General features: G+C 36.1%; 16 protein-coding genes, 1 non-coding gene and 1 pseudogene across 34 annotated transcripts; 6 read left to right on the top strand and 12 right to left on the bottom strand.

Moving 5' to 3' along the window:
• The first annotated feature begins 4,604 nt into the window (after nucleotides 1–4,604).
• On the top strand, nucleotides 4,605–17,071 carry LOC121807449 (protein TSS-like). 3 transcript variants are annotated; one of them, XM_042207684.1, is made up of 26 exons: nucleotides 4,605–4,796; nucleotides 4,868–4,893; nucleotides 5,098–5,187; nucleotides 5,328–5,389; nucleotides 5,962–6,054; nucleotides 6,499–6,571; nucleotides 6,682–7,053; nucleotides 7,543–7,613; nucleotides 7,694–7,825; nucleotides 8,247–8,288; nucleotides 8,408–8,932; nucleotides 9,026–9,183; nucleotides 9,418–9,946; nucleotides 10,024–10,086; nucleotides 10,168–10,269; nucleotides 10,494–10,811; nucleotides 11,395–11,487; nucleotides 11,591–11,692; nucleotides 11,950–12,054; nucleotides 12,210–12,343; nucleotides 12,805–12,988; nucleotides 13,283–13,414; nucleotides 13,602–13,714; nucleotides 13,938–14,028; nucleotides 14,202–16,505; nucleotides 16,852–17,071. In XM_042207684.1, exons 3-25 carry the CDS (start codon nucleotides 5,127–5,129, stop codon nucleotides 16,317–16,319), a joined length of 5,673 nt encoding a protein of 1,890 aa, XP_042063618.1. In that variant the 5' UTR covers nucleotides 4,605–4,796; nucleotides 4,868–4,893; nucleotides 5,098–5,126; the 3' UTR covers nucleotides 16,320–16,505; nucleotides 16,852–17,071. The 3 variants fall into 3 exon arrangements, with proteins under 3 accessions (XP_042063618.1, XP_042063619.1, XP_042063617.1); XM_042207685.1 differs by lacking the exon at nucleotides 4,868–4,893 and having other exon boundaries at nucleotides 5,120–5,187; XM_042207683.1 differs by lacking the exon at nucleotides 4,868–4,893.
• Nucleotides 17,072–17,758: 687 nt separating this feature from the next.
• On the top strand, nucleotides 17,759–17,831 carry TRNAA-CGC. The gene has a single exon. It is a non-coding gene; the product is annotated as a tRNA-Ala (tRNA).
• Nucleotides 17,832–18,192: 361 nt separating this feature from the next.
• LOC121809526 (dynamin-related protein 5A-like) lies at nucleotides 18,193–23,712 on the bottom strand. The gene is made up of 16 exons (XM_042210221.1): nucleotides 23,376–23,712; nucleotides 22,644–22,707; nucleotides 22,438–22,542; nucleotides 22,068–22,169; nucleotides 21,768–21,818; nucleotides 21,587–21,648; nucleotides 21,271–21,361; nucleotides 20,998–21,062; nucleotides 20,622–20,816; nucleotides 20,367–20,486; nucleotides 20,118–20,188; nucleotides 19,791–20,016; nucleotides 19,332–19,382; nucleotides 18,891–19,119; nucleotides 18,667–18,806; nucleotides 18,193–18,502 (listed from the first exon to the last, which is right to left on the bottom strand). Exons 1-16 carry the CDS (start codon nucleotides 23,502–23,504, stop codon nucleotides 18,374–18,376), a joined length of 1,830 nt encoding a protein of 609 aa, XP_042066155.1. The 5' UTR covers nucleotides 23,505–23,712; the 3' UTR covers nucleotides 18,193–18,373.
• Nucleotides 23,713–24,457: 745 nt separating this feature from the next.
• Nucleotides 24,458–31,378, top strand: LOC121809185 (sucrose nonfermenting 4-like protein). 2 transcript variants are annotated; one of them, XM_042209725.1, is made up of 14 exons: nucleotides 24,459–24,874; nucleotides 24,977–25,308; nucleotides 25,406–25,493; nucleotides 25,747–25,926; nucleotides 26,255–26,362; nucleotides 26,470–26,529; nucleotides 27,368–27,457; nucleotides 27,927–28,061; nucleotides 28,888–29,032; nucleotides 29,106–29,279; nucleotides 29,695–29,758; nucleotides 29,863–29,932; nucleotides 30,498–30,615; nucleotides 30,915–31,378. In XM_042209725.1, the coding sequence occupies exons 2-14, from the start codon at nucleotides 25,184–25,186 to the stop codon at nucleotides 31,004–31,006; spliced, it is 1,449 nt and encodes a 482-aa protein (XP_042065659.1). In that variant the 5' UTR covers nucleotides 24,459–24,874; nucleotides 24,977–25,183; the 3' UTR covers nucleotides 31,007–31,378. The 2 variants fall into 2 exon arrangements, with proteins under 2 accessions (XP_042065660.1, XP_042065659.1); XM_042209726.1 differs by lacking the exon at nucleotides 29,863–29,932 and having other exon boundaries at nucleotides 24,458–25,308.
• A 236-nt stretch (nucleotides 31,379–31,614) lies between these two features.
• LOC121806719 lies at nucleotides 31,615–36,838 on the bottom strand (annotated as a pseudogene).
• A 3,454-nt stretch (nucleotides 36,839–40,292) lies between these two features.
• LOC121808046 (protein AUXIN RESPONSE 4-like) lies at nucleotides 40,293–43,760 on the bottom strand. Its single transcript, XM_042208381.1, has 2 exons — nucleotides 41,890–43,760; nucleotides 40,293–40,701 (listed from the first exon to the last, which is right to left on the bottom strand). The coding sequence occupies exons 1-2, from the start codon at nucleotides 43,093–43,095 to the stop codon at nucleotides 40,450–40,452; spliced, it is 1,458 nt and encodes a 485-aa protein (XP_042064315.1). The 5' UTR covers nucleotides 43,096–43,760; the 3' UTR covers nucleotides 40,293–40,449.
• A 229-nt stretch (nucleotides 43,761–43,989) lies between these two features.
• Nucleotides 43,990–47,852, bottom strand: LOC121808047 (deSI-like protein At4g17486). The gene is made up of 5 exons (XM_042208382.1): nucleotides 47,672–47,852; nucleotides 47,176–47,446; nucleotides 46,025–46,312; nucleotides 45,211–45,291; nucleotides 43,990–44,343 (listed from the first exon to the last, which is right to left on the bottom strand). The coding sequence occupies exons 2-5, from the start codon at nucleotides 47,333–47,335 to the stop codon at nucleotides 44,201–44,203; spliced, it is 672 nt and encodes a 223-aa protein (XP_042064316.1). The 5' UTR covers nucleotides 47,336–47,446; nucleotides 47,672–47,852; the 3' UTR covers nucleotides 43,990–44,200.
• A 448-nt stretch (nucleotides 47,853–48,300) lies between these two features.
• LOC121806383 lies at nucleotides 48,301–51,615 on the bottom strand. Its single transcript, XM_042206400.1, has 9 exons — nucleotides 51,318–51,615; nucleotides 51,111–51,198; nucleotides 50,514–50,627; nucleotides 49,990–50,072; nucleotides 49,445–49,559; nucleotides 49,258–49,349; nucleotides 49,081–49,146; nucleotides 48,719–48,812; nucleotides 48,301–48,562 (listed from the first exon to the last, which is right to left on the bottom strand). Exons 1-9 carry the CDS (start codon nucleotides 51,539–51,541, stop codon nucleotides 48,455–48,457), a joined length of 984 nt encoding a protein of 327 aa, XP_042062334.1. The 5' UTR covers nucleotides 51,542–51,615; the 3' UTR covers nucleotides 48,301–48,454.
• A 292-nt stretch (nucleotides 51,616–51,907) lies between these two features.
• Nucleotides 51,908–54,715, top strand: LOC121806429 (EKC/KEOPS complex subunit bud32-like). The gene is made up of 8 exons (XM_042206469.1): nucleotides 51,908–52,022; nucleotides 52,975–53,031; nucleotides 53,139–53,252; nucleotides 53,337–53,615; nucleotides 53,726–53,839; nucleotides 54,112–54,184; nucleotides 54,270–54,331; nucleotides 54,509–54,715. The coding sequence occupies exons 2-7, from the start codon at nucleotides 52,975–52,977 to the stop codon at nucleotides 54,305–54,307; spliced, it is 675 nt and encodes a 224-aa protein (XP_042062403.1). The 5' UTR covers nucleotides 51,908–52,022; the 3' UTR covers nucleotides 54,308–54,331; nucleotides 54,509–54,715.
• Nucleotides 54,716–55,089: 374 nt separating this feature from the next.
• Nucleotides 55,090–60,964, bottom strand: LOC121808546. 2 transcript variants are annotated; one of them, XM_042209097.1, is made up of 9 exons: nucleotides 59,929–60,964; nucleotides 59,330–59,680; nucleotides 59,177–59,245; nucleotides 58,107–58,625; nucleotides 57,917–57,985; nucleotides 57,315–57,461; nucleotides 56,819–57,035; nucleotides 56,080–56,412; nucleotides 55,090–55,600 (listed from the first exon to the last, which is right to left on the bottom strand). In XM_042209097.1, exons 1-9 carry the CDS (start codon nucleotides 60,796–60,798, stop codon nucleotides 55,488–55,490), a joined length of 2,688 nt encoding a protein of 895 aa, XP_042065031.1. In that variant the 5' UTR covers nucleotides 60,799–60,964; the 3' UTR covers nucleotides 55,090–55,487. The 2 variants fall into 2 exon arrangements, with proteins under 2 accessions (XP_042065031.1, XP_042065032.1); XM_042209098.1 differs by lacking the exon at nucleotides 57,315–57,461.
• Nucleotides 60,965–63,548: 2,584 nt separating this feature from the next.
• LOC121810057 (heavy metal-associated isoprenylated plant protein 32-like) lies at nucleotides 63,549–65,631 on the bottom strand. Its single transcript, XM_042210951.1, has 3 exons — nucleotides 65,447–65,631; nucleotides 65,276–65,351; nucleotides 63,549–64,956 (listed from the first exon to the last, which is right to left on the bottom strand). Exons 1-3 carry the CDS (start codon nucleotides 65,474–65,476, stop codon nucleotides 63,764–63,766), a joined length of 1,299 nt encoding a protein of 432 aa, XP_042066885.1. The 5' UTR covers nucleotides 65,477–65,631; the 3' UTR covers nucleotides 63,549–63,763.
• A 12,365-nt stretch (nucleotides 65,632–77,996) lies between these two features.
• LOC121809753 (homoserine kinase-like) lies at nucleotides 77,997–81,003 on the top strand. Of its 11 annotated transcripts, none has more exons than XM_042210537.1 (5): nucleotides 77,997–79,178; nucleotides 79,723–79,747; nucleotides 79,836–79,895; nucleotides 80,022–80,110; nucleotides 80,594–81,003. In XM_042210537.1, exon 1 carries the CDS (start codon nucleotides 78,054–78,056, stop codon nucleotides 79,173–79,175), a length of 1,122 nt encoding a protein of 373 aa, XP_042066471.1. In that variant the 5' UTR covers nucleotides 77,997–78,053; the 3' UTR covers nucleotides 79,176–79,178; nucleotides 79,723–79,747; nucleotides 79,836–79,895; nucleotides 80,022–80,110; nucleotides 80,594–81,003. The 11 variants fall into 11 exon arrangements, with proteins under 11 accessions (XP_042066471.1, XP_042066472.1, XP_042066466.1 ...); XM_042210538.1 differs by having other exon boundaries at nucleotides 79,962–80,110; XM_042210532.1 differs by having other exon boundaries at nucleotides 79,818–79,895.
• Nucleotides 81,004–81,102: 99 nt separating this feature from the next.
• LOC121807352 (E3 ubiquitin-protein ligase ATL6-like) lies at nucleotides 81,103–82,393 on the bottom strand. Its single transcript, XM_042207571.1, has one exon. It carries the CDS (start codon nucleotides 82,307–82,309, stop codon nucleotides 81,290–81,292), a length of 1,020 nt encoding a protein of 339 aa, XP_042063505.1. The 5' UTR covers nucleotides 82,310–82,393; the 3' UTR covers nucleotides 81,103–81,289.
• An 849-nt stretch (nucleotides 82,394–83,242) lies between these two features.
• Nucleotides 83,243–85,949, bottom strand: LOC121807323 (phosphoglycerate mutase-like protein AT74). The gene is made up of 2 exons (XM_042207544.1): nucleotides 85,355–85,949; nucleotides 83,243–83,813 (listed from the first exon to the last, which is right to left on the bottom strand). The coding sequence occupies exons 1-2, from the start codon at nucleotides 85,836–85,838 to the stop codon at nucleotides 83,377–83,379; spliced, it is 921 nt and encodes a 306-aa protein (XP_042063478.1). The 5' UTR covers nucleotides 85,839–85,949; the 3' UTR covers nucleotides 83,243–83,376.
• A 1,267-nt stretch (nucleotides 85,950–87,216) lies between these two features.
• LOC121806774 (guanosine deaminase) lies at nucleotides 87,217–91,396 on the bottom strand. Of its 3 annotated transcripts, XM_042206916.1 has the most exons (7): nucleotides 91,201–91,393; nucleotides 90,048–90,098; nucleotides 89,678–89,740; nucleotides 88,928–88,987; nucleotides 87,906–88,096; nucleotides 87,687–87,791; nucleotides 87,217–87,610 (listed from the first exon to the last, which is right to left on the bottom strand). In XM_042206916.1, exons 1-7 carry the CDS (start codon nucleotides 91,214–91,216, stop codon nucleotides 87,422–87,424), a joined length of 675 nt encoding a protein of 224 aa, XP_042062850.1. In that variant the 5' UTR covers nucleotides 91,217–91,393; the 3' UTR covers nucleotides 87,217–87,421. The 3 variants fall into 3 exon arrangements, with proteins under 3 accessions (XP_042062850.1, XP_042062853.1, XP_042062851.1); XM_042206919.1 differs by lacking the exon at nucleotides 89,678–89,740 and having other exon boundaries at nucleotides 91,201–91,396; XM_042206917.1 differs by lacking the exon at nucleotides 90,048–90,098 and having other exon boundaries at nucleotides 91,201–91,394.
• Nucleotides 91,397–93,606: 2,210 nt separating this feature from the next.
• LOC121808323 (protein HASTY 1-like) lies at nucleotides 93,607–106,253 on the bottom strand. The gene is made up of 22 exons (XM_042208740.1): nucleotides 105,959–106,253; nucleotides 104,714–104,815; nucleotides 103,944–104,087; nucleotides 103,756–103,836; nucleotides 102,854–102,923; nucleotides 101,864–101,934; nucleotides 101,634–101,797; nucleotides 101,470–101,541; nucleotides 101,154–101,382; nucleotides 100,031–100,093; nucleotides 99,685–99,951; nucleotides 98,946–99,059; nucleotides 98,722–98,848; nucleotides 98,473–98,642; nucleotides 98,286–98,387; nucleotides 97,226–97,329; nucleotides 96,845–97,136; nucleotides 96,493–96,737; nucleotides 95,048–95,551; nucleotides 94,653–94,947; nucleotides 94,371–94,554; nucleotides 93,607–93,965 (listed from the first exon to the last, which is right to left on the bottom strand). Exons 1-22 carry the CDS (start codon nucleotides 106,064–106,066, stop codon nucleotides 93,919–93,921), a joined length of 3,555 nt encoding a protein of 1,184 aa, XP_042064674.1. The 5' UTR covers nucleotides 106,067–106,253; the 3' UTR covers nucleotides 93,607–93,918.
• Nucleotides 106,254–111,676: 5,423 nt separating this feature from the next.
• LOC121809889 lies at nucleotides 111,677–114,772 on the top strand. 2 transcript variants are annotated; one of them, XM_042210730.1, is made up of 8 exons: nucleotides 111,677–111,832; nucleotides 111,925–112,061; nucleotides 112,352–112,458; nucleotides 112,598–112,663; nucleotides 113,222–113,304; nucleotides 113,489–113,535; nucleotides 114,205–114,283; nucleotides 114,359–114,772. In XM_042210730.1, exons 1-8 carry the CDS (start codon nucleotides 111,722–111,724, stop codon nucleotides 114,446–114,448), a joined length of 720 nt encoding a protein of 239 aa, XP_042066664.1. In that variant the 5' UTR covers nucleotides 111,677–111,721; the 3' UTR covers nucleotides 114,449–114,772. The 2 variants fall into 2 exon arrangements, with proteins under 2 accessions (XP_042066664.1, XP_042066665.1); XM_042210731.1 differs by having other exon boundaries at nucleotides 114,205–114,287.
• Nucleotides 114,773–115,989: 1,217 nt separating this feature from the next.
• LOC121807985 lies at nucleotides 115,990–116,376 on the bottom strand. The gene has a single exon (XM_042208319.1). The coding sequence runs from the start codon at nucleotides 116,374–116,376 to the stop codon at nucleotides 115,990–115,992; it is 387 nt and encodes a 128-aa protein (XP_042064253.1).
• Between the last annotated feature and the right edge of the window lie 5,624 nt (nucleotides 116,377–122,000).

Genomic DNA, 122,000 nt, shown 5'->3' with positions numbered 1-122,000 from the left:
ACAAGTTATAATGTTTTTATAGTGGTCACGGTTCCTTTTCTTAGAAACCTTTTTACACTCTCTTTTGACGCATTCTCTTGAATATTTTGGTTGTCACTAAAAATTACGGCAAATTTAAACTTTTCTTTTTCATGTCTCTAAAATTCTAAATAAATGTTTCTTACCATATGGGAAGTGGGAACCGACTTCTACCAATAGTAGTATAGTATATTTGGAACTAAATCCGAAATATTAGTAAAATCGTACCTAAACAATTAATAATTATTGATATGTAAGAGATATTTATAAGAGAGTTTTCGTCTTATTTTATTGTTGTCAAACGATTTGTTGAGTCTGGTATCTTTATTCAATAATCTGGTTCGCCTAATTCGATTGGAACGGAATTTAGGATATATGAAAAATGAATATTCCATCCGTCCCACAAGAATATGCACTTTCTAATTTTGAAAACTTTTTTTAATGAGATGAGATTCATTTTTCACTAACAATACTTTATTATTTTTTCTCTTTACATTTCTCTTATTTTCTCAATTTTGTATTAAAACATGTGTCGAACCCAAAGTGCATATTCTTTGGGGGAGTTGTAGTATTTATTAAAGGGACACCGCCGCACACGCTAAACTGTGGGAACCCACCCTTTCCAGAGCCTTTATCCTAGAAGCAATGAGCTTAGACATTATTGCATGAGGTGCCGAGTTCGAGCCCTCTTGACATCAGTTGTAATTTCCTCATATCTATAGTATATGAGTTTATTTGTAATTTTCTCTCTTATATAGGAGTTAAATAAAAGAAAAAGAAAAAAAAGAGGTAGTACTATTTAAAAAAAATGTGGGAACCCACCCTATATATCATCTGATTGTAATTAAATTAACTTCATAAAATTAATGAAAATTACTAAATCAAACTAATTTGAGTGAACTTTCAAATCATAATACTTCATCACTCCATAAATAAGGACACCTTCCTAATTTATTGTCCGTCCCACGAAAATATTTCATTTCAATTTATGTAAAATTCTCACAAATTCATTATTCATATACATCAATTTATTTACAATTATATCATTAGAGTCCACCATTAAACATCGTGCCAATCTCAAATGTCTTTTTTGGGTGGGGAGGGGGGAATGGGCGAGTATTTTTTGATTGGATTCCCATGACTTTTTGCGAACAAAGACCTTCACCATTTGAAATGTCCTTGATTGAATGTAGTACTTAAATTTTTGCGAAGAAGACAATTTTGCCAATTTAGAGCATCTCCAGTGACGGCCTTCCGGTAGGACGTCCGGTCGGACACGCGGAAGGGCTATCGGGACGTCCGCCGTTGGGGGGTCGAAGGTCGGATACGGACGTCCCGTGAGGACGTCGGGTGTCCTCGGACGTCCCGGCGACGGGCGGGCGGACGTCCGCCACTGTAGCGAGGGTCGGACGTCCCGGTCGGACGTCCGACAATTATTTTTTAAAAAAAAATTCTATATATACTGCTCGTTGAACTTCATTTCATTTGCACCACTTGTGTTAACAAGTTTCTCTCTTCTTTTACTACAAATTTCATTTCTACCTAATGGAGAACGATAGGAACTCCCCGGCCACGAGCGAGTCGCAGACTCCGGCGTTTCCCATCGATTTGGAGGGAAACGTTAGCGGAAGTGCGTCAACGGTTCCGGGAATGTCGGGGATGGGTGGAATGGGTGGGAGGATGGGTGGAATGGTAGCGGAGGCGGCACGAGCGACGAGGACAGGGCGGAGTGAGCCGGGGATGTTGGACTATGTATTTTTCTTTTTTTCATGACTATGTATTTTACTTTTTTTCTAAATTCTCTTTTTTTTTATGTTTTATGACTATGCATTTTTGCCCGTTTTTTGGTTTCCCGTAATTTTTTCCGTATTTTGCTTTCCCGTACTTTTTGTTTATATTAAAATTAAATTATTGTGATTTTTTTTATTGCGGGATGTCCTAGTCGGAAGGGCGATGGGAAGGGCGGATTATGCAGGGGATGTCCTAGTGATGTGGCAATGGGGTGGGATGTCCTAGTGACGTGGCAGGAGGTGTTTTTGAGATGTCCTAGTGGATGTCCGAGTGGGACATCCGCCCACTGGAGATGCTCTTATTACTAATGCAATTTGTAAATCAAATCCTCGGTATGAGGTTAGAAAAATCTGAAAAGACATGCGTGCAAGGTGTAAAATGAAAATTTGTCTGTATAGTTTGTTCATCCTTTTTAGTCAATATCCGGAAATTGACCTTTTTTTTTCTAAATTCGGAAACTCAATAAAATGAAAAAACTTGTGGTTCCAACTTCAAACTGTGCTATCCCGCGGACGACATCGTTTTATGCAAGTATGTTGTTTGGCTATCCAACTCATAGTAATAAAATGCTTAAGGTGACGTTCGGTTGCCATGACTAATATCATGAGACTATCCATCTAGGATTAAGTTGTGGGATTATTTTAGTTAGAGGGGGAGGCTATGACTAATTATCATGAGACTATCCCTCTAGGATTAAGTGTTCAATCTTATGAACCAAACCTGATACATATTTAATCATGAGATTTAATCTTGCCAACCGAACACCACTAAGTGTATAATACAAGGCCATATTAATTTTATTGGAAATAGGATAAGACCGTCGGCTCTTGATATGAACTGATATTTAAAACAAAAAAATAAATACGTATGAATTTCATCTAGTCATTTAAACAGATGAGGAAAAACATGTTCGCGAATTCATCACATCCTATCAAATCCCTTCCACTTCCCTTTTTCGTTTTGTTATAAAAGTCATTTTTTTCCCATTAAACTCATTAACAGTTCGAAGATGAATAAGAAAAATAATTAAAACAGGCACGAGATGGTCAAGATTGATGATTTCGCAACAAATTTTATTGAATAGTTAATAATGGCACTCGACATCCGTGCTACAAAAAACAATGTAAATGATGTTTTATTATAATTCAAGAGTCATGACATATTAATTTAACTCCTCATATTCCACATTTTATTTTATTTTATTTTATATAGAGTTTTACATAAGCTTGGAATAATTCGAACCTTAATTATATAACAAATGCAAAAAATATTGCTTATATTATTATATTTGTGAAGTTGAGTTGTGTAGATATCTATAATTCATAAGATTATAATAAAGTCTTGTAGTTTACTATATATAATTATTTTGTGTCGAAATCATATTATACTAGTTAATTACATGTGCAGTTAATGAAATGAATATACACGCCGATATTTTTATTTGAACGATAAAGAAATGTTTATTATACGTTTTTGATGTACTAACCAAGAGTATATTTTTCCTGAAACAAACGAAGACATATATATACATGAACTTTAACTAGGGAAAAATAGCCTTATTTTATAGTAAGCTTACCTTTATTAAACATTTACCTATCTAGAGATTGTATTAAAATGATAACTATATTTAAAATGACAACATACCACCAATGAGGATTCTTAGATTAGGAGCATATTCAATTTTAGTCTAGACTTGCTTGCTCATGTATCGCAGATTGCTTGGAATCATATATCGAGTTGTTTACTTATGAATCACCAGATTGCTTGCCTATGTATAGCAGATTGCTTGTCTAGATTATCATTTTAATTATGGTGTCACCATAATACCCTGATTTCGTATCGCAGATTGTTTGGAACCATATGTCGAGTTGCTTGCATATGTATCGCAGATTGCATGCTACGTTGTTGTCAAGTTGTCACTTTAAGACTGATGCCACCCTAACGCACCCTTATAATGCTATGCTACATCTATCTTAAAAATAGGCTTTTCATTTTGACCTGTTTATCAAAATTAGTTTTTAATGGTTTATCATAAGTTTATCCTCTTTTTAATGAAATACGTTTCATTTTTCAATAAAAATACTTTAACAAGTCTCTCTCTATACACTACAACAAAAATACCCGTTAACGGCATTTTTAATGCAATTAAGAACGTTAATTTGTGTTTCTAAATATTCTATCAACGCTTCCAAAATCGTCCTTATAATTGCTGTCCCAACAAAAATAAGAGGACATAAATGGAAGCGTCTTAAAAAAAAAATAAAACTAAATTAATTTATTCTTAATTTAGGAACACGTTCTTTTATATCTTAAAAGATAATTATTTTTTAAAATTTTTCTACGCAAGTAATTGCGTCTCGGTTTTTATATCTTAAAAAATTATAAGTTTTTCGTGGTGATATAAAATTTTGTCGTACACAATTAAAATTAGTTTTTTGTGTACAATAATATTCTATATTTAAACCAGATATATATTGCCACGTAGATATTGGTGGTGTTAAAGAAATGGTTGGATAATTCTACTTACATTTTCAATATGAAACGAACAATATTTCATACCGCAAAAATGCGACTAATGATACAGTTTCTATAGCCGAACATCGAATCATTGCTCGACATATAGTATAAATTATCTATTCATTCGTAAAAATATTTGTGAATATAAATTTTGTAATTTATAAGAAAAGAATATAGGTTTAAAATCAGAAAATCTAATCACTGCCTATGGCCAGAAGCTGCCATAAAATGCCACTATAATTCTGACTCTTAAATCTCAACCCTTCCTTCCTTATCACACCCCACCTCTCTCTCCATATCTCTTTCTCTAGCTCTTCTTCCATTCTCTCTCTCTCTAGATACTTGAAAAGCTTCAACACCTAAGTCTTTGATGGTGCACTTTTTTTTCATTACTATTTAAACTTTACATATTCCTTCCAAAGTACAACCTTCTGCAGCTCTGCACAGCAGGGTACAACCTTCTTCTACAGGTTAGTATTTCTCACCTTAAAAAGTCGCATTAAATCACCTTTTCAACTAATTCTGGATTCTAATTTGTCAGATTCTCATTCTTCTATTGGCGCTTAGGTATTTCATTAATACCTTCAATTTGTTGTTTTCTACCTTGTTAAAATTAAATAAATAAGTACTAGAATCTTGTAGCAAATACTTATCTGTACTAACCAGCAAAAAATTAATGCGGTATCATAGGTTCTTCAATAGTAGTTAATTTTGTTCTCTAATACATTTATAACATGAAGGATATGATTAATATAAACGTATAATCTCCAGAGTCTTCATTCTATCAATCTAGTTTGGAGATGGCACCGAAGAGTGGTCGCGGCAAGACGAAGGGAGACAAGAAGAAGAAGGAAGAAAAGGGTATTTATTTTTTAACCATATATACACATGCATTTTTTTTAATTAGCCATAGCCTCACATTGATATATATGCACACACACGTTTACGAATTATTTTCAAGTTAACGATTAATGGTAGTAATTTATTTTATATTTTTGCAGTTCTTCCAGTTGTTGTGGATATTAAAGTGAATCTGCCGGATGAGACTCATGTTATTTTGAAGGTTTGTGATTGTTTATTACGTAAATGTATTCGAATACAAAAATATGATGAACAGATTAACTAAAATGAAATGTAGATATGCTACCTGGATGCATTGTGCAAATACGAAAGGCCAATGGAGTAGGAGTAGTATTTTATTAGGATAAAAGTTTTTATATTTGTCTGCTCAAACTATAAGTGTTAATCTGAATTTATTTATTTTTTCTATTACATTTTTCTCTTGAAGGAATTTTAGGGTGCAAACAAGCGTGAGTTTCTTCCCCCATAATTTATTATAGGAAAATATTGGAAGATGGTAGAAATTTTTTCGCTCAGAAATATTAAATATAGACTGCCCACAAATTGATTTTAACGGTCTCAAAATGTAGCCTACACACAACGAGGTTGAAAAAAGAAAATGTAAAAAATACTAAAAAGAAGAGAGAAAGACTTAAGCCTCCATTCGAATGTGAGATCTTTAATGCGAAGGAATATCAATATCAATAATCAGATTGCCGAGTTCAATAAAATGGATATTTTATTTTGTTGTTGCATATACGTAATTTTAAAATTTTGGATTTGAATTTAATGCAGGGAATTTCTACGGACAGAATCATAGATGTTCGTCGGTTATTGTCTGTCTATACAGTAACGAGCAACATCACTAACTACTCGTTATCTCACGAGGTAATTAAGTGGCATTTAACGTTTTCTATTGTCCTTCATTAACTGTCAAAGATATTTAAGTAATATCCAAAAAAAAATTTTATTCAAAAGTAAGTTAATGCCTAGTTGTTTTTAAAAATAGTGCCATTTGATCAATAATACTACTGAAGTTGTGTATTTCAAAGATTTTCTCTAACATTTGACATCACTATATTAATTTATTTGAAATTACGAATATATTTAATCGAGGATATTATCATGAGTATAATTTTTAATTAGTTTTCTCTATCATTTGACATCAATATTATTTATTTTAAAAAATTACGAATATATTTTTATCGAGGATATTATCATGAGTAGTAGTATAATTTTTGATTACTAGTGTCATTCCATTTCCCAAAGCAGATTTGTAGTACAAACAATAATCATTTACACTTTTTTTATATTGTTGTCATTCAAAAACAGGTGAGGGGCCCACGATTAAAAGATACGGTGGACGTGTCCACACTGAAACCCTGCACCCTCACGCTAGTGGAAGGTAATATAAAAGAAAATGCAAAAATTAAATACTCCATGAATTTACCAATACGATGTCGTAACAACTAAAAGGTGTAAATTCCATTTATGCCCTCCGTTATCTGAATGCAGAGGACTACGATGAAGATAGCGCCACGGCGCACGTTAGACGGCTGCTGGACATCGTCGCCTGCACGACGTCGTTTGGTCCGTCGCCGGAAAAGGTCACCTCTCCTACGGCGTCCTCCGTTGATTCTAAGGGCGGAGAAGAGGCCAAAGATGGCCGCGGAACTCAGGACGGAAAGGTTTCTAAGAAAGTGAGCAAGTCTCCCCGCGCGAAGAATAAGAAACACAGTTCTCCGCCGTCGCTGCCGGCGGATTCAAATCCAAAGGATGGGTCTGCAGCTGCGGTTGATAGAGAAGGGGAGATGAGCAACACTTCTCCGAAGCTTGGGAGCTTCTACGAGTTCTTCTCTCTCTCTCACCTCACGCCTCCTCTTCAATGTAATGTCTGCCGTTTTTTTTGTTACATCGTCTCTTTGCATCTATCAGCCAGCTCTGTATTTTTTTCCGATTTCGTTGAAACAGTTGAACTTAATATTATGAAATTGGCGCCAGAAATTGAAACTGATGTGATTTGCAATTCGGCGGAAATCTGTTTGGTGGTGCATAATTATACTGCATAAGATCGGAGGAATCGATGTGCAAATCATGATAGACAACATAGAAAACTGTAGGTGGTGATATCACGATTGAGAACTGTTTGTTGGTGTATATCATACAACGCATATGTTAAGATGTGCGAAACGATTGCAAGTTCTACTATGCATAGCTGATGCGTTGTTCCATTTTTGTTAGATTTAACACAGATTTTAACTGATAATGTTGGTTTACGTGTGTCTGGTTTCTTAGTTTCTTGCTTTGTCGTAGACTTCTCCTTAGGGATTTCTATTTGTAGTACATTAGGTGAACACTTATAAATCCTTTCTGCAGTTATAAGGAGGGCGGAGAGGAAAAGCATCGATGACCTTTCTGGTGATGATGATCACCTTTTCTTTGTTGAGGTGAGACCTGTTTCTATCACTTGAATGTTCTGAGCTTTGACTTTACAATAATGCATGAATTTGAGCAACGTTTTTTGCAGGTGAAATTGTGCAATGGCAAATTGATTTTTATAGAAGCTTCCAGGAAAGGTTTTTATGGCACTGGAAAGCAGCAGATTTTTTGTCACAATCTGGTTGACCTGCTGAGACAGCTCAGTAGAGCCTTCGATAACGTAAGCACTCTAACCTTGATTGCAGGGACTTAAACTAGCCATGCTTATTTAATATTCCATTTTTGCTATGCACATAAGATCTTTTAAGTGTCATAGCTCCTGTTAAATTTTAAATTGTAATGGATGCAAATCTTTATATTCCATTTATCATGTTGAGCTGTGTAGACTGTACTTTCTTACATCTGAGGTACTTGGGATTCTAAACAAAATCAGTGCACCACTGAGCTGCGACTCCCAGAATCGTTGTAAGAATTCTGCTAGATAGTGCTTTCTTTCCAGGTTGACAGCTAAAGATGGCTAAACATATGTTGCTGGTCAACAATGTTGCACTTTTTTGTCTGAAAAAAACTTGTGTGATTGTTCCCTTTCAAAGGCTGAAAATGTTTATGATGTTTGACATACCTTAATTTATTCATTTCAGGCTTATGGTGAACTCATGAAAGCATTCTCAGAAAGGAATAAGGTAGAGAAATACTACTACTCTTTTCGCTGCAGCTTCACTGATAAACTGTCATCTTAAAGGATCTTCCCAGACAACATTGTCTTGCAGTATATACCTGACCTGGTATTTTCTTACTGCAGTTCGGAAACCTTCCTTTTGGCTTCAGAGCCAACACATGGCTTATCCCACCTGTAGCGGCACAGTCACCATCTACATTCCCCCCTCTGCCCACAGAAGACGAAAAATGGGGTGGCAATGGAGGTGGTCTAGGCAGAGATGGCAAAAGTGACCTGCTACCTTATGCAAATGAACTTTTGTTTCTTGTATCCATGCCATGCAAAACTGCTGAGGAGAGGCAAATTAGAGATAGAAAAGCTTTTCTGCTCCACAGTTTATTTGTCGACGTTGCAATTTTCAGGGCCATTGCATCTATGAAACATGTAATGCAAACTCCAGAATATTCTAATTCTTCTTCAAAAAGTCAAATTATGTATACAGAGAGAGTTGGGGACTTGAGCATAACTGTCATGAAAGATGCATCTAATGCTAGTTGCAAAATCGATACTAAGATTGATGGAGAACAAGCTATAGGATTGGATGACAAGAAACTGGTCGAAAGAAACCTGCTTAAGGGGATCACAGCTGACGAAAATACGGCTGCTCATGTAAGAAACTTAGGGGAATGAGAAAAGTACTGCTGTTGTCCATTATTATCTTGCTCCATTTTGATAGAACTTTTATTAAATAAATATTTGCAGGATATTGCCACTTTAGGTGTTGTAAATGTGAGGCATTGTGGATATATTGCATGTGTGAAAGTCCAAGGGATGGACAATGCAAGTGCAAATACTCCATTACGAAGCCAATTGCTTCTTGAACAGCCTGATGGTGGTGCTAATGCCCTAAATATTGATAGGTTTGTGGGATCTACGTTTTCTAGGAATTATGCTTAGTAGCATATTAATCACTGTTGATTCTTCTTTGTTTTACACAATATTTCCCTTTACCTCCAAATTGATTCACAAAAGAAGTTGCTTGTGCAACCATGCATGTCTGCTCTTAACCAATATCTATTCTTATTTCTTATGAGGATTTTCTAGCTTTCTGGCTTTAATTCGATTGGTTCTTACTTTGACCTCATGTTTTGCAGTTTAAGGGTATTACTACATGAAAATGCTACAACTGAACAAAATAAAGCATCTGCACATTCTCAAACATTGGAATCTGAGCAACTTGAATATTCCCAAGCATTTGTTGAGAGACTGTTGCAAGACAGTCTGGGAGAGCTTTGCGAAGAAAAACGTGATCTGGATGCTTTTGTGAGATGGGAACTCGGAGCCTGCTGGATACAACATTTACAAGATCAGAAGAAAACAGAAAAAGAGAAGAAACTGTCTAATGAGAAAACCAAAAATGAAATGAAGGTTGAGGGACTAGGAACACCGCTTAAATCCCTTAAAAGTAGAAAGAAGACATTAGATGGAAGTGCGGTAGACCAACAAAATGAGATCGTTAAATCTGCTGCTGATGATGTGAAGGATGAAGCTGAAAAAACATTGAATGTGACAGAATCTCAGATTGATAATAGTGCCATTGAAAATGAGATTATGTTAAAATCATTGTTGTCTGATGCTGCATTCTCTCGATTAAAAGAGTCAGAGACTGGACTTCATGCAAAGGTAGTACCATAAATGTGGTTTCATTATCTGTACTTCCAATGTTAAAACATGTTTTTGACTGCTATTAATCTTGACAGTCGCTGCACGAACTGATTGAGTTATCCCAAAAATATTATGATGATGTTGCACTGCCGAAACTGGTAACTATATATATTGCTTTTAATATAAATCAGATTGGAAGTATCATTTCTATTACATGTGACATTTATCATGGATAACAGGTTGCAGATTTTGGTTCTTTAGAGCTCTCACCAGTAGATGGTCGGACATTGACAGATTTCATGCATACTAGAGGTCTTCGGATGCGATCACTTGGACAAGTTGTAGGTTTTTGCAGTTCCTGTGACTGATATGTTTTTCATGCATTCTAGGATATTTTCTATTCGGCTCACCTTCACACCGTACTTGGGTGCATGAGTTGTCCTGCTGTAGTCTGTAGATGTTATTAACGTCACTTGCTATTTCGATGGGGAATAGCCTCCCGTATTATCTTACTTGAGTACTTGCACCATAATGATTAATGCATAACGTTTCTTCCTTTTACCAGGTTAAGCTTTCAGAGAAGTTATCACATGTGCAATCTCTTTGCATACATGAGATGATAGTACGCGCATTTAAGCATATCCTGCAGGCAGTAATATCAGCAGTTGAGAAGCCTGAGAAAATGGCAGCAGCAATTGCAGCAGCATTGAATTTAATGCTTGGAGTTCCTGAAAGTAAACAACCAGACCTGCCATCTGGTGTCAATTTCCTTGTGTGGAATTGGCTTGAAGTGTTCCTTATGAAGCGCTACGAATGGAATGTAAAGAATTTCAACTATGAAGACATTAGAAAATTTGCGATCCTTCGTGGTTTATGCCACAAGGTACATTAGATTTAAGTTTGAAGAGATGAAATATGAATGGAGCTTCTTTTGGAATGTGCAACTTTGTTTTCTTTCACGTGATTTGTTTAACTAATTACAGGAACATACTAGAAAGTAACTCTAACACGAGGTTATCAAATATGCATACATGTGATTGGCGGACTTTGCAATTTCTTTCTACCTAAATTTTTTGTCTGCCTGCTGAAGTTATTTCAACTGGCATATTGTTCTGAATCCAAGATCGATATTCTACACCTATGTATACCTACTAAATCTGTAGGGTTCAAATAAAGCAAGATATCGTTTTATGCATAAGCTTTTCAAAACACGATGTTTGCGCTCCAAATACTTGTATGTAGATAGTTTTTTTCATCTCTCGATTATATAATTTATCAAGAACACTGGCCCAAAATCAAGATGTCAATTTTTTGCTGTATGGCAAAATCACGAACTAATTACGTAGTCGGCCTCTCTAGTAGTTGGCAGAAAGAATGATATAATATTTGTTTGTTTGATTTATACAATATAGGGAAGAGTTCACATCATGGTAATGCTTTGAAGGTCTGCCTTTATCTGTTCCTAGGTGGGTATTGAACTTGTACCAAGAGACTTTGATATGAAATCTGCACGCCCTTTTCAGAAGGAAGATATAGTCAGCCTTGTACCAGTGCATAAGGTGAGCTTGGATCCTTATCCACCATAATGAAGTAGATTTTGTAATTTCACCTTTCCATATGTGAATTCTTCACCTAAAAGGAAATGTGATATTTGTACTGTAGCAAGCGGCATGCTCATCCGCTGATGGACGGCAACTCTTGGAATCCTCTAAAACTGCCTTGGATAAAGGAAAACTTGAAGAAGCTGTTAGCTATGGAACAAAGGTATTTCATATGTAATGTGACAACATATTCTTTGGAGATATATGTTTGTGGGGCTTCCTTAAAATGTTTTCTACATGGAGATCCAGCAGTTGGGTCAAAAACTGTGCATTGGATTTTTTCTTCTCCGTTCTTGTAGATTAACTTGAGAAAGACATTCAGATAAAACAATCTGTAAAAAGCTGAATTAATCTATTGCTACTGCCTTGATTTTTGGCTACTGAATTAAAAACGGCTGTACTTTTTATCAATGACTTTAGGCCCTTGTAAAGTTGGTAGCAGTATGTGGTCCTTATCACCGCATGACAGCTGGCGCTTACAGCCTTCTTGCAGTTGTTTTATATCACACTGGAGATTTCAACCAGGTCCTTGCTCAATCTTTTGTACTATCTCATATTTGCATATTGATATTGGGGAAACTATGGAAGTTTATTTCTCAACTGAATTTATACATACTATATCTGCATTTTACATGTCTATTTTCAGTACTGAAGTCTGTTTATTTGTTCATTATATACAGGCCACTATCTATCAGCAAAAAGCGTTGGATATCAATGAGCGAGAGCTAGGTCTTGATCATCCTGATACTATGAAAAGTTACGGGGATCTTGCTGTTTTTTATTACAGGCTACAGTACACGGAATTGGCTCTCAAGTATGTTCATTGCTCACTGCCTTTTGCACTCTGAAATTATTCCACAAATTCTTACCTGTGAATTTCCCTTTTTAAAATTTGGAGAAACTTTCTGCTTTTTCCTTACAAAGATGAACCTTTTGCATTTTCCAACTTTATATATGGGGTATTAGTTTCCTTGCAAAGATGAACCTTTTGCATTTTCCAACTTTATATGTGGAGTATTAACTTCCAGTTATCATACTAGTAAGATACTATGATTACAGGGACGGTTCCCTTTTGTTCAATTGTCTGTGTGTGAATTTACTCCAGTGCATTTCACCCTCTTGATTATTGCTTAAAGATTAAATAATCTCAAACTGAGTAAGTATAATTTATTACAATACAGAGATATGGATTTCTTCTAGGTTTAATATATACTTACATCATTGTTTTATGATTGATACAATATAATGATAATCCTTTGATTTTCCATCATCTAGATACGTGAAGCGAGCATTATATCTTTTACATCTCACTTGTGGCCCATCACATCCAAATACTGCGGCAACATACATAAATGTGGCTATGATGGAGGAAGGCCTGGGTAATGTGCACGTTGCACTAAGATATCTTCATAAAGCGCTGAAATGCAACCAAAAACTTCTTGGACCAGACCATATTCAGGTTGTGTGCTAATACAGCTAATAATTAGTATTCTTGCTACTGCATTATTCATGTAATCTTATGTGATTTTATTTATTTATCAATTGATTTCTTTCCTTTCAATGGAATGATGAAGGTACGATAGATTCTCTCATTACTGATTTTTTTTAACGTCTATCCTCTCAACTTTAGCCTTTTGATGCTTTGTCTTTTATGCTAAAATGTGTACCTAAATGAACAGTAGTTCGATAATCTTTGTAAGCTTGGGTTTGCATGTTTCAGATAAACATATTCTTATTTCTTTATTCATTTCAGACAGCTGCAAGTTATCATGCCATTGCAATAGCCCTCTCATTGATGGAAGCATACCCTCTAAGTGTTCAGCATGAACAGACAACATTGCAAATACTTAGGGCAAAGTTGGGACCAGATGACCTCCGAACTCAGGTATTAGTGTCTTTCTGATTCCTCAAAGTGCAATAAAGTTGAAGCCAATTCTTTTGCACTCTTTTTTCTTTAAGTTCCTGAGATTCTTGATCTCTGTACTATAGTCTCTGGTTGTGAATATTTCTGTCACAAACTTTTTGGAGAGTTTGATTGAACAATTCATGGTTTTTATTTGTATATGCTACAGGATGCAGCTGCGTGGCTTGAATACTTTGAATCAAAGGCTTTTGAGCAGCAAGAAGCTGCTCGAAATGGGACACGAAAGCCTGATGCTTCTATAGCCAGCAAGGGCCACCTAAGGTAAATCACTTTTTGGGGATCTGGCGGTTCGTGCATGTAAATTTCCTTTTCAAATTTAGCAACTTTCTCTTAATGTGTTGTGCAGACATTCTCTAACCACTTCAACTTTAACAAGGCTTCTTTTTTTAAGAAAAAAACAAATCAGCAAGGCTTCATGTATTGGATAATGATCAAATCAGCAATCTAGATCGGTTTCTTAGTTACTCACAATTGTTATTGCCAGTGTATCAGATTTGCTTGACTACATAGATCCAAGTCAGGATGCTAAAGGGAAAGAAGCCATGGGATCAAAGAGAAGAAATCACATAGCAAAGGTTGTTTTTCTCATGTTGCTCATGTTCCTACTTAGCTAACCAAATAGCCATTCCGACTGAAGGAGAAATGCAGCTTTTCTCTTAACGCAACAAATAAATATGCTTTTCATATTAAGTGCTCAAATTTCTATCTGATAATCTAAATTCTGTGTTCTTTTATGGTTGATTTGTAGGCTAAGGAGAAAGTTATTCATGGCAATCTAGCCACCTCAGATACTGAAGTTCCCCCAAAAGTTTCCTTTACAATGGAGGCAAAGGAAGATGAACAAGTTCACAGCTCTGATGCTGAGGCAGCTGAGAACAATGCGTCTATTTCTCAGCCCGTTCAGTCCGAAGACACTGTGAAAGAATCTCCTGATGAAAAACTTGTCCAGCCTGAACAGCCATTAATAAGGGAACCTCAAATAAGAACTCCTGATTCCAATGATGTATCATATGAAACACTTGCTGAAGGAGAAGACGGGTGGCAGCCAGTTCAAAAACCAAGATCATCTGGCTTGTTTGGAAAACGACTATGGCCGCGACGCCAGCATGGAACTAAGATTTTTAATCAACAGAAGAATGATCTTGTTGCTGAATTGGAACATGCCACACTGAAGAATAACCACCAAAGTGGAAAATTTTATGTTTTAAAGAAACGTGCAGTTCCTGCAGGAAGCATAGCAGAATATTATGTAGCAAAGACTTCATCCCCAGGGGCTAAGTATGGAAGGAAAGCTGTGAAAACTGTGGCATATAGGGTGAAGTCCGTGTCATCAACCAACATGGCCGGTACAGGGGAGAACTCCAAAAATGAAGATGAGACATTATGCTCTCCAACAGACTCAAGGCCGGTATCTGCACAGAAAGAGGTTGGAACTGTTCCCAAGAGAAGTTCAATAGTAAGTCTGGGTAAATCTCCTTCATATAAGGAAGTAGCTCTGGCAGCACCTGGTACCATATCTATGTTGCAGGTGAGACATCCCGAGGATGACGAACCTGAAGAACAGGACAAACAAGCCCAGGAAAAATCTGTGTCCGCAGCAGAAAGTTCACAGAATGATCAAGAAGGCAACATCCAGGATTCAGTCATGGGTTCCACAACTCAACTGAGAAATGAAAACGAAGCTCTTGAAGAGAAAGAGGAAATACACCCAGATAGTGCAAAGAATCATGAAAAATTGGTGGTTGTATCAGAGTGTATGGTAGAAGTGCAGTCCAGCCATAATGAGTCCAGTCAAAATGAAGAGCTTGGTACTCACACAAATAATGTGTCAAATTGTGCTCACTCTTCGTCGGAAACTTGTACTTCTACTAAAGATCTATTGGTCTGTAGATCCAATAATGATTCGCAAACCACTTTGCAAGGGGTAGAAGAACAGAAATTAGAACTTCCAGTGACATGTCCAGGTGACTCTAGAGAAGTTTCTAACAAGAAGTTGTCAGCTTTAGCAGCTCCATACAATCCATCTGTCGTTAGTCCACGTGTTGCACCATTGCCTTTGAATATTGCTCTCTCTTCTGGTCCAGGAGCTGTTCAACCTGTTGGTCCTTGGCCAATAAATATGGGACTTCATCAAGGACATGCTACTCTTTTGCCCAGTCCAATTTCCTCTCCTCACCACCCGTATCCTTCGCCCCCAACAACACCAAACATGCTCCACCCCTTACCATTTGTGTACCCTCCTTACACACAGGCCCTGTCGCTACCACCTAGCACTTTCCAATTAACCAGCAACCAGTTTCATCATGGTCAATTTGCTTGGCAATGCAATGTACGTGCTAACACACAAGAATACATTCCTGTCACACTTTGGCCTGGCTGCCATCCATTAGAATTTCCCTCACCAACATTGGTTGAACCAATTGCTAAACCTATTCTGGAGGAAAAGGAACAAACCATCAACTCAGAGAACCTAAATCTGGGATTACCGTTGGATCTCGACTCTGGGAATGAGTCAAAGAAAGAAATAGATCTTCCGGCATCAGAGGCAGTGGAGAACTTATGTGATAATGTGGATCAATCAGGTAATGGGGAGGAAATCAGTGAATCCAAGTTCCATGGTCTGCCCTTTGCTGTTAACCTTTTACATAGCAGTAATGGTCCAACTGAAGAATCCGAGAGGTGCAATGATTATCATGTTCAGAGACAGCAGTGTAAGCCTGACAGTGAGAAAACAATCAATGTTTTAGTTAGAGGGAAAAGGAACAAAAAGCATATGTTGCGAATGCCATTAAGTTTGCTCAAACGACCATATAGTTCACAGCCATTCAAAGTTGTATATAGTAGAGTTGTCAGAGAAACTTCCTAGTTCTCCGAGATTGGATTCCAAAGAGACCAGCTAAGCAAATGCTACATGAGGAGATTCATATAATACAGAAAGATAGCTGAGAAGAGACTGGATTACATTTCAGTAATGCGAAAGTGATAATACCTAAATCAACTTTTGTATATGGATGTTTGATACAGGCATGAGCACGTTGATCAGCTGATAAAGGTTAGTCCTAAATATACCCTTTATTTCGAACTTTCCAGTAACTGATCTGTCTTGATATTTCCCCTTTGAAACTTCGATAGCATATTTCCTTATCATCTTATCAATAGTTTAAATAGATTATTCCCATAACATTGTTTTTGAGTGCTGAAAGCTGCTCCTATTGAGATGGTGCATGCATTCCCTATGTATGATTTTGTTTCTTTTAGTTGTTTTCTGCTTTCACAGTCACTAGCACAACTGCTCAATACAGATGAGCTACTTTTCTAAAGAAGTGAAAATTTTCTTCAAATATAGTATTCCGAGAACTTTGTTCATGTGCTGATCGGTGTGATCTTTAAACGTGCAGGTTCTCTTTGGAAATTCTTCTAGGTCTATTGCCTTCTTCAACCATTCAGTAAAGGAGTTCGGGCATATTGATATATTATTTCCTTTATTTTGAGATAAATTTTGACAGTGCGTAATGGATATTTTGAAGTCCTGATTAATTCTTTCATAGAAAGCAATTCTGATATCAATATTTTGGATAATATCATCTCGGTGACAATTTTTTGATTCAGTGCTTGATATCTCTCTTGTTTAACGTTTCTGTTTGCTATGCTTTTCTGTCAAGTGTGATCAAAATTAAAAAATTTAGAACTTCTACTTTTCCTTTTATGAACCCTTCATGAAATCACAGTCAACGGATTTCGGGTAGTGTCGTGCCAAGGGCCTCTGTCCAAAAATCATTTGGATGATTTGTAAGTGAACACTAAATTGTAGTCCATTTTTTCACAGAACAAATGGGCAGTTACCTATCTGAAAATTCATAGAAAAATCAAGATTTGAGTGTTATATACGTACTACAAGGTTTTCTACGCATAACCCAAATTTCTCAAAAGCTTTTTGAACATTATAGCATAATGATTCAGAAAAAGAGCAAGAGATTGAGTTGATGCTGTTCATAACACAAACAAAATTTGTCAATATGTATCAAACTGTTAGGAAAATGATATTGAGATAGAAAAAGATGATAAGCAAGGCGATAGTGAAAAATGTTAGTTGCCTGGAAATGGGAATTTCAGTAGAAGGCTGCAAAGTCATTCTAAATGACATCAATATGTGGTCAATTTATTCCACTGGTAGATATATAATCATATAAGAGAGATGTAGCACCTCAATAATGGTAGAGAAAGCAAACATCACAACTCTGAATTTTAGCATCATATCTCAACTATATCATATATTATGAGATTAAAGGGTCTCTAAATCAACATGGGGGTGTAGCTCATATGGTAGAGCGCTCGCTTCGCATGCGAGAGGCACGGGGTTCGATTCCCCGCACCTCCATTTTTTAATTTAATTTTTTTAGCCAAAATTAATTTAATTCATACAATACACACATTGCATATTCAACTTTTTTTAGCCAAATTTACTTAATTCATTACCGTTCAATTGGTCTTATACAATACACACATTGCAAATTCAACCCACAAGTTTATTACGTAAAATATCGTTTTTGTTCAAGAACTATCAAATTTTTACGTTCTAATCTTCTGTTTACATTGTACTACTCCATTAGATTGCACTTTTTTAAAATAACAAAATATTTCAATGCATGTTAAATCAGAACTTCTCAAAAATCCTAAACCTCGAATTCTGGAGGGAAAAGAAACAAAAAAGGATTGGCAGATTTGCCAAGAATCACAACTTACAATATGAAAATTAGATGATATAATTATACAGCAAAACTGGAGTTCACATAATACCTAAATATCTGTTGAGCATACAAAGAATAATGGTCACACATAATGAAAGCACTATATATAGGTAGTAATGAAGGGTTGGGAGGGAGGGGCAAATAGGCGCAAGCAATATAACCCATCAACTCCCTATTTCGACCACGCGACTGAATCGATCTCTGCTTGAGCAGCTCTGTACAACTCCAGTCTCTTGGCAAGGGAGATGCGCCGCTGCATGATAGCCGGATCCTCATCCAACAATTTTCCCAACTGCTTCCCCTGTTCGACCAAGTAGCTCATTTGTTTCAGTAACTGTTTTCCTTTTTGATTTTCATATTTTTTCTAAACATAATGTATCACTTTCTAGATGATTCTTCTAGGAGAAGGTGATTCACACAAAGATACTCCATTTCAGATTGTTTTGGGAGGGGGAAGGGGTTTACCTCTTTTTTGCCTAAATCAGTAAAGAAGTGGTCAAGCAAGCTTCGTTTCGCCTCACGGACTTGGCAATATACGATAGACTTTGGAATGGAGTTTCTCAAGCTTCCACACACCATATTGACATAAGACAGCACAGTTGTTCCTGATGAAGTAAAAGACACCATTAGGTAAAAGAGGACTTGAGATCTGAGCATGCTGTAATAACTGAGGGGTGATTCTCACTCACCAATTCTGCGAAGATATGAATCATTGTATCTATCGAAGATTGAGTGCGTTGGATTGCCACCCTTCTCGACATCCTGGGGAAGCTTCCTGAAGAAATCTACAGTCAAGTAACTATTTTCCATTTCAACAAGCTGTATAGTTGCTTTCCTGCTCTCTTCCTTCATCTTATCCAATGATTCAATAGCAGCATTCCCGACCTCCACTCTGAGAGAAGGGTATTGCTTTAGCTCCTGCAAATTACAGAGCAGTTATCAGACACCCATTATATGCAAAGCGAATCCCTCGTAGCATAATTTCCTATTTCAATCAAATCATCGCACTTCCTTTTTGCATTATGAGGTAGAAGGAAAATATGGTAGAAGACTGTTGCGACAAGGCACTTATAACTTTGTACGAGTATATACCAGCAAATCCTAGACTACAATGAAGTTGGATGACTTACTACAGTCTCATTAATTGCCTTGTGCACCAGTTCCTTGAGTACTCCGTGAACCTTATGAGAGAAAAGGGAGAAAATTATATAATTATTGTGCAATTAAATATGCTTCATACAAAAAAGAAATATCGTAACAAATACTAGATGGAAAGACTTCGGATATGACTTCTTGGCATGAAGATATATATATATGTACATATATGGAGAAAATTAGAAATTGGTTATTAATGAGTCCCCAAGTCCCATCCTTATAAATGCACCATATGTATAAATTTAATGAATCCATTGTACTATAATTTATTAAACTAAAAAAATGTCTGGTGCAGTAATACAAAGGGGACTCACTGACTCACGGTATTAAGGGGACTCATTTAAACGGGTGATCCCTCCCTATAAAAAATCATCTATAACTCCATCAACATCAATGGAATCTGGACATCGACAACCCGTAGTTAAAATGCATACCGCATCCACAGCAGCTTCTGCAGGACCTTTGATAAGGATCAAAGCAGTTTCAATGAGACGGCGATAACCCTGCTCAGGTGCTATGAGATGAGGCTGATACCCATCAGCTTCAGTGATTAACTTGCGTACATTTTCCATGGCAAGATGCTTATCAAACTGTAAGCGCTTCAACGCCGCAGGCAATTGGTTGTCAAAAACATTGTATATTTTATCACCACCAGGTCGACTGAAAAAATAAGGCATGACAAGAATAAGATTAATTCAAAAGTAAAAAAAACATCTAATTATACATGCTAATGAGAACAAGTAGAGAGCATAAATACATACACTCCATCAAGATGCTCTTTGAATATTCCATCAAATGTACGGCAGATTTCCATGATCATGTACAATTTTCCCTGCATTAGCAATCCAGATTTATAAAATTTCAGATCATCAACGGAACCGGAAATGGACAAAATTAAGCATTGCCATCCTACTTTAAAAGGAAGTACAAGGTAGAATACAAGGTCTACCAAGAAAACCTTTATAATAAGAGGGATATATTAGTGGCAAATGTAATAAGGTAATACTTACCCCAGCATCAGTTGCAATGGGCTTTCCAAGACGACTCAACTCAGATTCCAGCTCAATTACAGTTTTGTTGATTAGTGACTGAAGTCCTGGAATTCGTGATTTGATGACAGCTTCCAAATGCTAGAAAACAGCAACAGGGAATTAAATATATACAGTAAAAGATACATGCATTGGTCACTGTATGCATATAGAAAACTTTGAATATCTCCTTAAGCTAAAAAGAAGTCAGTAAGGTTTAAGACGAGTTGTGCTCACTTTAGATAATATTTTCCCTAAATGCTCCGAGCCCATACGGTGAGCAAGATGTTTGTATTCTGGAGTTTGAGCAAAATACTCCCGCTCTCTACGCCTAGCAGCGATCATGTCAACATTTTTGTTGATGTCTTGTTGAGAGCGATTAACAACACCAATCCATGGAAACTGCAGCCTGTATGCTTTCCCTTCCAAGATCTACATATCCAAATAAATAACAATCAGAGTGTTTAGGGCAGGCACGCACACACATTCACACACTAAAGAAAGATTAAAAAGACAAGATGGTATAATATAGTTATATACTCAGTATCAATACTATTGCACTGTTACTTGTTTTCTTAAAATATAAGATCAATATCTGTAGTCATAAACTTACATCTACAGCATCAGTACCCTTGTCCATAAGATCAATCTTCGTCAGAACTCCAAATGTTCTCTCCCCTGAAATATGATTTGATGAATGTCAAAATATTACAATAAACTATAAAGAAGTATCAGAAAGTTGATAATTTGGTGATTCCAATAATTTGGTAAAAACAGTGCAACTCACAGACTATGAGACTAATACCAATGTCTTTCTAAAAATGACAATCACATGCAAGAATATGACACAGTCCCATAGCTTTGCAACAGTACCAACATATTATACCTTTAGGGTCCACTTCACGAGAAATTTTAATTGCATCTGACGTTGCAAGGTCTTGGTTGGCAGGAGAAATAGCCAAAATAATACAGTTGGGCTGAAAAAAGAAATCACACAGGCATGGATCTGTCAGTAAAACCAAGTAGAGGTTAATCATATCCTTAATACTTAATAGTAATATCAAGCCTCAGAAGTGAACAGAGGACTTAATAGCTTTTCATAAGTTTGTTTGTAATGTTTTTGACAAATTTATATCATGCGCCTAAACATTCTAAAATTGATTGAATCCAATGACCAAACAATTAAAAAAATTGTACAATACCTTCTCAATGTAAGACCTGACCATGTTTTCAATATCCATCACAATGCTATCTGGCTGACCATCTAAGAAAACAAACAAACGATCATTTTGTTAACTGGAAGGAAAGTATGTTATGCTTGAACTAAAATTAGCATTTAGCTATAAGAAAATAAAGAAGTAACATGAAAAATGACAAACTCACCAACAGCCACTTTTGTAAGTCCAGGAAGATCAATCAAAGTAAGGTTAACCACTGCAATCAGAAAATTTTTCAAACTTAATAGTTCCACTCTGAACATCAAATTAGAAAAAAACATCATCTTAATTCTGTAATTTTTTTAGAAAAATAGATATGAGAGTGTAGAAAAGTAGAGCAAAAGCTGCTGTGCAATTCCTCTCAAAACTAATAAATTATGGATTCAGCGGCCATAAATATTGTTATTTATTAAGCTCAAGTGATACATTGTCCCACGAAAAATAATCAATATTAAATTCGCCTTACCATTTGGCGAATAAATGCTAAGATATATTGGGACAGTGGAAATTTGCTTAGAGCGTCCGGTCTCTCTGTCAGTTTCATCAGCAATCTCCTTTCTGACAGCAGCTGTGCATGATAGTTCAGATAAAGCAGAAAAGAAAATGTCAAGGTGTCAAGCTTTCAAGGAGAAGTAAACCCGAAACAATTACGTAAGAAGTGTCGAACAAATGCAAGGGAAGTTTGTATAAATCCATTACAATTTTTCCCTTGTTAGTTCGGTGGTTTCAGTATCTCATAAAAAACTACTGTATTGGAACAATCAAAGAGAAGTTTGAGCATAGATCTCATATCATAGCAACATCCACATTTAAGTACCAGCAATAAAGAAACTTACCAAAATCAGTGAACTTCCTCCTAGGGAGATGTCCAAATTCTGCATATTCTCTGCCTTCATCAAGCCGATGAAGCTGCAGAACAAGAGGGCGTCTAGTAACAATACCTGTTTGTATCAAGGCCATCAACATGTTAAGGAAAAGTGATTTCATGATTATTATTTTTATTATTATTATTATAACTTTAAAATGAATGCACAGTCATTACCGGATCCACGAGGTAAAAAGTCTTTCCCAACAACACTTTCAAGTACTGATGACTTTCCAGAACTCTACAACAGTTGGATCAAATCAACCAAAATGCAAATGAGTTAAGTAAGAAAGTATAAAAAAACATAAGTGGGGAGGTGCAATTGATAGTAGCAATATCACATTAACATTAGAAAAAGATCTGAATGCTTAGGAATCCATTCGGAAGGTGCAACCAGACAAGTTTTATGAATTTTCTTGTAGAAAGTAAAATCAGATAGAACTACAAAAACACATGCTAGCATTTCCAGTTAATTTTCTATGCAGATTTATCTCCAAGAAGTTCGGGTATGGGAAAAAGTTATTCTTGCAACAAGTTTTATCAAATAATTATACCCATTTTCCTCTATATACAGCAATTAACCCATATAACATTTTTTAAAAGCGCAATAAACCGTATAAGCAAATAGCACAACTGAATATGAAATGAAAAATCATCCAATAAGCATGTAAAAGAAATGAATTCAAATCGACAACAGCTGCGAAGCAGATCTAACACCGATCCCCAAAGAAATCGAATCAAAATACTAACTCAATCAACATTAAGCACGATCTATAGAAACAAGAAGTAGACACGCTTGAGATCAATAAACCTTATTTCCGCACAGATCAAGACAAAAACAATAATACCAAGGTTAATCCAACAGAAAAAGAGAAAGAAAAATGGCGAAGTAAAAGCAAAAAATCAGACCTGACCGCCGACGACGGCGATAGAAGGCAAGGCGTCCCAGAGAGTAGGCAGCGCGGTCTCTTCGCCGTGATCTCCGAGAGCGGTGCAAGCTCTTTGCAAACGGTTAACCAATGAAATCAGATTCTCCATATCTTCAGCTCAGCTTCGAGTCAATGATCCTTGGACTTGACTCGGCGACGACTGCACTTCAGAATTTGCGCAGTTGTATAGCTAGAGAGAGAGAGAGAGATGAAAAAGACAGCCTTATCACAATCTACTGTTCGATCTCGGAGTTGTGGAGAGAGAGATTAGCAGGTGAAAGAAATTGAATTTGAAAATGAATGGACACACAGGTGAGATTAAACGGCGTCGTTAGTGGGTGACGCCGGCCTGTGCTTTTCGCTTTTCAAATTTCGTAGGAAACGACGCCGTTGCTCAATTGAAGAAGAATGGGCCACGCTTCGGCCCATTTTAGCTTCATCTCAAATCCCACGAACGACGAACCTACTCTTGTTTGCGACATTAAGATTGATTACATGCATTAAATTATGGTACGAATGTGTAATTAATAATTATAATTGTTTAAATTTTTTATGATAAGTTAATAAATTCACGGTACAATTTTGTAATAGAAAAAGGTGAAAATCATATATTTTCACATGTTTTTACATCGCCGATAGTTTTTTCCAATAAAATTAAGCAAATTATTTTTTCTCGTTTTTCTCCAATTCATTTTAAATAATACTAAAAAGCATTGAACCAACATATGAATTTAAAGTAGGAGCAAAATTCTAGTACAAACAATGAAGCCAATATTCGAGTGGTTTATGAATGATGTCAAAATATCTACATTTAATTATAGTTAAAATTTTAATTTAGTGGTAGCATGGTTAATGAATGATGTCAAAATATCTAGATTTGGAGTCCATCTTAAAAATTTCATTTATTTGTCCTTAGAAAATGGTCAATTCAGTTTTAGAAAAACCTAAATGAGAGTGTATTAAACAATAACAAAAGCTGGAGGGCTAAATCGATATTAACGAAATACGGAGTATATAGGAGTATTCTCTAAACCAATCACTTTAACCATAAAATTTGTCGTTTATCAGGTGACAACTGCCCACATTTTGACAGTTTTACTTCTATTATGAATTAATCAATGATTCTTCTCTCTCAATTGTCTAATCCTGCTCAAGGCTCATGGAGATCTGCCGAATACTTCCATTTCTAGCCGATTTTGTCGCTCTTTTCTCTAATTTTCCATTCTCTCTCTCATTTTATCGTTTTGTTTCTCTTGTTTGAGATTTTTTTTTCTATGAAAAGCATTTGTCGTCAAATTTGATTCCAAAAAAGATACAGGACAGATTCTTCCTATAGGGTTTCGTTTGCGGTTGAGATCAAGTGGATAAGAAGCCGAGGTCTGATCACAGATCGGCACTCTAATTGCAATTTTCAGTTTATAATCCGTGGGAACTGAACAGCGTCTCAATTCTATCGAAAAGCAGCTCACTCTTATATTAGTAGGTGCTGCTAGCTTGGACTCCGGTTATATTTGCTGCATTTCGTGTTTTTAGTTGTTGGAGATTTTAATTTGTTTTGGATTTTTCATGAGTGAATTGTAGAGGGGGTCCTCTGCTGGATTTTTGGGGAGGATCCCAAAGTAGTGCTGTTTTATCGACATTTAGCTGTGGAAAGATATCTCAGCAATGCACACAAGAAGTTTTCGTAGCCCTCGGAATCTCGATTGATTGCGTAGTGTTGGAGATAAGTTGTAGTTTGGTTTGGATATTCCTGGACAGTACGATACATTTTTCAGTCTAGAGTTACCGATGCAAGGAAGCATGTTTGGCGGTGCGAATAGTGAGACGAACAAGCATGGGACTGTAGTGATGCCTACTCGATTTGTATGGCCTTATGGGGGAAGAAGAGTTTTGCTTAGTGGCTCTTTCACCAGGTGATTTGTGATTAATTTGAATGTTAGGATCTTTTTGCTATTTATAGTGCCTCTTTCTTTAGTGTGTTTTCTAAGTGTGTGATTATCGACATTGAAGGTGGCAAGATCACGTTCCTATGTCGCCGATGGAGGGTTGCCCCACTGTATTTCAGGTTATCTACCCTTTGACGCCCGGCCACCACCAGGTTAAGACTTCATCCACCTGCATTGGTTTATTCCATTTATTTCTTGTCTAGAGATGTTTTATGCTATTTTGATGTCCGTATATGTTGAGTCTTGGAAAACCACAGAAAGAGAGTTCTTTTTTAATGCATATGCTAATATTGTGGGGAGGGAGGAAGAAAATACATTTTTATTAGAACTAGCTCGAGATCAGTGCCTTGAAGTTAAGTGATAGACACTTATGTTTACAAAAGTTTGTTTGCCTCATCTATACAGTACAAGTTTTTTGTTGATGGTGAATGGCGGCATGATGAACACCAACCATATGTAAGCGGAAATTATGGAGTGGTGAACACCATTTTCTTATCCAGAGAATCTGATACTATTCCTCCAATTTTGGGTTCTGACTCAGTCGGTAGATCTCGCATGGAAGTTGATGGTGATCCTTCTCCGACGGTTCGTCCTCTCGTGCTTTGCTCATACACTTATAAGTTTTAGCAGCATCATTTGTCTTTATTGTAGTATGAAATTATGTCCAACTGCTTTTGAAATTTGCCCCTTTCCATCACAACTTACTTGAAATGTGCATAGAATCTGATTTTCACTGAAGTAGAAAAATGCATTAAGTCATTTCCTAATGGTCACTTGTTTGGTAGCATGTGTAAAAGGATTTTGTTTAACACAGTCACACAACAATCTGTGGTCCAACTCAAAATCTCTTTCTTTTTTCACTGGATTATTTTCGCAATTCATAAAAACAAGCATGTTGCATGACACCTTTCAGGAGGCGATTTTGAGTACATCGCAGGCTGAATTGGATCTATCTCGCGATCGTGTGTCTGCATTTTTGTCCTCACATACTGCTTATGAGTTGCTCCCGGAATCTGGAAAGGTATTCATAGTATGCTTTTCACTGGATGCGTTATAAAAAAGTGAAAGGATATACTTTACTAGTTTAGTTGTCCACATTGTAATTTTGTAGCTATTCTTCTTTGGTAGGTGATCGCCTTGGATGTAAATTTACCAGTGAAACAGGCATTTCACATTCTTTATGAACAGGTATATTTCATGCCAATTATTCTTGTCCTCAAGATGTGCAGAAGTTTCAACCAGATTGTGCAGGGCTCCCTTGCCATTTTAATCATGAGCTAATAGCTATAGACTTTTTTTATGAAAGAATACTGGCATAAAAAGGTATACAGAAGCATCATGTTACCTTCACTCTTCTCTTAAGTTCTTGCTCAACTTAATTGCTCCAGACCATAGGAACATGAGTTTTTTGTTGCTAGGGACATGGCAGCATATAATACTATTATAATTGATCCCTAGTCAGCATCAAACTATTGGCATCAAGTTGAGACTAAGTTTTTAGTTTTTAGCACTTGTCACAGTGAGTGCATTGGATGGAGTACTTAAGTTTTTGGTATTTTGTCTTCGTTCCTTACACGTTATGTCATCAGATATTTTTGTCAGCGAACTACCAAGTGACAACTTTGAACATTCAGACTACTCCACTTTGCTCTTGTCTCTCTCCGGCTATCTACTCCCATTTGTTCCATTATCTGGAATGTTGTATCTCTGAGTTATAGTAAATTCATTTGAACCTGTAATTCAAAATGATGAAAATTGAATGCCACTATCAAATACTACTATAAGTAAAATGTTACAAGCATTTAGTGTGTCAATTGAGAATTTATTTTCACTGTTCCAGGCACAAATTCCTTGAAAATGAGTATATTACTTACTATTGCCATGTCTACCACTATATACTTGCCCACATATGTAAACACATATGCACGAGATGCGTACAGTGTACCAGATCCAAAATACCTCTACATTTTTTATTTCGGTTATTAGCTCAGATGCAATCTTAATAGCAAAAGATATTTATTTGCAGGGAATTTCTGTTGCTCCTTTGTGGGACTTCTGCAAGAGTCAGTTTGTTGGAGTTCTCAGTGCATCAGATTTCATTTTGATACTCAGAGAGGTACTCTGAACTCAAACATTTTTGCATATTATGTTTAACTTCAAGACTATAACATTATTGAAATAAAACTGCAAACTTTAGTTTTTGCCAAAATTGGTTTCTTAAGCTCATTGTGACTCTTCTTTGTTTTCCCTGAGCTTCATTGCTCAGACTTGATTTGATGTTCACTCCCACTTATTTTCTGTTGCACCCCTTCCCTCTTAGTACCATGAATAGATTTATAAAATAAGTATGGGTAGGTGAGCTTGAATGTTTGCATCTGGACTTTCCTCCAGCTAATTATGCCTAGTCGTTGGTTTTCTGCTAGCTTCCTATCCTCTATTGGTCTTCCAGTGAGTTTTTTTCATGGAGAACAGAGTATATGAAATGCAGTGTATCAAATTTTTTTGATGGGCTTGCCTTTTTGTTCTACATACTTTGATTTATGTTTAATGAAGTCATGGAATTATGTCCAATTGTTCAAATCCAGCTTGGGAATCATGGATCTAACTTGACTGAGGAAGAACTTGAGACACATACGATATCAGCCTGGAAAGAGGGGAAAGCGCATCTTACTCAACAGATTTCTGCATCATATGATTCATACATGAATCGTCTTGTCCATGTAAGCAATTTTTTTTGTTGATAGAAGCACTAGACACAATTTATGGTCCTTATGTTTTTATTGTTTTCCATGTATTTTCCGATCTGGTTATATACGTATTTGACATTTGAATTGCTTGCATGTTATGGTGCCTACTTTGACACATATTGAGTTTTATAAATGCCAGAAATAGATGGCTAAAGATTGCAAGTCCAAGTTTGGCTCTCATTTATGTATTATGTTAAATATGAAATTTAATTTGTAATGGAATCAACACTCCACTTTTCTATGGAGAGCTTGTTTTGTGAGATGGCTGGACCCAAAAGAATATGAGTATAACACCAGCAGACACTAGTTGTGCCTTGAAAAGGGACATGAGAGTTCCTTGGCTGGAAGAAGCGCATCGACTAGTGGCATGTTCACCAGATTGAGCAGGAGTGTGAATAAGCTTAGGATTAAGACAAGTAATATGTGGCTTGAAAAATAGTGATGTTCCTTGAACAACTGAACGTGTTTTATGAGAGTAATATGGGGATGTGGTTTACTGGTTCCTAGCAAATATGACAAGTTGTTTACTACTACGAATACATTTTTGTCAAAATCATAACAGAGTCGGTTCTGCTCTTTCATTTTAATGTTATCTTGGAATTCTCTGATTAAATTTTGTTCCATGTGAGTGCGACCATATATTTTTTGAACAATCTTCTTGAATAAGATGATTCATGTTGTGGTTTTGCATTTTTAACTGTCTGATCTTTTTTTTTCTTAGTATATATTCTTGGAACTAGTCCACTGTTTTGAGTTGCATTTAGTGTAATTATTTGACATCGATGTTCAAATAATGCAGGCTGGGGCTTACGATTCTTTGAAGGATGTTGCTCTGAAACTTCTGCAATCTAAATTCTCTACAGTTCCTATCATTCACTCTTCATCACAGGATGGGTCATGTCATCATCTCCTACACCTCGCTTCCCTTTCTGGAATACTTAAATGTGAGAAACATATTTTCGTTAATTTGCACATTTGTTTAACTTCATGACTTGACTAACTTTGTCCAATATCCAGGCATATGCCGCCATTTCAAGTATTCTTCGAGCTCCTTGCCCATTCTTCAGAAACCAATATGTTCATTTCCATTGGGTACTTGGGTTCCAAAAATTGGGGAGACTAATGGAAAGCCAATTGCAATGCTAAGACCAAATGCCTTGTTAAGTGCTGCTCTTTCTTTGTTAATCCAAGGTATAAACTCTTTCGCCTGGTATATTTGTATTCATTTCTCTTATTGGGATTAAATGTCTTCAGTTTCTTTACTGTTTCTTTCACCTGATGTTTTTCTATTAGGTGTCAGTTTGATCTTTTCTTTTTAAGATCCTATCACAGACTGATACTGATCAATCCTTATAGTTCTCTAGAACATCTTTTGATGTATATATGTATATTCTTTTTCTAGACAATTATAGTTATAATTCCCTTTCTTATTTGTTTAGTATTTCTTGTTTAATCATTTAATGGTCTTAGAGCTTATCATTCTGCCTTAACTGAGCTGGTCATTGTGAAATTCTAAAATAAGTAAAGTCTTTCCTTCTATGAAGGTGGCTTCTATTATGTGTTTTGTATGTTGTATCCTCTAACTTCAGAATCACTGATATATCAGCTGATGTTAGCTCCATACCTATTGTGGACGAGAATGATTCTTTGGTGGATATATATTGTCGCAGGTACATATTTACTTTTTTCTGAGGTAGCTGTAGGAAGACATATTCTTTCTTTGATTTCACTGGCACCTTTTTATTAAACATCTATGTATCTAATATGATGGCAGTGATATCACTGCTTTGGCAAAAGATAGAGTGTATGCACAGGTTCATCTTGATGACTTGAGTGTTCATCAGGTACAGTCAGTTGATCATAACATTCTTCCACTTGCCTCAGATATATTAAAGTCATGTCGTGTAGCTCTAGAACATTTATATAAATTATTGCTGCAGGAATATGTTTGATACATTTACCCTGCTCTCTGAAAGTCTGATTTTTGCTGTATAGATGAATATAGAGTTCTAAGTTTTTTTATCATACAAAAGTTTCATGACTTCATTTAAACACTAACTTTACCCTGTAGAGAAACTAGTGAATAATGATAGTTTTCTGAATATGATTTCTACTGATGAACCCTGAATTATAAAAGTTTCTGTGAAATTTTTTTAGTCTGTGCTATGACACCCTGGGAAGAAAAGGTAGCATTGACAAAAACATGTTATCTCCTAAGTTTCCTTTGTAATACTGGATCATATTTAGCAAGTAGAAGTGCATGGTAATTTGCCCCATCTCAGCCAGTTTTCTTTGCTGTTGTTGGAAGGTTGTGTTAGTAGTAATTATAACCTCAAACTGGGTGGGTCTCAGCAAAAAAGAGGCTATGACCAGAGATTAATAGTTACTAAATTGTTCTTGGTTCTGTAGGCCATACAGCTGGGACAAGATGCAACCTCTCCTCGTGGCCTCTTTAATGGTCAGAGATGTCAGATGTGCTTAAGGTCTGATCCTTTGCACAAAGTGATGGAGCGGTTGTCTGTTCCTGGTAATTACATCTGAACTTTGACTTCCAATTCATACTTTTGGTGCAATTTTTAGGGATGGTCATTAATTACAAAAGAAACAACCATTGAAGATAATACATTTGAAACTTCACCAAGCTTCTACAAAATCTGTCGCATCTTCCGCTCACCTCTCTCTCTCTCTCTCATATAGATTGCTCTGCTCATATTTTCCAACCATTTTACTTAAAATGATTATTAGTGGCATTAGTATGCGCTCATCTTGTCTGCTTTGAAAATAGTATTTTCTCAATGCACTGTGGAACCGTGGCTCGTTTTCCAGGGGTGAGAAGAGTCATAATAGTGGAAGCTGGGAGTAAGCGCGTTGAAGGAATCATTTCATTGAGCGACGTGTTCAGATTCTTGCTTGGCTAGATGAGAAGGGATTTGCCAAGGGGTCTGCCTGTTCATTATGCTCCCACAAAATGAGGAAACAATTATGTGTAAATTAGGACGATTTTACTTGATTTTTCACTATATATTGACTTTTTAGTTGTCCATCTGCTGCCGGCATAGCCACAAAATATGCTATTTCCATCGACTGAATGCATTCGAATGGGAATAAATTTGTAGCACCTGATGAGGATGGTCATGCGCGTGCAGTAATGTCCATGAAAAAAGATTGTAGGATGTAAATTTAGTCATGGAAAAAGATCAACAATCTTCCGATTGATTACTCATTGGAGTCTTCTTGTTATAAATTGTGAAAGCAAAATTTAGTAATATGATCTTTGTATAGATTGTGTACTAATTTCTGTAGATAAAACTGTGTACTCATTATATATATGCTCACCTGTGGTTAGTTTGAGGATGGTTAGATAATCGAAATTATTGAACAAAAGCTTTTGTGAGTTTTCGTTCACTACAGCCAAAGGTCTCGGATTCGATTCCTGTATGGGAGAACTCATACTTGAATGGATCTCCACATCAAACGAATAGATAACAACCACCCGACATTCGAAAATTTTGACAAGAAATTTCACTGCTCCCATCATCTTTGCTATAGTACTTTCTTGACCAAATTATTATTCATAGCAATACCATAACAAAGTTACATCAAATAAATCCCTACACAATCTAGAATCCATTTATTTAACAACACAACTATGAGCAAGAAGAAAGCCTAGATCTCCATGAATGAATAAAAGACTTCAAATAGAGGTACTATTACGAATCCCCCTACCAGTCATTCCCTCTTCACTCGTAGGATACATCAATGTGTAAGGCAGCTTCGTAGGCCCAACTCTATTCTTCCACTTCTCATCACCATTCATCTCCATGATTTTTCTCTCCACCCCACTCAACTCCTTCCCAAACCTCTCAAAAGCCACCAGTGCCTCCGCATCCTTGGTCCACACCGGGGTGTCTCTCTGCCCCAGATATAACTCATCCGAGGAATGCCTCGACAGGAGCTCGATCAGGGCAACGCCCAGCAGCGTCTGCAGCCTTGCAGTGATGGTCTTGAAGAACACCCTGTCGGGGTCTGTCTTCAACAACTCGTAGTCCTCGCTGCCAGGCTCAGGCATGAACTGCCGGCTCACGGTGGGACGGTTGGGCATGTACCCGCCGTAGGCGTACTGCCCGAAGTTGAGCGCCGCATGCAACGCTGATGCTATCCAGATTATGATGGTGCAGCTTTCGATGAGGTCCTTGCGCGTCTGCATTTTGGGCCACCATGGCGCGTCCTTCTTGTCGCCGTGCCCCTCCTCCCGGAGCTCCTTCCACCATGATTGTAGCTCTGTGTCGCCCGCCACAGCCTCGTCCGATGGATAGTACAGGTTACAGTAGTCATCGACTCACGTGTTTATGGCCGACCAGATTTGGAGGCCATCTACCGCGTATGGATAGTCCTCCATCACAAGGCGGATCCCGTGCGGGGAGTCTGGATTTTCCACGGCCATGCCTCTATAGAGTTTAGAACACAAGATACACATGAAATGGAAACACGACACATATCCATTTTTGGAAATGAAGGTGTTTGATTAGTACTACCTCTTGAGTAGATCAGCTGGGAGTGCCTGATCGGGGAAATTCCAGTCTTTGTAGATAAAGGAAGACAACTCCATGGCGTATCGAGCAGGGAAGACAGTCGCCTCTAGAATTCCTCCGGCATTGATCAAGATTTGTCGCGCGAAAGCATTGATGTTCATCGTGGAGCGGAAGTGAGGATACAAAAGCTTATGAATGGGGTGCATCACGCTCAGTTGTCTGTTTGTTGCAATCACCACTGGCTCTATCACAGCATGTGTATGCAACCTGCAGTTAAACCATATGCAAGCACCAGTCAAATAAAACTCGATTAAAATTTATTAACACCTAACTATGTTTTAATAATCACAATTGATATTTCATAAGAAAAAGAAGCATTGTTTTTTGGTATCATAAGTTACCAATGGCTAATGAGCTGATGAACTCCAGAATCACTAACTCCAACATAGGCCTTAGCCAGCTGCCAAATCGAACCCTCAACACCGTCTTGAGCAGGAGTATAAACCTGGCTCACGGCTCCGTGCTCATCCCCATCAGGATGTGGGAGGCTGAGCTCAATCGCCAAGGGCCTCAAACTCCCTTCTTTCTGCAAGAAAAGTAGAGTCCTCGTGGCATACATTTTCGTGGTGGTGCTGTTGATCCTCTTCAGATACGGCATCAACGAATCGTGATGGCTCAGTATGAACAGCCGGTTCGTCTCCAACACCTGCAGTTCAGTCAGAATCATTGCATGTGAGCCATGGCATCTTCCCTGCAACCATAAATTGATACAACCATTTACACCTTTTCAAGAGTGAGCCCATCCACTCCATTCTTGATATGATCCCACGTTATCTTACTACTCTGGTTCCCGTACAGTTGAGGGTCAAGATTGCTCTTGGGAGGAAACTCCTACAAAGTTCACATGTTGATACAACAAACATCAAAATTAAGACCTATAGAGGCATTGATGGGATCCGAACATACGTGCAGACGAATAATTATGACAGGGTTCATCCCTGCTACCATCTCTCGTGCAAACTCTTCATCAGTTCTCCACGCAGTCTTGTCCTCTGCAACAACATTTTGTCACTAGTCAATCAACAAACTCTGGCAGTGGTTGGTGAATGTGATAGGAAGGTACCTTGGATTATATCGGGCATCGGATACTTGAAGAGGCCCTCATCATCTCTAGGAAGAATCTGCTTGAGCAGCTCCAAAGGGACATTATCATACAGGTGATTGAGCAGAGGCCCCTCTGGCAGCTTGAAGCCTCCCTCATAGATTTCAAGGGCGTCTTCAAAACTCTCGAACTCGTTGCTGAGGCTGGCACACAAGTCCGTAAACTCAGGCAGAAGGAACTGGAAGATAGATTTGAGGCCATAACCAAGAAAATCAGACAGCTTCAGATGCCCAAAACGCTCGTCTCTTGGAACGTAGATGTTCAAGCTCATAAGCAATGGGATCCTACTCTCCGTATTGGGATCTGCACATCACAAACACCAACTCCATCATCCCAAATACTTACACTATTCCTACAAAAAGTTACATCATTGTTTCATGTTGGTATAAAAAGGACATAATTGATAGTACAAAACATTTCATTCAATATATTCTGCCAACGGACGTTCGATAAAGTCAATTTTTGCCTATGTGGCATCCGAGTCATCAACTTAAATGTTTCATTCCTATGTAGCATCCAAATAATCGCAATCGGTGGAGATCACCTAGAAGCATTTCAATTTTAGGGTAAATCCTTAACCCTAATTCTTTTAATCGAAAATTGGGGAATTTGAATTCTGTCAACCGTTCTTTTGACGATGACTTGGATGCCACATATACAAAAGTTGACGCAATTGAATATTCATAATGTCGAAATGAGACCAAATGAACCATTTTCTATCAATATTATTTTTTTTGACATTTAATTGAAAATATAAATCAACTGAAAATATGGGATAGAAATTAGTAATGACCTGTTTTAGTAGGAGGCCTTCCCGTTCTCCCTCTGCGCGGATACGGATATTGCGAGGATCCGCCAAGAACGGGGCGGGCAGAATCCTGGCCGCTATCCGGATCCGCCAAATCATTATAATAAGCATAGTCATACACTCTGTCCCACTCCCGCAACTCGCGGGTCCCATCTCCTCGCAGAATAGCGAGCTCCTCCTCTCGGTAGGCCACGAGCGGGGGCGGAGTTTGGGCGGGGAGATAGGGCTGATTGGCGAAGAAGACGCGGCCGGATTCGTACTTGTGGGAAGGGTAGACCCACGAGTTGCAGACGAAGTGGATGGGGGCATGCTCGTGGCCGGGGACGCCCTCGAGGGTTAGGGTTTTGAGGAAGAATTCGGTGTGGTGGGAGTTGGTGATGAGGAATGCGCCCGGGACTCCGATGTCTTCTTCGTAATCGAATGTGACGTCGTATGCTGAATCTTCTGGTGTGAGAGATGTGAGTGTTGTGATCCATCTTTCTAGCTCTGCTCCTTTTCCAACCTTTCCCTTTGGCTTCTTTCCTGAATTTTTCGTTTCATGATCACCTTAATTACTACAAATGCGTGGATTTTTCATTTGAATTTTGATCATATTTTCATATGGTTATTGTCATGACCAAGCCAGATATTTTACGTTGGGTTGGACATGCATTTCGCAATTTTTTATAATAAATTAGTTGAATGTAATATTTATTTATTAATTTATAAAAGATATAAAAATGGGACACATATTGTGAAGGAGGAATATTAATAGTAGTATACAATAATCAACTACTACTAAACTGTATCTAAGTTTTTAAGTTGGAACTATCAAAATCTAGGAGTATAAACCATCAAATTTTGACGTATACACGTTAGAATGCAAAATTATGATGATCTTCCTAAGTTTTTTAGAAAAATAAAAGGCAAGTATTTTTCCAATCTTTAGAAATGAATTGAATCTTCTGTATTTGGATAAAATATTGATATCACTATTCACTACTATGTCTATATATATGTAACACTAACAAAACAATAAATTATTATCTATCACGTGGCTATTTTTTTATCTTTAATTAAATGTAGTAAGAGACTATTAAAACATCTCAGCTGGGACTAACTGTATTTTACCATTAATTAATTGATATCGATTTCGTGAGAATTGATTCGGCAACTACTCTAGTCAAAATCACATAATTTAAACTTGTTCTTGATTTAATTAAATATTTGTGTTAGGTAATTACTACGTGGTGTTTCAACTTTTGGGTTTTGGGTGATTGGTTCATGCACGACTCATTATTGTTAGCTGGGAAATTAATTGCTATTTGATGGGAATTAAATGGATGTAAATTTTTATTTAATTATATTAAGCCTAACTTTTTTAGTTAGTTTAATTATAGGTATTCAAGGGGAAGTCGAATTTCGATAAATACTCCGTATAAAGTAGAGTTTATTTTCTCTTATACTACCTGTTATTTTTCGGTATTTCGTGAAAGTTAATTCATGTTAACTTCTCTTTCATTTTTCATTATTTTTACAATCATATATATATGCATACAATATATACACATAGTAAACGTAAACGGCATTAATTGGAAATTTGGAGATGTGATGAATGCGACAAATCAAGCTAGAGGGAGAGTAGTATTTTTAATGCATTTAAATACATTAAATACGCACACAACAACTTTTTTTTCACTGTATTTCGCTGTACTTTGAAAAAAATTTCTTCACACATTTAGATACATAATATAAATATAATCTTGTCCACCCAAACTTATTCATAAAACAGCCCATCTTAAAATCTTAGTTAGAAAGCTACAAAAAGATAAAAATACAAGCATATGATGTATATATGTTTAGACATATTGATACAAGCCAAAAACATACTCCATATTCCACAATGAACTAAATTTCTCCCACACATTACCATAAAGAAAAGGCATGCATAGACACCGATATGCAAACAACCAAATATATACATACAAATACAAATACAAATACAAATACAAATACAAATACAATTACAATTACAATTACAAACATGAGAGAGAGAGGGAAAAAAAGCACCTGCGGAGTGAGAATGGACGGAGCTGATGAGATGAAGAGTAACAGTTTTACCGATCAATTCGTGAAGACGATCGAGAAGAGATGCTCCTAAATCGTTGAAATCTAGAACATTCTTCTTCATCAACACTACTCTTCCTTTTATCTTCTTCTCTTCCCCGATTTTCCCCCTCAACGTCTCCTCCACCATGCCTTTCAACATCTCTCTCAATGAATGAATGAAGACACGAATTGAAAGGTGTATGTATTTATAGAGATGGGAAGAAGCGCGACCACGTTTTAGTCTCTTCATTCATACGTTTACGATGCAGCCATAATGTGGCTGGCCATAAAGTGGCATTTTAGTAAATTTTGATATTATTGGCTATTAATGATTCAAATAGGTTATTAATTGATCCAATAACTTTACACTATTACCCTTTCTATTTAATTGTAGTTGTTTTTTAGTTTCATTTCTTTATTCTGATTTTTACATTTCTTTCTTTTATTCATTTATTTTTTACTTTTCTGTTTTCAGTAATTTATTTTTAAAATCAAATAGTCTATAATATTTTTATTATGTTATAGGTTAAGATTATCAAATATACTAAAATTATAGGGTGTATTATAATATAATTATATAAATCAATATACTAATTATTTTGTATATACTATGATATAGTTGTGTTTACATAGTTATTCTTTTCTTTTTATTTTAAACACATTAGTTCTAACTTAAATTTTATTTTAAAAATAATAAATCTTAAAATAGAATAAATATTTTTTTAAACATGAAATTCCCATTCCCATAAGTCTCTGGCAATCTCCCACTCTCTTATAAAAATCAAAATCATTCCCATATTGCATTTGTATATTAGTAATCTATAAGCCTATAATATTCTTTCTTCGTCCCTCAATAATATGCATTTTTTAGTTCATCTCACAAGAGTATATACTTTCTAATTTGGAAAACTTTTTTCTCTCAATTGAAGTGAGAGTGTGAGACTCATTCTCTTCTAACAATATTTTATTAATTTTTGTCTTCTTCTTCCTCTCTCTCTTTCTTTCTCTCTCTTACTTTACCAATTGTGCATTAAAATATGTACCAAAATGTAACGTTATACATAATAGTTTATATGTTTATATACTTCCAATTAAGTTGTGATATAATCTAATTAATAATAATAGCAATTAATATTATTACTGTTAATATAGACTATAATACTATGTGCTACTCCGTTACTACATAACTTAACATCATTACCATCACCATCACCATCACCGTGTACTCCATAAGTATTAGCTTACAACTTTTACTTATTTCAATAATTTAATTTAAAGAATAAACAAATATTTAAATAATACAATGACACATATATTTTATATTTGAATAAAAAGTAAATCATGATTTCATATTTTATAATTCATGTAAATATGCTAAACCACTAAATAAAGTAAATCATAATAATATTACCTCTGAGAATCCACTCACAGTCTACATATTAATGCATTTATCTTTTATGTAATATTATTTTCATATTTTAATATATTACTAACAAATAAAGCTAAAAATAAAAAATTGAATTTATCATTGCAATATGCCAATATTTCAATATCGGACCAATACTTTTATTCGTGCGTAAATACTTATCACGATGCGTTGGTATTATAAATATAAGATAAAATTGAATTAATCATGTAACATTATTAAATTTGATTTTGTTTATATAAATTTGACGCAACATGAGTTAATGTATAATCCAATTGAATAAATTATACTAGTTTCTTCATATTTATAGTATGTCATAATTAAGGGTACATTTGTCTAAATAAAATTTATACTTTTTAGAGGTATTGATTTCACCAAAATGACATTAAATGCACTAACTTTTATTAATTTTTTATTTTTATGGCTGACCATAATGTGGCCATTTAGCACTACTCTCTTTCACATATACATCAAATTGATAAAACTGTGCGTGCGTGACGATTGCGTCGAATCGAGTAATGACTAATGTTTTACTTCTAATAGTTTTAACAAATTGAAGTTATAATATCAAGGGGAATGGTGTACAATAATGTCTCAACTACTTTTTTTCCCACGATATTAATTAACATATTGGTGGTAATAAAGTAAATATTATGCGTCTAATTTTTTCTAAGCTACGAAAACATGTAGGATTAATTACAATACTGCTGGTTTGTATTTCGAGGGTTTAGGGTTTGGACTCGGAAATTTTTATTTGAGATATTTTAGTTGCATTATTAAGAGATTGGGTGCAAAAAGTTTGGACGTTGTTTTTAAGTGTTAATAAATATTGGGACATTTTTTTATATTTTAATATATATATATATATATATATATATATGGTCATGAATTTGACCATTTTGAAAGATTCTAATTGCAATTAAATTTGAATTCTATTAGTCCGATGAAATATTAGTCTCTACTGGCTCCCAAGTCATCTAAGAATTGAAAGAAATAGTATAAACTTGAGTAATGATGCATAACTTCATTCTTCAAAAGAAAATATATACTACTCCTATATGGAATTGACTTGGGAAAATCTTATTCAATCATTGGCGACGAAGAACATATTGTATACATTGAGAGGATTTGCAAAGTAAAGTTTGAAACTAATTAGTAATTCAAGTACGAGGAAAGAAAATGTTCAATAGAGTACTGACTTTTGTAGTAAACAATAATCATATTTCATTTGATAAAATATTTTTCATCCAATCAATAAATGGAGTCACCCAATTAAAGTTTGCGTGTGTGGTTATTTGAGTTGTAAGTTGTAACTTAAAAATATGGGAACTAACTAACTGACAATTAATTGTAGTAATTATTAATCTCTACTGTTAAATGATTTTTTTAAGAGAAAAGATCCGTGTGTTTTTTGTTTGAATTATTACAATATTTAAATTGTACATAGCATAAAGTACAAATAATAGGCCGCAAGTACAGGTAGGATGATATTGATCTCATTATAAATTTGGCCCATACCTAATCACAACTTCCTTCTATATTAATTAACCTATTAATTAACACATTTATTCGAGCTAGTTTTTGCGTACGTAGAAAAATCTAGAGGCCCAAGTAATTTATAAAACATAGAAAAATAGTTTTAATGTAAAAGAAGATTATACAATAATATAACTTGATAACAGTATCATTTAGTGTTTTATAGTAGTACTAGTTTTTGCGTACGTAGGAGTATATTTTTTCTTATTCTGAATTTTTTTTATAACAGTTTAAACGGTAACAGTTACATATACATATTGATTTTGATAATAAAGTATGAATAATACGCCACAACCTACATATAAAAAAAGCTAATTATTAGTGGTTTGTTTCATACAATTGTTTCACTAAATGTTCATACAAAAAATGTACAATGAACCTTCATTTAAATATAAATATATATATATATATATAAAAAGTTACATCAGAAGGTATATCAAAACTACATATATAAAGTATAAAAATACCTAAAAAATGAACTTATATTTTTGCTTTAAAAGGAATATTATATACTTTTGTATATAAATACCATTTAATTTTTAAAAATATTCTACTAGGATGAAGAAGTAGTCTCTTCCCTCAACTCAAACAAAATAACAAAATACAAAACAAAAGCTGGGACAAATACACAATGACTGATACATAATGGAGGTTGAGACCCACAAAAAAGATGCAAAATGTATAAAACAAGAAAATGAATAATTTATAGGCCAATTTTACTAAAATTACAACAAACACAAATGCTACAAAGATCATTCTGTCCAAAATGCCACTATTGGGGGAGCATGAATGAGACCAACAAAATGAAATCACATGCCATATCCATGCCCCATACCATATGAATCCATGTAACCAGCATGCTCGTGGTGGCCAAGCCCGTGTGCATGACCATGGTGGCTGTGACCGTGCCCGTGGCCTTGGTCGTGTTGGTGGTCGTTTTTAGCAGTATACTTGTCCTGGGAATGATTAGGGATCGTTTCTTCTACGACTTCTCTGGATGGTTTTGGTAACGAGGACACAAACTCGTAGATGCTCTCAGCTACCTCCTCCGAATTATGTTCCTATAACAGCACAGTTTTTGGTCAAAACTGAAATATCATCAGCAATCAACACAAATACCAAATAAAACAGCTGCAATATCAATAGATGGCATAGAAGAGCTGGGGTTCATTCTCCAACAAAATTCGAAGATGCTAAATTAATATGGCGATTGAGCAGCAATGCTACAGTACACGAGATCAACATCCAAACGTGTCTCAAGTACATTTTGAAATGCATTCTAAAAGTTCTACTCGATCATAAAAGTAGAAATGTAAAGCAACATATGATCAAAAGGATAATACACAAAAATCCAAGCAAGGAAGAGTTGATCAAGATGGATACATGACTTCCAATTTAATCTAAAGGGAATAAAGGGAAGGCAATATAATAGCCCCAAATTCGAGTTTCATTTGTACTCCGTATCAAACAAGGATAAACACAGTCAGAGAGCAAGCCACAAAGAAGGTGGTTATGTAGTGTGATATGAAACATATGAATATGATTTGAGTCTATGGAGGATTGGATGATCAAACAAGTTGTAAATTAATCAATCCATCAAAGTAAATGCCCCCCAAATGACTGTCGAAATCAGATTATGAAATCATTTTTCACTGCATCATGATCCTTCTCAGTGTTTTTGGAATTTAGAAAGGGTGGAATACAATAAAGTTCGAATCATTGATAGCAACACAAGTATTGTAGCAGTAGACAAAAATAAGATGATAATAGGAACAATCATATGCTCTTGCAAATGCAGTGGGAGAGATGATCTATATAGGGAAGCATTGGAAAGTCCAAGTCCAGATGACTAAAACTGTCAAACACACGCAACTAAGGGAATTTAATAGTCAGATACAAGTCAATGATAAGGTTTCAAGCCTATGCACATTACTGGCTGGATCTTTTTGGTTCTCATAAAGTGGCATTTTATCAGATGTCGACGAAGCACATGTTGCAGAGATTATAGGAAAATCAGCATCTTTTCATGCCAACACAATGTTCAAAATATGGTGAAAATTAGAGCTAAAGTAAAGACAGACATTCAGCTTCAAAAACATGACAGGAATCAGAAGCGCCTTAAACAACAAACTTGTGCACATGTCTAAGAATCCATGAAACAAACGGCACCAGTTAAAAACACCACAAAAACTGTCATAAGAGGTATGCAACAACTAGTACGAGAAGGCACAACGATAATAATCTCCCACCTGCATCCATCGCCCACCAGAATGAGTAACAAATTTAGCCTGAAGAAGAGCATCAGCCATTTGCCGCCCCTCAGAGGTCCATTCATCAGACCAGCCACCAGACCAAATCACTTGGAACGGAAGTCCTCTAACACTATCCCGACTACTCCATTCAGACAAATCAAAGCTACAATTCAGCTTCTTCCCCATCCCAACCACAGCACTTGCCCCATCCCTCCCCTTCAACAGAACCCTATGTGCTTCAGCCTCCGCTGCAACAACTGACTTCACACAACACTTTCCAAGAACCATCTCGAACACAAATCTAAATCCCAACACAATTTCCCTCACCACAGGTACACCCACAGCCCAAAGAGGCAACGCCATCCCACTACGAGCACCATCAAGAACAACCACACTCCTAATCAATCCATGATTCTCGGATATCCAGTTGGCACTCAACCCTAATGCGGAATCGTGCAACACCAAATCCACAGGAGCCAGGTCCATCGAATCCACCACTTGCCCTAAAACTCTCCCCATTTCTTCACTCCCCAATTCTATAGGTTTAACTCTCTCCCTCTTCACAACCTTCACCTCATTCTCCACATACCCTTGCTCAACAAGCTGATCAAATCCCCAAAATAAGCCTTTTTCCCTAATCTCCTGATATACATCCCGCATCTTGCTAATTGGATCACTCCCACCTAAACTCTCCTCCATCACAACAACCGACTTATCCGAGAAACCGGATCCCGGGAGATCAATCGCTACAGCGCGCACATTCTTCCTACTGCCTAATTCCCTAACAACATCTTGAAAAGAGAAGGAGCTACAACCTGCGCCGTGGACGATGAGGACGCGGCTGTCTGCGTCGATAGAGCCTTGCTGGATGGAAAAGACTTCAACTTGGGGGTGATTGAGAGCTGTTTGGACCTTGAGGGTGCGGCCATTGGAGTAGTGGCGGCGGAGGAGTGGGGGGAGGCTGAGGAACCAAGTCTTGGGGTCTTGATGGGAGAGGGAGGAGGAGATGAGGACGCAGGAGAGGGTGATTAGGGAGACGAGGAGGGTGAAGTAGAACCAGAAGTGAAATGGGTTCACGGTGGTTTCTGCGGATTTGGATGGTGTTGATGTGGAGGGCGGCGAGGCGGGGTTGTGTGGTTTTGGATTGGATTTGCGGTGGCGGAGCTGCGGTGGTGATTGTGGCTCCTCAGTTATGATGGCCATTGCTGGGCAGCAGGCATGGACTGACAGCAGAGGTCTAGTGGAAGAAAATCTACAGAATAAATGAGGGATTTGTCATAGAAAGTGCGACCATGAGATTTAATCACTTCCTCTTTTTGCACGCGCATAAAGTTTTTAATTTCATATTGCACTACTCTATCAATCCTAACTATTTTTAATAATAGATCATTAATTTTATACTCATTTACATCAGTTATGTGAGTTCCTTATTTATATTTCTTAAAATTCTTATCAAGTAAATTTATTCAACTAATAATCAAATCTCGCAATATTTTTGATATCGAAACATGCTCACTTCCAAATATTGGATGCATAAAACTTAAGATTGCAGTACTCATTCCACAGATAGTATATCAGAAAAGAAGTATGTAATTAAGAATCAATTATCAACCTGTCACATGAATCATTCTTTTTTCCTGAATACGGAAGCACATAATGTGCTAATACAATTTATAGATGATTCAGTATTTCACATCAAATACACAAATAAATGAAATGATAACAACTTATAGATATATTTATAGGAGTATATCCTGCGTAGTATAATGTTTTGACCATTCAAGGATCCGACTTTATGAATGAGTTATTACGAAATTTGGGGAAGTGCTGTCTACAATCTACATCATAACTGTTGTGGAATTAGATTTAATTAATCCATTCCATCAAATTAATTATGCACAACATCATTCATAGCAGGCAGCTGCAACGAATCTACCTAAAAACAAAGGAGAAGATTCACAGGATCGTCACAGAAACATGTTTCCAATCTGAAAAAAAACGAACAATTGAGAAACAATAAGCATCATGCTTATTTCATTCAGACAAAGTTATAGACCACATCAAAATCATAGAGCAAAAACAAGTAGAGGATGACACTTCCAGTCCAATGTGGCACGGGTCATACATTCTTAACGATAAATAGCCACGCTTCTTTCCAGCTATCCCACATAAATAATAGACACACACAGCAAGAATTTGTTTGGACACTATCATGTATAACAAAATACAATGGAGATTTACACACTAATTGTACAAACAAGACAAATAAGAAAGTGCAGGATGAGAGAAATCAAAATCAAAATCAAAATCAATGAATATCTTTTGCTAGCCTCACTGGTTTGTCTTTCAAAAATGCTATGTCACTGCTTGCTGTAGTAATCAGATGGTGGTCTAGTTCCTCCTCTTCGCTTTCTCCTGTTGCATATGATGCACCAGGGTCGGTACCATCTTCTGTTTATAAAACATGTGTTGTAATTGTTATTAGGAATTTAGGACTTGATCAACAATCACGACCCAAACAAACAAAAAGCAAAAAGGACTTGATCTAATCAAATCATCTAATTAAAAGAGCTGCAGTGATGACAAGTCTATTTGAATATATATTAAACAAAATCTAAAACCTGAAGCAACTTCTGGAGCCAGATAGCATGTCACAAAATTTCTATGATGAAGTGTATGTAGTATTCAAGAAATCACTCCAGTTAATTTACACATTTGCTGATAATTGGCTTCTAGCATATCAACAGTTCAGAAAACCATAGGCCTTTGGCTCTTTCCTATGAAGTGATTGAAACTTGAAGAAAAATGAGGTGTCACCAACTAACAAAACTCAAGTATCAGTAAAATTTTACTTCAATTCGGAAAAAGGAGATAAGACTTATCCTCTGGAACCTGTATTGGATCACAAAATTCTAATAGGCAAAAGACCATGGAACAGCAACAGCTAAATCTAAGCCAAAAACAAATTGCTACCAATTTCTAAATATAATATTTACATGACTAAAAATGATTGCCTTGTAGCTCTGTTATTCATGACTAATTTGATAAAGGAATTAGAAATTATCAAAATGAAAGGAAACAATTTCTAATGAATGCATGAACAAAAGATATAATCCAACGTTATTTGGTGATTTATGATTGATAGCAGTGGAGATGCTGGATTTGTCTATTTCCCATAAGTACTATAGCAGTTTATTTATTTTCATTCCTGCGTCATGGGAGTGAAAATAAACTTTTCGGACATTTCAATCTAGTTAACAATAAATGAATTGAATAATAAAGCTCATATACCATCTAGTCTGATCTTATAAAACTTGCCTGAACACATTTCAACATCAGGAAGCTGTGTCACTTGAGTAGCCTGGATACTCTCAGGCAGCAAACAGTTACAGAAAGAGCCTGAAATTAGACATTATGATGTAAGAGTGGAAGGCAGGGGAGGTTTATACATCATTTCAAAATAATTTATTTCAAGCATGTATATGCCATAAGTCTGTTTCTCAAATGGTTAAGTGCTTCATAGGTGTTTGGTTTAAGTAAACTCAATCCAGAACTACTTGGGACCAAGCAAAAATTAAGGAAAAAAAGAAAAAATGGACTTAATGCAGAACTACTTGGGAGTTGAGACCACCAAAACCACAGTTTAGCATGTTAGCAAATTTAAAGTTAATGACCACGTAATATTTTTAACTTTAGTTTTTCTAGTATAAATGTAAAGTCAATGACCACATAATATTTTTACAAAATAGGCTTGCTTCCATGTAAACAAGTCGAGTCAAAAATGGGGTTTCAAAAAATAAAATAATACTCTCTCCATTTCTTCGTGCGCGCGCATGTGTCTTTGTGTGTGTGCGCGTGAGAGAGAGAGAGAGAGTGTGTCTGCGTTTTAATTTGGCTCAGAAAGTCGGAAGTATTCCTAGATATTTGAAAATATATACAGCATACAGTAGATAATACAGAAGACTATACTGATAAAAGGATATCATTTTAACCTAGGACTAGAATCATATTAGACAGCTTAGCTCCATATTGACATAAGAAATATAAGAAAAATCACATGATGCATAAATGTTCTTCATTGGGGTTTCTGAACATAAAAAGCTAATTCCACATAATCCTATTCAACTCTTACCTAATCGTGCCAATCGATTAACCCACCCAGGTATAGGTTTTCCAGTGAGTTGTTGACAAACTTCTTCAGTGAAATGATTGCAATTCTTAGATATTAGATTGTATGTGTCACCATGATAGTCGCTGGAGAGATGTTCCATAAATGACCGAAATTCTGAACGAGACATGTTGGTACTTCCCAGATGGATAGCTCGTCTAAAGATAAAACCAGGGCAACCTCTGGGTTCAACCTCAAACACTCCACTTGTTGGGTACTCATGAGCTCCAAATCCATATTCCAGATCATGTGCTATTTCATAAAATTGAGAAAACAGATTACAAAAGACAGTTAACTACAACAGGAAGAGAAACTAAGTAAGAGATACATCACATAAATACGACAAAACTAACAGGTCAAGACGTCATTACAAATGGCATGACAGTTAACTACAACAGGAAGAGAAACTATCTAAGAGATACATCACATAAATACGACAAAACTAACAGGTCAAGACGTCATTACAAATGGCATGTCCTGTGTCAAAATTTTAAAAAAAAAAGACAAAAAAAAAGGCTGAGCAGTTTCACTGCCAATGTTACACTTTGGATACCGAACGAAACAAGATTGAGCAAATTGGTTGATTTGTTGATTGGTTAATTTATAAATGCAAACTGAATCGTGAAGCAGCAATTTTAGTCATGCAGAATATATACTCATGATTGTAGAGTTATGGTAGACGAATACGACTATCGTATATAAGCCTCTTCTAAATTCAAGAGGTTGTAAATAATGGAGCAAATGATATCTATCAATTATCATCAGCAAAATTTTACATAAAGCGCAAGCACTTGACCTAGTCTAGGCTGTCTAGCAGTGAATGTTCCTTCTCTGTTGTCAGTGTCCAGCTAAAACTGGAATATGCAAATTATCATTATCACTCAGCTATCACAAGAGATGAATAGATCTTTGTATAAATATCCCAAAAACATGGTTAAACTATGCTGCTCCTGTTTTTGGCTAAGTTAACAATGTTTCCTATTGATATCAGATTAATTAACCAAATAGTAACAGATTACCAGTATTACAAATTATGCAGAACAATGTAAACACATAGACATGATAAACTGTTCATCCATTAAGCATAAAATGTTATAAGGCACAGTTGGTCATACCTTCAATGCCGGAATGAAAAATTCCACATCCAAACCAATAAAGATAGTTGTTTATGGGAGTGAGATCATATATATTTAGGTAAATCGGCGACTGACTTTTCTCCGAGTTGTGCTCCCTTGGTGAACTATCTGAGCTCGTAGAAATCGGAAACAATCGCATTGTATCAATCACCTCCACCACACCAGAAAATGCTCCAGACTACACGTATATCAATATGTATATCCACACTTGTTTGGTAAATCTCAAGAGCTCAGCAGAACTCCACTATCCCTGGCGAGATAGTATAAAATTAGGGATGCAATTATATTAGGTCGTCAGCAAATTCACTTCAATTGCAAATAAATCACACGAACATTGCTGGTTTTCACGCAATCTATAGATCAGTGGTATTGTAAAAACAGAGTTCGATTCACAACCAAAAATCTCCTTAAAAAAATCAAAATGGTGATTAGGCGATTTGTGCGACTAGGGCTAATGTGCACAGTTTCCACATACCTTCAATGGAGCCACATGCCAGTGCGATGAATTCGTGAACACATAAAGCTGTATATATGAAAATCTAGAGAGAGAAGTTACAGAAATTTGAAGGGAAATTCGCAGATGTGATGTTTGGGATGATTACAGCTTCGCAATCCCATGATGGAGGAGAGAGAGAGGTTGATAATTAAAAAGGCTTTTTTTAAAACAATTATTTAGTTCAATTTTGACTACTTTTATAACTCAAATTATTAATAAATGAGATTTATATTTTATAACTCGAGTACAACTGTGGATTTTATCATCCGAATTAAGATCATGTTTTAACATATTATTCAAATTTTCTTGGTATTTAATGGTAAAAATATTTATCATCATTTTACCATATTATTCCAAATTTTTTGGTATTTAATGATAAAAATATTTTTCATCCGAATTAATTTCATGTTTTGCCATGTTATTCCAATTTTATTGGCATTTAAAATTTCAACAATTTTTCATGTGAATTTGTTGTGCATAGGGCGTTGAAATTGTTGTGAATATTTTGGGAATATGTTGTGAGTATTATTTAAGAATAATATGTTAATATGTTATGAATATTATTTAAGAAGTGTTACCCGACTATCCAAATTTGTCAAGGAACATGATTTCCTAAGCTAGCGCTGAAACTCGACGTTACATTTTGAACCATACATACACAATAAGGATTTCACATGATGATGATACAAACAGACTTTGGAAATATATACTATTTCGATATACAAGTGCAGCAAAAAAATTAGTATATGAAGCAAGAACACTTTATCTTGAAATGACTTTCATGAAACGACTGAACGAGGAGAAGATGCCTGCTGCTTGATCAAACAGAGATGCTCCATTCTCTGACTTATCTTGTCCACCAAAAATAATCTGCCCAAATTCACCAAAAACCAACACACATCACCATTATATTCTGCTTTTCACTATAGCATTAGCAATTCACTTATCATCACAGAAAAGAACAAGAGGAAGCCACTGTTTTATTATATGATCGGTTTCGGTTTTTGACATGGGAGAGAAACCAACCTCGAGATCCTCTATATCAGGACGTCGTATCAATTCCTCAGCGAGCAGATACCTGTTGGGTCTCTCCTTATCATCATAAAAAACCTTCCACATCCTGATCAAAAAAAGAGTATAGTATCCCCATTCAATTGACACCAGAATAATTGTTCATTATCTTTGAATAATAATTTTAAGGTTAGAGCTATTAGAATAAAATTGAAGTTTCACTGACATATGCTATATTGTGCTAACTCTTTTAGTGTAAATACTAGACCATAAGTTAAAGCATCATAAAATTATCACGGCCTCTCATAATTTTTGTGGATACATCATACAAGGGTTTTAACATGAAGATCTATTCCATGGAATTGTTAAAAGCTTACCCAGGGTAACATCTAAATACGGCACCTGTTGGAAGAGGCTTCATTGAGTAGACAGTTGTAAATGTGCTGTAGAGAAATCATGCATGAGTACCAAAATATAAACAACTTCTGACTGCCAACTCCAAACAGAACCATATCAGGGTGACAAAGAAAGACGGCCAAAAAGACTAAAAGTACCTTAAAAAGTTTCGTCGTAACTGGCGAACGTTGATCCCAACTCCAACATCCTCACTAATAAGGCGGGGGTTCCACATGATAAGAGGCCTAGGCTAACAAAATATGGGAACCTAGTCTTAGTTGAGTGCAGTATGCTAGAATCAGTTTAAGCTTGGTTCAAAACCATGGAAGAGAATCAGATCAGTACTGGATCATCTGAGAGCTCAGATGCGACCTTTTCAACATATGATAACATCTGATAGTCGGGAACCACCATCACGATAATCTCGTCTTCACTGCTCACAGGCTTCCGGTCACCTAGACTGGATAATTAACTGGAATCACATAACGATAGAGACACATCAAGAGTATAAGAGGGAAGTATAGGTGTGCTGTTACAGTACTTTTAATTTAAGTTCGCCACTCACTTCTTCATGCCAAGACTAATGACCCTTCATTATTGATATGTTGAATATTTAAGTTATCTTGGCTAGAACTCTTCTTCTTTTCATGAATCAACAGAATGCATAAGCACTGCGGGTAATCAATGTTTCAAGGCCCTTTGATTATCTTTAAAAGCCAATCAGAAAAATAAACAATGATTTACGTTTCACTTTAAACTGAATCAAATGGATAGTTATGACGGCCCAACCTAAGAAGCTGCAACCAGATTCAAGGACTCAACCGAGCTTCATAGCAAACGGAGTTTCCCATGATGATAAAATAAATACTAAATGCTTGTGCACTATCTACCTGGAGAAACCAAATTCAGCATCTTTCCACTGATACTTTAGCAGTGCAGCAGCACCAGCATCTGGAAATATGGCTTTAACTCTCTGAACACAGAAATTATACTTCTCAGTTTGAAAATTTTACTAGAATAAACTAGGAGAAAGTGGCACATGGAAGAAAGAAAAAATACTCCACAACACGGTTGGTTATGCAAACAAAACAAGGCACAAAAAAATATTAAGAAGCAGAAGAATGACCATAGCAAAACATTAGCTCAAATATATTCAAGGACATGGATATCTGGTATATAGATCCTATAAATATATCTACTAGTCAGCTATGAGCTTTCGCTCACTTAAGTCTAAAGCACTTATGGTTATCCACATTTATATGTATATATATGTACCTAAGCATGTACACATGGAGAAAAGTGCATATAAAGTTCACCCATATGTACATCTACGTGGATATAATTCGGTGCAGACTAACAAAGATTGTAACCATGACCATGTGAATTTCAGGATTCGTACACATGACAAACCAACCTGGCCCCCTGTTTCTTCAATAAGTGTTTCCAAGAAGATCTTTGAAAGCCCCCAAAGCTCAGCTTGTGCTCCTTCGTCGTCAAGAAACTGCAACTGTGGAATTAGAAGCTCCACCTACAGCGTAAAATAGAATCGCATGGAAGATTGTTACCGATGAAAATTCATACAAGTATAAAATGAATCAGCACATGATGCTCATGGATGTGAGTAGTTGCTCAATCTCTAGTGCCCTTGGACTGAAAAACATTCTGCCAAATGAACAACAGATCCCCAAGCCCCTTTTCATATTAGCAGTAGAAGAAACAAGTAAGAAAACATCCAAAGATCTCTTGAGTTCCAGTTTACAATCCATTTTATGTGAAGAAATAATTCGCTAAAGATCAGTCTCCAAGCAATCTTTCAGTGGATCTGCATCAGTATCACTACTATTCAAGCATTTACTAAGCCTAACGACACAGCTATAATTTGATTATGTAATTATGTTCATATTATGCATAAGAGCAACATAGAAACTCCTTTGAATGAATTAGCCTAAAACATCCTCATCCATCACTTAAGTCGATAAGCAATTCCATTGAAAGTTCCTCAATGACTTACTATGGCTCTTAGTCCTCCCGCAGAAACAAACTGCGCACTTGCTTGGCCCGACTGGCGAACTGCACCCTCCAAATCAGAAGGAAGGCAACTGAAAAACACGATTAAGCGAATGTTGACCTAAAATCACACTTAACTAACAAATTATGCAACAACTTAGATACTATTAGAATTATACTAGTTGACGAGCAAATGGGAACGAGAGCGCACCTGTCATCCTCTTCTTCGGAAATTTGAAATTGCGGTGGATCCTCGCCGGGCTCGACGCCATCATCGCCTTGAAACTTGTCGAACTTGGCACGTGTGAGCGTGAGTCGTTGGGTTTTGGGGAAGGCAGGAGTGATGGAGAAATGAGAGGTGGAGGGGAGTCTGGGAAGTGAGGGGAGGTGAGTGTAAGCAGCAATGGTTGAAATTGAGAAGGTAGCAGAAGCCATCTTCTATCTCCTTCTTCTCCGTCCTCAACTGCTTCAGAAAGTAGAGATAGAATTAGAATCCTGTGTGCAATCTTGCAAGTAGCTAACGGTAAATCATGCCAATCATATTATGCCACGTTACATCTGACCGTAAAAAAACCTTATTAATATTGCTAAGAACAATTACTATTAATTCTATACTCTTAACATTGAGCAGTTGAGCTTAATTGGGTTAATTTATTTTCTACTATAATTTATATAAAAATAAAATGAATGTTAATTTACTTTTTAATTAAATAGTAGACGAAAACCGCTATCTCCAATTTAATTAATTCATTATTTCATTGTCATCTACAAATTATGAATTTTCTTGAACTAAATAAAAAATTACCCAATACAACATCAGTTAAATAAGTACAGTTCAGTACTCTTCTTTCCCTCTCCTCTCTTCTTCGTTTTCTTTCTCTCCGACAATTTCTTCCGCCAACACAGTAAAAACAAGGTTACACTCTGCCGCACATACACACCACACGCTCTTCGTCTCTACTGCTTCTTCAATATTCATTTATTCTGCTTTATCAGTATCTATTTCAAGTTACCTTTCTTTTGCTGCATTTCTGTAAAACTGCGTTTATTATTGGGGAATTTTCTCTTTTAATCATAATTTATTCTGAATTCTATTCTAATTATGCTTTTGCTTCAGTATTTGGCCCCGGTCATGCTGATTAGTTGGTGTCCCTATTGGATTAAGCTGTATAATGTTTATTTGTGCTATCATTTGTTTGGGTTTTCTTCTTTGACTTGCTGGTTATATTTTCATTGAGTTTGACAATTTCTTTGTGTTAGTTACCTGTTGGTTCAGCTCACTCTGCTGACATTTATTTGAACATTATTCTGTGATTGCCTTATGTAGATTAAGATTGGATTTAATGGCTTTGTTATGATAAGAAGTAAATGAAGGTTAAATTATACTTACTTGGTGAAGTAGATTCAGCTTTTATGTTACTGAGTGCGAAATGAGCGAAAAGACGTTGGGGGGAATTGGTTCCAAATTAGGATTGATAATGAATCAACGAATTTTGCATGTTGAGTTTGTAATTGCATATCAAAGCAGTCATCTCTTAGCTCAGAATGCTTATATGTACTATCATTTTATATTTGGAGTTTGCTTCATTTTGTTTGAGTCTGATGAAAGTGACCAACGAAATAAATGGGTTCCATGCTGAGGGATTAGTGATTTCTTTTCATGATATCTATCATAGTTTCATTTAGATTCTTTGATGAGAAAGGAACACATTCACATTTATTTTGTAAAATATGATAGGACTTAGGAGCAACCGTTCAGGCATTACATTTCACAACTGACTGATGACTGCAGAGTCTTACTGTTTTCATTTTGTTTAGTGCAAATTTTCTATATTGATATCTGAGTTACTGAAATTTTCACTGCGCAGATGAAGTTAGAGGGAATAGAAGGATCCTTAATTTTGATCAAGCAGGGCGCGGAGGCTGTAAGTTGAATTGAATCCCGAACCTTGTTAAAATGTTTGTTCACTTGTTGCATCTTGTTAGTGTCTATTGTTGTATGTTAATATCTGATATTATGTTGTTTTTCTAGAGGGTGTTTGAGTCGAATTTTGTTGGTAGAAGGTCGGTCATTAAGGAACGGTTTTCAAAAAAATATCGGCATCCGTTGCTGGACTCAAAGCTGACTCTCAAACGTCTTAATGCGGTTAGTTAGTCTTCAAATCAGAGATCACACTGTAGCACTCAATTCCTTTGCCATTTGCGTGACTCTCGCTGAATCCTAGAGCAGGAAGCTCGGTGCTTGACAAAAGCTAGAAAGCTTGGGGTCTCGACTCCAGCCCTCTATGCTGTTGATCCTCTGCTACATACTCTCACATTTGAGTATGTTGAAGGTCCTGCTGTGACAGATGTATTGCTCGAATTTGGCTTGCATGGTATTGTTGAAGAGCGATTAGATGATATCGCAACACAGATCGGTGATGCCATTGGGAAACTACATGATGGTGGCCTGATCCATGGTGATTTGACAACATCAAACATGTTAGTTCATAACGGTACTAATAAGTTGGTAGGTCACTAATTTTTCTTTTTTGGGTGTGCGTATATTTTGTGGTATCCTTTCCATGTTGTTTATTTTGCTAACTTCTTCTTCAATGAATTTGCTGAATATTACCAAAGGCTCTCATCGATTTCGGTCTAAGCTTCACTTCGACACTTCCAGAAGATAAAGCTGTGGATCTCTATGTTCTTGAAAGAGCATTGCTATCTATGCACTCTTCATGTGGGAATGTGGTGAGTAGTCATCGTTTTCAATGAGAGTTAGTGTTCAAAAATGACTTGAAGCATTGAATCAAATATTTTTGTTCTATGCCATTGCTCTTTTAGCTGAAAAAAGTTTTCCTAGATATTTGGCTGTGTAACATGCATTTTAAATTTTCCTCAGTAGTGAAAATGGTACTACTCAAAAAGAAATTGTTGGGTTACTAAACTTTGCTGTGTAGTGATCATTGGGAAAAGAAAATTTTAACTAATGTTGCCAATTTCTATTTCATCGTCTCTTCTAGATGGACCATATCCTTGCTGCATACAGGAAATCCTCAAAGCAGTGGTGTGCAACATTGAACAAGCTAGCTCAAGGTACCACTTCATTCATGCTCTGGATTATCGTATCTTTTGCTTCCCAAAAAGCAATATTTGATCGATTATATATTTCTGGTTTCAGTGCGACAAAGAGGAAGAAAACGCACAATGATCGGATGAGCTCTTCGCCCTTCTGTCCACCAGGTAAGACTTGTAAATATTATAGTGTGTTCATAATGAATTGATATACCAATTGATTAGTGGGAATTTGAATGCAATATTTGATTTTATCTTCTCTTGAGTTTTTCTCGATTGTTCGATATTTTATTACCATTGAAGCATACAGGTTATGTAAAAGTCCTCTGTGATTTTGGTGTGCAGTGATATCATAAATCGTTGGTTAAAAAGGATTTGAAGGAATAGCAGAAACTATGTGGGCTTTACATTTTACTAGTAAACTTATGCTTTTGGGTATGAGGTGATGTTCGAAACTGAAAGCAAAGACATTAGTTTATCATTGGCTTGTAAGTTTGGATTGGAAATTGTAATCACAATTTTATTTAATTGGTACATCATTTTTGTATCGTATTTCCTCATCATCCTTTTTTATGTTTGTAACTTCATTAGAGATAGATTTTACCTCACCACGCCCAGGAGGAAAAAATTCGGTTAAAATATTGATTTTTATTCAGAAAATTAACCAAGAGATGGTGTCAAATTATGATAAACTTTTTAAACGAAAATTGTAACGCTGGTATTTCTTTACAATTACCCAAATATTGAGACATTTTTGTTAAAACAGTGGGAAAAAGTTGATTATTTTGTCCTAATTTTTATGATATTTATAGAATTAATTTAGGCATATAAGATTTAGGTTGTGAGAGAGTGGTTGCACTGGTCATTAAGTTAATTACAAAATGAATGTTAAGGATAATGAGGACGTTGCTTGTTTACAACTTTAGTAAGAAATTACTATAACCTGAATATTGGGGTAAATAATGATTTAGGTACAAGAACTACACACTGATACAACAAAACAAAGCTACATTCACATTACTACAAACATAGAGAAGAGGATGCCTCACAAAACAGAACTTCTCTAACTGATGCAAATAACTTTAAAAGGGACAAGTACAAAAGAATCATTTCTTTGGACAAAACTGTTTCTGCAACTCAAAACACTGATTCTGCAGTTTGACGAGCAGACATAGGCGCCAACTCCAAGAACGCAACCTCTTTGACATAATACAAACCAGGCATTGCTCGATCTTTTCCGGTGTGCATTGCCATAGCAAATATCCACAAAGCCATTCTGGATACAAAAGAGTGGGATTTTGAATATGTCCACTAAATATCCTTCTCATCCAAGATTTAACTGTGGCAAATTCGGGGGATAACAGCTTATCATATTTGCCCACAGATTCGCGAGTGTAACAAAGCACTGCTCATTTCCCCACGTTACGATCTTCAAGTCTGTAAAAAAGATTAATCGAAGAAAAATATTTTAGCAGAACACCTTAAAATTTAAACCCCGTGAGCTTGGAGGCTGATGATTTTAAGCAAACAGCTTCAGTAATACGATTATAATGAAAATAGAACATTCGGAGCCATGCTTAAGTATTCTTCTATTTATCCTTGAACATACATGAAAATATGTCCTACACGACAATTTCAGGTCCTAATCCAGTTTGGCACCTTCTATCTATACATAATACCACTATTTTCTGAGAATAGTGTTGTCATCCAATATGGAGTATTCAATTTTGAAACAAGCTCAAAAGATTAAAAAAAAAAAAGACCCTGCATTTTTTAAGAGGAAAAATTGATGATTTCAGAAGATAATCGTAAGACTAACAAGATACATTCATGCATATCACACAAAGAAGGACACTGGTGAGTTTGGTAAAGCAAAGAACTAAGATGTTCGAGCTAAGTTTGAAAGTGTTGTGTACCTGGCACCACTCCAGCTGTTAGGAGAGACAGCCAACACCTAGATTCTTTTTCTGCGAAAACATAGTTCTCAAGCTCAAGTACATCTAGACCAACGATATGTCTGATGGACTTGAATAATGATGTCTCACTCAAAGTAGTTGGCGCTGATACACTTGCAAGAGCTTCTTCAAGTCTGGAAGTTGACCATACAGCATGGCATTCCTCTAGTAAGATATAGATAGAAGGTGAATCTACTGAATTGGATAAAATCCAAGGCTTGAAAAGTTTGGCTGAAGCTCCAAGAACTACAACCACCCTATATAACTCTCCAAGGGCCAAAACAAAATTCCTCCCTGCAATCAGAAAGGAAGTTTAGCCTTATTCGTCATCGATGAAACACAATAATCTACTATCAGCTACTCCCTCCGTCCCCCAAAATTCGTCACCATTTGACCCGGCACGAGTTTTAATAAATGTAATAGAAAGTGGGTTGAAAAAGTTGGTGGCATGTGGGTCCTACTTTTATATATTAGTTTTATAATAAAATGTGAGTGTGAATGAGTTAGTGGAATGTAGGGTCCACTACCAAAAATGGTAAAAGTGAAAGGTGACAAATTTTTAGGGACGGACGAAAAAGGAAATAGGTGACAAATTTTCAGGGACGGAGGGAGTACTTTATTTTTATTACTGTAATCAGAAAGGCTAATCTTGTGCAGTGGTTCCTTTCAATGTGATAACAAAGCATTTTATAGAATTTACCTTGAGGTTCAGAGAGAAATTGGCTATGGACACGTTTCATCAGTGCGTCGTTCCAAATTGAGGCACCGTGCCTTAATTCTTGAGCGCAGACAGATATCATCTCAGACCATAAGGAAAGATATACCTTTTGTTCTTCCTGCGTTCCTATGTTCAAGATCTTAAGCATCGCATTTGTATGTCTTAAGAGTCCAACATATGATTCCAGATCCGTCTCCACCTATTGTCCATCAAATACGTGAGTGGCCGAAAAACCAGGAGAAAGAAAGAAAATCAAAGGACAAAGCTCAGCCAGTTCTCAACTAAAATAGAAAGGCTGCAACTAAATCTTCCAACATAGGATAACAAATTAAAATATAAAATCCAGCCATACTATGAGTGTTTGATATTTGTGCAGATAAAAATCTATATACCTCCATAATCATATTCAATCAATTGAACTTTTCAGTGGTACAATGCTCATAAGTGACAGCTGAAAACAAAGGAACAAACTACATACAATTAACAACTTCTGTGATAAGTGATACTCTGACTCAAGTTGCTGAAATTGAGGCTCCAGCAAAACTTCAGCAAATTCATGTAGATGACTATCTCTTGTATTGTGATCCTGAAAAGCACCTTCTTCGGCAAGTTCATTACCGAGAAACTACAAGAGATTGAGGAAATCAGTCACCAATCACTCCATAATATTTGCAAAACACAACAGGGTTAGCAAGTGATCAACAAAAGATACTTGCACAAAGGCAAAGTGCAACCCTGAAGAGACACTTCTAGAAACTTAATCAAGAAATTAAGTTTACATCAACTAAAAAGCATCCCCTTTTGTTAACAAAGTAAGAAATTCTGTTGGACTTCCACCTGGTAAAAAAACAAGCCTTTCCACCTGGAAGACAGCTGTCTGATTCTAAGCCTAAGACTATGGTGATGATATAACCAATGGGTAACACAACTATGCCATACCTTGGCTAATTTCATATTTACATATATGTAAGAAATATGCACCTTCACAGAAAATATTAAGGATATTCGGCAAAATAAACTTTTAATAATCAAATCCAAAACATAAAAACAACCATGGAAAAGGACTGGTAGATCATTCACCTGGAACACACTATCAAAAGATTCAGCTCTTGCACCTTCAACAGAAAGGACAGCATCACCTTCGGCATTCTAATGGGAAAAACAGCAAATCATGTAGAGTTAGTGGAGGAGCTTAATGATGGCAGTGAAATGCATGTGAACCCAAGTTCATTTTCACTTCAGAAGAAAAGCATATAATAACAGTAAATACCTTTAGCCCGTCAATATGATTTTTCCCAATAAAGTACAACTCTTCCTTCAATTTTAAATAGAAAGCCAAATAACCATCCAGCTTAAGCTTTGATGATTTGCTCATGTATGCATCTCCCGCGCTAGTAAGAGAAGCCTTACTATCAAATCCAATTTCTGAGGCATCCTTGAAATCCCATGAACCATCATCATCATCATCATCATCGTCATCGTCATCGTTGTTATCATCATTATCTACCAAATCGGAATTTGAAACTACACTCGGCAGATTTAACTGACTTTCACTGAGGTTATGCTCAGCTTTTATAGAAGAAGTCTGCTCAGCTTGGCTGTATAAATTTGATATCATATCACGGATAGAGTCCACATTGCCAGCAATATGATCACTTTTTTTTGCAGGAATAGACTGGTGTGAAAAAATATCTTGAACATCTGAGGAACTCCCACTTTCTGGCTCTTCATCACCAAATATGGAGAGGGGAATTGCTCCTCTGTGATGATTTAAATTTGTATCCTTCTCCTGCAAAGTCAAAATTCAAAACCAGTGAACAAAATATATGAAAAATAAACCTATCTAGGAAATAAAGGAACCAAGCCTTCCAGTGTGCAAGGTCGGGACAGATTAAGACAGATTTTGGTTAAAGATATTAAATTATTATGCTTAAAATACGGAGAAGAGTATAAATATGACATAACTAAGATAGCCAAAACATCACCACTGAAATCCAAGGAGAGAATTGGATGAAGACAGTCATGGGATTAAATACAGGTCATTATATATATAATCATCAGTTCAACTGAGGAACTCAATTTATCATAATCAAGATTCAAGAAAGGCATGAACATGGAGGGAGCACAGACCAGTTTAATGAAAGCAATAATTAAAAGGAAGCAATTAGAAATTGATTAATCAGCCAAAGATCACTGCCTAACCCCTCACCCCTCCATGATTAATCATTTGCTAATTCTAGTATTTGTTAGAGTTGCAAGGCATTTCTTGGTAGTACAAAGAAAGTATGAAGTTAATCTGGTAAAAGACGGGTTTGCATGTGAGATAATTTGTGCCTTCACCTGGACTTTTTCATGTGAAGTTTGCACTGCATCAGTAACAGGTGAATGAATACCATTGATAAATAGTTCCTGAACCAAGATTTGTGAGTCTATCAGGCACAATACTATGATATAGGCATTCAGAGTGACAAATACAAAACAAGAGTAACTTACATTTGGCTTTGGTCCAGTTTTTGAAGAAGCATCACTAAAATCTCCAAAATCATCATCAAGTTCCTCAATCCCATAGTCACCTCCAACATTATTGTTCTCAATAATTGAGTGTCCGTATGAAGTAAAAGCATTTGGAGTAGATGAACTTGGAATACCAATCAAATCCACTTCCTGGGAAGTGGTAGAAATACTGCTTGGGTTGGCAAAAAAATCAACTGGTTCATTTGAGCTTGCAAAGAAGTCAAAGGATCCATTAGGAGTCCCAAACAAATCAAGTGATTTAGTTGAGTCAATGCCAGTCCCAGAGAGATATGGACTACTTTCAGAAGCCTCTGGCGCCATCAACCCGACCTTCAGACAAAACCCATCACTTTCAGCAAAGTAAACGTGGAAGACAATATACAGTTTTCCTCAAACATATACAGTTCATGATGTAGACTACCACAAGTAGCCACATTTTATGTAATTGAATTAAGCTAATTCCACCTATTCTACAGATGATTAATACCAATTGTCCAAGTAAGAAGTTAAGATCATATGCATAGGGAGTAAAATATAAAGTTCATTTCGTGGCTTTGCAGTATGAGAATCTTGCTTACATTATTATTCACATCTTGAGCCTGAAATTCCGAGTCTGCATCCTTAAAGTCCCACTCCTCATCATCATCATCATTAATGGCGGTAATAGAGCCATCCGATTGTTGCTTATCACCATTCATATCCAAATCTAAATTCAACTTCAACACATTTGCATTTTCCTTTTCAGGAGATGTCTTCAAATTAGATCCAAGTCCATTAAACTCCCCATTCCATCCGCCAAAGAGGTCCTCCTCCTTGCTCGGATCCGACATATAAGAGTTAAAACTGAACTCCACAACATCACTCTTGCTTGCAAGCTGATTATGATCACTCAAAACCAAATCATTACTCAGCTCCACATTTTTCATCTCAGGAACAGCTGATTCTGCAGTACTCTGGTTCGCACTCGGATAAACTCCATTGACAACTGAATCATCCTTAACAACCAAATCACGGCTTTCATGCTTGGTCTGTGAATACCTATCGTACAGATCGGCAATACTAAAACTTTTTGTTTTCAACACACCATTGCCAGCTAAACCTAAACTGACGCCTCCTTCAGAAATTCCATTGCTCTTCTGCCGATTCAAATCCACAGGAACAGCCAAATCACCTGCGACCGCCTCCTCCTCCGCATCTCCAAACAGCGAAAGCGGCAGAGCGCCTCGCGGCTTCATCCACGAAGCCGGCGATGCAGAAACATCCGATTGATGATCTCCATTCACAGCAGTTCCCGATTGCGACGGCGGTTCCACGAAATCGCCCCACTCGTCGTCCTCGTCTTCTGCGGCGGGAGCGGGCGACGAATTTGGCGCGGTGAATAGAGAATTCGATTGGAAGGGAGCGAAAGAGAAATCTCCGAACGCATCATCATCGTCGTCCTCCGCCATATGGAGAAGGACGCGTATCGATTGCGCCTCTTCTGTTCGATTATAATCCTTGAAATGAAAAAAAGGTGTGTTTGCTTTACGTTGAAAGGCACTGAGAAGATGGATCTGCCATTAAAATGGATCCTTCACCACGCTTAGCTTTTTTGTTTCTACTGCTAACGCTGCATATTTTATTGTTATTGTTGTTTTTTACTCCGTAATCAATTTATTGACATTTATTCTGAAATACTAGTAAAAAAAAATTATTTTGTTCTACCTATAAATAAAGATCTTTTACATTTTAAAAATGTTTGATCCTTTTCAGTAAATAAATTATTTTAAGGAAATGTTTTATGAAGAATAAGAAAATATTACCATAAATTGATAAAATTTAAAATTCATTGTAAATTCTATCTACAATCGGAGTAAAAAATCTTGTAGTATTAAATTGGATTATGTTCATTTGTAAGTTTTAAGGAATAGAGACGTTGAATTATTTACTTTAGTCGGAGATTGAATATTTTTAAAATGAATGATATAATTAGGTTAATAAGATAATATTACGATATAAATTTTCAGTGTAAATTATCTAGCCCTACCATCGAAGTAAAAATCTTACTTTAAGTTTGACTACGTTATATTTTTTTGAGTTTAAAGGAATGTAGAACTATTTTCTTTATTCGGAGATTGAAAAATTCTAAAATGAATAACTTAATCGGATTAAAAACATAATATTATCATAAAATGATACTATAAATTTCAGTGTAAATTATGTAGATATCATCAAAAGTGTGCATTGTCCATCATTTTATAGAGGTTAGTATACGGATAAATGACTAAATGAGGAATCATAGTGTGACAGTGTGACTTTCAAGCAAGAATATCAAGACTATGTAGAGAACGTTTAGGAAAAGTCGGTTGGTGATATATCTGTGTAATTCATGCTATAAAATAACAATGAATATTTTAACTACTACTACCTAGGACTAATAGTCTAAAAATATTCACTAATTATAAACCAGTTTGAGTAGCTACTATAAATTTAATTTAAATGTGATGAAACATGATTTTTTAATATACTGGGTGATCTATTGTATTTATTCTGCTACAATATTAAAAATATATATTAGTGTATTTGATACACTTTAACAGTATATAATTACTTTAATCTTTTTCATTCTGTGTGGTATCTAATCAATTTCTAATGTCATTAATTATTATTTTAATACCGTTGATTTATAATTTAACTTGTTTATACATTGGCAGTACACACAGAAAATTTATGCAAAAAAGTGTAGAATATTTAAACCTATTTTAATATACAATACTACAACAGTCCCTATGTTTCATAAAGTCTTCAATAAATAAAATATCTAAAAGATGTAGATTTAGTGAAGAAGAATATGATGTTTTATACTCCTACTACTGTATATTTTGTAGCGACATAAATTTTGTTTCAGTCCCCAGCCGCGGATTTAGAAGAAGAGAATGAATGACTGCCCGAAGTGGCATAGCGCAGGTGGCAACGGAGGGGCAGATCTTGCTGTAATGCAAAGAAGAAGAGAACGAGCGACTTGGGCCTAACGAATTGTCTACGGGCTATTTTAGAGAGCTGTGACGAGCCACAAATTTGAAGTTTGTTTGAATGTTGGGTTGAATTTATTGGGGCTGATTATTATTTTGCATGCCAATTAATTTCTTTACATAAAACAAAATTTAATGTTATAATAATGCAAAATACAAATTATTAGTATTATTAATTTATTATTGCGTCCTATTTTTAGAAATAACATAATTAGATATTTAGAACGCAAAATGATAAGCAGATATTTGAATGAAAAAAAATTGATTATTTAGTTACTTCGATTACAATTAAAACTAATTTGAAACGTTTTGAATCTTCAAAATAATTAGCAAAATAAATAAACTCGACACGACACCCGATGAAAATTGTAAATTTCCAATTAAAATTGCTAGCAATGTTACATAAAAAATTGAAATGGAACTTTGTTAATAAACAAAGATACACCAAGTTGGGTTCCTGAAATTGTTTGGAGTTTTACAGCTTGTCTTTTATCATATTTTCTGTGATCCCAACTAGTTGGATCAGACTGCTCAGTCAATGCATTTTATTATTATAACAATAATACTATTTTTTTGTTTTCAATAATTTTATTTTGTGGTGGGGTGGAGGACAGTATATCTTATCTCTTGATTATATTTGCGTCTTCATGAAATTCAATTCATATTCTGTTTTATAGGAGTATTTATTTTAAATCTCTGGCATAGTCGCATAGCATGTCTGCTAAGATCCAATCACCTGTAATAAAATATTGGATTATGCCATAAGCTATATTGACTGTGTATTAATTACTGGATTAAGCAATAATCTATTGACTAGTTGAGTAGTATTAGTAATACTCCCTTTGTCCCATTTTAAGTGGATTTTTTATGTAATGTTGTTTGGTAAATTAAGTGAAAAAGATAAAGTAAAAGAGAAAAAAAATAGAAAGAATAATATTTTTAATTACTTGGAGTTGGAGCGAGGGAGTATAGTATTTTCAATTACTTCCCAAGTCAAAATTGATAGTCTAAAGAGTAGAGGTAAACACTACACACAGATCCAAACAAAAAAGAAAACACACACTGACACACAGCAAAGAAAGCAACTATCCCAACGTCCAAATCCTGCATGTGCACAAAACCAAATAAATGGACTATCTCTTTCAGAATTCAGCAATCCATCCAAAGTAAAGCTGTAACAAAATAAATAATGCAACAATCCAAAACATTTGCTGTTTCTTGCCATAAAATATTCCATGCTGTCACGGACAATATTTGACCAAACATTCAAATCAAACATATCCCATTTCCTCCTCATAAAACCAAGAACTAACCAACCCTACTACTGCATACCATTAAAACTTGATAAAAATAACAATCGATCATAATAATACTAATTCATGGCAAAACACAACCAAAAAATTTACATGATACTACAACTATCAGTGTTCTCATCACTGAACATATGAGCATACTCCCCCGTGGCCGGCTGCGGCGGCCCATATCCCATGGGATGCATCGGGGGCGGCCCTCCGTACCCCATGGGCTGCATCTGTCCGTAGCCCATGTGCGCGGGAGGCGGCAGCCTTGCATTCGCCATCGGATGATAGGCCGCCTCATGACCGTGCTCGCGCTGCTGATTCATCTGATTCATCATCATCATCTGTGCTATGTATTGCTGCTGCTGCTGCTGCTGCTGGCTATACGGATTCCCCTGTCCCGCCCCCGGGAAGCGGCTACCATTCATCGCAGGCATCCCCGCCACCGCCGGAAAACCCCCCATCATCTCCATATTCCTTCCACCGCCACCGCCTCCGCCTCCTCCTTTATGGTTGGCTTTCATTTCACCAAAACCATGCTGTTGCTGTTTACCTCCATGGAAATTGTCTCCACCTTTCTTGCTCCAACCATCATCATCTTTCTTCCCCTTTTTAGCATCTCCCAACTCAAATCCACCACCCTTCTTGCCGCCGCCATCCTTTTTCTTGCTCTCACCCTTCTTGTCCGATTTTCCCTTCTTTCCGCCGGCGGCCTTGCTCAACATTCCTTTGAAAAACATATCAATCCCGCCGCCGCCGCCGCCCTTCTTAGCCTTCTTCCCCTCTTTTCCACCACCACCGCCTTTATCCAATTTATCCCCTTTACTCGGCTTCTCTCCCCCTTTCAGTGGCTTACTATGCTTCACATCCTCAAACTCATCCTCGAAATCATCCTCATCCTCATCAAAGTCATCGGAATAATCATCATCATCATCATCGTAGTCATCATCATCAAAGTCATCCTCATCTTCCGGCAGCTCGAATCTGACCGCCTTCTGCTCCTTGGCCGGAGCTTTCTCGCCTCCTTTCTTAAAAGGAAGCTCAACGAATCCGTTCTTCATCTGGCTGTGGTGGTCGTTTCCCTTCTTCTGATTGTTCTTGTTGAAGTTATCCAATTGCAACTTCTTCAGCTGCTCCTGAGAGATCTGAAACGGCATCGCTCCACCGCCCTTCTGCGGGCCCCACAGCTCGGCATGCTTGCCCGCTTTCTCCAGCTTCTCGATCAGGCTCGCCGGATCCGCGTTTCCCGACACCATCACCTTCCCCTGCTCCGCATCTATACTCACCTTGTACACTCCTGCATTTTTTCCAATAATTTTTCACCCTAATTCCCTTCATATTAAAATAACACTCCTACTAAATACAATCACCTTATACACTCAACATTTTTTAATAAAAACAATCAAAAAAAATTCACCCAAATTTCCTTCAAATCAAAATAACACTCCCACTAAATACTGTAGAATACATTTTTTTCTAAAAACAATCAAATAATTTTTCAACCAAATATCCTTGAAATCAAAATAACACTCCTACTAAATAAAATCAATTTATAATTTTTTTTAAAAAAACAATCATATAATTTTTCACCCTAACAAATCAAAATAAGAACATACCATCAACCTTCTGCAGCTTCTTTTTCACCTTGTGCATACACCCCTCGCAGTGTATATTCACTCTTAGAACACATGTCTGCACAGATGAAACAGCTGAATTTAGAGAGAGAGAGAGAGAGAGCATTAAACATAAATTAGTACTACTAGTAGTAGAAGAAGTAGAAGAAGTACCTGAACCTTCAACATATCCTGTTTGCTCATGGCGACCTAGGAGTAGAAGAAGATGGATCGATAGGACAGGGGAAATCTTTTCTTAAAAAGAGGAACTTGTCTGAAAGAAACTATTCACCGACTCACTCTCTCCAAGCGAGAGAATGGTTGAAATGCGATAAAGGAAGAGATATTTATGGAGATATGTATTTTACCGAGCACCGGCCATTGATAAAGAAGAGAGAGAAACACCAATGCAAGTCACCAAATTTTGTATGACTAAAAATTAGTTTATTTGAAAAAAAAATAGATTTATTTATATATTTAATTAAAATATATGGATGCATATAGTGCATGAAAATATTGTGATCATATATTTATGATTTGTGTATAATTTTTTTATTTTTTTTAACCATAAATATAATTAGTGTGTGCTTTAATTTAAATTTAAAATAAGGTTATTAATATAACCATATTTTAGTGGCACGGGATTTCTTTGCCGTTTTGTGTGAAGTTTTAAAACATGCTAAACCTGCTGTTGACTGAAGCAAAAGCAGCAGAGTGTTTCATTGCCATTTGCTTTCATCTATCCACATTTAAATGGGAAAACAATTCTGCAATTATTAACTTTTCTTTTCCATTTAATCTTCCCAAAATCTATCAAATTAAATTATATGCATCTTTTTTTCTACCTAAAAAGAAATTAAATTATGGAGTAATTAAGTAGGAGTATTTTTTTTCATCTATGAGTGTGTATCTACAAAGAAATTTAATCTCATCGTGTCTCGTGTTTTACACACTTCAATGTTGTGTACTCCCATTTGACATTATAAATAATTGGAGAGAATATACAAGGATGACTTTAGAAAAAACTATAAAATGTGGAGATTTTGGTTTGATAAATAACTTTAAATTCAGTTTGAAATCTAACGAGTTTTAATTTTATTCTCGATTAACATATATATTCATAAAAAAAAGACATTGCTTAATAGAAATGCATATGAACAGTATAACCTAATTTTTTTTTATCATAAGATAGTTAAAGAAAATATATAATTTATAAGTAATCTATTTGACTGATTTTTAAAATTGTACTCCCTCTCCCACTGTCCCATGATAAAAATCATATTTTGTCATTTTGGTCAATCTCATAATAAATTCATATTTCACTTTTATCATTAATGGTAAGTAAGCTCCACGTTCCACCAACTTATTTCACTCACATTTTATTATAAAACTAATATATATAAATGAGACTCATATAGTACTAACTTATTCAACTCACTTTCCTTTACATTTCTTAAAATTCATCTCAACAAAATAAGATTCTTATTACGAATGGAGGAAGTATCAAGAACTTGCCACTATACCAAGAGAATCTTAATATTTAGCTTCTGCATGATAGAATAGGTGTTTTATATCATAATTTTTTTTAACTTATGCTTAGCAAGTTCTTTTCTTTTTTTTTTAAATATTTTCCGGCCAAATTGCAAAAAAAAAATCTCAGTCAATTCGAAATGATAGTGTATTTTGGCCAATCACTGCGATGCCTCTAATAAATCATTTTAATTACTTTGGTTATGCATATAAGTCGTCTTTTTAGCCATTTTAGAGTAATATTACACTATTCGTACGTTTTTACTCTAAATACTCCTAAAATTAAATTCTCCAATTAACTTCTTTTCCAAAAATTCTAAAAAATCCAAAAGGTATCGAGATCGTCAAAAGGTAATTTAAAAATTAAAGAAGACGTGACTGCTCTAATTCTGAATGCGTGATGGAAATATAACTAATTAGTGGATTGGATGTCAAATCAATTTCTCTAAAATTTCTTGTACCTCATTATGTGAATCTAATGAGTTTCAATTTTTTTCTGACACAATATTTACCAAAATTTAAAAACTCTTCGCCGAATTATAAAGATGGATAACAAGTATGATTATAAATTTGACAAGCAGTACTATGAAATAGCACAATAATTGAAATTATTTATCAGAGCATGTTCATCTCAAATTACTAAAATTATTTGGTGCGTAGAGACAATTTTGCAACTTTATGAAAGTGGGTAAGAAGAAAGCGACTGGAGTTGGGCAGAAGGCAGGACAGCAGCCATCCCAATAAAGAGATTTTTTATTCTACATTTTATTTGTGTCGGCTTAATATATGCCAAATAATAATTTAATAAAAAAAGCATGAATTATGAAAGAAATTCAAATGAATGTGGAAACAGGTTGGAATTTGATCACTGACAGCTATAGCTTATACAACATGTACGTATAAATATTTAACACCGCTACCACCAAATTATGAAGTACTTCATGTTACCAATAATTTGTACGGAATACTTCTAATACTCACTCATTCTCAACTAAATTGATTCATATTTCTTTTTGGAACGTCCTAATAAAATGGAGTCATTTTTTCCTTTTAACAAAAAAACATCTCATCACTCTTACTTTATTTCATTATCTACTTTACTCTCTCTTTATTTCTCATACTCCCTCATTCTCAACTAATTTGATACAAAACTTTTTGGATACGGAGATTAAGAAATTGTATTGAAAAATATGAGAGATGAATAAATTAATAAAGATATAGAGAAAGTAAAGTAGGTGTTAGAAAAAAGTAAGAGTGATTCGACGTTTTGTTTTTAATCAAAAAAAGGAAATGACTCAACTTAATTAGGACATCCTAAAATGGAATACGACCTCAATTTAGTTGGAAGGGAGAGAGTACTTTTTTCTTTCCTATTTTATTTTACTTTCATATAATCTAATCAACATAATTTCTTTTTGTGTCCAATAGTTTTATACCAACTTAATTGGGACGAATGGAGTATAATAATAGCATTATTTTTATATGTTTCACTACATATCTAAATATCATGTCATATCATATTGTTATGCCCTCATTCCTTAGAAGTTCAAAATTTTACATTAATTATTATAGTTATGATGAAAAGTGATTTGAAAAAGTTGATGAAAATCCTACTTAAAATGTGAGTTAAATGAGATAGTGGAACGTAGGATCTATTATCAAATATCAAAAAAGATAAGGATGCTAATTAATTGGAACTAATCAAAAAAAAATTTGTGTAAATTAATAAGAGACAGGGGGATTATTTATTTAGAAACTCGATTGTAAATAGTTATGTTTTTTAATTTCGTTTGGAAAATATTTTTGAATAAGTCAAATTTTTGATAAAGTTTTTTGCTTAAAAATTTACACAATAGATAAATTTTAAAAAAATAGAAAATAATAGTGACAAAATAACAAAGGCTTAAGTTATGCCCATGTGGTCTTCGTGTAGGTCCGCCAATGCCTAGAAGGAGGAAGCAAATTTGGTGCATTTGCAAAATAGTTTCGGTTCATATTAGTAGTTTTGTCGAGATTTTGATAGGAAGAAAACAACTAATGAACATATAAAAATACATATAAAAAAATAATACATATTTTAATGTTATCTGTCAATCTCATTTATACATATATAAAAGATGAGTTTTGGGGTATTTATGGAATTACCATTTAAGCTTAAATATATCATTTAGATACTATAATCTAGACATTTAAGAATAAACACTATAATATATATGTTGCCTTCCGTTGAACAATTCTTTTATTTTCATAAACATACATGGTAATAAATTCTGACGGTTACAATTAATATATATACATTATAGCGTTTCCAAATCATCCAGGATAATTTTATTAGTTTCATTTTCTTAATCAATTATTAGTTGATTGGCATTATTATATAAGTTAGATAAGTTAGATTAGTCTGCCATTTTTAAAAAAACTCTTGGAATATTGATATCTAGCCATATCATTTAATTAGGAGTATTTGAATTGTCGTTAATTTTTTTTAAATAATAACTATGGCTCTTTTATGTGCAAATCATCCCAAAAGTCAATTAAAAAAACAACAACACGACTAATAATTAGAAATTTGTGGTTGCCACATTAATTCTCGCAATTATATATTATGCGTTTAAATGAACAATACTCATCCCTATAAATCTTTTCTCTTGAATTCTCAACACTCACAATGTCTGGTGTTTGTTTTTTAATAAATATACACTATAATCAAGATATGAAAAAAAAGAAAAGAACAAAAAAAAATTTGCAAGTCAAAACAATGCAGTTTTATAACTTTTGTCCATAATTGCATCGATTAAATTAAAAGTGTATTTCTTTAATAAATGGACATTAGATAAATATAATTTACATGATGCTTACTTTTTAACATTAGAATTCTTTAATAAAAATTGAAAAATTTTAAAAGGTTTTAAAGTAAAATAACATAGATGATATTGGCATATCAAATCTTAAACATTAAAATTGATGATGGTCAATTTATTTAAGATAGTTCTTCAGTTATAGATTTACAGCCAAGCTTCAGGTAAAAAAACCTCTACTATCAGTAAGTATTATCAAGTAGGCCGACCCAGTGTAAGATACCGAATACAAATTTAAAACCCCCACAATAGAATAAGTGATCAACAAAGTAAAATTGAACTGGGACGAAGGGATAATTTTATTAATATTTGGCTCATTTGTTAGTCATGATGAGTATATTTTAAAGTTATGGGTTTAAGATTTAGGTTTTAGTGTTTGGGTTTTTCAGTGTATAGGGTCACTATATTGCAATGAAATGAAGCTCTAATAGGAAGTGTCTCACCAATGCAATCTTAAATTATAGCTTTTGATAAACAATATCTTAAATTAATTTTACATTTCATATGCTACAAAGTTGGGAATTTTAAGTCTTTTGGTATATTTTAGTAATTTACAAAAAAATGTTCTTATTTTTCAAATAATTTTATAAAATAGTTATTATTGTTGGATATTTAAAATATATCTATACATACATATATAAAAGGGGAGTTTTAAAAAAATTTAAAATAATGTCATTTTAATTTAAAATTTATATATCAATTAAAATTAATTTTATTATTTGAAAGGTCAAATAATTATAACTCATTTACATAAACGTTTAAAACTAAAATACCAGTAACTAATACCCTAAATAGTAAGCTCATTAAAAATCCATATTCCTCAATTTTAGTTTTACTTCTATTGTCATCACACTCCATCAAATGGCGTGAGTAATGGATTGTGATCATGGGGAGCCCTTTGACTTTTCACTTCTTATAACATTCATTACCTTAATTTTATTGTTTATAGTGTTTTAATTTCATGTCTTTCTATATTCTTATTTTGTGCCTATAAAAAGTATAAGTTGTATATGGATTACACACCAATAAAAACATTCACCCTCATCTCTCAAACTCTTTACATTTTGTTGTGTATTTTAGGATCACTATATTGCTTGATTCTCGGAGCTTCATCAACTTTGTCGGTGCCTAGAACAACATAATTTGTCTTGTGGAAAGAAGTATTCCATCGACTCGATTTATAGTTTGATTTTTTTTATTATTTCCGTTGTAATTTTCATTCCAATTACGGTTGTTTTTCCTTTAATTGTAATAGTTAGAATATCGCCAGTATTTGGTTAAAAATTTTTATCGAACAATTTTAAGAGAATTGGGACATCCCTAAAACGTGCTATCTCTACACAATTTATCAAAATTGAGAAAGTTAAAAAGTTTTAACTTTTTGATAATTAGGAAAAGTAAATGTGGAAATATTTTTGAAGAATTTGTCTAGAATTATGTGTGTGACATCAATTTAATTTACTTGCAAAAATGTTTAATTGTGAATATGTGCTATACTATTGGAAAAATAAATTGTTTCTACTAAATGTTCAACAATAAAGTAGTTTATTTAAATAAAATATTCATTTAGTAAATTATCATAATTTTAGTACAAACAATATACTAGAATGATTCCATAATTTCATTGTAAATCCACCACATATTTTTATCTTTTTTTCGGATACAACAAATATTTTGTGGATCTACTAAAAGTATTTTATGTACCCAAACTTGCAAAGTATAGTTTTATATACCATACCGCCATACATATTTAATACTTGCAATGTTATGTACTCAAACTTGCAAAAACGTTGTATATCTAAGACCATTTTAAGGTTAAAGTCTGTGAGAAATAATTTGGTGATGTTATAACTATTTTAAAATTATATCATAATTATTTTTGTTTTGATTTTGAATGTCATTGGAACCATTTTATGTAATAATTAATATATGGAAGACTCTTAAATTTTGTGACAATAATGAAAAATAGACATTTTGCATAGTCAATATCAATAAAAGCAAAACATTAAATGATAAGTTATAGGTATTTTTTGTGTAAATAGACTGATTTGTATTTAATAAAATTGTACAAATAAATATTATTTGAGACAAAATAAAATAAAATGACACAACTAGAATTTAGAATCATTAAACTATTTAATACTAATTTTTTATAAAATAGATATATAAAGAATACGTAATGTTTATACGCCAATAAAATTTATTATCGTATACATTTATAATAATTTATGATTTTAACCCATATAATAATATTATTTTTTATTTCAAATCAATATTTCATATTTTGAAGTAAATAAAATGAACCGTGCATAGCACGGGTGTGATACTAGTTCGTCATAAAAGATGGGTCTTATGTCAAAAGAAAATAAGTCAATCAAACTAAAAGAAAATTAGGGCGCCTCCTAAACAAATCACAATTATGATTTCTCCAATCATAATTGTTTGATATTAGACTCATGAAATTAGTATTTAATCTTGTTATTAATAAGACTTGTTCAACTTTAATTTAAACCTTTATAATTTGATAGATATACCTAAGTACTCCCTCCGTTCCACGTTAATTGAGTCATTTCTATTTTTAATAAAAAGTAATTTTCACTTTTATTTTATTATCTCTTCATTTATCTAACTTTATTATCTCATACTTTTTCACCATCCATTTAACACACTATTTTTAAACTTCATGCCGAAAAGAAATGTCTCTATTAACAAGAAATTGAGTCATGAGTACTATTTTACAGTTGTGAAGTTGTTGTCTTGCAAAATGCACCATCACATTGATATAGAGTATAGACTATAGAGGGACCTCAATACTTCTCTTTTACATATTTTGAGAAACTATTTTATAGATAGTATGTACTCCATATATATAATTGTATACTGCATGTTACATAAACAACTAAATTTAAAGGTAAAATAAACGTAACCCTTTCGCATTTTCGCTCAAATGCAAACATTTTGTAGCAGTATTATTTTTATCACATGCTTAAATTATAAAAATGATATAAATCTAGATAATAATTTGTGAAGGAAGGTTACATAATCTTCCCCTTTTCCAGTGGAAAATCAAATTTGATTTATTTGAATAAAATTTTGCCTCTGGATCGTAATGTTTTCACAATTATTCCAACTTTTATCAGTAAAATTTATCATGTGCGTTTTTTAAAAGGAAAGAAAGATATTATAGTTCACTCCAAAATAAAAAAAAAAGTGTAAAATATCCATTTATGATAAGGGTGGAAATGGGCCATATATATAGAAAAGGCTACATCGTCATCATTAATATGAGTAAGATCCAGAAATTAATGTGGACCTATGACCCAAGTTAAGAATAATTGATACCACCATGTGACACTTCAACTACATCATGTGGTATCATTTATATATACTCGTACAAATTTGTGAAAAGGAAACATTCATTAATAAAATGGCATCTTTGCCAAACAGTATAAATATTAATATTAATATTAATAAATTAACAATTTTTTTTTAAATGGACAATCATTTGGTTTATTTACACTAAATTAATGTAGAAGACGTACATTGATTTGTAAGGTTAATTCTATTTGTATCTCCAATTTTGAGTGTTTTCTGAAATGAAAACAAAAGTGGGAAACATTTTTCAGAAAATTTTTATTGTTGATGACACAAATCATTATTAATCGAATTTATATATTTAGTGTGCTTTGTAGTTTATCTTTAATAATAGTTTTTGTGTGAATGGGTTAGGGTGATACAGTCCACTTCTCATAATCATAAGCAAAATGCAAAACTACCAATTTTAATGAAATCAAGTAAAAAAACCCGCTTCACTCAAGGGATAAAAGAGTTTTTACATGGTTCAAATTATAAATCGAAAGTAAAAGTAAATTCAGATTAAAACGAATGGTTACAATTCTGCTTTGTTAAATTATTTTTAACTAAACTATTTTATTGAAATATACATATAACTAAATTAGCATAATAATGAAAATGATTGCGAGTGTTGGGTTAGTAGTAAAACGGTAATGTATGGAGTCAAAAGTTTTGGATTCGAGTCTATCAAATTTATGAATTTTCTATAAATAAAAAAAATTAAAAACAAAGCATGCCCTCCAAATTGCGCATAAACTATTGATATTACGGCCTTAATAAATCATTGACTGTCAATGTACATCATACTTCAACTTTATGCAAGATAAGATGGTGCAATTATTAATTGATCTTTTTTCCTAGAAAATTACATTGATCAAACAAGTAGCTAAAATACTATACTTGGAGTATTAATCATGCAATAATATCAGTGCAATTTGTTGCTAAGCCAATAAGAAAAAGACATAGTAGTACTTGGATAAATAAGGCACCAAAATATCTTAATAATTCAATAAAAATTTCACAATAATTGACTAATTTTGGTGAACCAATACGAGAAGTGTGATGAGACATTCCAACCATTTTCGACGCTCTCAAAATCTACTTTGGACAGAAAAAGTAGGTTTGAACAATGCCAAGAAAATTGAAAAGAACACATGCCAGGGCCCCTTTCCAATCGAAACCAACAAAAGCTCTTCACTTTTCAGTTTTCTATTTCCCTTTCTCTCTTTGAGGTCATTAATGGTGGAAAATGGAAAAAAAATTCATGTGTTATACATTCAAAATTTCTCTAATCTACTTCAATAAGGAATATATCCAAATATGGAGTACTCTAGTATGAGGTAGTAGAATTTATCCATCATAATTCTATTTTTACGACACATTTTTACATATATACACACATAATTATTTATGTAATTTTAGTAGTATATTATTATAAATTTGTTTTGAAAACTGAATATTAGTAACATGAATAAATTGTTTTTAAAATTAATACTAAGAGTCTCATTTAAAGAACACATGTACAAAGCATATATTTTTAATCGAAAAAGGAATAAATAAAAACAACAATGTAAAAAAAGAGGGAAAAGGCCAAAACAAGAAAATGAATAAAAACAACAATTTAATAGAATATAAAGAAAATGAAAATAGGAAAATCAGTTCATGGATCGAATTTTCCTATGCTCGAAGTTTTACTCGACAAATATTAATTCGGGGGGATTTATTTTCTTGATTTCAAATTGAATGTTGTTTTCCATGATATTTGTGGATATTATAGCTAGCATTTGAGTTTGCATAATTGCATCAATTAATCATCAATATAAGGTTGATGGAGTTTGACTTTATTATTGCCAATACACGATTATTACTCCACTATTTTGATCTTGAATTAGAGATTGCTATACGATTTATCTTTTTTGTAAAATATTTGCAATGTCACTTCAATCTTCAATGCGATGATGGTTGAGGCATCTTTTTTGATGGGGTGTTTCCATATATAAATTGGACTACTTTAGGAGTATTATTGATTCGAAATGATATATTGCAATTAGTGTCGTTGAAAGATGGTGATTTATCAAGCCTAGTATAGTGAATTAACATTATAGTCTAATTGCTGATGAGTCCATATATGATGCAATGCACCATCTTATTTTTGAAAAGATAATTGTCCCATCATGACTAATTATCTCCAAATATAATTTAATGACTAATCATATAGTCACTATTGTTTTGCATTAATAAAAATACCTTAATATAATTAAATTTTTTGAATTTAGTAAGTAATGGAGTAGTATGTTGATTTTGGGGTACAGAAACATTTCACAGGCATAATACAATACGAAATAAAATAATACTACTAGATTTGAAAGAAACTAGTAGAATAAATACAGTAATAAATCAATCTTATTTCAGTCGTATTAGTCGTGGGCTGAAAAGGAGGATGTATAGTGAGAGCCTCAAAAGGGGCAAATCGAGTGGGCTTTGGGCTTAAATGTGTTGGTCTGAAGGATTTGGGCTTAAATGTGTCGATCTAGATATATAATAAGAGCCTCAAAATGGACAAGAAATTTCGACTATTTTTTTTTTCATAATTTATAAGAGAATTAAATTGCGATGTATACTAGAATAGATAAATTCTTGTAAGCAACATAAAAAAACACAAATGATACTCCTCCATCCACCAAAAGTTGTCTCATTTTGACCGAGCATAAGTTTTAAAGAACATAATGAAAAGTGTAGTGTGAAAAGTGATTCATAGTAGTAATAAAATATAAATGAGATAAAATTATTACCATGCGAGTTTATTACCAAAAATAGTAAAAAAAAGAAGAAATGTGTATTTATTAGTGGACCGATAAAAATGAGAAATAAGATGATTTATTGGTTACCGGAGAAAGTAATAGTACGTTTTAAACTAACAAAATATTGGAAAAAGCATAAAAACTAACGAAGGCAATAAAAGAAAAGTGTTGAGTAAATAACCTAGGAGACTAAAGAATTTTATCCAAGCAACTATTTACAAAACTCCACCCCAAAGTAAACACTAAACACCATATTAGAGGCACACTTCTTAATGGCTAAGCCACAATGTCACCATTGCTATGGAATTCAAAGATCCCTCGACCCAACAATGGGAAGGTACCCTATAAAAAAACTACTAGGTATTACAAAAATTATAAAAATATTTCTCTATAAAATGAAAGAAGGGTATTTATACATTGAGAAAAGGGTTTTTATCAACAAAATTTGTGTATAGGATGCTCCACCCGCTGGGTGCAGTGTGTCCCGACCCCGTGATCCATGAACCACTTGATTAGATGCAGTATTTTGCTAATCTGCGCGTGTCACCCGGTATGGCTAGTAAGTTATCCAGCCAAGCTTCCCACCCGATTGAGTGGATGGTGTTGCGCCCGACCAGGTCACTTCTTTTTGCCCATCCGTGTCCTCTCACCACGAAACTCCTTTCTCTCCCTTGTCTTCAACCCTCGCCCCGCAATTGATCCACTGTCCTTGGATCTAGCATTGCATTCTATGTCCAAATGGCGGCACACGATCAATAACTAAGGCCCCGTTCGGTATCACGGAATTGGTTTACGGAATTGTAATTGGAGCCTTCAATACCAAACCCATGTTTGGTAACACAAAAAATTTAGAATTAAAATTGAACTCAATTCCATAATTTAAATTCCATATTTTTATTAAAAATAGATACTTGGAATTTCATATAGATAATTGGGCATTTCATAAATTACATACACCGCATATATTGCACTCCACATGCACACTAAATAACTTCTGTAAATTCAGTCTCATACCAATCAGATCATATTTTAATCCCAAAAAAAAGATTGATTTGGATTATTCCAAATTGCCACCATTCCCACGATTAGTTAATCTGAATTAGTTAAGCTCACATGAATGAGACAATATTTAGTTAATATGAAGAGTAAAAGTCCTTTTTGGTCCTAAACATGTGGCGATTTTTTGATTTTGGTCCAAAACATTATCTTTTGAATTATTCGGTCCCTCACATTTGAAATTGGATCACATTTAGTCCGAAATGGACAGAGCAAGTAAAAATTTAACGGTCAACGAAAACCGCGACGACGGAGGCGATCACAATGCCGACAATCGCTCTGGCGGAGAGTTTCTTCTTCTTCGGATTAGCGTTTCCGCACGACTTGAGAGGCTCGCCGCAAAGCGGATTGCCGAGGAAGGAGGATTTAGGGTTTTTCGAAAGGGAATTGGGGATTGAGCCGATTAGGTATTGCAGGAAACATCGAATTGAACTAGGGCAGGCAGATCTAGGGAGGGAATCGGGCCGGATAAGCGGTTTTTATGCAAATAGAGAGTTCCTAACCGGGTCAAATTGGCGAAACCCGGCGAAATCGGACCTGATAAGTTGTAATCCGCTAGATTGAGCCTCACCAGCGAGGTGAGGGAGAAGAGGGTTTGGGGAAGCTCGTCGGTGAAGAAATTGTGCCGCATGTAGAGATTGCGGAGGGAGGTGAAGAGGTCGGGCGGGAGGGGGCCGGAGAGGGCGTTGTAGCGGAGGCTGAGAGTCTGCAGATTGGTCATGTTGGAGAAGGATTTGGGGGGAGCTCGCCGGAGAGGCCCATTCCGAGGAAGTGGAGCTCGACGACGGAGGAGTTGTCAGGGGAGCAGTTGACACCGGGCCAGGAGCAGGGGGTGGGGCTGGAGAGGTTCCAGAGGAGGACGCGGCCGCCCACGGCGGCGCGGAGGGCAGCGCAGTCGGAGGCGATGTTAAATTTTAACAGTTCCGTCAATTTCGGACTAAATGTGATCTGATTTCAAATGTGAGAGACCGAATAATTCAAAAGATAATGTTTTTGACCAAAATAAAAAAATCGGCATATGTTTAGGACAAAAAATGATCTTTATTCTAATCTGAATTACCACGATTTGATCATACTTATTATAATTACTTTTACTTAATACCTATATGAGTCTAGGCTATTTGATTTAGCATTAGCAAAATTAAACCCTTTCACTGCCACCGCATCTCCAACTCACTCACAATGGCCACCACCACATACCTGAATCTAACCACCATCACCACTGCCGCCGCCGCCAACAACATCTCTCAATCCAAACCCCACACCCAATTAAGACTCACCACCTCCACATCCGCACTCCCCTCCTCCACCTACACCAAATCCACCGAGCCCCTCCCCCTCTTCTCCTCCGTCAAATCCTTCGCCCCCGCCACCGTCGCCAACTTAGGCCCCGGCTTTGACTTCCTCGGCTGCGCCGTCGATGGAATCGGCGACCACGTCACCCTCCACATCGACCCCGCCGTCCAGCCCGGTGCCCTCGCCATCTCTCACATCTCCGGCGCCGGATCCCGCCTCAGTAAGGACCCCCTCCTCAACTGCGCCGGCATCGCCGCCCTCTCCGTCATGAAAATGCTCGGGATCCGCTCCGTCGGCCTCTCCCTCTCCCTCGACAAGGGCCTCCCCCTCGGCAGCGGCCTCGGCTCCAGCGCCGCCAGCGCCGCCGCCTCCGCCGTCGCCGTCAACGAGCTATTCGGCGCCCCTCTCTCTCAATCGGAGCTCGTCATTGCCGGATTGGAATCGGAGGCCAAGGTCTCCGGCTACCACGCCGACAACGTGGCGCCTTCGATTTTGGGGGGTTTCGTTTTGATCCGAAGCTACGAGCCCTTGGAATTAATGCAGCTCAAATTCCCTCACGAGAAGAGTCTCTATTTTGTGTTGGTGAATCCAGAATTCGAAGCTCCGACGAAGGAGATGAGGGCGGCGCTGCGGCCGGAGGTCTCGATGTCGAATCACGTCTGGAATTGCAGCCAGGCGGGGGCTCTGGTGGCGTCGGTGCTGCAGGGGGATGTGGTTGGGTTAGGGAAGGCGCTGTCATCGGATAAGATCGTGGAGCCGAGCAGGGCGCCGCTGATTCCCGGGATGGAGGCGGTGAAGAAGGCGGCGATTGGGGCGGGTGCGTTTGGCTGCACGATCAGTGGGGCTGGGCCGACTGCGGTGGCTGTGACTGACTCTGAGGAGAGGGGTAGAGAGATTGGGGAGAGAATGGTGGAGGCTTTTTGGAGAGTGGGGAACTTGAAGTCTATGGCAATGGTGAATCAGCTTGATAGAGTTGGAGCAAGGCTTGTTAGCAGTGTGCCAAGATGATGTGTAATTGATCATTTTGTTTGCTTCAAATGTTGTAGTTTCTGTGATTTGCATTGAATTTGGATGGCATTTAGGGATCTTTTTTAAGGATGTTGTAGGAATAAACAATGACTGTTTCAATGGTTTGTATTGATATAAATTGCACAATATGATTCTGGGCTTGTTTTCTTGGAAATGGATTTCATTGAGATGGTAATGGTGATTTCAAATGCTGTAGTTTCTGAGATTGCATTGAATTTGGATGGCATTTTGGAATAATGAAGTACTATGTGATTTCCAATCTAGCTTTGACTGTTTCAGTGGTTTCTATTGATTTAAATTGCAGAATATGATTCTAAGCCTATGTGTTTGTGTGTATCTCTCTATCTTTTTTCTTGGAAATTGATTTTCATTGAGATAGTAATGGTGATTGCTAGAAGGGAGAAATAATCGAGTTTGTTTCTTTCTTATATGCTTTTTTTCCCTTACTCTAGAGTTTTTCTTATATGCTTTTAGTCTTTACTGTCTGTTTGATAGTGATGACTGAATTCATAGATGGCTGTCTTAGGGAATCGATCAAGCCTAGTGTACAGGTACAGGTAATAAGCATAGTTGCATAAATCTTTTTTGCAAAAATAGTACATGAATAAGTGATGCTTGCAGGGATATTTCTATGATTAGCAAGAACCAGTCAAAAGGGAGAGAACTCGAGTTGCATCGTCTCAATTTCAGATATGAAAGGTGCATTTTGCTTCCTGCCTCGTTGATTACAGACTGGCTGTAGAAAGTAGAAAACTGTGCATTCAGGGCCTTGATTTGGGACGAAGGTGATTCATTTGAGCTGTGCATTCTGCTTTTTGATTGCAGTACATTGGTGTTGCTGGTGGCCTTTATTTGCTTCTAATTCTTACTCCTGTCGCCCATCCAAGAAGCTCTCAGCTCAACAAGCTCAACAAGTTAGTTTTTTTTTCCACTTACCGTTTAGTTAATCGTGGGTTTTTGGAATTGTGTATTTATCAAGGGGGTTTGGTTTTATTGGTTTTCTATGTTCGGTTCCAGTAGAATGCTTTTATGTGTTGAACTAAGAGTGTATGCTACCGAAGCAATGAAAATGCGCAGATTCTAAAATATGGAGTATTATGCATTTTCACGTCTTGTGTGGAAGATGTCCCTTCTTTTTCGTCACATATTGACTCGATCACAATGAGATTGAATGATTTAGCCTATGTCACTGGATTTGAAATTTAGGTTTTGCATATTCATATTTGAAGACTACTCATGCTTCGTCCTTTTCGTGATGCTGCATTTTCTGCATTGATAGAGGATCTAACTAATTAAGAGATCATCCAACCAAGATTTAAAATAATGCTCATTTGATACTCAATAATATCTCTAATCCTGATTGGATGTGTGTATAATCTTCTGATGTTATGGTATAGTTGGAGGATGGCGAGCAGCTGAATGCAGTTCCGTATCGGGATAAGTGGGGGAGGGCTGACGAGGCTGCTGTTTTTGGATGAGCGGTATTCCGATGATGAGGTACCATCCTCAGGCAATTAAGGTTGGTTTTTGATGGTTCTACATTCTCATCGTCATTCGAAGATATACAAACCTGCAATGACATCCAAGGAGAAATACGGCGGAAACCTCCAAATTTTCTCCGATCATCATTCATAGTGGACAAACACAAGAAGTTCAATTCCCTCGCCCTTCTAATTTCATCATCAAACACTCAAAACCTGCGGTATATTTGTATCCTGAAAATTCAGGTGTTGAGTACTCCTTTTTTATACTCCATTTACGGAAACAATATAACATCAATGAAAAACAATCAAGCCATGACATAAAATAGACCTTTTACCTTTCACAAACTTACTCGATAATTATACTACTACGGAGTATTATATATGTTAAAATATCAATAACAAGCTAATAAGACTGTATTATGTTATCATATATACAAATTATTATTTTCTAGTCATTTAAAACGATATTATACTACTACTCACATTGTCCAACCTCAGTGGGTAATGTATTAAGAGCAAGAATTCAAACACAAAAATAGATTAAAGAAAGAATTCAAAAATATGTTATAAAGCTCACGCTAGCGATCTACTCTGCTCAAACTCAGCATATTAAACCGAAGACTTACTCCGGTTTTCCAACATTAAACCGGTTTTGTCGTCCGTCTTCGGCTCGAAAGACACGAAAGAAGGCACCCTCAGCGGCGGCTCACTACTTTCGTCGACAACCCTTTCGCCTCTTGAGAAGAAACTCCACCGGCCGCTCCATTCCCCACTCATGAAACTCCTCCGCGAGCTTCTCGCCATAGGCAATGTAGTAGCCGCGCTGGTCCAACCGGTCCGGTCCATCACCTCCTTCCTAACCGTGTTAGGCAGCCTTAATGTGAACCGGTCGAGATTTTCCACCGGTTGGACCAGCGAGTGTCCGGTCGAGTGCGACCTAAACTCATCCAAAGCGACCACTCTCGCGGTTCGGATCGACCACCACCTATCGGAGCGGCACCTATCGGACCCGCTCGGTAAATCAAAGAATGGGGTCCGGTTCGCGCCATCCTCTCCTATTTGAATCGCGATTTCTCTTGTTCTCGAATTAGTCCTCTCCGCAATGCTAGTCCAGTCCGTGGGCGCCGGTTCAGATAATTGAACCGGCTCGTCGTCTGTCCGCGGGTCGAGATTGGCCCGGCAGACCGGGCAGGTGACGTGCGACTCGAACCATGCGTCGACGCACTCAGGGTGGAAGACGTGGTCGCATTTCGGGATCAAACGCAGCGTTTCGTCGGCCTCGAATTCGCTGAGGCACACGGCGCACTCGAGCGCGCACTTCCCGATCTTGCGCTCCTTCACCTCCGCGTAGGTGAACGTCGGGAACGCGTCGACCACCACCGCGTCGAGGCCGCGCGCCGCCACGGCGCGCATTGAGGGGGCGGCGGAGGGGCCGGCGGCGCAGTGGCGGATGTAGATCGAGAAGAGCCCCATGAGGAAGACCAAGGAGATGAGCGCGCCGAACATGATCGCCGACGACCTGGCGTCATTGTAGTGTCTGCCAATGCTGGGTGCCGGCGGCGGCTGAGCTCCGGCGAAGGTGAGGAGGAGGATTAGGGATTGGAGGAGAAGAGTCAGAGGGGATTTCATGTTGAGAATTTGACATATGAATTTTGTGAGGGAGAGTATAAGAAAGAGCGTGTGCGCGCGGCGAAAACGGCGTAATTAAAACTTTAAGAGAGGGGATTAGAGATAAAGAGATGAGACAGAATTAAATTAGAGTGATATTTAAGCAATGAAACTTAACTTTTCTTACTTTTGGAATGGAAATGGAACATTCTAATGTCAAGGTATAATTAATGCAGTAAAAAAAATGTAATTATTCTTATTTTTTGATTGGGACATTCTAATATCCGAGTAAATTAATTCAAGCAATAAAACTTAACTATTCTTAGTTCTTACTTTCTTAATGGGACATTCTAAGTTTTAAGAAAAATTTTCATGATTTATGATGTTTTATTTATCTATTTCTTTCTTTTATCTAACAACCAAGATACTAATGTGGGTAAAGAAAATGAGCATATAAAAAACCATAACGGGAAGTGAACTGGAAGTCTGGAAGGATTTTAAGATAGAGTTTCAAATGAACCATCTCCTATCATACAAAATGTTAAAAATTTGTATCATAGTATAAATATGAAACTTAAAGAAAGAGTGTGTATTGTCATGAAATTCAAGCAAGAAAACTTAACAGTTAGTGAAAAAAAATCAAATTTGTTTCTAATTAATAATTAGTTGAGAAATATAGCTTAGTGGTATGTGTCATCTCTAACTAATAGATTCATAACTTTGAGTAAGCACAATCACAAAATACATGTGAAATCTTATAACCAAACAAGGGTCTAATAACTAATTTTCCAAAATTAATAGTATGATTACAAATAGTCTTCTAATATTTTAAATTTGATAGAAATAGGTCCATTGTAATTAAGTACATGTAGGTTTGAGTTTGAGGAAAATTGATAGTAAATCCAGTGGGTAGAAATGGTCGATTTGCACGGATACAAATCGAACATACGGTAGTACATGGGCACAGGGTACATATATAAATCAATCATCAATTCTCTTTCTTGTTTCCAACATTCTTTACTTTTGAATGAGTTAGCATACTAGGTCGTCAATACAACATGTTCATCAACAGGCAGAGAAGCGACGGATTAAGAATCATTTTGGCAGTCAATATCGGACGGTGATTGTAACTCATCAGCAGTGCCTTCAGTTTCGGGGTCTGCAAACTTGTCAAAGAAGGTGTTGGGATACCACAGGCAGCTGTCGTTCCAGTTACCCTTGTTAGCTTGAGCTCGCCACTGTTGGTCTGCTATCATATCAGGGGATAATCCCCATTCTTGCATTTGTTCTTCACTGTGTTGGACGGCGAGACTGTATTCTCCTCCATCGCCTAGCTGCATTACTTGGAACTCACAGTTCCCAGGGTTATTCAAGTGCTCAAACTGCTCGACTGTCCATTTGAACCACTTCATAAGAAAAACACGAATTGCAAGTCCGTGTGATACGATAACAAGGTTAAGTTCATCAGTTGGGTCATGGTGGAGCCTGCTCATATCTATGTCCCTCCATAAGGATTCGAGAAAACCTGCACATAGTAAGCGGTTCTTTGATTTCATATCTCACAACTGCTAAAGAAACAAGATAAACTGTATCAATTTCGCAAACTGTTTGCGCAATCACCCCTTAAACCATTGAATTGACTCAAGATCTGCTCTTGTTTTCCCTGGGGTGGCTGGAAAAATGGTTCAACAGAGGAGACATTAAAATAGACAGCAACGCATACAAATAGAATGATCATGTAATATGTTCATATTATTAGTGTGTCATTCTTGCTTACTCTGCCACCTCAGCCTTCCTTTTTAGTATTCTTTCCTCTTATCCTTGTTCTTTTCTATATCCAATGGCCACGGCCGACCTAAGCCTCTCCCTGGTCCTCTGGCTTCCAACTTTTTCCCCACTGCTGCCAATATCTTTAGCTGGGCACCGACTAAATAGTGAACCCTCTTCTTCCCTTCCCCAACCCTTCAATTCTCCTCATAACAGCAAAACGCACACATAATGCATTTAAACACAACACTCTCACATGTATGAGAAATGATGAGAACATTTTGAGAGAAAGACTATCCCAATAATACACACATAATAAATCAGTATTAATTTGTCAGCACCATGAATAAACCAAATACAGATGTGGAGTTAAAAATGTGGATTCAGATGAAATACTATGTCAGTATGGGTTCTCATACGAATTTAAATTTGTACTACAAATCAAGGACTCTGTCCCTCCCATTTGACAGCCCAGTTTTTCTAGGCATAAATTTTTAGCCATGCCAAAATAAATGACATGCCAAACAAATGAGAAAGTAAGCCTTCGATATTACCAAAGGGAATCTATGTGCAGGGGCGGATGCAAGAATTCAATTTAGAAGGGACAAAAATATATTTACAAAGAAATTTCTAGAGTTTGAGGGAGGGCATTTATGAAGGAAATTGAAAATTTTGCAAAAATTGAAGAAGAAAATGGTACAAATTTTTTTTTGAGGGGAGCATTTGCACCCTACCCTCCTCAAGTGGCTACGCCCCTGTCTATGTGGGCATGCCAAATTCAATTAAATTGAAATACAACACCAGCTTTTAGAATATTACTGTACACAATCCATGGAAGAACAATGACTGTTTAAACTAAGTTCATGAAGCAATTCTTATCTCCGTGTCTTAGCTAGCCTTTTTATGAAAATTAGAAGAGAATGCAGATACTGCCAAATCTAACATTAGTATACATCTTCCATTCAAATGTCTCTGAAGATGTTTGGTAATTAAACTAACAATTGCATCAACTTGCCATACACAGCACACAAGAAAATGCTCTCAGATCCACTGCATCAAGTAAATTCCATTTCAGCAGACATATTTTTTATGCAAGTATGTCCATGATCTGGTAATTGTTCATGTATCCAAAAAACCTCAAGGAAACACTACGCTACCTACTTGATTGTTCATCAATCAGGGCAACAACTTAATCAAATCAATACGCGTAATTTAAAAACAACAAAAAATCAAGCAGATAATTCCAAGAGGAAAAAAGTGTGAGTTTAAATACTAAAGTTGAGAGGAAAACAAACATACTCGAAACGCGATCGAAAACATCGGCGGCAGACTCGCCCTCAGGAAATCGATAGAAGAACCTCCCGAACCTCTCCCTAATCTCCTTAATAACCTTCATCCGCTCGGCAACCTGAAAATTGCCGAAATCCTGCTCTCTGATCCGACATTCCTCCCTGGCGCCGATGATTCTGCTCCGCGGAAAGGCTCGACCGATTCCGCGGAGCGTTGAACGTGTCCTGGCGTAGGGGGAGACGTAGAAGTAGACCTTCCAGTTGGAGGAGGCGCCGGCGTCGGATACGACGTCGTAGATCTGAGCGCCAGCGCGCTCGGACTGCTGGTCGCCCTGGGGAGTGAGGGGTATGCGGTTGTCGGGGGTGGTGGCGTAGGCGGCGCCGTCGATGTTGCCAGCGCTCTCGCCGTGGCGGATGAGGATTATGCGCTTTGGAAGAATCCGCTCCCGCTGCTTGGATTGATGGTGATGATCATCGCAATTGCTATCTAACATTATAATTTTGGATTTGTCTATTGTTTCAGAAAATCGATGGCTCGTTTATTTATACGCTGCGAAACAGAGGTGTTCGGTTTTGACCATTTTGCGTTTCTTCAATTTTCGGTTGTCAGACTTCTGACTCTTATTAATTTTTAATTAGATTTGTATATTTTTTTTATGAGATTTGGCTTTCGATTTAAAATGGGGAAGCGTCGTAGTATTTGCATAAGGTCATAAGGATATGAACACCATTATCTTTTATTATTTTTAAGTGACTTAGTCTTATCAAAAAAAAGTTACTAAAAAGAGATTCTTCGCGACTTTAAAAAGTAAAAATCTATTTCTCCTATCGTATTCGTTGTGTTTTTTTTGGCTAGAAATTAAGGAACGTGTGTTTACTGAATTAAACTAAGAGGTTGATTTTTGCCATAAAGATAAAAATAACTCAACTGAAGTAATAAGAGTACTATGTACGGTCTATTTTTTTTTTATATCAAACTATAAAATAAAAATTACTTCTCTCTCTCCTTCACTAAGTGAGACATTACTTCACTACTACAATGTAGTATGGAATACCTATCCAACTAAACTGACATAAAAAGAAAAAAATGTCTGTTTCATTTCTTAGGGACAAAAGGTGATTCGCTCACCCCAGGCGCCCCCATAACCCGGCCCGACATCGCTATGGAGGGGTTCAAACACGGTACCTCAGCGGCCCATTTTCATTTCTTATTTTGAAGGTATAATGGTTTATTTGAGTTTTCTTATCCATTCACAATACTTTGATAAATCTACTGTCATGTGATGATTGATTTGTGGAAATATGACAATCTTTTTCATGGTAAGAATTTTATATTTAAATACAACACTATTTTACAAAAACTAAAGAAAAATATTTCTTTTAGTATTTTCTTTCAAACTGCTTCAAATTGTGTTGAGTTAGAAGAAGCATAATTAATCTCTAAATCCTAAACCCAGAATGTATCTATTTTATGTACTCCAGTTTGCGTGCTATAGTATAAGTACCAAATTTCAAATGATGAAATTAGATTGAGGAAATGGTAGAATTGAACTCACTCCTATCATTTCCATTTCCCCTACGTTTAAGAAAAAAGATCAATAACCTGGAGTATTAGTTTTCTCTACTATAAATTTCAATTTTTATTTCTTGTCGACTAATAAAAAAGTGTGGCTGGAATCAGATAAGATCATCTATAGCACGTAGTAATAGGATCCAATGTCATGTGGTCCACGATTAAGCCCAAGACAAATTCAATCCAATCTCCATTTTACACCAATGAATTGAATCACCAAAAAATATCATCATATACAATAATTATTTCTAAACTTGTGTCACACAACTATGAATTGAATCATTGACGAATCCTTCAACTCAAATAAAGTCCAGTTATGAATTGAATCATTGATGTATCCTTCAACTCAAATAAAGTCCAGTTCATACATAATATGCATTTACAATTATTAAGAAAATACAGCAAATCCCTTTATATGAAACGTTAAATGCATCAGCAAAGAACAAAAAGAGCAGTGGTTGAGTTAATAGATTTCATCGACAATTACAATTGAAGGAATATTCTTCAGTACAGTTGAAATTTCTCCTTTGTTTTCTCGAATACCTGCTCTGCTATCATCGCCCCATTCCCATCAGCTCTTTTGATTTCAAGATTAGCCTTCTGGTAAAACCCAGTTCCTCTCAATGCATCTGCTATGAAGTCATCGAAACCGATGGCAATAGCAGCTTCAGCTTTCGCTCCGTACACCAGTCTCTGAAATAAAGACGTCAGATTGTGGAGGCGAATACAAGTTCAAAGGCAAAGAGAGGAAATTCAGCAGTCAAAATACCTTGATTCTGGAGAGATGGATTGCGCCGAAACACATGGGGCATGGCTCACATGAAGCGTATATCTCACAGTCCGAGAGCTCAATCCTGTTGAGCTTCTTGCAAGCCTGAAAATGCATGGTAAGAATACACAACGTAAGAGACGATCAACCCAAATAAAAGAAAACAATTTTCAGATAAATGTACTGTTCAAGCAGGTTCACATTAAGGATTATTCTAACCTCTCTTATTGCTGTAACCTCTGCATGAGCAGTGGGGTCTGTGTGCTTGAGGACCATGTTATGACACCTTACGACCACTTCATCATTGTGTACCACAACAGCGCCAAAAGGACCTCCATCTCCACTATCGACACCTTTGTACGCCTCTTCAACTGCTTTTGTCAAGAATTTGTGATCTCTATCCTGAACAGCTGCAGCCATTACAAAAGCAATAATGTTACTATCTATTCTATCATATGTTCTTGAAATTGCAAAGTATCTTAACCAAGCAAAAATTGGTTGACTAAGATAATCAATCATAAAGGAATTGCGAAACCAGTCCTCTAACCAGGAACAAAGAACAGTAATACTTTATATGATTATTCGTTACAAAGACTTATAAACAGAACATATAATTAACTATGGTAAAAGAGAAAATCTAAGGGAAATCCTTACAACATTCACCATTTTCTTCATTCTTAATGAGAACATAGTTCTCTGAGCAAATAATCCACTAAATCTTTCTTAATGGTATCAGCGCCATTGATACATAGGAGATTAAAGCCAATTCAGGTTATGGACAGAGATGAAGTTATGAAGCATGAACTGTACATGATAGAGTCGATTGTGTCAAATCATGAACAATTGGTCTATATGAAACTAAAGCATTTAGTAGAAAATGTAAGAGAAAACACAAAAAATACAAGCGACTGAGCAACCTCAATCAATTAAAATCTTGTGAAAATTATGACCTCAGATCAGTAACAGCAATCTGCTTAGTCTTTCCCATCTCTCAAGACCGTTTGTATACCCCCTATACTATCAATGTACGACATTATTATATCTGGTTTATGTAAATATAGCTCAGTTACTGGAAGTATTCCTGCATTGGAAAAGTTCTATCAACTAGAAGATCTTTCAACTCAGCAAACAGGATCTACATATGTATGTGTGCTAAGAGTTGCTGCCAATCATTTTGTTCAGCAGAGGAAAGGCAAAAGGGATCAGAAAAAGAAATTGAGGAATTGGAATTAGATTATTACCTTCTTGATGACCAGGAAATGCAGACGCCACTGAGATAGTTCCATCTTTGGCATCGACAACTAATAGAAAAGGAAGACAATAAGCAAAATGTAGTGAGGTAAAATGCAAAGATCAGTGTAATAGTTAGACATAAGAGAGAGCTAGTTTGCTAATTGGATTTACAAAATGAATTCTACAAAATAAGGTTGATATTTTTAGTATTAGGTTGAGCACCAAGCCGTGTGCTAAAGAGGATACAATAGAATGCAAAAGTAAATCAGATTTTCATTTACTTCAGTGGCAGTATCGCATATCAAGAATCACTGTAATGTTTTAGTGTAGAAGGGTCTTTGACGTTTTTTTAGCAGATTACTGGTAATGATACTGGATGAACAGTATAAGATAAAGTAAATTGAACCTTAATATTCCATTTCATTCTATAAATATGACATGACATGACATGACTACAGCTAAGCATTCTTATTAAATCTTTTTCCAGGATTAGTTATGCAAGTTGTATCCACATATATACATTGCCTAGTAAAAGTGTGGTGCTAAGTCTTCTTCTACTATTCAATCAGTCACTCATTCCTTCGCGGTTGCAATATGTTTTTTTATTTTTATTTTGTGAACATTCTTAAGTTAGGCTTATTCTTCAATATTTTCTACTTGCAAGGTTATCGACTTATCGTGCATGTCAGAGATCAAATGTTATAAGTTGTACTAATATACATGACTTGATAAAAATAAAAACACAGAGGCAATCTTGCCTTCTTGATGACCAGCAAATGCAGTAGGAACAGCAGCAATATCTCCATCTTTAGCTTCAATAACTAATAAAACAGAAGCCAATGAAGAAAACAGAGGAATAGTAAATAGCTTATTCTCCCACGTCGAAATATATCTGAATTAGTAATAATCATCCCATATAGCCAAAAGAAACCACCAACTCGAGTCAAAGTTTCCAACTTAACCAATAAATAACAGATGTGAATTGAAGCATGTATTCTCTGCAGTTAAAACAATGGAGGGACAGAATCCATATGATACACTTTGTGCAGCATGGATTTTCAGGTGAGAGAAACAAATGGCATGTCCCCATAGTGGCAATAGTAATGCAAGAAAAAAATGTTGAAATACCTTCTTGATGAGGAGTGAATGTAGCCGTAGTTCCATCCTTAACGTCAACAACTGATAAATTGAGGAGCACAGTCAAAAAATGACATAGGGGCATGGACTATGGAGTAGTAAATTACATTCACCCACTAGTGTGCTTGAAAAAGGGAAAATAATAGTACATAATTCACACGCTAACATTTAGGTCTTGTTCACCATAAGGATTTCTCGTTGCGGTAAATAACAAAACCATTAGCCGCTTTGGCAATTCCTCCAAGACTTTTCAAACGTTGGAATTACTATATTACCTTAATATTTTGCAATTACAACATCTCCAATTGTTCCAGAAGTACTACAACACTATCCATTAGTAAAATACTAACACTGTTTGCACATTACACATTCAATAACTTCACCAAAAAAATTGTTGACAGTGTAACTGCAAAGTTTTAATTATCCTGTGATGTATGCAAATTTAAGTAACTGTTTTGTTCAACATAAAAAATAATACTGTAAATAGTACTGTACATCAATATGTATGTAATGCACTATGAAGAAAGAGATGTAAATCACATCTTATCTATTCAGCTGGGATACATACATATCATCCATCTAGTCACTCAAACCAAAACAAGCATGGGATCAAATGAAATTTTAAGTAATCCACTCTTATCCAACTTTATCAACCAAAGAAACATAGCCTTGGGATATACTCCATGACATTGGTGACTGGGAATTGCATAAAGTGAAGAAAGTGTATCTGGATTGATTAACGAACCAAACAGACGAAACAGGTAGCTTCTGAAGCAGACATCATTATCCCACACCAACTAAATTGAAAATAATCGCAATCATGAACTAATACTCATCGTTGCACGGCTCTGAAGTAGGAAAAACCATCCACCAAGTTTTGCTAAAGCTCGATCATTCGCAAACCAAAGCCCCTACCTAGATTCAACATACCCTTGCAGGTTGCTCAACGATTCAGATTATGCTTAGCGATTAAAATGCAATTGATGATTATTTACTCATTGCTAACAAGCATACCCCCAAATCGGAACAAACCACAAAAAAAAGGAAATCCGAAACGCCAAAACAGATAGAACTTACAGCCACACCAATCAATATACGCAATTGACGAAATCCAATCAAAAGACAGTGAGCATGAGCTGCTAACCTTTAGCTTTTTCCATCGGAGATGAGAAACAGGTTTCTGGCAAAGTAATGGGGCTAATGAAACGATGGATCTAAAAAGATTCGGAAAATGATATTCACGTTACAAATTGGTCACTCAAATTATATATAGGGCAAAGGCAAAGGCAAAGGCAAGTACTCCTATTTTATTGATAGAGGACGTCTGTTAATTCATCGGATTGAATCACCGTGTGATGATTACAAATTTTTTTTGTTTATTTTTAAAATTGCATGCTGGATTAGAATTTGTTAAAATTTCATAATTTTTCAATAATTTGACCTGATATACATACTCTACGATAATTGAGAGAGAGAATGTCCTAAATATATTTGTAATATTTATTTGAGACTTTTGGTTGCTTGAAATTAAATTGTACTCCCTCCATCTATTATTAACTGACATAATTTTTCTTCTCTTCATGATTAATTGATATTTTTATTTTTTAATACTTTTGGTAATACACCTAACATTTCAATAATTTATCTCACTGACATTTTATTACTATAAAACTTATACTCTTCGTCCCATAAAAGTACGAGCATTTTTCATTTTCGTTCGTACCATAAAAAATGGGCATTCCCATTTAATAAAAGTTGTCAACAACTCATTACTCATATACATCAATTTATTTACAACTTATAACATTATGGTCCATCATTATAACTCATTAAATACTAATAATAATGTGAGTCGGCACTATCCACTAATACTAATTTAACTACCGTTATTCTCATTTCTCTTACTTTACTTATTGTGCATTAATTTTATGGGATGGATGAAATATAAAAGTACGACCAACATTCCACTTACTTTCATCCACTTTCACTATATTTTTTTACACTCAGAGCCAAATCAACTCATGCCAATTAGTAGTGAACGGATGGGAACATGAGATTATTCAATATTAAATTTAGTTGAAATTATCCATAATTAATATTGTCAGAGAGGAAGGCAAGACTAATATATAGTACTCCTAACAGTTATTGTATGTGGTATGGCTGGAAATTACATATATTGAGTTCTGCCACAATCAAATATTTATAAGACTTAATCGTAGACCAAATATTTATAAAACTTAATCCTATCTAGCTTATTAAATCGCAAAAAAGTCTAAATATGTACAAGAAGACAATGAACTTGTTGTTGAACAGACTGTATTGGTGAAGTTTGGCTTACAAAATTTAAGAGATAGGCTTCCAATTTTGAATAAATCCCACATCCACTTTCAGTTACAATAGTATGTGTCCTCATACATAGAACTTAATATTTTTGTAGAGCATATCAAGAGACAAAGAGAATTGTATTTTATTATTTTCACATGTATCTACATAAAAGTGTGTATAAAACTATTTGACTAGTTGTAGGAGTATTATTTTTTGGGTCAAAAAAGTTTAATGGATATGGATAGACTCTGTTTGTCGAACACAATAATAACTAATGTAATCACCTCCACATATGTACAGATAAGATAAGATGGTTTTACTGCATAGTCGGAATTCAGAGCCAATAATAAATTGAACTATTTTGATGTTATATTTAAGAAATTACAGAAATTATGTGCACGAGTATATTTACCAGTCATGATCATACTCATTAAAAGTGTGAGATTACGTGTAAAATGCTACATCCAACAAAATATGATCAATCACATCAACTGATTTCTCTTTCCAGATAATGATTTATTTAGAATCTTCAATTTTATAAACTTTAACATAATCTTGGTTGTAATCCTTATCTTGTCTATTCAGTGATTCCTATATTGTTCGAAGAGTTTACTTTAATTCAACTTTATGCTTTTAGCTGTTAGTGACTTGAGTGATGGGACTGTGCCAATTTCGACTATCAATTCGCGAATTAAGTTAATTACACAAAAATTGATTGTCTTATAATGGAGTAATGATATACTACTCCATGCATTTGATTGTTCAGGAATTTCACTTCCTTTTCTAATTTGAATATAAAACCGTTGAAACATCACAAAGGTATGGCTTGTAACATAGGTGAGACATTACTTTTAAACACATAATTTAAGAATTAATATTTAAAGATTAAAGGAGTAAGAGAAAAAAGTAGAAGAAATAATAAAATATTACTAGTATAAGAGAGAAAGGATAAAATAGAAAAGAGAATAAAGTTTTGAGGAAAAAAATGACTCCGAAAAGAAATGCAACCCAACTATTATGGAACGGAGGGGTATTAAACACAACACTAACAGTGTAAGCTCCAACGAGCCAACATCAACTATTTGGAAAATAGAAAATTGATAATTATGCAATAAATTGAAAGACGATGACATTGTAATATACCCCCTACATCCCACGTTTAAGTTCCACTCCAAGTTAAGTGGCACAATACACCACAGTAGCACATGGCATCAACACGATGGGGTTTCGAGAAATAACCTCGATCAAAACCTCAACATGGTTATTGTTCAAGATAGGCATAATTTAAGGCTATGGATTTAGTTACATAACAAATGTGACAGATGAAAGTATTTAGTGAAGATGTGAAGTTATTTGAGAGGAAGCACAAAAACTATTGTGTGAAATCTCACTAATTAGCCACTAGCATGTACTGTACCAGATTTACATTATATTTCCACACTGGGGCATCTCTCCAGAACAAAAGTAGAACATATGTGACAAAATATGCAGCAAAGGAATCCGTTTATGTGATTGCAGCCAGTCCAATGCGATCTTCTTAATCATGGTTTGATTGTGGAGCTGCATCCAATGTGCGAAACCTCGCTGCACAGTTAACAGTTATGTCTATCAGCCACATACACGGATAATCTTGAATAATGAGATTTCATATACAGAAGCTCAAGTTTCAACTGAAAATTTGCAATATGATTTATGATATTATGGTGTCGTTTGGTGTTATAACTCATTTTCATATGATTATCCATCTCGAATTAAGTTGTGAGATTATTTTTATTAGAGAGGGGTTGCTATGACTTATTATCATATGATTATCCATCTATAATTAAGTTGTGAGATTCAATCACATGAACCAAACATAATACATATTCAATCATGAAATATAATATTGCAAACCGAACAGGCACATGTATCTCAACATAAGTTGGGATCTTAATAATAAACTAAATCAAAAGCATCATTAACTAATTCTGCATTCTCTTAGATACTTACTTGTGACATTCGTGATGACATTTACACCTTTTTGAGCAGCAATAGCCTTCAACTTGTTTCCTGTTGCCATTATCAAAAGACTTTTCATGTGTTGCTTTTGCTCCTTGGGGCTACCAGTCTTCGACAAAGCTTCTTCAAAAGCAAATAAATCTTGTTGGGTAATACAAGGGAGAGAGAGCAGAATCTGCAACAGATGGAGAAGCATTTTATTGGATGCCATAGCAGCAACTATTTATTTTACATGTAAAAGTCCAGGACAACAATAGAGTATATTCTACCAACCTGCCTAGGTGATGGATCTCGATTGGACAAGTATACGAAGATTTCACGACAGAGACCAACTAAGTCAGCGCTTATAAAAGCATTGGACTCGAGGGTTAGACCCTGGATTATAGCATAAAACAAATCTTTGCATACGAATTGTCTGAGCTCCACATTATTTGTTGAAACTGCAAGGAGAACTACTAGCCCACAAAATGTAGAAACTTTAGACATAGATTCACTATCGCTCCAACCAAGTGCTTCAATGCATATTTTTAAGACTGGAGCTGCAAGACTTTTGTAATGCAATACAAATCTGCAAAAATCAACCAAAAAAATGAAGCGTACGAACACTATATAAAAAATTAAGTAATACCATGGTTATCGATGGTGTAAGCAAGTTTCAGTGAACATACCCAACCATAGAACTGCAAGCAAATGCATTTAGGCCTCTCTTAGAAGAATCTTCTGTGTGGCTCATTTGACCAACCTGCTCTAAGGATGGAACTGTAGCATTGAGTCCAGGAGAAGCTAGAACAGAGAGAAGGGAACACATCTCACGTGTTAGATCCCTAAGAAGCTTTTCCTCCATGACCTCCACTTTTAAGTCTGACCCCACAAGTATGCCACTCAAGTCAGGAACCTTTGCCTTCCCATCTTGTAATAAACTAGACCATGAACTACTAAGAGCCTGGTGTACATGGAGAAGTAATGGATGCAAGAGCTTTTCTAGCCAAACCTCCCACATATCTGAGGGGCAGCATTTAACCAATGGAATTAGAGCCGAGTGCACAAGCTGCTTTATATGCCTGAACTCCATGTGCTGTATATTTTCCATCAATGCGACAACAGCAGAATGAGAGTCTATGGATCTGAAAAAGGGATCTCCAAGCGTTGCAGATAAACCTAATATGCTGTACCTGCAGCAGAGAAATTTACTTGAGAAAGGATATTTCCAAACTGTGGGGTAAATTCCAGTTGCAAGTGCTAGAAATACATGTGGGCAAGAACAACTTACTGCCTATCAGTTCATGAGTCATATTCAGGGAGCTGTGATACATAAATTCAGTTCAATTGTTTCCATCTTCGAATCCTTAACTTATTAAAACTATGTCATATTTGAGTTTTCTTACATGAATGCAACATTAAAAGATTCAAGCAACTATTTTCTATGTGATTCAGGGAACTGTTGTCCATGTGAATTTAAAACATTTATCAACTATAAATTCAAGTCATAGAGACTATATCACCTAGCATTTGAGTGCATGCTAATAGCACCCACCCCCATGTTTTTTACGTCACATCAATTGATGTATAGACATCTAGAGAGATGTGGATATGCCCTGTACACATTCTCACCGTGACTAGGGGTGGGGTTTGGAGGGGGCACAGTGAAATAAAGGATAAAATAACAGTAAACCTAACTGTAAAGCTAAAGTTGATTTAGTCAAGCATGTTTATCATTTTCCCACTCAGAGTACCTACTCACCAAGAAGGATGTTGGATTTTCAACTTGGGGACGTGTGTTGGTTTTTCGTGAAATGGATACGTTTTTCATTGTCATTTAAATGTTAATTATCATCATCCAGTTCACTAGCAAAGAAAAAAATGCCCCCTGAAAAAATGAGTTTTTGTTCAATAAAATTAGTACTATAAAGTTAAGGAATTGTCTATTGGTGGATTTCATTATATTCTAGAGGAGATTAAGATTGATTTTCTACTAATTTATTTCCTGATTTCTAGGAGTTATTTCGGTTAGATTCTTTTTTCTATTCTCTGATGTAGCAATAAATATTTTAGGATTTCTTCAAGTTTAAACCTTAAATAAGTCAACTTGCAGCTTTAGCACTATTTCACATACCCGCTATCTCGTATTCCCTTCAACCAATTCCGTATGTCATTTCCACTAGCCTCTGAATAAGCTTCTTTGCTGATATCAGACGGATATCCATCATTAAATGTTAATGAACCCTTGGGCAATTTATGCTTCCCTTCTCCAAGAAGACTGATTTTTTCAGCATCACTCATACCTAATGCCGCCCTCATTTCTCCAGGAAGCACTTGAGTAACAGGCGGAGACCAAAGGCAATGTATTGAACGAAGCAGCTGGGCATAAATAGTTCATCATGTCCGGAAAAAGAATGTTCAAATCAAATCCAAAACTTTGGTCTAAAATAAATTATTGGATGTAGCAACAAGAATAAGTTCCTTACTTTAAGCAGAGGTGGCATCATCCATAAGAGATGGCAAGCCATTGGATGAGCATCAGGAGTTGTTTTCGAACTGTTTTCTAAACTCAAACTACCTTTTCTGTAACCACTCCGCTTAAGTGCCTTCTCAAAGAATGTCACTATGTGAAATATTGACCACATAAACCGTGTATCAGCACAAAGGTGGACTAAATTGGGCGGATTAGTCAAATATGCCTCTTGCCACTCCAGCTGAGTCCATTGTTTGCTCAAAGGCTCAAGCAACCAGAGCAAAACTTCCTGTTGTTGCTGAGTCCTACTCACAGTAAAGTTTTACAAAATGAGTTGCAATAGAAAAGTAAAGCATATGTTGCAGAAAAAGTTATCTTTGGATCAAGAAATTACCCAGCAGACGAAGCCATAATAAGAAAGGCTTCACCTAGAATATTTTGTTCTGCGCGCAGTAGAACACCCTCCGTTTGCAAATACATCATAGTGTCAGCAATTCCCTGCAAACAGTTCAAATATAAATGAAAAGATTGCCTTATGATCTTAACCATCCAAATGAAATTCCAATGAGGATAACCAGGGGCCTAGTTCTTCATATGTTTCAATACTTCATTTACATCCCAAAAGTAACCAACTACAATATGATTGTACTGAACGAGTTAACGACTTCAACAAATAGTCAAGATATTGTATGATACACAATTTCCAGGCTCCAAGTAAAATATTTCAGCCATTTAGGATCTTCAACCACAGTTCCTCCTGCAAGAATGCTTCGGTTTTCTTCTTCTTTCTATCTCATCCCTTCCTAGTTTCCTCAATCTTTTATTTCATTTGCTTTCTTCTTTCCTGGCACAACTTCCTGTATATTTCTCCCAGTTCCCTGTTCTCTCAAAAATTTCTTCTATGTTCTCCCTACTTTTATATTTCTATTTGCTGAAACTACATAGTTACTGTGTGCATTTTCCTAGTTCTTTTAATGTTAAAAGTGAAGTAGGAAAAATAGAGCTCTTGAATATACTCATAGCACAATTTATGTCAAACCCTCCAATAGAACTAAATTTAGAAGTCCAAGTGAAATATTCAGCTTGCTACTTTTCTCTGTTCAGGGAGTTTCTACATTAACGTGTATAACTTGAACTAGTGCATTTTCCCAACATACCTCAGCTAAACAGCCTAAACCTGATCCTTTATATACTGCCATAGAACGTCGAACTCGCTAATTTCAATCAAACATAATGGGAGACCGACAGAGAACCTTTTCATGATATTTTGGACTGGGTCAAAGAAAGTATGCATCATACAAGCTGATTTGTCTCATATAGAACCAAGGTATAAAATAGAAGTAGACCAAGCAGATTAAAAAATGGGCACTTACCCAATTGATGCATAATTGCAAACTGCATCAGCTAGCATTCAACAATCTTGTTTTCTAAATAACCAAAAGTGGGTATGTTACCTTCATGTGAGGTAAGAGGCTTTCGTTAGCAGCCTTAGCGATTCGAATGAAGGATGTACATATCTGCAATCTCGCACGCCGAGCAGCACTTGTCGAAGGATCCTAAAATAATTGGACTGCCCGTATAAGCGAGTGAAGGATTAAACTGCATATTGTATTTGACACTCATAGAAGACAAAAGCACAACCTTGACCATGACAGGTAGGGATGTTAATAGTTCAAATAGTTTATTGATTACACTGCCAACAGCATCGGGATAGTACCTCAGGAAAGGACCCAAAGCATCTAAATAGTGACCCAGAACTTCCACCATAGTTGGTTCAGTCCATTTCAGGGATATAAGTTGTTGAAGCAGGCCTTCAAGAAACAGTCACCACATCAGCAGAAGGTACACCTAAAAAGAAGATTAAATACGTGGATCTGGCAGTGATCAAACCTTCCAAAGTTTGACGTAATGAATGCTGAAGGTCAGGGCTGATCTTGCTATATTCATTTGGTCCATCAAAAATAGTAACGACAATATTTTCCAAAGCCAAATGCATGCTCTCCATTATGGCCAAGTCCTGATATTCAAAGCCAAGAAGCATAAAAAAAATTTTAAGAAAAAGCATAGAAGGTGGGCAAACAAGAAAATCACTCAGTATACTACCAAGTGCTTACTTTAGTAGACGAAGAAGCAGCCATCAGGTTCTTTATAGCTGCAGTAGTTCTCTCCGAAACATTAGCAGCAGCTAAAAGTGGCTTCGCGGATGTGACAAAACGGATCAATTCCAACTGCATGTGAAAGAGAACCCTTCAATATCGTTTCAATAAGACTCGTTACATCTGTTATTATATTCCATTACAATCTTCAGTTTAGCCAAATTCCCTTACTATGCTTAAAGGGATCCATCACCAATATGTCCGTTTAGCCAAAAAAAAGTGCACTTATAAGAGATTGACAGCAAAACAAGGAAAGGACTGCAAAATTGTATGGACCTTTCTATCCAATAATGTTTCCAAAATCAAAATACTGGAAGCCCTACTCCTTGGACCTCAGTCCTCCCAACCTTTCTTGTCTATCTATTTCTTGGTATACAAATAAACACTACCTAATACATACTTATATAATATAAATCCCATTGGTTTTATATAATAACAGAGCACCAAATTAGGATTTTTTTTAAACAATGAAGAGAATAAGAAAACTTTAATAGCTCTTTCTTTCTATAAATGTACATATGTTTAACATCAACCAATTTTTCAGTGCATACCGTTCCAAACATTTCATGCAATACAGGTAATCATCAAATAAGTTACTAATACTTATTACTTCAGCTGTGCAATCAGTGTAGAAGAATAGTAAAAACATGACATGATGAGAACTCAAGAAACTACGATAATCTGGTCATCTACATACCAGGCGTGAGCGGTAGTTACTGAAATCTATTTTGCTGTCAAATTCATTACTCCAGAGCTCCAATGTTCCAACAGTCGGCGTCATCTCAGCGTATGCATTTTCTTTCTTCAGCATCCGTGTGAAGGATGTCTCTAAAATGGCACTGCATATATCATCAGTTACTAACGCTAGTAACCTTGCCTTTTCATTTTCGGATCGTCCAGTACTAGTGTTTGGGTCATCAACCAAACCAGTCTTAGATTTGGACAATATGTCCCGCATAAATGACTGCCAAAAAAGTAAATCAATTATCATCGACTGCAAGGATAAGAACTTTACTATCCATTACCAAGAAGTTAATTCATACCAGCCAAAACAGTAGAGAATGGTAGTGAAGTGCTAATTTTGAGTGTTGGAAAAACCCCAGCATCTGCAAATTTGAAAAACAAACTAAAAGAATGAAACCAAAACTATCACAAGTCCTAAGAGGACAACAAATTGAGATATGGAAAATGCTGCAAGTTTTGCATCATTCCAAGGCAGACTGTCAGCCCCTTTCGGATTAACATAAAGTGTATTTAGCACAGAAACTATACAATCTTTTTTTCACCAAAAGTTGAGAAACAATAACCATACAAAATACCAGATACACGAATAACAATATTTCTCTGCCACTGGAAAGATTCTCCATACATGCAACTACCAACAGGCAACAACAAACTACATGAGTTACTTAAAGCCCTCATCATCACCTCAAATGAAGGGGATGACATTCCAAGCTATAAGTTGATTAATTAACACCAGAAAGGCAACTCAATGATTCCAGTTTTTCCCTTTCTCCGGTTATTCCTCCCTCATGAAATATTCTTATTCTTTAAATGATAATATTGCAGTCTTTATCATATTAGATTATCTAATTGTATTATGAGGTGTCATTTTTTAATAGATGAAGAAGAATATAAAAGTGAGATGAATATAGTAGCTTCAAGCATACGAGATGATGGTAATTATTTTTAGGGTTAATCAAATTTGTGTCCCAACTTTTGGCGTTTTTATGCAGCCATCAGTTTTCCGGATGTCCACAACAAATAAGACACATATCAAACTTTTTCTATAGAGTTTTTTATAAGGAAAAAGTGGAAGTTGGGGATACGAAACACGACTAACCAAAAAATCCACCTCAATTGAGCTATAATGCACCTAAGAACCAAAGAAACATACCACCTCAAGCGGGACTTAGATCAAACATTTCATTGTTGACGTGGAATTTTTTGGTTAATCATGTTTTTAAAATTAAAACACATTTTAAAACCTTCCCTCTAACCTTATCAACAGGGAATAATTGAGATTGCAGTCAAAACGGAACTTTGCAAGATACATTATGTGTAACATCTACAATTATAGATTCATAATTAAGGGATGAGACAAAACGCTTGTTGAAGGAAAAGATTCATGCAACTATAGAATAAGTGGTAACGCAGAAACAGGACCTGTTGAAGATAAAATGTGAGAGATGTGCTATCAGCAGTAAGACATTGCAAGTTTGTGGAACCCAATGAAACCAAGCTTTCGCATATATATTCAGCAAACTCAAATTCACTCTCATTGCTGACAGCACTACTTGATTTGTTAAGAAAATCTTTGCTGGCATTCATCAAGGTCTCAGAAACAACTTTCATTGCAGTATCAAAGTCAGAACCATCATCTAGAGGCCGTTTCCTACATAAACAAGAACACAACAATAACAACCATAATTGTATTCATGCAAAACATGAAGGATGCTAATTAAAGATGCTTACTACTTACCTTGCTGCAACAATTTTAAAAAACTCGCATGCATGAAGGCGAAAATCTGGAGAAGAAAGTAAGAACCCGCAACTGCTTGTAGTAGGGGAGAGAGAGAGAGAGAGAATTAATACGGCTCGTGATGTAAAAAAGAAGAAAAAGATAGGGGAATATGAAGAATTTACCCATATATAATTCCATATTTTCCAAGATCAGATAAAGGAGCCCACTCAGCATATGCATTAACAGCATTAATAGCAGCTATTAGTGCTGCTGCATGCTGCTTTGCAACATCCATTTGCTGCCGACCAGCTTCCATCAATGCAGCTCCGTAGTGCTTCTCTAGCATCTAAACAAGATAATTATATCAGAATAAGATGCTAGTACAGACAGAGTCAAAACAGCCAAAACTTACAGTGAACAACAGAGGAAATATTTCTGGCAAAGACTGACTTAGCCCTCGTAGTAACATCCGGCGCCTATCCCCTGGTCACACAAATGTAAGAAAGGTTAACGGGGAAATCAGAATTTCAAATAAAAGGAAGGTTTAATATCATTTAAACCCGCTACTGGCAAACAAAGATGATGGCATATGATACATTTTGCAGCATTAGCATAATATATTTGTACTTCCAACACATGTAATGGAATAGGCTTTAGAGCTAAAGGAAAAAAGTTTGAGCTAGGGATTCAAAGGTAGGTCTAATAATAGTTTGTCCCCAAGTTTCATGAGTTTTCAAAAATTCAATTCATACTCCGTATTACAGAATCCGGCAAAAAAATGATGGATCACATTGCTCAATTATTAGGCGGATTATATGTGGATATAGGTCAGATAAGATTTTTCAGAGATAGTAGAGGACTGAGCTCGACTATTGTGGTACTGTGCAGTGGTGTGTATGTTCACTAGAATTTTGGAGGAGTGAGAAGTATGGAAAGTAGGGGTTGCAGATTGGGGGAAGGAGATGTGTTTCTGTCGTGAGTTTTGAGAGTAGGTACAAGGCGGAGAGATTTATTTTCTAAATGCAGAACGGGGGGGGGGGGGATTGCAGGCAGCAGTCTTTTCACCACGGTTAAGAAGAAGATAGGGGAGAGGGAGAGTGATTTCAAATTTTTTCCATCTAAGCACCAAGTCGTTTTGATTCTCATGTAGAAAAAAAAATCAATAAACCTACCAAAAAATTGATTTTTCATTCCATTATCAGATCATGAAATGTGGGGTATAAATTAAACATTTTTCAAAGTTTATGGTTTTTAAAGTCAAAACATGAGTTGGAGACATTTTCTGAAAAATTGTGAAAGTTGGGGAGATAGACTGATTAACCCTAAAAAATTAAACTTTCATAGTCTAGATACAGTCACAAGGATAAAATCATAAAACCCTTTGATCATGCTGATGACCAACCTTCTAAATCCTCATTGTGTACAGTGATATCTTCTGGAAGCCACCTTAGCATCATCAGTACCAGCTCAGCCTAACAGCAAAGATTTGGATATAGGTCAGATAAGATTTTCTCATGCTCGGAAATTGATGCCACAGATGATAAGCATGCAGTTACGATACTATTGTATGTACATATGAATGTGTTTGTGCGCGCTTCTCTCTCTTATTACGATAGTATTTTATTTGTATTTATGTTTCCTTGCACATTTTTTACTTAGTTAAAAATATTTGCATGTTGGGTACATCCTTTTATTTTAAGCTGATGTATGTAACCTAGTCTCTACTACAATCTATATATAGGAGAGTCTTTGTACTTGTATAATATCTTTTCTCCAGTGGCTTTGATTCATTCTGTTTTACAGAGCTCTATACAAGTTATACAGATCAAGCACTGCTCTGTTTTGCAATAACTATTTAAGAAACAAAAAAAGTAAGTTGAAAGAGAGTAGGGATCCTGAACAAGTTGAGCTTAAAAAACACTACCCTTGAGTCATATCACACAATACATCCTTGAAGTTTCAATGGTTCGAAACCTGCAATTCAACTGTAAATTACTTATCTATTATTACTACTACTGCCTTAATCACTATTCTCCTGCTCTAACCAAACACACCATCACAAGTTAGGTCAACCCCACAAAAATGTAATTTAGCTAAAACAATTAAACTATGGTCAGTGCACAAAAACACAAATCCCAAAGTCACTCATATACGGTTTGCACAAATTTGGGACATAAATGGACTAGGAAAATGTCTTTGTAGGACATCACATCAAGTGAGTTTGCCCGAAAAATGAAGAAATGACTCACAGTTTTCTAGTAACTTTAAGTCTAAACACTGAAAAACATAGAAGCTGTGGAGCACCTGTATAGGACCCATGTTCGAGAGTGTAACTATAGATGGCCAAAGCTCCTGCCATAGACTCGGGCCTTCTCTCCTAACTATCTGCAAGAAAATATCAAAATGATACAGACCACTCAGAAACATTTGTCTGCCTTTTCATATATCCATCTCCCCATCTAAAAAAATTGGGATTTAAAAATATAAATAACCTCAGCAACAAGAGCAGCTGTCTGGCTTTTCAAAGCCCATTCTTCACAAGGGTTTGCGATTTCTGACATCAAATCAACAGCTACATTTGCAAAGTGCCTCCTTTCCACAGGGCTTAGTTCTTCCCAACGTAATCGCACCAGATGCTGAACGTAATAAATTCAAAGGTTAATAACAAGGAAATGTCATTATCTCTACAAGCTATTCAATTAGGCCATATTTACTGCATATATCTAAACTTGCAAACATGACATGGATTTTAACTAGAACATGGAACTAGCCTAATAAATAGGATAAGAACATAACTGTTATAGCTCCAGGTATAATTAAGCTATAGGCAATATGATCATTTGATGCATGGAGTTCCCATACAAGTAGATGTAGATGTGTCAACAGACAGTCAAATTATAGATATACATAAATGTGAAGTAGTATTTCCAGCACTGACTGGCAACAAACAAATATACAGGACTTAAAGTTTTGCATAAACATGCACATCTAGATCAGAAAATCTGGATCCCACCTTCAGCATTTTCAAGAATCAAGGTTATGATTGGTAAAATATTGGATTTTAAAAGACACACCTTCAGTATCTCATTATTTGATCAATTGTAAACTCTGACAAGGATGTTTGCCAAGTACCAAGTCCCATGAAAAGATTTTTTATATAGCCTTAGCCCATTCACAAGGTTTGAGAAATATCTTGAATTGAAAGGGGTATTCTAGATAGATAAATTTTGGGAAGCAAATTAAAAGTGAGTGATCATTTTACCTGGAGCATTTTAAAAGCAAACAGTCGGATTTCGGGTGACAAATCTCGCTTGACCAAAACAAACGAGGTACTTGCCAGCACACGTGTGTCTCCAGCTTTTACCTGAAGAGAGTAACATTAGGAAAGGAATTCCAGAAAGAAATATTATTACAGTTACATAAAATATTTTACTCTTTCTATATCATTCAGGTGTCAGTGAGCTTTTAAAGTTTGTGCAATAGTTTTAGACCACAGCGTCTTTATTTTTACACTTCAGTGTGGGTGAGGGTGTAGATGTATATAAAGATTCATGGAACAATCCAATCTTCACGTTAAGCTATACCATAGATGCAAACAAAATACTCCCTCCGTTCCATAGTAATAGAGTCATTTCCCTTTTTTTGTAAAAGTCAACACATTTTTCCACACCTATTTTACTCTCTCTTACTTTTTTCTCTCTTCATCTCTCTACCTTTTTCATTTTCCACTTTATTCACCCTTTACTTAACTCACCTAACACAATTTTTCTTAATCTCCGTACCGAAAGGAAATGCCTCCATTACTATGGAACGGAGGGAGTAGATGATAAGCAGCACAATCAAAATGCTCAGTGGAAGCTCAAAATCGTACTTATGTGAGCATAAATGTGTCAGCTTCAGTTTAGATAAAAAGGATTAACTATGGCCGCCCCAGTAAGACTTACCATAGGGCACTTCAGAAAGGTCTCGTTCTAACAAAGCCTAATATGTACATGAAATGGAGAAGTAAGATATGGAACTGTGGTCTCCAAATTCAAAAATATCAAGCGCTGCTTCTACGCTATACTTGAGCTTATCTGAAGCTTGAGATTGAGCTTCTTTAAGCTCTTCATTAGTGTGTAGACAACATGAGAACAATGTTATACGACCATGTAATATATTAAGCTAGCTCGACTTTAATGCAGTGTCCACAAAAAACTTAAAATGGACACCCCATAGTCAATTAGTCCAATCAAGTTGGCTGCAATCGCTAAGGCTTTGAAAATCCATCAATGTAATACATGAACCCATAGATACTCACAATAGTAAGGATACCTAAATAATAAGAAGAAAATAAAAGGTATACATAATTGTGCCCTAAATGATGAGATTCTCTCTACAGTCAAAACTTCAAGTATAATCCAATAAACGACTGCAAACAGAGTATTAAAAAAAACATACTGCTAATAGACTTGCTTTTAAACAGCAGTAAATTAACGGAGAGTTTCAATTAAAATAAAAGTCGTACAGTTTCCAAGTATGAGTGAGCGGTGGCGCGAGCATCGGGAGAGGAGGTCCAGTCGAGTGCGGCGGTTATGGCTCGAGCCACATTGTTTGAGATTCCGCTATCCTCCATTCCTGTCCTTCTCCTACTTCCAGCTTCTACGGCGACGGCGGAGGGCGGAGGCGGTGGCGATAATTTCTTCAACTTTCTCTGAATAATTTAGTGAGAGAAAAGGGAAAGGGTTTTGAATATGAAAGACTTCTGTGATACTTCTGCAGCGTGCAGGAGTTGAGAACATCTGGATACTCCGCAATTTGGGTTTTAGTCGATATTCGATTTTTTTTTAAATATTAAAAAACAATATTCCTTTTGTTTTTGTGTTTCTTTTTATAATTTTTTGGTCCAATCATACAAGTTATTCTTATTCTTGTGAATAAAAACAATACATTACATTTTTTTTTTTAAGAAAGAGTAGTAGTATTTTATGTCGATATTTGAAACAGGGATAAAATCCAAATGATCAGGATCTTAGAAATATGGCAAAAACATAACTCGTATGCATTTTATACTATATTATCCAGTATAAGTTAACGATATAAATTAATTGCAACAAAGATTACAAATAAAAATAATACTGAACCAAATTAATTGCAAGTAAGTCTCTCCTTCCAAAAAAATAAATTGTTCATCGACTAGTATTATCGGATTGACATATTATCTTCAAAGACTCGTTTTTATGTTGCATAAGCACATCGGACTTGTTGTTTGAAAAAGACTTGACGGATTCATAAGAATCGAACAAATAATATTGGTAAACCAGACAAGTGTATTTCTTAGACAAAAAATGATTGATATAAGACCATCCACAACGGGACTCGCCGGCGTCTCGCGTCTCGTCTCAGCGAGACGAGACCCCGGCGAGACGCGTTGCAGCCTCCATCTTGTCCCGTCTCGTCCCGCGTCTCGTCGCGCGTCTCGACTCGCCGAGCCACGAGACGAGCTGTCTCGCCACGCGCCTAGGCGACGTGGCGCAGCCCGGCGTCGTGCGTGACGCCCACTCGCCGGCCCGCGAGTGGGCGTCGTCACGTGCTGACGCAATAAATATTTTTTAAAAAAAAAATTCGAATTTAAATAAAAAAAAAATTTTGTAACGGTATTATTACCGTTTTTTTGTTTTTTTTTATATTTTTTTTGTTTTTTATTAAATTTTTTACTCTATAAATACTCCTAAACCCATCCTCATTTACACACAACTACACATCTATTCTTCATATCATCTAAATTTTCTCTCAAATTTTCGCTGAAATTTTCATAACCCAACTCAAGATGTCCGGCGACGGCGAGGGCAACTATGGCGGCTCCGGCTCCGGCGGGTGGGATCTCAACTCATTCGGCGATTGGGAGAACATGATCAACACATTGGGCGGTGGAGGTTCGTCAACGCCGGGGACCCAGGGTTCGGCGACGCCGGGGGGGTACTAACCACCCAATTTTGACCTTGATGCATATGTTCGTCCCAACGTCCCGCGGTTTTCGCAGGGATTATCCCAGATCCGGGAGGATTTTCCAGTTGATCCCACGCCGGGAGTAGGCCGAGGCGGTGGAGGTGGGCAAGGCGGTGGAGGTGGCCGAGGCAGTGTACAACCCCAGACGGGCGAGGACGAGGAGGAAGAAGAGGAAGAGGAAGAGGATCTTGGCCGACATCCGTACAACAACCTCGAAACGATGGCGGTGTACAACGCCTGGATCACGGTCTCGTACGATCCCATCGTCGGGAATCAACAAACCCGGAAGTGTTTCTGGGAAAAGGTTGTCGAGGTCTACCACCAAATAAAGCCGAACCGCTCCCGCAAGCGCACAGTTAAAATGATCCGCTGTCACTTTGACCGAGTCGACCGACAGGTCAAAAAATTCTGCGGCATCTACTCGGCGGAAGAGGCGCGCTACCAAAGCGGCGCCACGGCCACCGACATTTTGACGTCCGCTTTGCGCGCCTACTACCAGGACGAGGGACATCAATTCAGATTTGTTGATGTTTGGCGCGCCGTCAAGGACGAGGAACGATGGGCCGGCGGTTTCCGCTCCAGCTCGGGCTCAAACTCGAAGCGCACGAAGCATACGGCGAGTGGCCAATACTCGTCTAGTGCTGGTGCGTCTGGTGGTGACACTGCTGAAGGCATCAGCCAATATGATGTTGAATCCCAGGAGTTTGCGGGTACGGTCGGCGATGCAGGAGGATCCGCGAGTAGGCGCCGTCGGCCGCAAGGGACGAAGGCGGCGAAAGCGGCTAGAGCAAGGAAGGGCCGAGGCGAATCAAGCCAGCCGGCCTCAGGATCGGGCTCGCGAGGAGGCTCGGACACACTTATGGTGGCGTACATGACCGCCACAATGACGGACACTTCCCGCTTCTCGCACTCCCAATACGCGGCCTGGTGGAACGGAATTGTGCATATGGCAGCACAACTTGGCCTTCCGACTCCCCCTCAACCTCGACCGCCTCCGGAGGATGATTAGCCCTTCCGATTAATTTTTTTTATTTTGTGTGTTTTTTTATTTTGTGTGTTTTTTTTATTTTGTGTGTTTTTTTATTTTGTGTGTTTTTTTATTTTGTTTTAATTTTAATAAAGTGTGTTTGTTTAAATTGAATTGGGTTTTTAAAAAAAATTATAAATTAAATTGAATGAATAGTAATTAAGAGACGGTATAGAGACGGTTAAGAGACGGAGCGTTGTAGGTTCCGTCTCTTAGTTAAGAGATGGAGGCAAAAAGGACAGTGGGGCCCTCAAATAGTGCCCAAATAGTAGTTAAGAGACGGTTTAAGAGACGGTATAGAGACAACGTTGTGGATGGCCTAATCGATTTCCACAAGCTCGGATACTGTTCACCCAATTTAATGTCCTTGCGGTTTGATGCATGGATTTTGATAATTGATTTGGAATTGGACTGAGGTAATTTGGTGTTTATGGCAATGTATGTGAGCTCAACTAGTGACTCATTTGATCGGAATATTGTCGCCGACAACATGAAGTAGATGCAGTGACCCTTTAGAGCATCTTCAATGGCGGAAGTCCGGTCAGACGTCCGCGACGGGCGACCGGGACGTCCGCCATTGTGGCGTCGAAGGTCGGATACGGATGTCCCGTGAGGACGTCGGGTGTCCTCGGACGTGCGGGCAACGGGCGGGCGGACGTCCGCCATTGTGGAGTGGGTCGGACGTCCGGTAATTATTTTTTTTTTTTAAACTCTATATATACGGCTCGTTGAACTTCATTTCATTCGCACCACTTGTGTTAACAAGTTTCTCTCTTCTTTTACTACAAATTTCATTTCTACTTAATGGAGAACGATAGGAACTCCCCTGCCACGAGGCGTTTCCCATCGACCTGGAGGGAAACGTTAGCGGAAATGCGACAACAGTTCCGACAATGTCAGGGATGGGTGGAATGGGTGGGATGATGTCCCCTTATATGTACAATTGTATGGGTGGGATGGGTGGTATGATGCCCAGGGCTGCGGGGATGGGGGGCATGACCCCAAATATGATGATGCGGGGGATGGGGATGGGGATGGGGATGGGGGGCATGACCCCAAATATGATGACGTCGGGGATGGGGATGGGGGGCATGACCCCAAATATGATGGGGATGGGTGGGATGATGTCGGGGATGATGCCGGGGGGAGGGGGTGGCAGGGGCCCACAAGCGGACGATGTCTATCGGCCAGTTATCGATATGCTGTCTACTGATACCCCCTCCACTTATGTTCCGGAGACTCAGTTCACCAGCTTGGAAACTTTCTCTTTAGAGGAGTTGGGGCTATCTCCAGTCAGGGAGACTCCAGGCAGGGGGAAAGGACGTGGCAAGGGCAAGGGGAAAGCCGCGGGCTCTTCCTCGCGAACGGTGGCAGAGGAGGAGGATGAGGATGAAACGGGAAAGAGGACGGTATGGAGCCCGTGGGAAAATGTCGCGCTTGCGAAGGCTTGGGTTTCAGTAGTCGAGGATCCCTATGTCGGTGCCAACCAACATATTGACAGACTGTGGTATCGCATCGCTGAAGCCTACCACACACACAAACCGGCTGGGGCGAAGCGTCGCGTTCCCGAACAGTGCCGGAAACAGTGGGAGTGGTTGAGGCCTAAGCTTAGTCGATTTGCGGGCCTCTACCAAAACAATCTCCGCCAGGCAAGCAGCGGTATGTCCGAGGAGGATGTCCGGAACCGTGACTTTGCTCAGTACCCCGACAGAGCCTTGAAGTTCAAACAATTCGATCAGTGGGAGGCCTTTCTCGTGGTGAAGGATTCCCCAAAGTTTTGTGGGGGAGTCGAATCGGGCTGGGCGAAGCGGACGAAGATCAACGCTTCTGGTGAATACAGCAGCAGTGTTGGTTCGCACGAGCTCCCAGAAGCCGACGAAGTGTCCCCGCTACCTCAATCAGACTCTCGCCGCCGTCGTCGCCCGGTTGGGCAAAAGGCTACGCAACGAAGGGCTAGGGGAAGCAGCAGCGGGTTGTTCGAGGTCCAATCGGAGGCCCCTGCTCCCCCAGAAGATATCGACTGCATAGGTGGCATAGCACGGCCGATCCGGTGTACAAGAGGATGTTGAAGGATGTCATCGATGGATGTCGGCGCGATTTGGGGATGCCACCCATTAGAGATGATGGCGCCGAGATTAGCGGCGGGGACGACGGGGCCGGCACGGGCGACGAGGACAGCGCGGAGTGAGCCGGGGATATTGGACTATGTATTTTTCTTTTTTTGAATGACTATGTGTTTTGTTTTTTTTCTAACTATGTTTTTTTTATGTTTTATGACTATGTATTTTTGCTCGTATTTTGCTTTCCCGTATTCCGTGTCAAAATTATAATTCCGTTTTTACATAATTACATTATTGTGATTTTTTTTATTGCGGGAAGTCCTAGTGGGAAGGGCGATGGGAAGGGCGGATTGTGCAGGGGATGTCCTAGTGACGTGGCAGTGGGATGGAAAGTCCTAGTGACGTGGCAGGAGGTGTTTTTGGGATGCCATAGTGGATGTCCGAGTGGGACATCCGCCCACTGGAGATGCTCTTAGAGCCGTCTCCAAATTTCACTCGAGTTATTATTTCAAATTTATCCCTATGCGCGTGGTTGTACATGGAAGTTAACAAGAACTAAGCCCCTTTATAGTAGAGCATCTTCAAGGGATAAAGGTATATTAAGAAGGTATATTTCTCATTTACCTTTTCAAAAAGGTTATTATATCTTTTTACAAAGTAATGAACTCCAAGGATAGAAGGTCAATTAAAAAGACAAACAAAATAATTAAAATTTCACCTTCTATATCAAGAAAGTGTAAAGATACATTTTCAAAATGAAATAAGGTATAATACCTCCATAAATACCCTTTCTTTTGGAGAAATATGGTAGTTATTTCTCTTTACATCTCCATTTACTCTCTTCCTTAGAGATGCTCTTAGAGGAGATTCTACTTTATTTATCCAAAATCCTATGATTATTTTCGCTTCATGTATTTTTCTATTATTCTTAAAAATGTTATTTTTGACTAGTGATGAGTCATTTAATATACATATCAAAATTAAAGATCCTATAATGATAATTTTATTTTGATATAGTATATAAAAATATACGAGTCTCCAAGACTCCAACTATTTTTTGTATATCTCATCTCCTTTTTTCTATATTTTGTTTTGATTAGGATAATTTATTTGCTTTGTTTTATGGGTTTTAAATTTTACTACTCCTATAATTTATTTGAAATGAAAATCCGAGTTCAAATTTAAGTGGTGGAAAATGAACTTGCAAGTCCTCCAATGCAAACAACAAACACTCCGAATCAGAATGGCGGGACTTCGCAGCTGCGCATTGGGGCGCCAATTGCATATTTTGCTGCCAATAAAAAGTGTCAGCACTCTCTATTCTACTTCTCTCTCCCGAATTTGTTCATTCAAGAGTTGCATTTTCACTTTCTGTTGAATATGGTTTGATATATTCAGAGAGTCAATGGATTCCGTTGTCGTTCATCTGCCTCCAACGGCAAAAGTAAAGAAACTCAAACACCGCAGCCGCTGAAGGTTGCTGTGAGCGGCGTCACGGAAATCCTTAGGCTATTTATTCCCGCTGGTCGAGGACGGTATTTATTGTGATTTTCCGTATATCTGCGTCCGTTGATTCGATTTTTCTCGATTCTATTGTTAATTTTATTATAAACAGTTTTGGTTGCATCCGAGTTTTATTTATTTGCAAATTGCACATCACATGAGATCATGAAATTCGAGCAGTTTTATGTGTTCATCATGTATTCACGATTTCAATTCTTTATCTGGTTCAGTTGATGTTTTTGCTGTTGTCGTACTTATCAGTATGTAATCGTACTTGTGATGTTTAGTCTTATCAATCGTTATCGTGGAAATAATGTTTCAGAACAGATTCAGTGGATGATGAATGGAATGAGCAAGTTTCGATTTCCAGTGCAGAAGACGTGCTTTCGGTGATCAGATCTGATTATGAGAAAGCTTATTTTGTCACAGGTATTGGATTTTATCATTTTATGTGTTTAGATTGTAATATGATCAGTCAGTCATCACCTTCCACACTGAAATCTCTTCTGCATTCTATGGATTTTTCACTAAGTTAATAAAGAGTCATAGTGTTCTTCCTTGCATACAGGACTCTTTACCTCCGCCATCTATGCTGAAGAATGCATATTTGAAGATCCAACCATCAAATTTCGAGGTGAGAAATTGCGATGGGGAAAAGAAAGTGTATAGAAATGTGTATGCAGATGAGAAACTCTTCCTTTTAGTTTGATTTGATTTGATGAATCACCCTTGATGATATCTGGAAATAAAAACTTTATGCACGTAGAGTATCTACTTATTATTGACTTTCCTCTTCCATATCTTTTAGACGCTAGCTTAGATAACGAGGACAGTTTTCCTCAATGTGTTAGCATACTTCCTTATGCTAATTTATCTGTTTTTCATATTAAGACATGTTTCTGTTCTCCCCTTTTCATTTTTGTAAGCTGTGAATATGCATATTGAGGGGAATGAACAGTACTAGAGTATAGTAGTACAATTTATGTTACAATTAATGCTAATGCCAAAAAATGCCTTCTATTTTCTCCCTTCAGATAATTTTGAGCCTTGCTAACACTAATTCCAATATCTACCACACGCTGTAAATTTCATCAGTTGCCCTCCCTGGTTTGAGGTCAACAGATTATAAATCAAATGGATGTGAGAAACTGAATATCAAAAAGTTACTTGTAACAGTTATTCCCATTGCTAGGTAAGGAATTATATGCACGAAACTTGGGTCTGCTTCTGCCCTTCTTTGAGAGCCCCTCAATCCAGTTACAAGAATTAACTAAGGTATTCTTTATGCATACAATTCCTGTTCATCTCATGCCATGTTGAAATATGGTTCAGCTGAGCAGAATCTTTCTAATGACCATCAAAGTATTTTAGACATTATGCACAGATTTAATTCCATTCCCCCCTCCTCTACTTATTTCTAATAAATTGTTGTCGATTATGCTATGTGCTTCATATGCAGGAGCTTGACGGTGAAACAATATCCGTAGTTGCTTCCTGGAAACTAAGGTGCTCTCAGCTCTATGTTTAAAGTCATTGCAACTGCTTAGATATGAGTTTTGCTGGTTGTGGCACCCTTACTAATATTTATCTTTGGGAATATGAGCATCTAGACCCCTTAATTAATTTGGTGATCAAAATTCAGACTGAAATGACCTTCTGTCCTGTGGCCCTATGCACTTTTGAAATCAGTTCATTTGTCTCCTTTTTGTGGAGGAAAAAATAATGATATTTCCTTAATCTTAACACAAGGAAAAATGTATCTCTGTGTGTGAAAATGTTCGAGTGGGTGTGGTAAATATTAGTGAGGATTTGGAGATGCCTTTAGTTTATCTGATCAAAGAATAGGCCTGATGGACCAATTCAAAAGTTCATGAGAAATGGGGAATGTGAAAGGGAATGGGATAGAAGATAGTTTACATGCCTCCTTACACCAGTTCAGTATTTCATGAGTAATGCACCTTTTCTCTATAGTTTGTGTTAAATCAGTGATCAACTGATTTTTACACTTGACACAACTTAAAATACAAAAATATTTTGCCATGGATTGTCAAATCTAGTTGCAGTCATAAAGTGGCCTGTATCAGTGGTTAAAAACTTGCAGTTCTAAGAGTGGCAAAAATGGCCAATTGGAAAAATGTTTCTCATGTGGACATGGATTTGGTTTGAACTTTGCAGAACATACCTTAGACTTCCGTGGAAGCCACTGATTAGCATTGATGGAACAACAACATATGATCTAGATGAAGATTTTAGAGTGAGTGAGTACCAACAAACACCGAGTTGCTGAAGACTAACTACCAGATAATGCATCGACTATTTTCTTGAACAGATTGTACGGCATGTTGAAAGATGGGGTGTTTCTGCGCTTGAAGCAGTTCTTCAGATATTCACTGCTAGCTCTGGAAGTCCAGATCAATGAAAGCTCCTACCAGTATTAGGGGCTCGTCTGTTTGCTCTCCATTGGATAGATCCATCTAACATCGAAGGCCTCGGTCCAGTCCAGGGAGATCATGCTACGTTCTGCATCCTGAATCACTAAACCATATACTACATGTAGTAAACACTGAATTCTTCAACATCTGCTTATCATTGGGAAATGAAACCAACTGGTGCCAAAGTTGTGTATCATTCATTTTCATAGCCATGTGAGGCAACTTTATAATTTTGAATTTGGTTGGATATTTTATGTACCGTAACGCTTTAATAATTTATGATGATCTCGCCAAACGCGCTTATTGCCGAATGTCTAAGCTTATTAGGAAATGTTTTTTATTTGCATTCACACAATGTATCAAATCTATTTTCAAACTCAAAATAATAATTTGTCTGTTTATTCATTCGTTCGTGTATTGCTTGTAAATAGTTTTCCGATCATACTATTATTTTTAAATTAATTCCATAACAGTTTTATGAAAAAATAAATTTTTTTTACTACTACCGTTAGATAGTTCGATCATTTAATTGTGATATTGACACATAATATCATGGAACTTTTAAAAAGTTGGGGTTTTCCCACGAACTTTGAAATTGACAAATAATATCACGAACTTTACAACGAGTTTGTTATTTCCCGCCAATGAAAAAATTCCGGAAAATAATATCATGATACGAATTTTTTTTTCGTAATTTATCGACAACAACTTCGAGAGCTTCGAGTTTTTCAATATTTGAGAATAGTTTTTAATAAATAAAATGACGTACACCAATAGTCCACGCTCCACACTATAAAGAGCCCACTAAATTTTGGTCCCTAAAACTGGGTTTAATGGAAATTAATTAATAGACCTAACTAAATACTAAATACTACTCCCTCCGTCCCCGATTAATTGTCACTCTTTTCTATTTCAGTATGTCCTTAAATAATTGTCACACTCACATTTCACTAACTCACTTCACTCGCATTTTATTATAAAACCAATATAAAAAAGTGGGTCACACATTCCACTAACTTTTTAGCCAGTTTTTCTTTACATTTCTTAAAACTCGTGCCCGATTAAAGAGTGACAATTAATCGGAGAATGAAGGAGTAAATACCAAAAGTTAAATGAATATGAAAATAAAAGTACACCATTCATAAAGAAAACAATAAGTAAGCACTTAGCACTAAGTCGTTATTTCGACCGCACCATTTAGGCACTTACTATAGATCAACGGTTGAAATACCTCCAATTTAAATGGCTTGACTAAGATAAATCATTAATTCAAGTATCTGCTTGTATTCATATTTTGATACACAGAATAAACTCTAAGTCATTCAATTAATTTGTCACACCATTTCATCAAAACAAAAAAGAGAAATTAATTTCAATAACAGAAACTGTCGATTCATATATTCCATTCGAGTTTACACAAATAAGTAAAAAAATCGAACCGAGAAGGAGACGAAACCGAAAAGTGCAGCGGTTATCATCAAATACAGAAACCGCCTAAAATCAACAGATCTCAGTCCAGATTCGAAAATCAGGCGTTGGCGCGCTGCACCGCCCTCATGAGCAAACTATCCCCCTGCAGAATAATACAAATCGGAGAGTTTCCGATTCCGCGCGCTTTCGCGAGCATGATCTCCTTCGTCAGCGCCATGAATTCCTGTAGATCTATCGTCCCGCTCCCGTTGGCGTCGAACTTGCTGAACAGGACGTCGTAGAGGTCGGAGATCTCGTCCGGCGACTGCAGCTCGAACTCCGCCGACGATAGCTTGCCGGAGCGCCTCTGCAGCTCGTCGCGCGACAGCACGCCTTTGCCGTCGGCGTCGAGCGCCCTGAACTTTTCGCTCGCCCACTTCTCGAACGCCTTCGAATCGTTCACGAATTCCGTAACAATTTGGCTGTCGATGAATTCCAGGCTCATTTTCGCCGATTGGAATTTGGGGAAAATGAAATGGTAGCGTTTACGAAGAGTTTATGCGTGTTTCGCAATGTTATTGATAATGGTGAAGCATTAGGTTTGCTGCGTGACTGTTCTATTTATAGGTGGTCATGTGGAGCTTCGTTCCCACTTCCCATTTATTGGGGAAATGTTTATAAATATGATTTCCTAATATTTACAAATGAATGTATTAAATATACTATTATAAAAAATTAAAATATGACTTTATTATAGATATTGTCTGTTACATTTCCATTTCTAGGGAAAGTGATTATAAATTTATAATGATGTTTTTCTGCTGTGTTAAAAATGAATGTCTTTATGGAAATAATTAGATGGCAATAGCTTTTTTTTAGTTGGGCAGTGATAATCTTACATAATTGTATGTACATAATCGAACTTTTTTTAACATTTTACATTGAAAATCGATTTATAAACATTAATAGATTTAAAATAAATTTCATAATCATCATTTTGCAACCCTTCAAAAAAGTTAAATTTTAACTTAAATATTTGTATATTTAAGGAAAACCTTATTTTTTTTACTAAATATTGTATAATTAATTCAAATGAAGCTCGAAATCATGGTACAATTTGATATAAAATTTATATATTACTTCTTTCTTATTATTACAAATAATACAATAAATAACATAATTAATTTTTAAGGAAATTTAATTAAATTTAAAAATTGAAGGATATTACATTTATCTTTTCTCTTTTTTTAATATCAACCGCCTCATCGTTAACATTACATCGTCGATAAAGAATTTTAAATTTCTCTTTTTTTAAGAGAAAGCGCATCGTTTGAATAGTTTGAAAGAATAAAAATATTACATGTATTTAATTTATTTATTGATATTTTCATTTTGAAAAGTTCTTAGGACATATTCCTACTCATATTATTTTCATTGTTTCTTTCCACGTAAGATGCTCACATTGTGTCACGATATTTTAAGAAAAGTTGTTAAGGAAGATAATTAGAGAAAAAAAAGTAGTTGAATATTTTAATGAAGATAAAGGAGAGAGAGGGGGGGGGGGGATTTATTTCTAAATTGAGAAAGTTGACATCTTGAGTGTGACAAACTAAAAAGAAAAAGTGTACATCTTGAGTAGGACGGTGGGAATACTATTTATACGTCCTAGTTGGGAACTTCAACGAACTATAGTTTGGAGTATGGCTAACAATTTTCACACGACATGAATCCGCACGAAATTATTGAGTTTGGGTCAAGTTTTATTAGGTTCGTGTCCTTATCAGGTTGGCCCGTTAAGAACTAATGTGTATTTCAGAGTCTCAAATTCAATTCACACAGTATATCAAGTTTTATTAATTAACTCTAATAATACTACGATACTGCAAAATTACAGCGTCGTTAGTAGTATTTCAAGTGTCGATCCACAAGGAGGTAGAAGATTGTTTAAAACTTATTAAGTTAAAAAGATGTAACATAAGGATTTGATTGTTGATTTTGGAAGATTCGGACAAACGAAAATAAAAGTTAACAAAAGATGGATTTTTCAAACGGAAAAGAATGTCACTCCAAGTTGTTCATTAGACTTGAATCATTCTACACCTACATCAAACACACAAATTTTGGGATTAATTCATCAACCTAATCGCTTGCACTGAACATGTTTGCGACGTATAGTTCACAGTCAGCTGAACACTTGTTACATGAAATAATTTTCAAAGATATTAAATTCCCGCGGAAGCGCGGGAAATAAAAGATCATTTACTATAAAAGCTTACCTAATCCGTTGCCAAATTATCCTCTGAACAATTCAAATTCAACAACTCATAAATTGATTAGTCTATCCAAGTCTATGTTAAAGAGACAATAAACAAGAATTAAACATCTATAACGATAGAGGCATCTAAAGTGATAGAATCTAACATTAAACACATCAATGATATCAAAACGTGAATTCAAAGGTGTAGATACATTCAAACCAACCTACATCACAACTTAGAGCAACATTGAAAGTTTAGCCTAAACACATGGTAAAAATCACAATGAAAACCATAGGAAGCATGCTCTCGTTGAGTGGAATTGAGATTTGGAGACGGATCGTCGGAATGTTGGCCAGAATTTCTTCCTTCTCTTCTTCCTCCTCTCTTTCCCTCTTTCACTCTCTCTTTTACCGTCAAAAGGGTGCCTTAATATCCCCAAAAAACTGCTCCAGAAACCTATTTGAAAACTAAAATTCGGCAGTTTCTGAGAAAACGCCCGAACCGGGCGAAATGGTGCCAATCCAGGCGAAAACGATGCCAACCCGGGGCGTTTCTACTGGACCCGAGTGTTTTGTTGGTCCAATAACGCCTGGGTCGGGCGTTTTCGCCAGGTTCGCACTGCTTCGCAAAGCATTCATCAAATGGCCATAACTTCTTGATAGACAACAGACAGTTTGAATCAAACCTTAGATCTGTTTGACTCACATCTATCAACTAATATATAATAATCAAACTTTAATGATTAATTGATAGATGATTTTAATATAAAAAAATAGGAGAAATCTTGGAGTAGAATTAGCATTATTGATTTACATCATGAACCCAATAATTTTGAGTAGTTTCAGATTGGATACGGATAACCCATTACAAAATAATATTATTATTTTTATTATTTAAGCAAGTTAGATTGAAAAATAAGGTATAATAGTGTAATATTATGTTTTAATCGTGTGATATTAGGCTCGGGTCGCTATCGCATTATGTCAACCTATATTATATCATGTCGGGTGCGGATCGTGTTCGGATTAACAGTTTCCTTAACAAGTTAGGCTCGGGTTGGGCCTTATTGGGTTGACCTAATAACAACCCAATCCGGATGATTTGAATCTCCTCGTTTGGAAGACTGTCACAATGTAAAAAAACAGTTCGGGGAACATGTTCATAACCTTATCATGGTTGCGGATATTGCTTTAGCCACCACGTATATCCATATGTGCAACACAATTCCTCCAGAATTTTAATATATCAATCAGATATGGTATGAATTAAAATCGAAATACAAGACATTGGTTGACTCTGCACTTGATCCTTGAGCCATTTGAATACAACTATGATTACTAAAAAGCCATTATAGCGATACCAAGCTAGATCATCAAATATCACGTGGTAGATATTCATCATGAAATTAATTATATCATTATCTTTCCAAAACATTGCAAATCCTCATGTTCCAATTTTCCTCAATAGAGAGAACATCAAACTTGGAGACTTTAGCTGGTTTAAATAGACATAACACTCTTTCAATAGTAAAAAAAGAGATGAAGCACCAACAGATGGATATAGTAAAAACCAATCCATTAAACATTAGTTTCTAGTCGGTGGATGTCTAGTAAAATTTTCTACCCATGACTATGCCCTCATCTCGGGGCTCCAATTTGGCCAGGCCAATTTTCAATACCACGACAGAAAGTATCAAACTCCTCACTCTTCAAGTCTACACACGTCTCACTTCAAGTGTTCCTCATGCACAAAGGTAAAGTTGAAGATGTTATATGCAGACTTCAAGGACAAGAAATTGATTGGGGTAGAGAACTTCATAAAAGCTGCTCTATTGACTCTCTGCTACTCCACCATCTTATGCAGAAAGAAGTGCATCATTGATAATTTGGGTCACATGGCTTCGACTACTTCAATTTGTATAAATAAAATAAAAAATAATAGAAAATAATTATAACTAGGTCAAGCCAACCGGGTCAATTCACCTTGGCCAACCACCAAGTTTCGGATATGGTATACTCTAGTGGCAGGCTAATCGGGTGCGGACGAATCGCGTTGTACTTTTATCGGATTAGAAAATTTCAACCCTAACTCTCTAAATTTAGAGGGCTATTCGGGTCAAACCACGAGTTGCAAATTGCACTAACATCCCTACGTTTAACTATATAAGTATGTATACTATTTTCTACTTAAACTTTATAGGTAGCCAATTCAAAGTATCTTCGGAACTAGATTTTGCATATCACTTGTTTAATGTGTATTTATGTTGAAATATGTGTAAATCTATCATACGTGTGAGAGAGAGGGTGTTGTGTAATTGTGTTTGAGACCTTCCTAAACTCTAACTACATCACTTAAATTAAAAAAAAAAGTTTCAAATTATATTAAATTATCGGGTATTTGGATAATACCGAATCGGGTATTATACCAACAAATTTAGAAATTATAATACCCGAACACATACCCAATATCCAGTTTTTTGGATCATCAAGTATCTTCAGAGCTAGATTTTGCATATCATATTATTTTTTATTAGTTTCGCAATTTTAGACTCTATGAATATTGATTCTCTGGTTTTGTTGGAACGATGTAAACATTTGCCAATGATATTTTTGACAGGTATTGATTCTTGAAATTTAAAATTGCTTTTGTTGGTAAGATGTACTCTCTTCTTTCCATTAGTGTTTGGCGCATTTCTTGTTGCACTCACTTTAGAAAAATTATAAGTAATTCAAATGAAGAGAGAGCATAATGCGTATTCACTACATTATTCTCTCTCAACTTTATTTATTTATCATTTTTTTAAACGAGTGTGAAAAAGAAATGTTGTTCTCTCTAAAGGTAGACGTGGGCTGTATAAGTAGTACAACATAAGAAAAAAGTCCTTCCATCTCCAAATAGGTAGTAGTCATTATATTTGTGTAAAATTAATAATTAAAGTATAATATGTATCAAAATAGCACTAAACCTATAAGTTTAGTAACCATTTTGATACAAATATTGATATCGGCTGAGTTTATAATGATCATGAGCATGAGTTTGAAAAATTGCCCAATTTGAGCTTATTTCAGCCAATGAGCTCGTCCCAGATCCGCTTCATTTTGCTAATGGGCTGGGCTTGAGCCATCTTTTGTTAGGTTGTTCCGACACATTTGACAACTCTAGATGAAATGAAATAGTTGACAATCATATTACCTTTCACATTTTCACCAACACACCGAAAATTTAATAATTAGGAATCATATTATTCTCTTAGGACGCAATCGATAATAAACAAATAGTAATATGATTTTGGTGCCATTGGAAATTACCCAAATGACAAGCAAATTCTTTAACCACGTATTGTCGTCGCAAAAAATAAACTTTAATAAATTCGAAATAAATTTGGTTGATTGGAATTATTTATTATATAAAATATATGCAAAGTAACTAAAATCAAAGCAATTGGGCGCAAAAAAAATGAAAAATGGCCAAATATAAAATTTTCAAGAACTTAAAATGTGATAATGAAATCATAAATTTTGGATTTTATAGCTAATTTATCAACAATTAAGGTTTTTCGATCAAATCAAAACCAATGCATCAAAACAAATATTACGTAAGAATGACCTCCATTGAAACAACGTCTTTACCATTTACAAAATCACTATTGTTATGGCTTGTTCAAGACTTCGATCGACAACAAATCTCAAAAGTTAGCCATATTGTGATATATGGATGTGAGACTTTTGATTTGAGAAAAAAGTAGTAATAGAATACACAAGAAATTAGACATAAAAAAAGTTTATTGACATGTACGAAAGTTTCAATTTCGCTAAAACAAAAAATTTGTTGAAAATTAGATATAGTACTAGATACATGTACGAAAGTTTCA

Source organism: Salvia splendens, chromosome 6 (genome assembly GCF_004379255.2).
Source record: "Salvia splendens isolate huo1 chromosome 6, SspV2, whole genome shotgun sequence".
NCBI lineage: Eukaryota > Viridiplantae > Streptophyta > Magnoliopsida > Lamiales > Lamiaceae > Salvia > Salvia splendens.
Note: the sequence above shows the minus strand (reverse complement) of the source record. Positions and strands in the feature narration are given on the sequence as shown.

Excerpts from the sequence above, each read along its gene's own strand:
- LOC121806383 (XM_042206400.1), bottom strand. The coding sequence starts at position 51,541 with ATGGCTTCTGCTACCTTCTCAATTTCAACCATTGCTGCTTACACTCAC. Across the intron at positions 50,628-51,110 it reads CGGGAGGACTAAGAGCCATA|GTGGAGCTTCTAATTCCACA; the intron begins GTAAGTCATTGA and ends TTTACGCTGTAG. Across the intron at positions 49,560-49,989 it reads GCTGAATTTGGTTTCTCCAG|TCTAGGTGACCGGAAGCCTG; the intron begins GTAGATAGTGCA and ends TTAATTATCCAG.
- LOC121808323 (XM_042208740.1), bottom strand. The coding sequence starts at position 106,066 with ATGGAGGATAGCGGAATCTCAAACAATGTGGCTCGAGCCATAACCGCC. Across the intron at positions 104,816-105,958 it reads CTCACTCATACTTGGAAACT|GTAAAAGCTGGAGACACACG; the intron begins GTACGACTTTTA and ends TACTCTCTTCAG. Across the intron at positions 97,330-98,285 it reads GCCTCTTACCTCACATGAAG|GGAATTGCTGACACTATGAT; the intron begins GTAACATACCCA and ends AACTGTTTGCAG.
- LOC121807352 (XM_042207571.1), bottom strand. The coding sequence starts at position 82,309 with ATGAAATCCCCTCTGACTCTTCTCCTCCAATCCCTAATCCTCCTCCTC.
- LOC121806429 (XM_042206469.1), top strand. The coding sequence starts at position 52,975 with ATGAAGTTAGAGGGAATAGAAGGATCCTTAATTTTGATCAAGCAGGGC. Across the intron at positions 53,032-53,138 it reads TCAAGCAGGGCGCGGAGGCT|AGGGTGTTTGAGTCGAATTT; the intron begins GTAAGTTGAATT and ends TTGTTTTTCTAG. Across the intron at positions 53,840-54,111 it reads ACTCTTCATGTGGGAATGTG|ATGGACCATATCCTTGCTGC; the intron begins GTGAGTAGTCAT and ends CGTCTCTTCTAG.
- LOC121807449 (XM_042207685.1), top strand. The coding sequence starts at position 5,127 with ATGGCACCGAAGAGTGGTCGCGGCAAGACGAAGGGAGACAAGAAGAAG. Across the intron at positions 10,087-10,167 it reads ATGTTGCACTGCCGAAACTG|GTTGCAGATTTTGGTTCTTT; the intron begins GTAACTATATAT and ends CATGGATAACAG. Across the intron at positions 11,693-11,949 it reads CTGTTAGCTATGGAACAAAG|GCCCTTGTAAAGTTGGTAGC; the intron begins GTATTTCATATG and ends CAATGACTTTAG.
- LOC121809185 (XM_042209725.1), top strand. The coding sequence starts at position 25,184 with ATGCAAGGAAGCATGTTTGGCGGTGCGAATAGTGAGACGAACAAGCAT. Across the intron at positions 28,062-28,887 it reads ACATGAATCGTCTTGTCCAT|GCTGGGGCTTACGATTCTTT; the intron begins GTAAGCAATTTT and ends CAAATAATGCAG. Across the intron at positions 29,280-29,694 it reads TCTTTCTTTGTTAATCCAAG|CTGATGTTAGCTCCATACCT; the intron begins GTATAAACTCTT and ends CTGATATATCAG.
- LOC121808047 (XM_042208382.1), bottom strand. The coding sequence starts at position 47,335 with ATGCGATTGTTTCCGATTTCTACGAGCTCAGATAGTTCACCAAGGGAG. Across the intron at positions 46,313-47,175 it reads TTTTCATTCCGGCATTGAAG|CACATGATCTGGAATATGGA; the intron begins GTATGACCAACT and ends TTTATGAAATAG. Across the intron at positions 44,344-45,210 it reads TGATGTTGAAATGTGTTCAG|AAGATGGTACCGACCCTGGT; the intron begins GCAAGTTTTATA and ends TTTTATAAACAG.
- LOC121808046 (XM_042208381.1), bottom strand. The coding sequence starts at position 43,095 with ATGGCCATCATAACTGAGGAGCCACAATCACCACCGCAGCTCCGCCAC. Across the intron at positions 40,702-41,889 it reads CTGGTGGGCGATGGATGCAG|GAACATAATTCGGAGGAGGT; the intron begins GTGGGAGATTAT and ends GTGCTGTTATAG.
- LOC121806774 (XM_042206916.1), bottom strand. Across the intron at positions 88,988-89,677 it reads ATTTGCTGGTCATCAAGAAG|TTGTCGATGCCAAAGATGGA; the intron begins GCAAGATTGCCT and ends CTTTTCTATTAG. Across the intron at positions 87,792-87,905 it reads AGGTTACAGCAATAAGAGAG|GCTTGCAAGAAGCTCAACAG; the intron begins GTTAGAATAATC and ends ATGCATTTTCAG.
- LOC121809526 (XM_042210221.1), bottom strand. The coding sequence starts at position 23,504 with ATGGAGAATCTGATTTCATTGGTTAACCGTTTGCAAAGAGCTTGCACC. Across the intron at positions 22,543-22,643 it reads CTTTTTACCTCGTGGATCCG|GTATTGTTACTAGACGCCCT; the intron begins GTAATGACTGTG and ends TGATACAAACAG. Across the intron at positions 21,063-21,270 it reads TCGTGAAGTGGACCCTAAAG|GGGAGAGAACATTTGGAGTT; the intron begins GTATAATATGTT and ends ATCATATTTCAG.
- LOC121807323 (XM_042207544.1), bottom strand. The coding sequence starts at position 85,838 with ATGTTAGATAGCAATTGCGATGATCATCACCATCAATCCAAGCAGCGG. Across the intron at positions 83,814-85,354 it reads TGTTTTCGATCGCGTTTCGA|GTTTTCTCGAATCCTTATGG; the intron begins GTATGTTTGTTT and ends TACTATGTGCAG.
- LOC121808546 (XM_042209097.1), bottom strand. The coding sequence starts at position 60,798 with ATGGCGGAGGACGACGATGATGATGCGTTCGGAGATTTCTCTTTCGCT. Across the intron at positions 57,986-58,106 it reads ATCATATTGACGGGCTAAAG|AATGCCGAAGGTGATGCTGT; the intron begins GTATTTACTGTT and ends TTTTCCCATTAG. Across the intron at positions 55,601-56,079 it reads AACAGCTGGAGTGGTGCCAG|ACTTGAAGATCGTAACGTGG; the intron begins GTACACAACACT and ends TCTTTTTTACAG.
- LOC121810057 (XM_042210951.1), bottom strand. The coding sequence starts at position 65,476 with ATGAGCAAACAGGATATGTTGAAGGTTCAG. Across the intron at positions 65,352-65,446 it reads AGGATATGTTGAAGGTTCAG|ACATGTGTTCTAAGAGTGAA; the intron begins GTACTTCTTCTA and ends TCATCTGTGCAG. Across the intron at positions 64,957-65,275 it reads GAAGCTGCAGAAGGTTGATG|GAGTGTACAAGGTGAGTATA; the intron begins GTATGTTCTTAT and ends GAAAAAATGCAG.
- LOC121809889 (XM_042210730.1), top strand. The coding sequence starts at position 111,722 with ATGAACTTGCAAGTCCTCCAATGCAAACAACAAACACTCCGAATCAGA. Across the intron at positions 112,459-112,597 it reads GAAAGCTTATTTTGTCACAG|GACTCTTTACCTCCGCCATC; the intron begins GTATTGGATTTT and ends CCTTGCATACAG. Across the intron at positions 113,536-114,204 it reads GTTGCTTCCTGGAAACTAAG|AACATACCTTAGACTTCCGT; the intron begins GTGCTCTCAGCT and ends TGAACTTTGCAG.
- LOC121807985 (XM_042208319.1), bottom strand. The coding sequence starts at position 116,376 with ATGAGCCTGGAATTCATCGACAGCCAAATTGTTACGGAATTCGTGAAC.
- LOC121809753 (XM_042210534.1), top strand. The coding sequence starts at position 78,054 with ATGGCCACCACCACATACCTGAATCTAACCACCATCACCACTGCCGCC.